Source organism: Notechis scutatus, chromosome 3 (assembly GCF_049901735.1).
Source record: "Notechis scutatus isolate UNSWTSFEM ecotype Mainland chromosome 3, rNotScu1.2, whole genome shotgun sequence".
Taxonomy (NCBI): domain Eukaryota; kingdom Metazoa; phylum Chordata; class Lepidosauria; order Squamata; family Elapidae; genus Notechis; species Notechis scutatus.
In genome coordinates this window covers 170,967,779-171,111,957 of record NC_142011.1, presented here as the reverse complement: position 1 = coordinate 171,111,957, position 144,179 = coordinate 170,967,779, and the positions used below count along the sequence as shown (strand labels likewise).

Below are 144,179 nucleotides of genomic sequence, written 5' to 3'. Positions count from 1 at the left end.
GTACCCATTTCATGTATTCATAACTATGTATATACTTATACCTATTAACTTGTAAGGGATTGACAAATCAAATAAATAAAAAAATAAAATCTTGCATATGTTCTATTCAATAGCAGCGCATGGAACAAGAAATCGTACATATGTTATACTGGAAAAGATGATAAAAAACAGATCTGCCAACATCTAGAAACAAGTAAATTAATAACTAGCAGTTGGTTTGCTAAAAACAGATCACGCCAAACCAATTTTATTTCATTCTTCAACATAGTAACAAAATTATTAGACCATAAAAATACTGTGGACATAATATACTTAGACTTCAGCAAGGCATTTGACAAAGTAGACCACAAAGTAGACTACTTCTTGGTAAGCTAGAAAAAAGTGGAATAGATAGCACCACCACTAGATGGATTTGAGATAAGCTGAAAAATGGTACTCAACAAGTAGTCCTTAATGGGTCTACATTTACATGGAGGGAAGTGAGTAGTGGGATACCACAAACTTACATCTTAGGCCCAGTACTCTTTAATATCTTCATAAATGACTTAGATGAGGGAATAGAAGGGGAACTTACCAAATGTGCAGAGCTGGCAGGAACAGCTAATACCCTAGAAGATAGGCTCAAGATCCAGATGGATCTTGACAGACTAGAACACTGGGGCCTATCTAACAAAATGAAATGTAGAGAAAAGTAAAGCCTTACATTTAGGCAAGGAAAACCAAAAGTACAGATATAGACTGGGTGAAACCAGGCTTAATAGCAGTAACTGCGAGAGGGATATTGGAGTCTTACTGGACAATCAGCTAAATATGAGCCAAAGTGTGCAGCGGCAGTCAAAAAAAGCCAATGCAATACTAAGCTGCATTAACAGAAGGATACAATCAAGATCAAGTGAGGTATTAATACCACTCTATAAAGCGTTAGTAGTACCACACCTAGAATACTGCATCCAGTTTTGGTCACCACACTATAAAAAAGAGGTTGAGATTCTAGAAAAAGTGCAGAGAAGAGCAACCAGGATGATTAGGGGACTGGAGACTAAAACATATGAAGAACAGTTACAGGAACTGGGCATGGCTAGTCTAGTAAAGCAAAGAACCAGGGAAGACATGATAGCAGTGTTCCAATATCTGAGGGACTCCACAGAGACGAGTGGGTCAAGCTATTCTCCAAGGCACCTGTAGGCCAGACAAGGAATAATGGATGGAAACTGCTCAAGGAGAGATTCAACCAAGAAGTAAGGATACTTTTTTTGACAGTGAGAACAATCAACCAATGGAACAGCTTGCCTTCGGAAGTTATGGGAGCTTCATCACTGAGATTGGACTGCCATTTGTCAGAAATGGTGTAGGGTCTCCTGCTTGGGCGGGGTGGTGGTGGTGGACTAGATGACCTACAAGGTGCCTTACAACTCTATTAATCTGTAATCTGTGATATTCACGTTTGAAACTTCTCAAAGCCAGTATCAAAAGAAATGTTGAAGACAAAGTACTGAGACAAGCTGAGCAGATTTCTCATGCTGAAGCCAAACAATGAACAAACTCTAATAGCAAGAAATTGTAAAAGATAATGAAAGAGAACAATAGGAAAAATGAAAGAAGGAACTTGATGTATTTCTTACACTGCAGAGATGGTTCCTGAAAGAGATTTAGAGATGCCATATTGGCAGCCAACAAGAATATCATACAAAGAGAATCCTGTAAAAGTTTGGAGACTCAACTGTAATTCATGAACTATCACCATCAGCCTCTATACCCAAAGTTGACACAGAATGATGGTTACTTCATGATTACCAACACCACTGAATGATCTCAGTATTACTGACTGTGATGATAGACATTATTACATTTGGGAGAAAAACCATCCCACAGTGTCCAGAGCTGTAAATACAATAGTATTTTGATATCTTTGTAGGAAAACATGTAATCTATTGAGTTATTATTATTAATATTGGTTGATAAAGTATAACTTAGTATTGTTGCTTTATTACTTTGGGCTGCCTAGGTATCAATTGTAGTTCTTGTGATTCTCTAGAGCAGTGATCCCCAACCTTTTTTACGCTGCGGCCCGGTACCGGCATCAGCTGGGCGCCGTGGCCCGGTACCGGCATCAGCTGGGCGCCGCTACCCGGAAAAGCTCACCGGAAGCGCTGGCGCCGCCATCTTTTTTTGATGAAAACGTGCTTCCGGTGAGCTTTCTATCCGGAAAAGCTCACCGGAAGCACTTTTTCATCAAAAAAAGATGGCGGCGCCCAGCAAGCCAGCGGCCCGGTAGGAGTTGTTCCGCGGCCCGGTACCGGTCCGCGGACTGGTGGTTGGGGACCCCTGCTCTAGAGTTATTCCTTCTAAAGGTTTCCTGTCTATTCCTGCCTTTGCTATTTGTAGTTATGTGGATTTTTGGTTTTTGTAGAAAAAAATCATAACAATAAGTTTGATTAAGCTTTGTAAATTGGTTTCTTTCTACTCATCTACACATTCCAGCTATCTAAAATTGAAAGCTTTCTAATAGTGTTCATGACAAGTGCAAAAATAATTGGAATTCTAACTGGATTTTTGATTTTCACTAGTTAAACATTCATATTTTCATTCACCCAATTAAGAAAAAATAAAGTAATCTATTCTGCTTCATTCCAAGAAAATGTCAGGTAATTTTATATACTGAACAGGATTATGTGCAATGGAGCAGTCTCTGCAGAGATTGCTGTAGAAAATGTTATAATTAGTTCTGCTGGGCAAATATTATTAGAGGACATAGAACAGTCAGAGGAAGTCAAGATGATGAAGTCACTATTTATTATTCAGAATCACACAGCAAACTGTATGCAAAAATACAAGTAATGTTGATGAAGAATGAATAAATAAATGCACAGCAGTGCCAAAAAGCATGAGGAAAACAATTTTCTTTTAATTTCCTATTTGTTTATCTAAAGGTGAAAGATTTGCAAAATATAATTGGCTTAATTAGCTTCTTTCCACACAGTCAGGGGGTGATTAATCTCAAATGTGCTAGAGCAAACTGAACCAGTTTCATACTAACAGAACTTTTTTGCATATTTGCTTTTTAGAAACATAAAGAAAGACACTTGTCAAGCTATTTGGATAAACGATGATGAGATCAATTTTCTTTCAGGACACAAAAAAATATGTTAACATAAAATTAGAAGAGTTATATTTTATATTTTCCTGATTTCTAGGTTGTAGCTTTAAAAAAATAGAGAGGAAGGGAGAGAGAGACGGAAAGGATAATAAAGATAATGCAAATATTCAGATAAACATTCTGTCCCCAATCTTTTTTTTTCCTCCATTTTTTTTTATTTCAAAACATACAATCCATTTTCCATTTAAACTGTGTCATCTGGGTACAAATTTCTTGTGCAATAACAGTTTATATATATTCATTGTATTGGTATTAATTTTCTATTCTTACTTAATACTAATATACATATCTAATTGTAATAACCATCCCTATTTTAACATATTCAACTCTATTAATATATTTTCTATACTTCACTGATCTTTTTTAATTTCGAATTCCCATATTTATTCTCCAACCATCGATAAAAAGATTCCCATATTAAGTAGTATTCATTTTGTTCTTTCTCTTCAATTACAAGTATTAACTTATTCATTTCTGCACATTCTAATATTTTCCTAATCACCTACTTATCCATCGGAATCTCTTCACTTTTCCACTTTTTTGTGCAAATACAATCCTGGCTGCAGTTAATACATGAATAATTAAATATACATTTCCTTTACTATAATTTTCAGGTAAAATCCCCAACAAAAATATTTCAGGTTTTAAATCAATATGTTGATGTATCATCTTTTCCAACCATGTGTGTATTTTTGTCCAATATGTTTTGGCTTCTATGCAAGTCCACTGTCCACCAATATGGTAATAGGATCCGGGTGCCTGGTGGTATTTCCAACGTTTAGTTGATTTGTCTTTAAACATCCTTGCCAACCTTGCTGGCGCAAAATGCCATCTATAGATCATCTTATATAAGTTTTTTTTATATGCAGTTGACATTGTTAATTTATAGTACCTATCCCACAATCATGCCATTTATCTAGCTCTATTGCATCTTTTTCATATCTAGACTGTATTTGCACATATGAGTACCAAACCATATTGATCCCTTGCTCATTTAATTCTTGTTTAGTTTTGAGTTCAGCCTTTTCATTCAAAATATCTGTATATCTAACAATATTTCCCATGTTAATAATATTTGGATGAGTGAGTGCTTCCATTGTCGAAAGCCAAACTGGTATCTTCAATAGTGCTGCATTCTAATTTTCTCCCATATTAACAGTAAAGCATTTTTATATGGTGTCTTTGAAAGCATATATCTTACTTTTCTCATGCTATAAGAAGGCATGCTAACCCAGTTGTAAGTTGTACCCCTTCAAAGTTAATAATCATTTATTCCTCATTACAACCCATTCCTTCATCCATGTTAACACCACAGCCTGATAATATAGTTCCCAGTTTGGTAATCCAAAACCTCCTCTAATTCTTGTATCTTGTAGCATTTTAAAATTAATTTTTGCTTTTTTCTCTTGCCAAATATATTTTAATATTACTTTATAATGGTTATATAAAAAGATATGGTAAAGAAATAGATTAGGAAGTTTTACAATAAAAAGTTAATAGATTGATATAGAATACAATATAAAGTATATAATCATTGGATGAATGTATAAGATTAAATTATAATGAAATTTAGAATATCTCGCATAAAATGATAGAAAAATAGCTTAGTCAAATGAATGATTAATGATTTATAAATACATAAGCACGTTAGATTGACAAAGTGAGAATTTATACAACTTGTGAGTAATGGCAAAAAAAAAAGGATAGCACAAAAGAGTGTAACCAACTGACACACTGTATCTATATAATTGAAAGACGGTTTTGTGTTCTTATGTTTTGTTTGTATGTTTGTTGTAAAAAATAAAAACTTTTTAAAAAAAATTAAAAAAAATCTTCAAAATATTTTTCAGTTTTATTGGAATTGTTTGAAACAGGTACAATAACCTCGGCAATATATTCATTTTAATTGCTGCTATCCTTCCTATTAACAATAATTACAAATGTTTCCATTTTTCCAGATCTATCTTAATTTGTTGTTTCAATTTATAATAATTATCTTCCTTAATCATTACATATCTTGCTGTTAATTGAATCCCTAAATATTTAACTTTCTTCGTAATCTGGATATCTAATCTCTTCATTAATAGCATTTTCTGCTTCTCTGTAATGTTTTTCACTAAAATCTTAGTTTTTCCTCTATTTATTTTCAGTCCTGCCACATCACCATACTCTTCTATTTTTTTAATTAATGTAGGTCCTATTTCTTGTGGACCAGAATCTTTATAGGCCCTGAAAGTATTTGGTGAAATGGTTCAGACAAAGAAGTAGTAGCAACATCTTACCATTTGATAGAGAGAAACAGCTGCTAACAGTAATGGACCAGGGTAGAGAACACTGAAACCAAGTCCACCTGCTATTCTTCCAATGTACTTTATAGAATTGTTGTATACAGAGATGGCAAACAGCAGTGCAGACATGGAAAAAAAATGTTCCACATCAACTCATGTGAACATTTTTTTCAGATGAAAAATATGCATACCTCTAGTTTGAATATGCTATTCTAAGAGGATTATCAGAAAAGAACCCTCTCAGGGTGATCACTGTAGGATATGATGGCAACTCTAAAAAGACCATAGAAATATTTTATGAGTATCATTGGCTGGGACATAAGTGATAGACAACTGACAGGAAAGAACTACACAGGAAGAAATGTGCAGTGAAATGAAATACTAGGTTCGACTAAGATGATATGTCTTTTGGACCGATAGCATTTGGACTTCTACTTTCTTAAGGTGCAACAGGAATACAGAATTCAGCTCACAAGAAATCACTGCTTTACTCTGCCCTGATCAGATCCAATTTGTAAAGAACAATGACAAGTTGGAATGAGTTCACAGGAAAGACACCAAAATGGTGTGAAGTCTGGATGCTAAGGCCTGCAAGGAATGTTTAAAGAATCTAGTTATATTTAGCCTACAGAAGAGTGGAGATATGATAGCAGTTTTCAAATATCTGAAAAGTTGTAATGCAGAAGAGGGGTGGACTTATTCTGAACTGTCAGAGATGGCAGGATTAGAATCAATAGATTTAAACCAATGAATCAAGGTTTAAAAGTACAATAAAATATTATCAGGCGAAGCATCAGGAAAAACTTTGACTCTATGAGTTGTTAGTCAGTGGAACAAGCTACCATAGAAAATGGTAAGTTCTCTTTGGCTAGAAGCCATCTTTTGTGATAAATTCTACAACAGTTGGACTAATTGACTTCTAAAGTTCCTTCCAACTCCACGATTCTATTATTAGAGTGGTCTATTACAGATTATTTCCTGTTAATAATTTTCCTCCCCAACTGTACTGTATAGATGAACAGAACATCATTCTATTTTGATTCAGTCCGCTTGCAATAAAAATAGGACCCAGCAAATTTCTGATGCTATACTATTATTAAGAAAATGACTGCTACAGCCTGACTAAAATGTGAAAATGAGGTTTTAAATTTTTTTTAAAAACCAGCTTAGTTAACTATTTTAAACTATTAAATTGTTCTGAAGATGCAAGCTTATTTCCAATATATTTTCAACTTTGCAGAACGTTTTGAGTTATTAACCTTGTTAGTTCTAATATGATTTTCTAGATTTGAGGATTTGAAGAACAAAATATCTGGACGGCAATGCAAATGGAGATTCATAAAAGGGAAGGTGTAAGAATTTATAATGAATTGTGGATCAAAGAAGTAACAAAGAAAATGAACAAAAACGGAAACTGTTGACAAAAAATGTAGCTAACATAAACAAAATCTTCTCTCTAACATAAACAAATTTTTCCTCTTTTCTTTTGCAGGCACTAATAGCTTTGCAGAAATTTGGCTCAGCTATTATCTGCTCTTGAAGAATTTATTTTAAAAAATCTTACTGTAGTTCTGCCTCAGCTGTCCAGCTTGGACTGTAACAGTAGAAAAAGAAGTCATGCTTCATTCAAGATGCAGATGCCTTCTCAAAACAAATAGACAAATTCACATTTACCTTTTCCTTTTGTCTTCCCAGTTACTCGGTCTATTTAACAATAAAGCATGATCTCAAGTTGGTATTTGAAACTTTTAATCAAGTACCAAATAATGCACTGAGCATGCCTGAAACTGTGTCATTTACTTCCTGGTTTATTATGCATGCAGTTTCTTCTTGTAAGATAAAATAATTAGAAAGCACAAATATTGTTAAGCCAATCTAATTTACATGCCAGTTGCATCCAGTAACTGATCTGTTTATCTCTCCTGTCTTTTGCTTAAAACCCCCCTGAGGGAGATAATATCTTCCAGAGTGTCAGTGTGACACAACAAATGCTATAATCAAGTACTCCCAAGAGCTATGAGAATACACAATAGCAGAGGCCTTGTGGAGCTATCAGATGTGTATCAAAATGTTCCCTCAAGAAGCAGAATCAATGACTTCAGTTTACTGTAAATTGTTAGGAATCTTGGGGAATAGAAGATAGAATAAAATGCTCTTGTTTTTGCAAGGTGTCATTAGTGATAATACTTGAAAGCCTTCATTGTTATGGTAATTTTCAGCAGTTGTAAGCCCCAGTCTCATTTACCATGGCTTCTGTTTGTATAGATGTGTGAACAGAGGAAGAAGCTGTTGCTTTCCTGCCAATGCCCAAATGACTGTCCATCCATGTGGTTTCCTGAAGGCATTGCCAACACTAACTGGTTTTAGGGAGATGTAGAGAGCAGGCTAGAAAGAATAGTTTGGCCCTGGTCAACAGCAGGGGAAAGAAAATAATTGAATTGAAATAAACAATATAGAATATAGAAATAATGAAGTATATTTGAGAGCTAAAAATACAATATACAAATTCAAAGGTAGAATATACTGCCATAGTGCTCAATTTTTTTTGGCAAATGTTATAGCCAGGGGTATATTTAGGGAGGTTTAAAAAAATGGCAGCCATGCTTGCCCAATCAAACTGAAAGCAGTAATAAGGGATGGGGTGTCTTTCACAGATTGATCTTGTGTGCTAGTTGCAGCCATTCCTGATCTAAGAGATTCTGCTCATAGTCACACATTCCCTGGTTGCTTTCCAGTTGGATTGCTGCAATTCACTCCAGATGTCTTGAAGACAATCTGGAAATTACAACTGGTTCAGAATGCAGTAGTGCACATAGTTCTGGCCATTCTATAATGTAAACATATTATACTGCTACTGTCTGAGTTGCACTGGCTTCCATCCCCCCCCCCAGGTGCAATTCAAGATACTGATTATCACCTTTAAAGCCATAAGTGGCATGGGACCATGATATTTGCAGGACCATTTCTCTTTAAGGGAATTTGCTTTGCTGCTCAGAGAAATAGGGTAGGTTTACTCTAGGTCAGGGGTGTCAAACTCACAGTGTCACATTGTCATCACGTGATGTGTTGTGATTTCCCTCCCTTTGCTAAACTGGGGTGGGCATGGTTAGTGCATGATGCATCTGGTTTGCAGGCTGCGAATTTGATACCCCTGCTTTAGATCCTTTCCATTCAATGTTGTCATCCAGCAGTACCTAGGAAGTGCACCTTCTTTGTAGCTGCCCGTGTCCAGATAAATATCCTTCCCTCAGAGATGGATCAGAATGCTACCTTCCTAATCTTCTAGAAGATCTGAAGAGCCAATTCTTCCTACAATCATTGGATGGCATGCTTGTGGGGGTGAGGATGGAACTGAGCAAGGTGAGACACTGATGTGTGGGAGTGATGCCCACTTTTATTATAGTTATTTGATAGAGGATGGGTAGATTTTTAAACATGTATATTTGATTATTAAATAAAATCAAATTTATTATTTGATTTTTCTGTTTTCTAGAATAGAAACGATGTGGACCAGTAGCTCCACATTAAGGACATGAATAAATCGGAGTACAGTTAACTTTTTTCTAAATGCTTTAAGCACACCTTGTATATCATAGAAACATAAAATAGAAAGGTATCGTCTTACAACTACATCTACCAAACTGGGTAATCTTGGTTATGAGAGATTTGCATATTCTAGCTTATGAGTCAGGGAAAGAGTACCTTCACTCTTCCTGCTTGATAAAACAGTGAACTCTGTGGATTAGTTATTGAAAAAGTAAAAGTAAGTGAAGGTACACTATGTGTCTTTAAGTCAATTTTTAAAATTGTAATATCGAAGGAAGTCTTTTTGTTCATGTTTATTCTTTCTTTCTTTTTTGGATTTTACATAAGCACACATTTGAAATAAATTATAATAACACAATCTGCATTTTGCATTTTATTCATCCCGCAGGGAATTTTATTCATCCCGCAGAGAATTTTGGGTAATTCTGAAAAATCAAGAGATTGTTTTTGTAGGATTTTTTAAAGCTAAGAAAAACTTCAAAGGCTAATTAATGCATGCATATACACACATCTGAAGGCACTGTTCATCATAAATGGCTTTGCTTTTTCAATTGAAAAGGAGATAAAAGCTCCCATTTAGCACACAGCGGAGGGCAGAATAGAAGAATAAAATGAGATGCTGTTTGGTGCTACTATTGCTTCCGCTTAGTCATACTATAACTTTCACAAATTAAAAAGCTTTTGGGGAGGCTGGGCACCTGTGTTATTAACAAAAACTGATTTATAAAATTAGGCTTTAGTGTTAAAGTGTCACTGACATGATAGTTAAAACCAAAATCCTCATTCAGATGCCTCTTTAAAGATACTTCTGAAGGGAAACAGATTTCAAGAGATTATGCACCATGGTAGAAGCAGATGTTTAATATGAGCAGTTCCATTCTGGAATGAGCATTTCCACTCTGGAAATTGAAATCTTCCTAGTTGGAATATAAAAGCTTCTATGTAAAATAATTCCATAGAAAGAGTGCAAGTATAAAACATTTGGGAGGAAATGAGTTGTTTTAGAGAGCCTTATGGTTATGTTTTTTTCTCTTATGGACTAAAGCAGAGGCAGGCAATCACTTTCAGAACTATATTTGCTTTTTGGATCAGGGAAAAAATGGTTGCAGCTAGTAGAACAATGACAGAAAGTGATTAAAGTTATGTCACACATTTGAGCAGAATGTTCTGGATTATTTTGTGGGCAGGTTGAAACAAGCTGCTAAGACTATTTTAGGGCAAACATCACCATTTTTCTTTTCCACCTCAAAATGGGATGGAAAATTGCATTGTTGGTTTTAGCCATTGTGTTTCTGAAAATTGGTGATGCAATTGGAAAGATTCCAAGAATTGCACAAAACATCTTTGGAAGTTTTAGCCATTGTGTTTCTGAAAATTGGTGATGCAATTGGAAAGATTCCAAGAATTGCACAAAACATCTTTGGAAGTCCTGGATAGCCAGTCCTGGATTATAATTGTTACATCCCTAGGTGTAACAACCAACAATCTCATTCTACTTCCAATTCTGATCTTAAACATTTTTCTTCCGGAAGCAGATATCAAATAGCCTTCCCTGTGCTTGGCAAAAGTTAATGAAGCATTACTTTGTTTTAAGAAAGTCAGACACCAATATTGTCCATCACAAATAGTTTTTCCAATAGTTTCTGCCTATCCTGTAATGTCAAATGAGTGTGCATGGTATCTGTTGTAACTTGGGAAATATGCCTTAATTGTTGCAGCATCTGGCTCTGAACCAGCATCCCCTCAATGATCCGTATTACTCCTATGGTAATTTTCAAAAAGTTGTTGAAAATTTGTTCGATTCCCCATTCTGGAGTAGGATAGGATCAATTTGCAGTAGAATGTTATTTTTAGCTGGATGCATATGATCTTTGCTGCTATTGTTTTAGTGCTTACTTTTATTGTGAGCTGTGCAGAATATTGTGGAATTAATTGCCTCAAAATTGTATCAACCAACTAGCCAGCCAGCCAGTCAGCCAGCTAAATATATCATTTCATAATGCCAGCTGAAGTTCTAGTTGAAATTGCTAGGACAACCAGATCTGGATTTGTTTGCATCTAATGGTCATGTGCAATTTTCTATTAATATCTGATATTCCTGAAACTGCTTTGTCAGTTTGTGCATGTATGTTCACTCTGAATTAAAAAATGAAATAACTTATATCAAAACAAGCAAGCACATTATCACATATCACCAAGGTTTATGAAAGAAATTAGCAACAAAAATTCCTACCTTTTGTTTTAATCAATATTTTGCTAACTCTCACTATTAACTTTGTCACTTGTGATAACTGACAGTTTACTCATTAGCGCCAGAGAGCAAGAGACTCCTTAATGCTTAGGCATTGATGTCATCAAATTCCAGCTTTTCCTTTATCAGAATTTCAACTCCCACAAGGGTCTGGTTGTCACAAGCTGGCAAATGAGAAGCTTTTTTTTTAAAAAAAAAAAAACAACCTCTATATTTCTGTTTACCTTGAAAACCTATTTCATGAGAAAAGAAAAAAGAAAACAATTGAATGATGAAAAACTTACTAAATCTTTATTACTTTTTACTTTAAAAAAAAAATACCCATTTTGAAAGTTCTGTATATTTACTTTAGAATTAAATGATCAAAGGGATAAAAATTAGAAAGCATTGAGTTTTGCTTATATAATAACAACAAATGTTTTAAATAAGTGTTTTCTCCTTTTCTTTGACATAATCTGAAAAACAATGGAACATAGTAAAAGATTATTTTTTTATGATGGAAAGAAAATGCCACAAATTTTCACACTCTGCTTTCTAATGATGTAATGGAAAAAGTTATCAGAATTAGCTATTCTAATTAGTTATTAGAATTAGATCAGAATTAGAACTATTTTAATTCATTCTCTTTGTTTTCCTTCTTTTGGTATTATTTTTCCTTTATTGCGGTATATTAAAACAAACAGATTAAAAGTAATATACTCCATAAGTAAAAAATAGAACATCAAAAGCCCTTCAGGGATAAATGAAGCAATGGAACACATTCACCATAACTTTATTGCTTCACTGTTAAAGATTTGTAGGTCTGGAACTAATATACAGTATAAGACTTGGAAGTGATGAACAAATAAAGACTGTTATTTTATTTGTCAGAATCTGTGTTGCTTGCTATAAAAATATCAAAAGGAAATAAACATTTGCTGGGTCTTTCTACACAGCATGCCATTTCTCACGCCCCACTAATCGTAGGATGATAAAGAAACTAGACTTGGTGGGTGGGTACAGAGGCTGTTTCAGGAAAATAACTGAATATAACTAATTTTTAAATGTAGTAAACAGAAACTTTTTGCACCTTTAAACATGAGTTATTGTGTTTCTTCATTTGCTCTGGAGCCTGTTTGGATTATTATTATTTTTTAAAAAGGGGGAGACTATTTTTGTACCATGGGGTTATGTCATTTCTTGATGTGGCTACATCAGCCAAAATTTTGTGTAAGATAATCCCACTTTCTTTCATTTCTTGTTGAAAATACTGGACCAGAACTTTTTTTTTATAAAGCAAACAAACAAAAGACATGATCCTTCAAAGTATGAACATCACCTATTACTCAAGCTGACAGAAGGGATATTGCAAGCAGGCACATACAAGCCCATGTCTATTGGATTAAACCATGACACTTCTGACAATAGTGCTGGCCATCTTTCCTGGAAATCACGGGCTTTAATCATAGCTGGAATTAGCATGCATGACAGGTGATTATGTGATGGAACAGCTCCAGGCACAGCTGTGCTGAATCCTATTATTGGTAACTTCTGTAATTGCAGCTTTTCAAAAACAAAGTTATTCAGAATTGAGAATAATGGGGGGGAGGGGATGACAGTACATACATTTTGTGGGTGATAAGGAAGAATAACTACTTACAATTGTTAAGATAAAATCTGTCAAAATCTCATCCAGTTTTCTTAAAAATTCTTGGTTTAAATTTTTTATCCTTTTTAACGTAAGCAGTATGACATCTTTTCATTCTTTCTTGGAAGCCAATTACAGATTCTGTTTTTAAAATAAGTGAGAAAGGACTTTGAAATAATTCCTTCTTGAAATATAAATATAAAATATAAAAGATTATGTTCTTATCAGAGTTTTTCTCATTATTCCTTAAACAGATTTCACTCCCCTAATTATGATAATATAAATATTAGCATTCCAAGATATATTTCAAGTTATGCAATGCTGTTTTCATACACCACTATTACATTTTACATATTAATATTAATTTGAATTTTAGAAACAGTAGGACAGTCTTTTAAATCTGTATACTGATTTTCACACCTGACTAGTGCTTATTAGTCATTAAGGCATTTCTTATTCTTCATAACCCTAATGGACCTCATCCATCCAAGACTGTTTATTTATAACTGCTTTTCTTTTGAAGAAACAATGGTTCCAATTGTTTAAAAAAGAGAAATATACTTATTTCTTAACATTAAATTATTCAACACAAATATTGTGCGTGGACATAATTTGACTATAACTTAATTTTTTAAAAGGGAAAATATACAACTTTGGTGCACTTCTTTGACTATCTTGAACTGTTTAGTTGTTTCATATTCTATTATAACTTGGTTTCCTGGCTATCATAGAAATTCTTCAATGTCCCAATGTTTTGAAGGGCTATTCATAATTTCTCACATTCAAAAGATTTTATATAAATAAAGTTCTTTTTGGAACCCCCTTGCCTTTACAATTATTTATCAGATTTCAATAGAAAATAATTCATCAAGGGTTAGCAATTATATCCCCCGGGTCTTTGAACCCTACTTAATGTAAATAGAACTTCTTGTCTCTTGTTGTCTGGATTTCAGTCTTTAGTTTAGTCTGGATGTAGTTTCTTCTGCTTTTCTTCAGCTATTTCCAGGATGTGAACAGAGAATCATTTTGGTTTTTTTGCATCTTGCGGTATTTTATGTCATAAATTTGCCTCCAGAAGTTGTAAACAACTTGCCTCAAGAAGTTGTGAATGCTCCAACACTGGAAGGTTATAAAAAGATGGTGGATAACCATTTGTCTGAAATAGTGTAGGGTTTCCTGCCTAAGCAGGGGGTTGGACTAGAAGACCTCCAAGGTCCCTTCCAACTCCATTATTCTATTCTATTCTATTCTATTCTATTCTATTCTATTCTATTCTATTCTATTCTATTCTATTCTATTCTAATTGCAGTTCAGAATTATTCAGATGCTCTGTCAATTATAGTCCATTAAATCTATTCTCTATCTTCATCACAAAACAGTGTTGTTCATTATGTCCATAAAGGTCTCAGTACCATTAGTCATGTTAAATCTGAATGTGGTGTGTCTAAAGAACTGGTCAGGCCAATTTGGGCAAATATGTAGGCACTGCAGTTGTTACACTGCTGAGTTTAGATTGGGTAGTTATATTAATAGCGCTTCAGCAATGTGCTTTTCTTCATAAATTTGACAGTCCTTGTGGATTAGGCCATGCTAGTAGGTCAGTTTTGGGGCAACAATTTTTCAGATGATTGCATCTATGTCAAACAATTTCAGGGAGGGTTTTAATATGTCTTTGTAGCATTTCCTCTGTCCTCCATACAAGGATTTTCCAGCACAGCAGTTCTCAAAAGGAGTGCCTGGATATACATTCATCTGGCATACACATGACATGATCTGCACACCAGGTTTGTGTTATCATCAGCAATGTATAGACAGATGGCACATATGCTTTAGAGAGCACTTCAGTGTCTGGTACTTTGGCTATCTGATACCTAATATTCTGTGAAGACAAGTCATGTGTAAATGATTGAGCTATCTTATATGCCTTTGGTACACACTCCACATTTTACTGGCATATAGAAAGCTAGTGAGTACCACAACTTGGTAGGCTTCAATTTTATTGCTGGAATAATTCATCAATGTTCCTACACAATGGAGTAGTTACCAAAAGCAGAATTTGCCCTTGCTCTTCTCCAGTTAACTTCTGTATCAATACTTACTACTCAAAAGAAAATATTGCCAAGGTTATAATACCTGCCTTTAATTGTGATTTTTCCCCCTATATATGGTATATGAGGACAGGCTGATATATAAGTTCAGTTATTTTAATATTGATGGTGCCTTTCTCCCCAATTCTGTCTAGGTCCAGTGATAAGGCAAAAGTAGAGATAGCCAGAGACTAGGCGAAATGTATGACCAGGATATCTTCAATGCTTTATCATGAACATTGTATAACACTTGAAGACACAATCTTGTTAACAGTTGAACCTTCAATTGGTCTTATTTGCTCAATCTACCAACGTCTATCTTCACATGCTGAGGAGATAAGACTCTGGTAGATTTAACTGTCTTACTGAAGGTTTAAGAACCATTATCCATTACACTACCTTCACCTGATTTAGCTAGCTTGTTGAAACTGTTGCCCATTGTGTGGCTGCTGTCACGTGTAACAGCAAAAAGGAGCTATGGTCATTAGCTGAATGCCAGGTGGGGATGAAAGATGAAGTGGAGTGACCTGAAAAGTATGTGACATATTTCCCCACTAAAGGTGCCAACCCTCCTTACACTGAAAGTAACCATCTCTAAAGTCATATCTTGTTGGTCAGATTATTTTATTTTGTTTTACTTGTTATCTTCAATTTAAATTACAATTTTGTAAGGGTGGTGATTTGTGTCATAGGTCTTGTTTTGTTGATTGAACAGTTTTCCAGCTTTCCTTGCAGAGTGCATAGTCAATCATATTTTATTGTTGTCTATGTGGTATGTTGACATAATCAGTCATCTTTTATGTTGCTGTACATGGGAATTTGCTGTAAACAGTGATTTATCTTAGCAAAAGTCTATTAGTCTTCTGTTTTGTTTCATACATAGAGCCATTCTGAATGGCTTCTGTATGATTATATGGAAACTTATTTTTATAAAGAAAATGTCCTTTTACAGTTTTTAAATACTACTACATCTTTCCTGGACTCTTGACATGTAAGTGCTGAGTTAATCTTGTAATAAGAATTACTTTTGTAAGATTTTGACACATGACTTATAAAACACATTAGGGCAATGTTTCTCAACCTTGGGAACTTTTAAAATGTGTGGACTTCAACTCCCAGAATCCCCCAGAGTTGAAGTCCACACATCTTAAAGTTGTCAAGGTTGAGAAGCACTGCATTAGGGGAATATTACCTCTTAATCATATTTTCAGTGACTAGTAGACGTTGGGATGGTACTGAAGGTTGAAATACTAAGCTCTGCCTCTCAGAGATGAATGCACATCACATTTAATCAGCTTGACATATTAATCCAGATATCACATTTGATGATGTGTTTATTTTCTGCCTAGGGAAAACTGAAAAAGGAGCAGAAATTCAATATAAATTTTATTTATTGTATATATTTATTATTTTAGACATTATCTGTCTCCATAAGATCCTGGGTGGCTCACCCTTTAAAAACAAGAATTTTATCAAATGCATTTGATAACTTAAATTGGCACTTTTTAATTCAAAAAATTTACAATATGAGTCTTGGTACCAAATTTGAAAACATTATAACAACTATTTACAACACACAACAGGCTAATATACTAATCAATGGCGAACAAACAGATCCAATAAATATAGAAAAAGGTGTCAGACAGGGCTGCCCTCTCTCACCTCTTCTTTTCATTTTTGCCCTAGAATCACTCTTAACACGGGTTAGACAAAACTCTGAAATTAGAGGAGTGAGGGTCAAATCAGAAGAATATAAACTACAAGCGTTTGCTGACGATATGGTTTTCTTTTGGAGGAACCCATGGAAAAAGGTTATAATCTAATAAAAGAATTAGAACAATTTGGCACAGTGGCAGGATTAAAAATTAATAGAAAAAGACGAAATTAATGACCAAAAATTTAACAGAAAACCAGAAGGAAGAATTAGAAACAATGATGGGGATACAGGTAACAAAAAGGGTCAAATATTTAGGAATATGGTTAACACCACAAGGTAAATCACTCAAAGAGAACAATTATGATAAACTACTTCAACAAACAAAGAAAGATTTAGAATCCTGGAATAAGTTGCAGCTTTCCTTATTGGGCAGGATTGCCTCGATTAAAATGAATATATTACCAAAATTTCTTTATTTATTCCAGACAATCCCAATTAAGTTGTCAAAAAAATTTTTGAAGAATTAAATAAGATCACACTTAAATTTATTTGGCAGGGGAAAAACCCAGGATCAATGTAAAGGCCTTACAAGATGCGAAAAGTAGAGGGGTCTAGCCCTTCCAAATTGGGAATTATATTATTCGGCAGCTATCTTATTATGGATAAAAGACTGGGTGAACTTACTTAACAAAAGAATTTTAGCATTAGAAGGGCATGACCTCCAGAGAGGGTGGCATGCCTTCTTATGGGAAGTGGGGAAACCCAAGCAGTCTTACTTTCATAGACACCTCATTAGGGACTCATTATTAATTAATTGGAAAAAATATGCAAAAACACTATCTAAAAATTCCGATCTGGCTATCAACAATGGAGGCAATGGTACATCCCAATAATTTGGACATAACAAAATGATTAAATATAAAGATTTATTAGATCCGCAAGGGAAATTAAAAACTCGACAAGAACTACAGGAACAGGGATTTAAAATTGATCAGTGGTTATATATACAAATCCATAGCAGATACAAACAAGATATAAAAGACTTTGGAATTTATAACAAACTGCAGTATTTAGATAAAATTTTTCTAGGATCAAACAAAAGAACATATCCAAATTCTATAAATACTTACTGGAAGTAGAATTAGAACAAGAGATAGTCAAAGGGAACATGATAGCCTGGAGCAGGAATGTCGGAAGAAGTATTACATTATCAGAATGGGAAAAGATTTGGAACAGAAATATTAAGATTACAAAATCGGCAGCATATAAAGAAAATACATACAAAATGTTTTATAGATGGCACTTGCCCCCTTCGAGGTTGGCGAAAATGAACCCAAACACGAGTCCAAAATGCTGGAAATGTAAAAGCATAGAAGGAACCTACTTTCATATGTGGTGGTCTTGCAAAGAAACCCAGAAATATTGGCAAAAATCAGAAAATGGTTGGAGGAGATAACCAAAGAACAAATCGAATACAAACCAGAGTTCTTCCTACTAGGGATCTCTGATAAACATTTACCCAAAAAGATGAAATATGTAACAATTCATATCCTAACTGCAGCCAGATTAGCGTTTGCCCAGTGTTGGAAATCACCCTATGCACCTACAGAACAAATGGTCATCCAGAAAATATGTGATTGTGCAGAAATGGATAAATTAACTATAGCACTTAAAAACAAAGAGGCTTCAACATTTTACGATAATTGGAACTCTTGGTATAATTGGTTAGTCCAGAGATAAACTGCTTAATGGACAATGGGTAATTTAAGCATAGATTTCGATAAGATGTGTGTATTCAAATTAAGGTAGGAGAATTGGATCTTGCAGACTGTCAAAAAGGATATTGTCTGTTTTTTAAACGCATCTTTTTTTTCTTTTTTCTCTTTCTTCCTTTGTTTCTTTCTTTCTTTTACATCTCCTCTTCTCTTTTCTTTCCAGTTTGTAAGACCTGAGTGTTCTTTTTTGTTTTTTTCCTTTTGTGTATGTAATGTCGATATGTTTTTAATTGTAAATTTAATAAAATTTATTAAAAAAAAAAAAAAAAAAAAGAAATGAAGTTGCCACCTGATGAGATCTCAAAGGCATGCCTTCTCAGTAGCTGCCCCAGTGCCTTGGAATAACCTCCCACCTGAAACCAGTGGTATTCCTACACTTGTAGTCCCTTACAGGTGTAAGGGAAGGAGTGGCAGAACCTGGGGGTAGAAATAAAAGAGGGATGAGCCTAGAATTTCAATGTAGCCACAAGTGAATCAAATCCAAGTCACCTGGCTAACTCCCTAGCAGTTGCTAACCATCAGTTGCGAATATTCCTGTGCAATATTTATTGCATGACTAGCAATAAATCAGTTTAATTGACTTTCACCTGTCTTTTGCACCTGACAAGAGGGTTGTGAAGACCTGGCTCTTTCCAGTGATGGAATTCAAATAATTTGGCAACTGGTTCATCCAGGGCAGGTTGGCTGTCGTGGGAGACGTGGCCCATCCCTTCCTCCAGCTCCACTGCACAGGTGGAACGAGCTTCCCACGACAGCCAACCTGACCCTGGGTGAACCGGTTGTTAAATTACACCCCCAACACACACACACTATCAAAGTGGATCCTGGGTGCTGCGCTGCAGTGGAGAAGTGGGAAACAGTGGCCGGCACAAGGAAAGGAGGAGGAACAGGGAGGAAAAAAAGAGGAAAAGAGGGAAAGCGGCCCCTTCCTCATGCCGGCCGCTTCACTGCCCATTTCTCCATTGCAGCACAGCGCAGCGCCTAGGATCCACTTTGATAGTGGGGGGGGGAATTTAACAACTGGTTCACCTCAAACTGGTGCGAACCAGCTGAATCCCACCACTGGCTCTTTTCCCAAGCACTGGCATGGCTAGGCTAGGGTTGAGTGAGAAGAGGTTTGGTCTGTGTCTGGGAGAAAGGGTACTTTTATTTTTAGACATGTCTTTGTGGATTGTTGTAAACCATATAAAATCAGATTCTGGAATAGGCCATGAATTATTGGTATGAAATATATGAGTTAGAATTATAAAATTAAAAAGACTACCTGTGTTGAAGATGAGAATGTTTTTTATTGCTTTCTATTTTTCTTTCTATTTTCTTCTCCTTCTTCTCCTTCTTTTCTTTTCTTTTCTTTCATTTGTGTATGTGTTGTTGGTTTGTTTAATTGTAAAATTAATAAAATTTATTTATAAAAAATAAAAACAAGAATTTTTTTTTTAAAGTCATAGACATCTAGAAGAGAAGGAAAACAAACAAAGCAACAATGTACAAGGGTTCAATATCCACCCTATTTCAAGGCCTGGGAAAACAACCAGAGTTTCAGCAATTTGTGGAACATCATTAGGGTGGGAGCGATATGAATCTTGGGGAGGGGGAATAGCGTTCCAGAGGACAGCTGCTGCAACAGAGAAGGCATATTTCTTAGGTCCTGATAGATGACAATGTTTAACAGAAGGGAGCTGGAACATGCTTATTTCATCCAGTCTTACTGGACAGGCAGAAGTTATGAAAGACAAATGGCCCCTCAAATAACAGCCCTGTTTCATGAAGGACTTTACAGCTAATAAACAGATACCCAAAAACCGACTGGCAACCACTGAAATTAATGGAGCAACAGAGTCATATGGGCACATTGTGGCAGATCAATTACTTCCTGAGCGGTTGCATTCAGGAAAGTCTGGAAGATCTTCAAGAGTAGTCCCCTGAAGGACACATGACAATAGTCCAGCTGTGAGATAACACAAGTGACTATCTAAAGGGCTTCCCAATCTAATAACTAGCACATTAGATGAATACAGGTGGTCCTCGACTTACAGCCATTCATTTAATCACTGTTAGAAGTTACAATGGTGCTGAAAAAAGTGACATATCTTCATAAGACCAGTCTTCATACTTATGATGGTTGCAGCATCCCCGCGATCACATGGTCAAAATTGGGGCACTTGGTAACTGGCATGTATTTACAATAGTTGTAAATTCCCTTAAAAGCTGCATGATTCACTTAATGACAATGGTGATTTATAAAATCAGTGTGACTCATTTAATAATAGCATAGTTTAGAGATGGAAGCTTCAGTCCCTATTGTGGTTTTAAATCAAGGACCTATGTTTCTTTGACCACCTGTGATAAATGCAAGGTTTATTGTAAAGTGTTTGGATGGGTTAAACTGTTTTAAGGCTCTTTCTGTTTTCTCCTCAGTTGTTACCCCAAAAATGCAAAAGGGGACAGGATGATAGATAAGAAGTAAATAGGGATTGCAATCCTCAGACCACGCCTATCCCAAAACTCGAAGAGATTTTTTTTTAAACACCCAATGGAACAGCATCTTGGCCTTTGTGTAGTGGGCTAAGTAAAGGAAATCAACTTGTAACTGCCCTATCTATGATGATATTATGAGGAAAATATAGGTAGTTCTCAACTTATGACCATAATTGAGCCCAAAATTTCTGTTATTAAGTGAGACATAGTTAGGTTTTGCTCCATTTTGCCCCATTTTGCCATATTTCTTGTTAAGTGAATCACTGTAGTTGATAAGTTAGTAACCTGGCTATTAAGTGAATCCGTCTTCCCCATTGACTTTGCTTATCAAAAGGTTGCAAAAGGTGATCGTATGACTTGGGACACTGCAACCATCATTAGTATGAACCAGTTGCCAAGCATCTGAATTTTGATCAGGTGACCATAGGGATGCTGCAAAGGTCATAACTGTGAAAAATGGTCATAAGTCACCTTTTTCAGTGCCATTATAACTTTGAACGGTCACTAAATGAATGTTGTAAGTCAAGGACTATCTGTACTGGGGCTAAGCAGATTTTAGCAATTAGGTCACAAACAACTCAGCTATTTTCTTGTGGATGTGATTCCAACTGTATTCAGATTGCTACCTTTTGCTATGAATTTTTATGTGCTTAATTTTAGTTTTGGTTCCATCTTAACTCTCCTAGATAACTTTTCTTTGTTGTTCTTTTTTTATTGCAGCTCCTTTTTAAAAAAATAAGAAAAGAAAGAGACACACTATATAATGAAGTTACAACCTGTGGATATTGATACATTTATCAATTTAGGTATCATCCTCCTACTGATTTAAAGCAGAATGTCTAATCATAGTAGTGACACATGTTAAATGACACAATTTCTACTGTAAATAGTTAGCTTAGGTGTTTGCACTAAATTAATACTTAATAGAGATTTATGTTTACTTATTATAAAAATCAAATCCATTGAATTAAAAGCTGCAGAAACCAAAGGCTAATGACTAACAAATGTTACTGCAGTTAGGAATTACTGTGCACTTATTATAATCCAAATACTTCTAAAAGCTTCACTATGATTTAGGAACCCAGCCATGCTGCTTTAAGTCACTTAGGAGCTTTTGAAAATCATTTCCCTTAATTTAACAAATGATAACAGCTTTTCTCTTTGTATTGATTTTCAGAATTAAGGAAAAGTGGATTTAAACAGCAAAGGCGTTCTGAGCCTTCTGCTAAAAGGTATTTCATTGCTTTTTAATAAGATTACCGCTTTATGGCCTTGTGGATTTTAATTGCCATTTTTGTTATTGAGATGCCAAAAGAACTGAATATTTTGAAAACAGCATATATTAGTGCTCATCTAAGCTTCCTGTACTCTGTACTCTGTTATGGAGATTCAGAGGATGGCATTTTCTATTTGCAAAATTTCTCTTTATGTCCCATTTTTTAGTGTTAGATTTCTAAGTAAGAATTTGGCAAAATCTTGCCTCTTCTAAGTGTGGTTGGATGTCAGCAAGGTGTTCATTCATACTCACTGCTGACACTGATGATGTTACTTAGTTGGCTAATAAAATGTCTACCAGTAAAAAACTGAGCTCAGAGAACAAGGTTTCTACATTTCTGTTTTTGTCAGTTTCAGACAACTTGACCATCTCTCAGAGTTTATGGGAACTACAGTCAACAAGTTCCCATATTTTTTAAAAACTATGCTGACATTACTGTCCAACAATGTACAGGTACTGTTGTTTATATTATAGCTGGTCCTCGACTTATGACCACAGTTGAGCTCAACATTTCTGTTGCTAAGTGAAACATTTGCTAAGTGAGTTTTGTCCCATTTTACCACCTTTCTTGTCACAATTGTTAAGTGAATCACTGCAGTTGTAAATAAGACAATTTTTAAGTGAATCTGGCTTCCTTATTGACTTTATTTGCTAGAAGGTAGCAAAATGTTATCATGTGACCCTCACCATAAATATGAGTCATTTGCCAAGTGTCTGAATTTTGATCATGTGACCATGAGGATAATGCAAGGGTGACCCAAAGAAAATTAAGATGTCAGCCATGACTGTGGGATGGAAGTTTGAACTTTAAAAAAAAAAAGCTTGAAGAATGTCAAACCCACGGGAAGATGTAATTCTGATAACCTGAAATTTTATGGGGATGACTAAAGAAATACCTTCAGAGCAGTGGTGGGATTCCAATTTTTTTACTACGTTCTGTGGGCATGACTTGGTTTGCATGGCAGGGAAGGATACTGTAAAATCTCCAGTCAGAGGTGGTATTTGCTGGTTCTCCGAACTACTCAAAATTTCTGCTCCCAGAACTGGTCAGAACCTGCTGAATACCACCTCTGCTTCAGAGATGAGATTGAAAAGTAGTATTTCTATTAGATAAATACTTGTTTCATTATCTGTAGCTGGTTTATTATAGTTCTTCATCAATTACCGTAGGATCAATATCAAATTATAGTTAATAGTGCATGTTTTAGTATTAGATATATTTCTAGAGATAATCGATCTATATAAGCTGTAAGTATAAAATAGTACTATCAAACTATACTCTCTAAAGATGTTCCCTTAATTTAATTGTAGAATCAATATTTTAATTCTATGATAAAGATTGGATAAACCTAGTATTTTAAAAATTTCAAATCATTATCTTCAATACTATGATTTGGTAAGAAAGAAAATGAAATACCAATAAACATATGATGGCAAAATGAATATGGAAATATTTAATTGTAGTTTTGTTGTAAAGATTTTACTAAGACAATGAATACCTATTTATAATATAATTAAAATTGATCATAAAATTTCCATTTCTTATGGGAAAAATAAATGATTTATTACTGGGGATACTTTTATATTAGTAATAGAATCATGATTTAAGGGAAAGAAGCAACAACATATGACAATAGTGTCATTGAAATATTATCATGCTGAATATGGTTAAGAGTTATTTTCCATCATGCTTTGTTGGTTCATTATCCAAATGAGATTAAAATATTTGTGGCTATAAAGCTGATATTTGATAAATATGAAAACTTTTTCATGTGATTTAAAACACTTTATGGTTTACATTTATTTTATAAATAGTTTAATAAGATATTGAATGATTTATTACAAATAATGTATTTAATCATAGTTGTAGACTTGTTTTACAAAAAGAATAAGGCAATTAAAATATATGGTTACAGTATCCTTATATATTCTTTTACTGGTAAATTAAAGCTCTTGGTTATAAAGACAAAAAGACATTTTGCAACAAATCTAATAGGAGGTACCAGACATATATTAGGTAAATACTGAAAAACAAAAACTAAAATAAAAGATGTGCTTTTTTAATTTGATGTAACATAAAGGAAAAGAACATAGATATTGTGGTTAATAAATATTTAAAAACACATTTGAAGAGAGCATTTTATTATTTATATACTTTGCCACCCTTACTGCCACAAAGTAAATAATAATGGCTTAACCATATTCAGTCAAGTTCATCTTTAGCTGGGCATCAGCGATGCTCTAGACATCTCTTGCTCTCATTTCATGTCCCTCAACTCTTCTCCAAACCATGGAGAGTGGTGGAGTTCCTGAGAAGAAAGAAGTTTCAGGGTGCAATTTGATCCAATGTCTTAGCTTACCCCTGACTGCAGGAAGCAACCAACCTTTGGATGGACCATGTAGTGGATCAACAGGAACAACTCCCAGGTCCCTCTGAAACCATTTAGGTTCCATCACTTACAGGAAGTGAACAGATCTAATATGCCCAGCTTCTCTAGATAGTTGCTATGGCATCAGATAGTGGCTGTGGCACCATGGAGATCAAGCACCAAAAGTGCCCCAATTTCAGATCACAACTGCTGCATCAGGAACACCAGCATTAGTAGTGTGAACATTGTCCCATGTTGGGCTCTGGATAATCATGGTGGCTACGAACTTCTGAGCTACCTCAAACTCCATTCCTAAGAGAAAGCAGATTGAAGTCTTTAAGAACCATACATCTGGGAAATTTCATTGCTAACACTCAAATGGGGTCAAATAGCTCAGGCAGGAATGTTGCTATACAGCAGGGAAAGTGGCTCAGCAACAACCCATCTTATCTGAACCCTAAAGTCTAACTTAATGAACAGGGTCTCACATCTGGTGACCTGTGGTATAGGAGCTCCATAAAGCTGTAAGGCATGCCTGGATAACAATTACTACACCTCGACCATTGCTGCAGAGTCTTGACTGAGGTTACCTGATGGATACTCCCACTCCAGACACAGCCCAGATTGCACTAATACATGCCAAGTCGATCTTTTCATCAACAATTAGATCACTGATGAGGGACACTTTATTTTTTTCTATGAGTATAAGGGAGACTTTTTTGCAGACCAACTTGGCATTCAGTAGCAACAGCCAGAGACCAAATTCAGAATCAAGATTTATATTCTTGTTCAAGGTTTTCAGCAACAATCTTGCAAATCCTATCTTAGGCCATAAAAATAAGAAAGCAATAAGATAAAATAAAAAGACAATATTGCTGGAGGAACAAAGAATTCTTCTTCAAATGAAATGCTAGGATGCCTCAAGATGACCGTGAAAAATGCCATTTTTGATGCAGAAAAATAAAATATGCAAATATGAATGTTGAGGTGCTCAGAATATTCAGCACATCCTTTCAAGGACTGTTTTCTCATCAAATTTAGGTACTTAGACACCTTGGCAGCATTTCAAGCTGAAAACCTTTTGGCGAGAAGGGAGGACAAAGTTTATGCAATTTATTTAAAGGGTTAGACTTTATTATTAAATACACAGATTTTTGCTTCTGCACTCCTTTCTCACTTAATAAATTGTTGTTGGGCACAGCTAGTTGGGAAGCAGTTGTTTGATTTCTGTGTCAACCCTCCTCAGGAACTCAAGACAGAAAGCGCAAGGAAGTTGTTTATATCCTTTTAAAAAAACCTTCTCCTGTGCTAAAATTCCAGGATCAGCATGAGAAAGTTCCTTCTGTGCTGAGAGTTCTTCTATTTTTTTGGCAGTGAAACAGATAGATCTCATATCGGCACATAAAGATAAGACATGTTTTTCTTTACTGAAGAATGTGCTAAAATATAACGACTGGAAAAATCAGCCATTAGAAGGTTTATACTTGAAATGCTGTGTTTTATATAACATTAAAATACTCATTAGAATATTGCATCTCAGTTTAGATAAAGCATAAAGGATGGAAGAAATCCAGAAATGATAAAATCTACTAATGTGTTATTATTGTGAAAACAATTCTTCATCACAAATGATATCAGCAACTTTTTGATGGTCATCACATCTTGTGTGAAATTGCAGGCACCAAATTTCAAAATAAATGAACAACCACCAAGGAAAAAAAATGAATATAAAACTTCATAGGAACTTGTGTGAAGATACAGGTATTTTGCAACATTCAGCTATTTTGTGAGATGTTATTATTACTTTTATTGAAAAAAAATTGAGTCCATGTAAATAATGTTGCTAGTATTAGATCTCCTTTGGCTGATAAACTCCTCTTTAAATCCTTTCTAGTCCAGAATGGTAAACAGAATACATTTTTCTGTTTACTCCTAAGCTTTGTTAAGAACAATAATTTTCCATCCAAGACAGTTTGTGTCAGCAGCATGACCTTCAGCTTGTGTGGATTTCACCTATTTGATCTTAATTTCCTTGTACTTTTTGTATGATTATACTTCATGGTTGTCATTGTTACTAAGTAATGAAATATTTGTTAAAGCAAGTTATTTGGGTATTAATATGCATATGACCACATATCACATGCAAACAGTCATAGGAAACTCTTTATTAAAAATATCAACATAGGAGGTAATACAATTACAATACTGTAAGAATGCAGGTGGCTTATTGATGTGATGTGATTTATTATAAAAGTTACAGACTGGAAATTTATTAAATCACAGAAGTCCAAGTACTCCTATTTTGTATTACAAATAGTGGCATTTTTTTATTTCTAATACTATTCAAATGACAGCTTCTGGAAGCCAGCCCTAATAAAAATATTCAAATACAGTTTGCCCAACCTTGTGTCTTTTAGCTTTGTTAAGTCTTGTCTGACAGTCTGAGAATTCTGGCAGTTGTAATTTTAATATAGTGATAAGTCACCAGATTGGAAAGGGCTCATTTAACCATTATGTTGTTGAAGTTCAATTTAAGAATTTAATAATAGACAAGCTGATTAGATCAAAGATTTTAAAAGGCACTTGTGGCTATGAACATCACCTTGATGTTCAATGGTAAGGCCTATCTATAGAAGTGACAGAGAAGCCAAGCAAAGCTGATAAGTCTATCAAATTCAAACTTCGTTGAGATGATCCTAAATGGAATCTGGAAACATTCACCTACTACTTGCTTAATCAGATCTAAAAGAATACATTACATTATATAGACAAGAAAGATAATTCATATTTTTGGAAGAAAAGAATGTTGAGCTTTAGGTAAATTGGCTTTTAACCAATTAAAGTTTCTTTTCTTATTTTATCTCTCTCCTCCCTTTCTCTTCCTTTCCCACTCTGACTACTGCTAACTCAATAATTATTTGCTATTGTCTCTCATACTGTTCTGTTCTAACAAGAAAGGAAAATTTATCCAAAAGATTGCCAAGAGAAACCTTTAGATAGCAGGAACTCTTAAGAGTAAAAAATTGAGAAAATAGAAACTTAAAGGTAAATCTTAAAAGTTCTTCATTCTAGGAAGGGAAAAGGAGTCTCCAAATCCCAATTTAATATTTTTGATATGACAGAATGTCTAGCCTGTCTTCTTTCTTCAATACATGTTTTTTTTCTAGAACAATACATAAAATACTAAAAAGTTGGAAAAGGACAATAAATATTCTGATCTGAAATTCTTACTTTCACTCTTAGAGATAGTATTAACTCACAGAATTCCATGGTTTTCTTATAGTCCAAAGTAAATTAATTGTTTATGGGTAGATCTATCTGAAGTATTTAGCTCATCGGTGAATGGTAGGAAAGTCTTGCCAATTTGTAACAGAGATGAGGTGATGAAATGATGGATAGTTTGCCAAAAATAAATACAATGATGAAGTAAAAGAAAAGAATTTGTGACTTAGCTGCTGATCCTGACCATCATAAAAGTAGAATATCTATGCTAATTGAGATATATTGGTTGATGTAAATAATATGCAGGCTATTTATTGTCAAATTTATATAGATGCACAAGAAGTGATTCCGGGCAGCATACAATAATCACTGGAACCAGAACAATAATATGCATGTATGCTCATGATTGTGTACACTGTTGCATATTAGATGACATTTAAAATTTAGTCATTCAGTTAAACAAGAATCCAACACCTCTCAGGAATTTCAGCTGCTACAGTAAGTAATGAAAATGGAATATAAAATAGAGAACATTCACCTGTGATAGGAGATGAAGTGTACATCAACAGAGACAACCTTCAGAAATGATTCTCCCACTAGAGAGGCAACAAATAAGTTATAAAGTCAAGGGTTGTGAGCAAACATTATTATCACTATATACTTATTACTGGTTCTTTCAAGGTACATGAATGAAACTAGAATGTCTATTATCAGTTGGGATACAGTCTTTTGACATAACTATGATGTAAATATGTTTACATTATTTGTTTCAAATTTATATCTTTCTATACAGCTAATCTTCTAGGTTCTTTTGTTTACTTTAAGAGAATGGAATGGGTATTCTTACAAATGAATCACCTCAACTTAAATACATTGGTTTTAATTATTTATTTTCATAAAAATTAGTCTATGTGGATTATTGCCATTGGTGAAATCTGTTAAACCTACTCCCCCCCCCCCCCCCCCCCTTTTGCCCTGAAACGCCCCAAGTGGGGGTCGCTCGGAGGCCCCACCGGCAGCCGGGGGGAGGGTGGGGCGGGTGTGTTTTTTTTTGTGTGGGGTGCACCCGCGCAACCTCTCTTCTCTAGGGGGCAGACCCACGTCTTTTTCTTTTTCTTTTCCACAGGTTTGCAGGGGCTGAGGAGGAGGGGCCCCGGGGGTTTCGGTTGGTGCCCAACGCACGGGGGCGAGCCCCGAGGCAAAGCACGGGGGGGGAACCAGGTAGGGGAAGCAGACGGTGTGTGTGGTGGGGTGGGGGGAGTTGTCCTTGAAGCAGAAATGGGCCTTGTGAAAGAGACCTTTTAGCGTTTTTGGCTTTTTTCCTCCCCTCTTTCTGTTTGCGTGCGGCCCAGGGGAGGGAAACCTGCACATTTCCTTCCCTCTCTTCCTCCTCACGAGCGACCAGACGCTTTTTGGGCCCCATTTTTTAAGGGGCCCGGGCGGAACCTTGTTTCTTGAGGCGCGTCCTCGCCTTTCCCGGGTGTGTGTGTGGGGGGGGGGACGCTGTATGGGCGTCCTGTGTTCTCACTTTCTACTTTTACCATTTCTCTCCATCTTTGCTTTCTTGTTCTTCTCTTTCCAGTGGGGGGGGTCTGGTAACCCTGGGTCGCTATAATTATTTTTTCACGAATTGTCAAATCCTAATTGCAAAGAGGATCCTATAATTTCTACCCATATCTATCCTTTAATTAAGCAAACAGAGTATTTACTTGGTCAAGGTTGAAGGATTAACCTATGATAGTTTTCATCAAATGTCATTACCTTTTAAAATTCACCTAATGCCAGTTTGCAACCCTAAGAGAATGCTTTTGGTAGAAAGACCATAAAAACTGAATTGTTTAAATATGTTTGATTAAATACGTAGTATATATGGGACAAAAAGCTTAGTCCTTATCCTATGAAGATTAAAAAAGATTTAATGAAATTCTTTTTAGTATTCGCTAGTAGTTTATTAGAAAACTTAACTAGCTATCCTATAAAGCAATGTTTCTGGAAATTTTAATATATGTGGACTTGAACTATCAAAATTTCCCAACCTTGTGCTGTAGCACAATAGAGTACTCAGTATGACAAGTAATAGTATAAATGAAGGGAGACAAAGCCATTGAGAAAGTTACAGGTACAATTCAGAAACATCCAAAGAACAGCATTGGGAAGGCAGTTCTCAATCTAAGGTGAGCATCCAGTAGGAATTCACTAATTATCCACTGGTCTAGTCTTGCCAGACAATCTTAAAAGTGTAGAAAAAGATACAAGGTCAATAAGAATAAATCTACCTGTTGCAAACTGAGAGCTTTTTTTCTGCTTGTAAATCAGTAATTTATACTATTTGCTACTTTCTCCTTTTATCTTTAGGTTTTAGACTAGATGTTCTGTATTGAATTAACCAAATACACTGGATGGTTCAGATCAAAGAGTCTGAGTCACTGAAATTGTATATCATGCCAATCTACCATTTACTTAATCATGGTTTATTAATTGGAACAAAATAGGCTTAATTCATATAAGTCATGGCAAAAGTGTTTATTTTTGATTATTTTACTGTTTTATTGTTATTTTATAGTTACTAGATTTACTGTTGTGAGCCACCCAAAGTTGTTTTAGGTGGATGCTCATATAAATATTTAAAAATAAACAAACATCAAATTCTACAATTCTCAGAAATTGTTGCCTTGATTATTCTGGAAATAGAATATTTAATACTTAGGCCATGTGTAGATTGGGAAGGATGGTATGTGAGATCTAGACTTCTAAATTATAGGCTATATACAATTACTTAATCCATAATATCTTGCTTCTTATGCAATGAATCTTTTATAGCACATAAAGGCTGAATACACTGTTAGACTTAACAGTGCTGACAAGGAGGGCTTTTTTACTGTACCTACCACTGTTCCAAAGTAGTTTTAGGAGCCAACTCATACCATGTTAATGTACATATCACAGCTTCCTTATAATTTTCTTTCAGGCAAGCAGTGTTGAATGGGTAGATTACAAAGAAAGTAACTTAATCTTTTGCCTTTTGGAAGCTTTTCCACTCAACAGTGATTTTTCAGCTGTACTTCCAGCAAGTTTCTTTAAACCTGATGAGGAAAGACAACAGCTTGATTAAATTTGAAATTGAGATACCCCCAATAGAGAAGCGAATAAGTACTGTATATACTTCTATGCTATTTATCCACTTCTTATGTCCCTTTTCCTAGGCAATTTTTCTAATATATGTTGTACTGTATGCTCACGCACCCATGCACACACACATGCATGTCTGTCCTGATTTTAAGTCATAAATCATAATACATACCAGGTAATCTGAGGTGACTCATATTCTAGCAGGCTGGGTTTACTTGTTTCCAAGTACTCTGGTTTGTGCAATTCCTATAGAGACAAGATTAGCATTTCAGCTTTGTAGACAAATATCAAGTTTTAGATCTTAGGTGGAACTACACAAAAGGCACTTTAAAAAAGAAGAGATTTTTCTGAATTTTTCCAGAGGCATTTACTACCCCCCACAAATATTACATCATTACCAAACCTTGCTAAATTCTGACTTGATCAGTTAGACAAACTGTATGTTTGGTATGCACTGAGTCTTCTATCCAATAACATTTAGAGCAGAACTACATGCATTTATATTCCATATAGAAATAACAATAGCATTTAGACTTATATACCACTTCATAGTGCTTTACAGCCCTGTCTAAGCAGTTTATAGAGTCAACATATTTCCCCGAACAATCTAAGTCCTCATTTCACCAACCTTGGAAGGATGGAAGGCTGAATCAACTCTGAGCCTGGTGGGATTCGAACTGTCAAATTGCAGGCAGCCGGCAGTCAGCAGAAGTAGTCTGCAGTACTGTGTCTAACCACTGTGTCACAATGGCTCTATATAGTGGAAGCTATTATACATTTTGTCATATGTTACTAATTTACCAAATCAAAAAATAGCTAACAGTTTACCTGAGATTCCTTATTGGTTAGATGCTAAGGATTTTTCTCACAAAGTGGGCCCATTTGTTTTTTTTCATAGTACTTCTCAAATTGTCTAGATATGTTGGGTCTGTGATTCCCAGTCAATATTGGGAAGGTGACAGGTTAAGGAACTGTAAGTAAACAAATACCTAATACCTATATACCATATATTAGATCTGATAACCTACTTAATTAATAGGATTGGGGAAAATGTTAGCAGACAATTAAGTAGAAATCTGGGTTTAGTTTAACTGTAGGAAAGTTGATTTGCAGTCATGGAGCAGAATATTTTAGAGGTGTTTTAGCAAAGAATTAGGATAAAAACAGTTTTCAGGGCTCCCATAATCACAACTGGGACTGAATAAATTAACATTTATGATAATGTTGTGCTGAACCAAGGTGTTTCTCATACCACTTATTGTCCATATTATGACCTGATATGATCTACAGCAGGGGTCGCCAACCTTTTGGACCTCAGGGACCAACAAACTCATAATTTTAGATCACAGGGACCACTAACTGGTTCTGTGGGCATGGCCTAATTTATGGGTGTGGCTTGGTGGTCATGTGACTGGCTGGGCATAGCTTGTATGTAAATATTATAAATATTTATATAAATATTGAATTTTTTTATAAAAAAGAGCAACTTTTACCCAAAATCAGGCAAAGCAGGTAGGCAGATTGAGTTGCTCACAGAATCACAGATTCATTCAGAAATCTATCTATCTGCCATTGGCTAGCTCAGTCTGTCACATAAAATTTGCTTGCAAGCAAACTCACAAAATTAACTCACAACACAACATGCATGTAAATATTAAATTTTTTATTTAAAAAAGAGCAACTTTTACCCAAAATCAGGCAAAGCAGGTGGGCAGATTGAGTTGCTCATAGAATCACAGATTCATTCAGAAATCTATCTATCTGTGATTGGCTAGCTCAGTCTGTCACATAAAAAATTTTCTTGCAAGCAAACTCACAAAATTAACTCACAACACAACATGCATGTAAATATTGAATTTTTTATTTAAAAAAAGAGAAACTTTTACCCAAAATCAGGCAAAGCAGGCAGGCAGATTGAGTTGCTCACAGAATCACAGATTCATTCAGAAATCTATCTATTTGCCATTGGCTAGCTCAGTCTGTCACATAAAATTTGCTTGCAAGCAAACTCACAAAATTAACTCACAACACACAATGCATGTAAATATTGAATTGTTTTATTAAAAAAGCAACTTTTATCCAAAATTACGCAAAGCAGGCAGATTGAGTTGCTCACAGAATCATTCAGTGATCTATCTAGCTGCCATCAGCTAGCTCAGTCTCTCAAATTTGCTTGCCGTGAGTCTGCACTGAATTTGCAAACCTTCAGTCCTAAGGGAGGTTCGGCTGTGCTTAGCTAGAAAGCAAGAAATCCAACCATTTCCTGCTTCCTAGCTAATCTAAATCTCCCAGCACAGCAAAACTGATGATGGTTGGAAAAAGGAAAAATAGCAACTTAGCAGACAAGTTTGCCGGGTAAGGAGTGAGTGGGCGGGGAGGGTTCCCGCGGGCCATGTGGGCTGAGCAGCCTTGTGTTTCTGTGCAGCCTGGATTAATTGCTTGGGGGGATGCTCTGGGGGTGAGATTTCTCTGCGGCCCACCAAAATTTTGCCGCGGCCCACCAGTTGGCGACTGCTGATCTACAGTAAATGAGCTCCCAGTATTTGTTGCTTAATTCTTTTATGCTTCCAACATTCAGTGAACTAAATGACAAACATCATGACTCATCTGGCACTTAGATTTTACACCAGGACCAATCTGTCATAGTTGAACAGTGAAGAATAAACCACATCCTATTAGCTCTAAGAGTTTCCTGGTGAGTAATGGGGGAGCTTATTTTGCATTAACACACCCACTTGTATTTTCCAAACTGTCCACACTCTAACAGGATAATAACCCACTTTTCTTAAGAACCAACACAAATAGACTGAAATCCAGGTCCAATATTTGCTCTGAAAACTTTCTGCAATGTGTACTAGTAGTGTTTTCTAACCTTTGCAAATTTATTGTGGCTTTTCTGAATACAGTTCCCATGGAAGTAGATGGATCTAAGTACAAACATTGCCACTTCCCAATATTTTATTCTGCCTTTATATGTTGCAAGTTTTGTTAAGTTGGCTATTTCCTCTTAGTCCCCTAAAGGAAAGAAAAATTCAGAATAAATTAGTTGTTCTTTTATCTATTTAATTTCCTGAAAGTTCAAAGCTTCCTGATAATACAATAATGCAGTAATTTAAATTCAGCACAATAAGGATGGAATTTATAAATTTTTCAATGTTAAAAATCTGTTGTTTTAACTATGTGTAATGTTTTGGTAGCAAGTAAGTTATTTAACATTTTTCCAATTATCTATCTTTGGCTTTTACTGAACGTGAATTTTCTTAAGACTAAAAGTATGCCTGAATCTATATGGATATCTGAAAGTAATGATTATTTATTAAAGGAAGTAGAGGATTTGATGTCTGATTCTGCATCTGATGCAATTCTCATGGCACTATAGAGGACTTGTAAGATAGGAAAAGAAAATGTTAAACCACAGTTTTCCTCCTTTATAGATCCAACAGGTTTCTTGCATCTCCTGACATTTTATTCTTTTAATTTATAAAACAGACATAAAAAACTGACATTCTGCAAAACAGCTCACCAGCCTATAATATTATATATAGATGCAAGAATGCTTAGGTAAAAACCTAACAGGGATGATAGATGGCATCTTGGAAAGAATTAATTTGCCTTCTGGTAAATTTTAATGCTTGAGTTTAGCAATTTGGCTGTATGAGCAGCATTTAGGGACTAGATAAATTTGCCTTGTCCACCATTTTATGAGTGTTCATCAACATAGCCTCACAATTCCAAATGTTTCCTTGTTTTGGCATAACAGAAAACAAGGTAAATATATAACATTATGCTCTATTCAAGTGGATATTTCTATTTCTATGCTTATTCCTATTCCTATTTTTGTTTTGTTCTGTTCTACTCTATGGAAACAGAGCAACATGGTTTCAATTAAAGCCTGGGAATTGAATTTAAGTGTGGAAATGACAACATTTTAAGCTTTAGACTACACAAGAGATAAAAACAGGTGGCTATTTGAATACAAGGAGCCAGAATTTAACTGCTTTCATTCTTTTTGAAATGAGGGAAGTTAAATAGATACAAAAGAGGAAGGGAGTAGAGGAAAAGAAACTCACTTATCTTTTACATTTTTAAACTTGGCATGGAGAAACTAATCTGCTTCCTAAAATTTTCCATCTTTATGATTGTACATTACATGCTTTATACTTAATGCCAAAGCTGGAGCCAAGAAAACTCCACTTTGTCAAAAACTCCACTTCGAATTTTGATTAAAATTTCCTGCTTTAAAGTGGAGTTTTGTCTGATTTTTATTTTATTTTCAAGCTAGGACACAGATGATAATTATTCCAGCTGTGTCCTCCCTTTGGAAATGTTGAACTATCTAAAAAGGTTTTTACAGAGAAAATGGAAAACACATCTGTTTGCTATGTATATTTGTAGAAATATAAAATATTTTAAATAAGAAAATATTTTTTTAAAAATGTTTAATATTAATGCATTAATAGTCAAAGTAAACTGTAGTGAAGTGTTTCCTTTTCATTATTTTATTTCTGTATTATACATTTATACATTTAATGTGATTTTTTTTTTGTTTAGGCATGTAATAACTTATAAATAATGTATGGATTCTCCAGCTTGGTGGTATTACTTATTTTTAATAATAACATTGTATGTATGTATGTATGTATGTATGTATGTATGTATGTACGTATGTATGCATGCATGCATTTGCAATGTACTATAAATAGACCACTGTATTTCCTAAGAACTTATGACAGTATGCAGTTAGAATACATTCCAATGATTCAATTACAGAAGGTCTGCAACTTACAACTATTCATTTAGTGACTGCTCAAAGTTACAATGGTACTGAAAAAAGTGACTTATGACAAGTTTTCACACTTATGACCATTGCAGTATCTTGCAGCTTTGCAACTGGTTCTTTCACTGTCCTGGAGTAATGTAATCACCATTTGTAATCTTTCCAGATGGTTTCTGACAATTTAATAAGCAACAATATTCCTTATACAGCTAGTCCTCAACTAAATATCCAAATTGAGCCCAGAATTATGATAATAAATTATTGTAGTTGTAAATTGAGGCACCACATGAATAGATTTGAAGTTATAGCCATTTTTTACATTGGTTATTAAGTGGATGGTGCCGTGGTGAATTTTTCCCAATGGATCCTTTTTTTTCCAGGAAATGAAAATAAATGCTGGAAAATAGCAAAAAATGTTTAAATCATAAGTCATGTGGCTGCAAGATGCTGCAAACAGCCACAAAGGTGAGGATTGAAAGCACCCAAAATGCAACAGTGTGACTGTGGTTGTATGTTTTCGTGCAGCCACTGTAACTCAAAAAACAAGTTGCAAGTAGCTTTGAGGAGGTGTTTTGTAACTTTAAATGGTCATTAAATGAACCATCATGAGTGAAAGGCTATCTGTAAATGAACTTGGGTGGTTCCCAACCTTTCCTGCTTTGTGACTAGTGGGGGGGGGAGGATGGTTCTGTGTGAGTGGGAGGCAAGCAGCACACACATAGCTGTTAATGCAAGTGTCGAATAGCTTAAGGCCAGTAGTGGGCTGTGGTTCAGTGATTGTACTTAATGCTGGTAGTCCTCAACATACAACCACAGCTGTGCTCACAATTATGATACTGTAATAATAATCATAGTTCTATGGGCCCCTTTAAAAGTGGTAATTTATCAATTATCTTTCAATATGAGTTTAAAAAACAAATTGCTTTGGAAGACTAAATCAATTATTTATCATGTTTTCTACCTTACATGATAATGGAAAGAGAAAGTTAGCTTTCTTCCCATAATTAATCTTTCCATTTGTTATCTACATATACAACAGCATTTCTCTTTAATACTGGATATTGTAATATCCTATTTCATCCTACACTGAATCAGAAATTTTATTTTAGCCCCTAGCATCACAAATTAAAAGAAACAGAAAAACACATAAGCAGAAGCTGCAACAATAGCTATTTATTAGCATAACACTTTTCTTAAAGATCTCGTAACAACTGAAATATATACAAAGTCTTACAGCATTTACACATTAAAAAGTTTCCTATTAGCTGACGAAGTATAAGATAGTGCTGCAAAATACTTCAAAGCATGAGTAATAAGAATAGTAATAATAATAATGAAAGAGACCACTGCACTTTTAACTTCTCTGCTATGCACCACAACTGCCACATTGATGTGACAGTTAAACCATTGGGAAGACACAAGTTTGTAAAAAAAAAAAAGTGTAACAGATTGACGTGCAGCACTGAACACTGGAGGGACAAGAATAAGGGACAACCAAAAATAAAGCTACATACTGTCATGTTTCTACAGTTCCTAGAGCTGTAACAAACTTCCACAGCCTTAAGATATAACATATTTAAGACAACAAAATGACACTTTCTCAGATATAATTCAGCTATATTTTGTGTTAAATTTTTGGGTAAGAAGTTCTTACACTGCTATGGCTGTGTATTTCCATTTTCTATTCATGAAATGCTCAAACAGGTCTACAAAAATGTAGTCAGCAGCAGGAGCTTGTAATCATGATGTGCTTTGTCTATTTAAAGGCATTCAAGATCAGCAAACAGGATTTTACAACTCCTGTCAAAAGTTTAAGACAAAGAACCTTCCTTTAAAGGCATCATTATTTTAATTGTTCGCTATCTTATTTACTTTTCAAAAAATAAAAAAATGCCCATTATTAGGGAAACTAAGATATGACAGATCTTTTTTACATCACAATCCACAGTAGTAGTTTAAAAAGTCTGAACTTTCCTAACTACTTATAGTATTTATAAAAAGACCATAAGAAGAATGTATGTATGAAGGGGTCTCTGGTTAGAATATTAAAACAGAGAACCTTGAAACACAGCTTGAAAAGTAAAAGAACAAAAAATGAAACAAGATGCATTACACATTGTAGGTAACAGAAACTTCATTTGATCCATTTTTCCACAAACTACTATGTAGTTCTAGCTAAGAGTTATGACAACCTTATTTTTGCAATGTCTCCTCTTTTTCTTTCTTGAGCAAATTAAGTTGTGCTTAAAAATATATATATAAAAAACACACAACTTCAAGAGACTACAATCTATTATAAAGAAGCCATATTACCATTCAATGTAAACAATTTATTTAAAGACAAAAGCCCTGTTTAGATTCTGGTCTTAAACTTTTGGCAGATAATGTGTGTATGCTCAGCCAGGCTCTGTAGCTAGTTATTATGCAAGTAGAAGCCTGGTCAGTTCACATGTTGACAGGCATGCAACTTGAAAACATTGCACAACAAGGAACATAAAAAGAGATCTGAGAAGTGTATTAAGACTTCAAGTAGACTTCACAACCCTTCACAAGTGAATATACACAAATTAGTCTTTCTTTGCCTCCCCCCTCCCCTCCCCAAAACTCACTCACACATGGGACACTTTCTGTGACTCCCTAGCTTGTTTGATGCTGTATAACCACTTGATGATTCTGGCATTTCTTTCTATTGCAGAAATACCATATGGCACACGGTCATTGGCACTGTCATCATTTCTAAGGTCACTGTTGCTGTCCTGAGACTGTTCACAGTCTGAACTGATCATACTTGCACTGCGAAAGTTGAGAGAAATAATGTCAGAGTTAGCCCTTGCAAAATTTTCCATTCCAAGGTTTTCAAGCTCTTCAGGATCAAGTCCACAGTAGTTAAAGAACCTTTCAACGTCTGCATCAACTCGAAAGTATCTATCACTTAAGTCCGACTTCGATCGTTGAAGGGAAGGTCTTCTGCTTACTCCACAGGTGGATTCCACTGAGTCCATCTCTGGTGATTTCAATGTAGTGATGGTTGCAATTTTGGGTTTTGGAGGCAGAGGTGGAGCTGAACTACTGCAGGGTATTGCTTTTAAAGGTTTACCACTGGATACTTTTCTAATGTCTGAGGAACTATGCGAAACATGCAAGAAAGATTCTGCTGATTGTTCCAGTAGCCTTCTATGTACACTGGAGCTGCTTTCTTGAGGACTGTTAGAACCGCGGGTGGAATAAACCTTTAGGGATTCTGCAAATGAGTGACGATTTAAGTCTCCTGTATCAGATTTGTGGGGAGGCCAATTTCGCGAACTGTGTTTGTGACCTGAACCTGAACTGGAGCCCTCTGAACTGTTTATAATATTCTTCAAAATTTCCAACTTCAGGTTCTCTCTCTGGACACCACTCTCAGTCTTTGCATTGTTGCTAAATACTTTCAAGGTAGGGCTGCCCAAGGCTCGCTTAGCTGCAGGGCACACTGGCGGCTTTGGAAGCACTGCTGGCTTCACGGGTTCTTGTTTGGCGTTGATGACTTCTTGGCTTTTCACATATTTTGCCTTGTCGGCTTCCAGCCTCTCAACAGCACTAAGTCTTTTTGGATTAGGCTCCGTTTGCCTGCGAAAATAATCAGGTCCTTTGTTTAAAATGCGGAGAGGAACAGCTGAAGTGAAAGTGATGGCAGGACTGACAGGTTTGACCATGCTACCTGTCTGTAGTGTTTCTGTAGGCATGTTTGGTGGCTTTTCCCCCGCAGCCGTTTTGAATTCCTTTCTGGGATCTTCTAAATGCACGGTGCAGAAACATGTATATTAAGCACAATGAATAGCAGATGAACCTTGGAATCTGAAGGTTAGCAGGAGAAGCAGCAGTGCTTCATTTCACAGCTCGTTAAATATCAGGGATGTTTCCTTCTTTTCTGTCCTCCACCCCCACCCCCCCGCCCCCTCCCCGGCAGCTTTTGAACAAACAAGCCACCAGAAACAAGCCAGTATTAATCTTGCTCTGTTGGTTTCTTTCTTCTCACTGAAGGATGCGGAAGTCTCTGCGGTTTCTTTGTGTTCCACTACAAGCAGTGATCTGAAACATAAAATAGCCAACCACATGTTAGCAATGGTGTGTGATATCACCACTGTAGCAACAGCCTTCTCTTCTTTCCCACCCCTTCATTTGCTAGCTGAGCTAAAGCAGTGGGTCATTCTAGCTGATGCATTTCATCACAACAATACTGAAAAACATGCCTTTTACTAAGACTGTAAGCAAAGTAAGGATTACTGCTCTTCTATTCAGGTATAAGCATGCATTTAATTGTGATACTAGTTTCTCCCAATTTAAGTCAAGGGTTAATTTAAATGATCTAACTATTACAGTTACATAGTTCCAAGCTTATACTGCATACATAATTTACAGTATATGGCTTCTGGCTTTCTCAAAGCTGAGTCTATCGTTTGAGTAAACAGGCAGAGTGAAACAGGTTTTAGCTAAAAATAAAATGTCTATTGTCTTCTCTTTTATATCCTTAAGACAGAAGAAACCAGAACTGTGGGAGTTTGGGGCTTGTTGTATAGTTTATACTGAACAGAGTTTATTTGGAATTAAAAAAAAAAACATGTATTATTTATGCCTAGATTACAAATATTTCAGATGATCTTAAGATCAGAATAATATTTATTTTATGGAACCTTTTTTTAATGACAAACACTTCCACTAAGAAAATATAGAAAACTATACATGGCGACCTGAAACAGCTTTGCAAACGTAGAGGGGGGACCTTCTCTTATCTCCTTTGCATATTCTGTTTGAATCTAAGTTCAGCCTTCTCTCCTTACTTTCATTCCAGTCTTCCCCCTCCATCTGTACTTCCTGTAAATCCTCTATTTTCATTACCTGCTGTTTCTAGTCAGAAATAGATGACTTCCTTTCAATTACAAACTTTGATAACCAAAAGAAGAAGAAAATAGTTGTGATATTGGAAAGCTAAAAAGTGTTACTACATTCTGTCTCTGGGACAGATGCTACTAAGATAATTGAAAGACAGGATTTCTGACAGGCAAACAAGAGTTTATCCTATTAAGCAGAAAAAATAATTACAACTTGAGTAGTAACCATTTAATTACTTAATATCATAAGGAATTATTAGCCATGAAAAAGCAGTGTAATATCTGGTATATTGCTACAGGACACATATTTATGATTAGCTACTGTTAGGGGAAAGAACAACATGACAAATATATGGTCTTCACAGTATTTGGTGACTGCCATGAGAAGACATAATTCCAGTCTAGGCAGAAATTTTTTTTAAGCCAATATGGTAATTGTAATTAAACAACTGTAAACAACTAACATATATATTGCAAGTTCTATTAGGTGGCATTCACCATGTAACTGTTTTGGTATTAAAGTGGTAGTAAAGCTAATTTCTCATTTAAGATTGCAGTAATAACTCAAGTTATTTTAAATGATACTTATGGAAATATGTTAGACTCTCAGGGAGAATGTTAACTTTTCCCTTCAAACAAATGGTTTGATTTCCCTTACATTGTCTCATCTTGATCTTCAGCTTTAAAATATTCCATTTCAACTCTCAGTGAAGTAAGACAGAACAACAGTGTTGTCATAAACCATAATTAGCCATGATTACCTTATTATAAATTAAAATCCTTTCATGTTTCATTATTATATATGACATGTACATGAAGCCAAAGAAGTAACCTTTTCATGGCTAATTTAACTTCTTGCTGCCGTAATGTTTCTCATTTGTTTGAATAAATAAACAAAAGTACGTTTCTTTATTCTCAACCAATGATAAACTATATAAATATTGCTGCTGGTTTTTTATAAAACAGCTTCCTTGTACAAAAACTGTATTTATGAAGGAACCCTTAAAACAAAAGGGGAGAGGCCAAATATGAAGATTTGCTACGGTATATGAATTGTCAACATGGAAGATTTTCTTCAGATCAGATAGCAGAGCAAAGCATTCTTCCTCATTACAATGTTTTGTTTTTTCAATGCAACTTCAAGTACAAATCTGTATACAGAACCTGTTTAAAAAACAACAGAAAACAAGACTAAATAGATTGCTCCTACAACTGAAGAATGCAACGAGTAAGATCTCCCAGGTATCATTCCTTCCCTGCCAGCAATTATAGTTGATTGGGAAGAAAAAACGTGACAATAGAATGGCCAAGTACATTAGTACAGCTTACTTGTATAATATTAATACTGTCAGAAGAATTCATCTAAACAGGAAAAATACAAGTGCTAAAACTGAAAATTCTGTTTAATGGAATAAACCAGTGTTTCTTTACCTTGACAATTTTAAGCTGTGTAGACCTCAACTCCTGGAATTCCCTAACCAGCATATTTATTGGGAATTTCTGGGAGCTGAAGTCCACCCAATTTAAAGTTGTCAAGGTTGAAAAACATTAGAATAGAAAGAAATGCAGTTTGGGACACATAATTTTAATTTCATTGTGGTCCTATCATTTCTGACTAGTGATCTAGGGGTTTGGACATACTTTGATAAAACATCTAGATCAAGGGTGTCAAACTTGATTTCATTGAGGGCCGCACCAGGGTTGTGTTTGACCTCGGGGAACTAGGGTTGGTATGGCTGGGTCGGTGTGGCCAACGCGACATCACTTGGGTCAGGGCCCCTGTGGTGGCCCAAGTGCTAGTGAAAACAGGCTCCCAAGCTCCATTTCCGGCTCTGACGGCCTCCTGCAACCCTCTGCCTCCTGCAACCCTCTGCCTCCAGCAACCCTCTGCTGGGAAGCTCTTGAGTTCCATTTCCACTGGCAGAAGCACCACGGGCAGGTCCTTTGCTCTTTTCAGGGCGGCCCCGTGGGCCAGATCTAAGCACCCCATGGGCCAGCCCCATCCCACAAGCCATGACTGATCTAGATGCTGGAAAAAATGCAAAGTCTATGTTGGAAAGGTACTGAAAACAAAATCAATAGTATAAATCTTTTGTACAAATCTACAGAGCAACAATCCTAGGAATAGAACTATGCAACACCTCTGGATGAGAATAAAGTTCTGAATACCACCTCACAAAAAGAACAGAGAACAGCTGGAACACGTGCAGGAAAGAAAGGACAACCAAAATGATTGGAAGGCTTAAAAAACTTTCTCCCCAAGAAAGTTATAATCTTCAAGCTGTTTAGCTTTTAAAAAGGCTAAATAAATAAGAAATCATGATGTTTATAATATGTTTAATTACAAATCAATTAAATAATGATTCAGCATGGACAAAATTATCAATTAAAGCATGGAATTTATCATTTGAATATCTAGTAATGATTGCTTAAGTTTTAACAAGTGATTAAACAAAGTCAAGAATATCAATATTCACATATCATGATAAATATGCAGTAGTTCTACTCCCAAGAACAGCATATTTCTCAGTATCAAATATTCAGCCATGAGCAGGACAATACTATTATTCCTTGACTTGCATGAGACTGCAAATCACTCAGAAGTTCAATCCAGGTTTTGAATGCAGAAAGCACCAGGAATTTGTCAATTTGTAGGAAGATACAAATCCTGTCTATGTAATCAATTTCTATATACAATTCAAAACTTGCAAACCGATAACTGTGAAGGTTCCAGCTCATGTGAAACTGGTTCTTTACGTAGAAAATCCACAAGTACTTGAAGAGTAAATGCTCAAACTTCCTTGAATTCTGTATCAGAACATATATATGTTCTGATGCAGAATTCAAGGAATTCTGTAAGTAACCTGAAGCATCTCTCTCTGAAATATTACAAAGTTAGTACATCACCAGTGTCTGTCTACCACATCTCCCTATCCCAGGGCCTTGGAGAGTAGTTGATAGTTATACAAAATTGCCAAATCCAGTCTAAACATCTGGCTGATTGTACAACCAACAATAATACCGTACTAAAACCATACTTTGACAATGGGAAATAATATGTGCCAAGTTACAATAAAAGTCATTTGAATGGGTATAAAATAATAGCATATTTATCATTACTTACTATAAAATAACAATGCTTCTTTCTGTTCTAACATTACTTGCTATAAAATTAAAGCACCAGCTATTCACATATATAATGAATTTTAATATATAATTTAATATTTCATTAAATAAATAAATAATAATTTATATTAATAAATTAATAAATTTATTAATAAATAATATATTAAATGTGGTGAAATTTAATACATCTTTTAAATACTGAGATATTAAATAGCATTAAGTGATATTAACAATTTTTAATGGACACTCCAGGCAAATAGTGACAGTTATAAAATTGTTATAAAACAAAGCTGTGCTAAATTTCCTATTAGAAATATAATAATAATGCAAATTTAGTTTATTGAGAATACTGTGTTTACCAGCTCAACAAATATTCATTTAGCTTTATTATTTTTTATTATAACTATTGATTTTTAAATTTTTAAAATTCTTCTTGAGAAAATATATCTCAAGATAAATGAGATCTCAAACAGATAAGCCAGTGATGTTAAATAATTATATTCATTAAATTTGACTGGGACATTTCAAAGTTTTTATATCAATTATCTGTCTTCAATTTGCCAAATAGATTACAATTCTCAAATTTTAGATTTCCTTAGAATATTAAAATATATGTATATGTGTGTGAAAGAGACACACAGAGATTGTGTCCCAAAACATGCAATCCAATTTATAACCCAAGGTGACTTTTCTTATTTATCCTTCAATCATCTCAAGAAAACAGCTTATGTGACTTATATGAATAGGGGGGGGAAATGGTCCAGAAATCTGGCTGCAAAATGGTGACGAACTGATGAAAAAGACTGTTAATATTTGGAAAGAAAATAATTTATACAATATATTGTAAACTCCAAGATGGTAGAATATGGTAGTAAAGTAATGGTAAATCAGAATTATATTACTCTATTATTATATGTCCAATTCAAAATATACAGGATCATTTATGAATTAAATCTTAAGTTGTGTTATTGATCTGTATGTATTAGTACTATCATTTATTTTTCCAGTACTTATCTTTTTCCTATACCAATTATATGCAGTGTTAATTCATTAAATGAAAATTTTAATTCTCTTTTGTAAATATACAGCAATTGAATATAAACACTAACACACCAACAATGAATAAAAATGGTGTGATCTCCTTTCTCAGTATATTTATCTGCTTAAATAGCCCATTCAAAAAAACCCAAAGCAATTTGAATTATTAAATAGTTTGCAGAAGGATGGAGGTGTTCTCTTTATAGCAGTGTCAATATTGATAAGGGTCCTATTCCTACCATTATAAAAGTGCAATTTGGGATGAAAAGACGCAACATCAAAAAACAAATGGACAACTAAATGTTGATAGAAGTTTTTAATCATAGGTAGAGAAGAGTAAGATTCTGAAGAATCCAACCAAGCAGAAGCATGTGCAAAGTTGCAACATAAATCATGATAGTACCATTTTGCGGCCATGCAATTGGCTATGAAAAGAAGGTGTGAGAGGTTTCAGAAGAGATCAGCTTACCTAGATGCCTGACCTTAGAGATAAATAAGATCATCTGGACAGGAATGAAGACATATCTTCAGTAAGTATAAATAAGATCCTGACTTCCAAGAAGATTGTAAAGTACAACATTCCACCTGTCCATAGCTAATCTCACATTTTTCTCTAGCATTGGTCAAACTTGTGACTTGGATATACATCTTACTTTACCTGTGTGGTCACCATAAATCAATCAGTTTATGACTTGGAATGCACTTGATTTATCCCTACAAACACATCTTTTTAGACATGGAATCTGGATAGTATACTCCCACAAATGGTGCTTGTCACATATTTTGTTTAAAAGCAGAAAAAGCTGATATGAATCTCAGTAAGATTATGGGCAGCAAACTTATGTCAGCCTTGTGATACTCAGCACAATATCAAAGAGTGCAGTCTTCAGAAGAATTGTCTTTTATAAAAATCCAGGGCTTTCCAGGTAGTTTATAGGACTACTGATATCTTCTTCTAAGAAATATAACAGGTATCCAGCACACCATTAAGCTTTAATGTTATTTCAAGCTTTTCCCTGATGACTGGAGAGAGTCTGATACTTTGAATGTATGCTTGTCTAGAATCTTTACATGGCTTTTAAGACATATTTTATTTATTTTGATTTTTGTGTTTGTAGAGAGTCATATCTTTCTAAATGCCTCTTAAGAGAGAACTTTTAGAGGTTCACTTCTTTGTTGGCAGTTCAACAATCAATAGACAAGTACAACTAGTTACCAAATTAGTTAAGAGCATGAAATAGATTGTTGAAATGTACCTTTAGAAATAAAGATTTGTAACACTTTGTAAGCCTATTGAACTTTGTGTTTTGATAGCTACTGTGAAACAATTGTCTTGAAATATATTGCAGCAATTTACCGCCTCCCTGATATTTGCATGTTAGAAATATTTATTTATTGAATAAATATTTACTGATCTTTTAAACAGGACTTTCCCAACCTTTCTGGCTTTGCAGACTGGTGGTGGGGGGAACAGAGTGGTTCTGTGCGATTGGCAAGCAAGTGGCTCATCTGCCACTTCCCAGTTCTGAACGGCTCAAGGCCCGGTAGCTGGCTGCAATCCCTGATATAAACACTTTGGAACTTGGAAATTAAAACCGGATATCCTCCTCCTCATTAGGTCCTGTGCAGAGCATACTGGGAGGCAATGGTGTAGAAGACAAATAGGGACTGAGCTTAAAGTTCTTGATATTGATAATTTGGTTGCCAAAAATAGTTTCTTCCAAACTGGAGGACAAAAACTGGATGACTGGTTCCCTTGTATTTAATTTGCACATTTTGTAGACAGGTATCTGGAGGTTTACAGTATCAATCTCTCCCAGGCAGAGAAGGCAAAGATATTATCTTTTCATAATGATAACTTGCTGCTAGTTTACACTTTTTAAAGAAGGCGTTTCACCAGCTCAATCTCTAGGGACACAGGTATATTATCAATTATCACTATCTTCATTATCATGATTAACAGCAATATTTTTAGATAAAAAAGAGAAATGGAAAATGAATTAAAAAGAATAATTTAGTTAACTCTTGATGGAGAAAACTCACAAAGTTACTACAGCAACTGAAAAGGAACTGTGAGGAAGCAGAAACTGTGCCTGTAGGCATACACCATACAACAAATTTATCAGCTTTGGAAGATTCTGATAGGGCTTTCACATAAGCATGGAAACCATTTATGATTTACACAGAAGTCATTATGAAAAAAAATAATTAAAATGGTTGTTGATACTGAAAGATGAATAAAACTTTCCAAAGCAAACCAACCAACCAACCAACCAACCAACCAAAAAGGCATCTGCTGGGAACATTGCTGAAATATAAATTCCCTAATTAAGGCACCACCAAACCCTTCCACTGCCACATAGGTTTTAACTAGTACAGCAACTGAAACTGAAAAAAGCACCCCTACTCCCAAGCCAGGTTCCTGCCCAAGAACTGTTGAGTCCAGGAGAATCCTCAAGAACCTGTTTTACAGGGGTAATTTTACCCTCTTAAAAGGCACTGTTGGAGCTGATCGTGAACTCAGATGGACAAACAAACAATTCTGTGTTAATAGAATTCAGTTTAAAATCCTAGTTTCTCCCATCCAAATTCTTACAGCCCCCACGTATCAGAACAGGACTTTAATGGCACCATTCTGGACTGGAATAGTGATATACAATTGGATCGCAGCATGTTGATCATGATCAAACAACAATATCTTTGGATGATTTCTCCCAGAGGCTTAATATACATATTATATTATAGAGAAAAGAGACAGTAGCCATCAAGTCCATCTCTCCTATTCTACCACCACCAACTACAATAATCCCTCAACAAAGAAATGCAGCCACCACAATATATTACCCTCAATGGTCAGCACTGTGGACAGCCTGGAACGATGTCATATTTTATGGTATTCAAGGCTGCTGACAGGTCTAAAAAGACCAAATTGGACACATTTTTACATCCACATTCTGGCAAAGGTTATCTATTAGTGCAATTCATGCTGTCTCTGAACTTTATCCTTGACTGCAGAGACTCTTCAGGATGCTCTAATTAATTTCCAATTGCAATCTCAAAATTTGGTGATAATGTTCCCAACATTCAGATCACTATAATAAGTGCTCTGAAATAAATGAAAGATCCAAAGTGTGTTGATCTATGCATGTTATGTCTATAATTATTTACGATCAAACCCATGGTAGTCATTTACTGTAAGTCAGAGTTCCCCAACCTTTCTGGGTTGGTAGTCCAGGGAAGAGAAGCAAGGGCCTTTACATACACATGCACACACACGAACAGGACTGCAAGTGTGCACGTGATGCAAATGGGGCCCCAAGCACCTGCATGACATAAGAATGAGTGGGGGGTGCATACGTGCACACACACTGGAGAGCCAATCACATAGTCCAGCGGCCAACAGGCCATAGCCTGGTAGTGGGTCGTTGCCTACAGATTGGGGACCCCTGCTGTAGGTCATGAACTCCTGGGCCCAATTCAACCCAGTGTATTTAAGATAAACACCAAAAGATGAGGGATCTCTATTACAGTTCAGCTAGCCTGGCAATATCCCAACTTCTATGTTCCAATGTAATTTCTCTCTATGTTTCAATGTAACATGTAAGCAGTTACAGAAAACACAACCGTATACTGTTACATTTGCATGCAAGTAAGTTAAGAAAAATGCATTTTCTGGATAATAAAATAGCAGAACAGAGAAGAAACATATCTTCTCAGCCAGGAAAGGTAAGGCATTTTCTCTTTTAGAAAAGAACTAAAGTTTCCTAATGGTATGACCTCTTCTGTTTGGCAGGCATTGGACTCTTCTTAAATGACTTTTTAAGCTAGACTGAATGGCCATTTGTTGAATAATGGATTTATGTTCTCAGCAAGGGTTTGTACCAGGTGATCATACACATTTCTTTCTATACCTCCGTTCTATAATTTCATACTTCCTGGAAGAGGCAGGCACTTCAGAATTTAGAGCAGTAGCAGGAAGTCTGGCATTCTTGAGGTAAAAATCTTGCCACCTGTTATTTATGGCAAATGGGATTGAAGATTGGAACTACTTACTTGCTGCTGAATTACTGTATCCCAGCAGAAGGACAGGCTGAAGAACAAGTACAGGTAGTCCTCGATTTACAACAGTTCGCTTAGTGACCATTCAAAGTTACAACAGCACTTAAAAATGACTTATGACCGTTTTTCACATTTATGACAGTTGCAGTGTCACGGAATTTTGTGATCACCATTTGCAACCTTCTGACAAGCAAAGTCAATGGAGAAACCAAATTCGCTTGACAACCATGTTACTAATTTAACAACTGCACAACTGTGACAAGAAAAGTTGTAAAATGGGGACAAAACTCACTTAAATTTCTCACTTAGCAACATAAATGTTGGGTACAATTGTGGTTGTAAGTTGAGAACTACCTCTATTGGGCAGATTCTTAAAAATACTGCTGATATTTTAGGATTGTAAATTTTATCCCTTCATTTATTTCACTGAATAATGGGGTGGGGTGTTATTTGGAAATTTCATGAGGAAGAAATGAACACAAGCAATAATAAAGGAGCCTCGTTCAATTCGTACAACTGTATATCAAGTCATAGAAAACATATAATAGGGAACACACACAAAAAAGCACTTACAAACTTCAGCATTCAGTCAGCTTTTGGAATTAAATGGGCACTGGACAATAAAGGAAAAGAATGTTTGGAAAGACATTAGGTTTACTTACAGAGGATCTGAAAATATAAAACTTGATCTACAGTGACATAAAGCAAGTCACTTTTTTAATTAGCTTCAATAAACCACATTCCAGGTTGAATTGTTTCCTCTCTATGGGAACAATTCAGTGAGAGCTTGACATAATTTTCACTTCAAAGCGCTTTACAGGAAAGCAGATTTCATATTGCAAGGAACTGCATTTAAATTATAGGAAAGATTCAGCGTACAAAAATGGCAGAGTAGCAGAGCAGTGTGCACTGTTATCTAATGCAGATGAAATGCAAATATGTTCTGCTGAAAGTACAATAAAGAAAATATTTCCTGGCCTAATAATGCAAGCGTTTGATGTGTTGAACTTTAGAAGACCTTATGCAGTTGCAATGGGAATGCTGCCCACAGAAAAAGTCACTGTGTCATCTTCAGGAAATGATGAATTTGTCCTTATTCTGAAAGGGAGAAGATATGGAAAGAAATGGCAAGTGTCACCTGATCCACATTTGCAAGAGGATATTTCAGAAATCCATATGCTTTGAGGGGAATTGTTTACATTTACACATTCTTTTACACATACATCACAAATTTATTCTAAACAACCTATGGCCCATCCTTCAGTTTAATTTCCTGGTTGCGTCTGCTTTTAGTGAATTTCCAAATAAACTGTTTCATAGTCGATCATGTGTAGTTTCTTTCAGTTTCATTTATCCATTCCTAACGACATCATGACTACTGTTTGCCCAAAGCCAAGCAGTTTCAAAGTATATAGTGTTGTTCTGTTTTTGTACGTTCAGTCAGCATTGACAACTGATGAACTGCCTGGACTGCAGTTCTCTAAGAAAAGTTTGCCATTACCTCCTTCCTAGGCTGAAAAAGAGTGACTTCTAGCTTGGTATAACAATGGTAGAAGGCTTTAAAAAATACCACAATTACTTTCTCTTTTTGTCTTAAAATACCAAGATGTTTATGGTGAAATAAATGTATAACTGTAATTGACACTTGAAAAAAACTATGCTGTTGTGCTGTATTTATATAAAACCAATTTCCATAATCTAAATAAATAGTAAAGGCACCACTACCCACATTCATTGCATTATTCCTGGATTGGCCCCACACCTGTCCATATCCCACATTCTTCTCTTCTTTTCAGCAGCTGAAATACATGCTTACACACACACACACACACACACACACACACACACACACACACACACAGGTCCTCAACTTATGACCACAATTGACCCAAGAAATTATGTTGCTAAGTGAGAAATGTGTTAAGAGAGTTTTGCCCCATTTTATGACTTTTCTTGCCACATTTGTTAAGTGAATCGCTTGGTTGTTAAATTAATAACACTAATTTAATATTTATTAGTGAATCTGGCTCCCCATTTACTTTGCTTATCAGAAGATTGCAAAAGAAGATCACATGACTCTGGGACATTGCAACCATCATAAATATGAACCAGTTGTCAAGCATACAAATGTAGATCACGTGACCATGGGGATGTTGCAATCATAAGTGTGAAAAATGGTCATAAGTCACTTTTTTCAGTGCCATGGTAACTTTAAACAGTCACTAAATGAACTATCAAGGGCTACCTGTATATGTCTCTCTCTCTCTCTCTCTCTCTCTCTGTGTGTGTATGCATATGTGCATGTTTGTGTGTGTGTGTCTCCAAAATGCACATAGCATGTAGTGAAATTTCAATGCAATAAGGGTATTAATAATTCATTTTTCCTTGCTGTGGAGACCAAGGCCATAGGACTTAAACCTCAAACTGTGTTTGAATTTCCATAATAGTCATTTTGTGGGAGAACAGAATGGAGATCTCAGACTGATAAATGCAACAACAAACATTGCTAATTTCAAACTGTATTGCAAGGCACTGGGAATAGAAAACCTGTGCCTTGTGAAGTTTTTAAATTCCCATCCTCAACAGAACTGCTTTTCAAATATTTATCTAATTCTTGAAATAAAATGGTGGACTGCATAATCTATGTTTATGTAATCCCACAAATCTGTGAGATGTTGAAACATTAGTAAGAATTAAACTATGCAGTGCTAAAACATTCAGCTGATTACACTAATTGCCTCCTTTTAAACAAGTTTTACTATAGAATACATATCTAATACATTGTGCACTCTCTTATGGGTCCACCAGAGGGAGTACAGATTGGTTAATTGTGTTTTCTGTCTGTGCTCAATAGTCTGAAATTAGCAGAAGACAAAGACAGCTTCAGAAGGCCTTTAAAAATTGGGGCATGGAAAGCCTGCTACGCTAAAGTGTACAGTTAGCTATTCTAATTGTCCTTTCTAAGAATTACTGAACTGTCATGAAGAACACAAGAAACGTAGTAACTCTGAATGGCTAATTTGATATTATAAGTATAGTTCTTGAGTCACTGTGCAAATCTTCATTCTTTATTTAAATTACATATGTAAAGAATGAAACACTAAATATGCTGTAAAGCCTACATATGTCTCCATTCCACTACTTTTCCTTGATCACAAGCCTTGCTGTGTATAATGAAACAAGGAAATATCTTGCATCTGTAAAGAACTAACATTAATATAATTCTAATTGATTGAAAACATTGAAGTTTCACAAAGGAAAGACTGTATTATACAGCCTCAGTCCCTTTCCCAGCTGGGAAACTGATGCTGTAAACATTTCAATCAAAATATCCTTTTCTTCAACACAGAACATTTCACAACTGTGGAATCCTTGGTGCAGTTTGAGCTTGATTGTTACAAGAAAAAGAATGGCAGAACCTGGGGCAGAGTGAAAGAGGGGATCAGTCTAGAATATGTAATCAGAAGCAAACTAAATCCAACTCTCCCCAAGTGCAATTGATCTGTATCTAATTCTAAATCAGATTCTTGTGCTGTTTTTAGCAATAAGTGTAGGAAAAGAGCAGGCTGACCTGGAGGGTGAGGTTAAACACATAATCAGTCTGGAATCATTGTGCAGCCACAAAAGATCCAAAATCAGTCCCCTTCCAACTGAAGGGTGAACTTCATTCACCCTTCTCTAGCATAACTTTACCTTGGACCATTAAGTGCTTAGATTCTTGTGTATAAATGGCAAGAATAAACTCTTGATGCTTCAAACTCAACTCTTATTTCTGGTTATTTGTACCTGACATTAATCAGTTTAATGGAACTTTCATGCGTGAATCTGGTCTTCCTGACAATTGTTGGCTTGCAAATGTTTTTACTGACGAATAACATCATCAGTGCTGTTGAGTGTGGGGTTTGTTCCCTGTTTATATAAAGTGGCTTGCCCTGTCAGTGTTTTGGTGTATGATTTTCTGCTTGATTGTTTGTCGGGTGCTAATCCCTGTTTATCCGAGTGTTGATGTAGAAAATGTGTTCTCCTGTTTTTGTTTCCTTCTTAGCTTTTCTATTATCTCTTTTTTAATTGTGTGTAAATGTGATTTATCTCTATGTGTCTACTGATGATTGAAATTCTAGGACTGCAGTAGAAGGAAGAGGCAAAAGCAATGGAAAATAACTGGGAGAAGTTAAGGTGGGATCTGCTTGCTTTTTTATTTATTTATTACATTTATATGCTGTTTGTCTCATCTCATCTCAATCTCTCTTGTGGGGAACTGGATACAGTATGCTGAAATGGTGTGGTGTGGTGTATGTGTCTCTGCATTTAAATAAAAAAATATACAATGGTCAATATGATTGATGATGGCAGATGTTGTGGTGCTAACAAATTTCATTAGGAAAGCACTTCATTTTTACAAGAGGATCAGGCTGTTGTTCTTTTTAAGTAAAACTAAAAGCAGAAGCACCTAGTACACAATACTTGGCAGTTAGAGCTTTCTTTAAAATAAAATCCCAAGCATCTTTGTTTATAATTACTGACTTGGTTTTGTAAGAATGAAAAAATATATAACTGTATTTTAAATGCAAATTAAATCCATAGTTACATACCCAATAGGACCTTGTTGCCTGAAATAAATTATTAGATGGTTGGGGCAGCAGCTTCATTATAAAAGTTAAGTTGCCTGACCTACTTCACACTGGGGGGGACAATAATATAAATCTTCCATAGTTTCTTAATTGGCTATACATGATATAAAACGCAAAAATACTGACACAAAAAGGCAGAATTTCCACAGTCAACATCCAGTCTTGGGTGTGAATATTCAGTTTCAATCAGTATATCAGAATTTCCAGTTGATTATACATACAGTAATCCTCGATTTACAACCATAATTGACCCTAAATTGTCTATTGCTAAGTGTTGTTAAGTGAGTTTTGCCCCATTTTATCACCTTTATTGCCACTGTTGTTAAGTGAATTGTTGCATTGTTGTTAGTAAGATAGTTAAGTGAATCTGTTTTCCTAATTAACCTAGTTGTCAGAAGGATGCAAAAGATTATCACATGGCTCTGGGATATTGCAACCATCATAAATATGTTGCCAAGCATCTAAATTTTGATCACATTACCATGTTGTTGCAATGGTTGTTAAGTGTGAAAATAAGTCACTTTTTCAGTGATCTTTCTTTGAAAGATCACTAAATGAATACTAGTGATTGACTTAATTCAAATTTGCCTTGATTGTGGAAATCATTTTAGCCAGCTAAATATTAACTGATATTTAGAGAATGGAAATGAATTCACTGTTAGTATAGACGGTACTCAACATTAATTCACTGATGTGTTCAGTTTGCACATATTTGTTGGATACAGGAAATAGGTTATATATGCAGCTACATATATAAATTTGTGGATACTAATTCTTTTGTACTTTTCACTAAGCTAAGGCCATTTGAAATTTGCAGTTGTGAAGTGAGGAGTTCCTGCACTTTTCCTAAGTAAGATGTAAAAAATAATAATGCTGTAACAGAAAAGTGTGTATTTTCTCTCCATTGCATTCTTCTTCAAATTGAACCCAATAAAACCTGCTTAAGAGATAAAACAGAGATAGCTGCATCCATTTCTTCCTGTATAAATATACATATTTGTTATTATCAATAATATATGCATTGCAAGGAGAAAATTGTGAGGCAAAAGAAGTCGACGCATCCTTTTCTCAATTGATATTGGGACTTAGAAATTTCTATTCTTAATGAAAAGAGCAAAATTTTTCTAGTATAAGCAGACTTTCCATTCTTTTGGGAATTCACTCCAATCCTTTTCCAGTTAAAAACAAACTTCATTATAAACTGCAAATTCATTTCTTTTCCTCTTATACAACTGTGTGGTGAGGAGTAACTGTTGCTCCACAATTCTGCAAAAAGTTATTCAGTCCTTTTAATAATTTTCTTATGTGCATCTTTATTCTGAACTGAATGTTTTATGTAGGAACTTGTGGTACACAAAGGGAATTCAAGTGAAGAAAAAGCAAAGCTTGATGCTCATTTAAAATGTGATGTGCCACTGTGAAAACGTAATTGCTCTCGCAGTTCAGTACATTTAATTAAAGGAATAACTAAGTCCAGCTCTGTGAGTACTTCATTAAACAATCAGGGGTGATGGAGGCCAGCCTTGATCTATATATATTTCACAAGCTTTGGCTTGTAGAGAATAATGAGGAGACATGCTCCACTTAAAGGAAATTTAGGAAAATCTCTCTAAAATTATTGATAATGCCCATCTGTATGGAACAATTTCTCATTCTGTCAGATTCCTAATTCTGCCATATCTGGTAAAATCCGCTGATTAGCTAGCACCCTGGAGGAAAGTAATACATAGCAAGTACTACAAAATTTGGTATTGAGAATAGCATGGCTAGCCAAGTAAACAAGCAGCTTTAATACCCTTCAGAAGTCTATAATGCTGGGAAAGTGGAAGGAAAGAAAAGCAATAAAAGGGAAGGAATGGCTGCCACCAGTTGGATGGACTGGAAAATGAAGGACCAGTTTGGCGACAGATAGTCATGTCATTTATTTACATGGTCATTAAAGATCCACCACTGACTCAACTGCACATAAGCTATCAACCACTGGAAAATCTTGTAATAAGCTAGGAAATCCTAGTAACATACAACAAAGATGGCCAAGTATATTCAATAGCTGTATTTGAAAGGTTATTAGAGGAAAGAAGCATGATGACTAGAAAAGGGCAAGTGAGAAATTACTGAAATGAAAAATCTGTACAGTTTTGATAAACCTTTTTTGATGGTACACAATTACAAAGTTTCTGATGAATAGATGAAAATAGTAAACCAAAGAATATTTTTAAGCAGTAATGTTTACCAATTCTAGAAAAGTTAAAGTCTATTTCTCTACTTCTGAAATGAAAGAAATGTTCGTTTTGCCTTTATGAATTATTTCTTGTGCCCCGTTTTATTATATCATATAATACAATACACCTTATTAACACCTTGCCAGGCAAATTCACAAAAACTTTCAAACTTAACTTTACTTCCATTTTGACTCGTTTTAATAAATTATTAAGCTAACTATGGATTTTATATTTTTCCCTGCTGTTTAAACTAACCATGATTGCTATTTTATGCATTTCAGTAATACAGTTTCATATAAAGAGGGAGACAAATAATAAAACTAAAAATAGTTTCCACACTCAAGAATTAATTAACATTAAAATATGCAGTAAGATGGGCTCTTTATTAAGAGGCAACTAAGATCTTCATGAGTTTTAAAATATATATGCACATAGCAAAACAAAATGCTACTTCAAGCTAGCATATTAAAATGCACATTTAGTCATTGTAATGTAATTTATAATGTAAAAATAAAAAGTGGGTTGTATATGAATGCCACAATGCAAAAACATGCTCTGAATTGCATATCTGTTGCTTATATAATGAATTCAGGTGCAGAAGGACCCAATAATCATATATTTTGCAGCAATTCTGTTATTTCTTTTCAATGAATTTATGTGATTAAATAAAAAGGAAAAAGAAACAGGAAAAAAACAAGGGAATTTTTAAGATGGTGATGGTAGGATCTCTGGACAGTTTTATGAATCTGGCAGGGAAAGTTTTATATTCAAATCACAAATATAATCAGTCAAGTTGATTAAAGTAAATCTAGTATCTCAAAAGGGCAAAAAGGAGGCTGAAGTAACAGTTTCCCATAACTTTGGTTTGGCAAATTAAATATTAAGAAAGTACAAACTAAATATTAATAAATTGGATACAGTGACTAAATAAAACAATTATCAGGAGTTATTAAAACAACTCTTATATGGCTTAAATGCCTATATCAATAACAGAAATGTCACATGTTGAAAGAGTGCTGGTAAATTGTTTCCCAGTATATACAGATAAGAAAATTTCTGGGAAACGTTCTTATTTGTTACAACATAGAAAAGAAATCTGTGTTCAGTTCAGACTGTGACAAATGCTATCAAGTGGTCTCCAGTTTATGTTTTATACAAACAACTGTATCATCTTTGAAAGTCTCTGGGGACTGTCATAAAACATGGATATCAATGCAGTACAAATAACTTCTCCAGAGAGACACTACAGAATTCAACGCAAACCAAATGTATTATAAATGTTTTATTTTCAGAAAATGGGTGAGAGCGTGTGAGAATTTCAGAGCTCACAAAATTTGAAGATGTTGTTTTTGTACTTATTTTAGGACAGCATCACTATAAATGCCTGTTTCTTGTAGTATCTGGCAAGCTACAAATGTTGAAAAAATACAGGCATAACAGATGTACAAGCATATGCATTTACTACAATATTTATTAATCTTCCCTACTACATCAAAAGCAAAGTGTCTGCTCTATGAACTGGTGGATGCCATTTACTCGTGTCAATTTCAACTTATTTCACAGCAAATTGGATTGAGGAAGTGAGTTGAGAAATACCTATACTTTTGGCTGCTACTGTACTCATAAATGTTGGCAACATTTAGATGTAAAATGTAACTACTTATTTGATTTATTATTTCTGTATTAAATTTATATGCCACCATAATTCTCAGCTATGAATGGTGAATAGGAAACCACAATAAGATTCATTCTCAAAGAACAAGGCTTTTTAAAAAAGTTGAAACAGGGTAACAGAATCAGGACAAAAATAAAAAAGACTAAAACGTTTCATTATGAAGTACCCCGAAGAAGTTAAATATGTAGTCAAGATGCTGAAAACTCTAAGAAGATTATCAATAAAAACTAGGAGATTATTAGTAAAAGAACTGGAATCTTTAATGAGCTAAAAGAATAAATAGATGGGATAGGTATGAATAAACAATAGAGCCTGGAGATTTACACAGTGTGATATTATACACATGGTTCTTATTACTAGGCTTTTAATACCGTGTTTCTCACAAAATAAGGCCAGGCCTTATTTATTTTTTTGTTCCCTGAAAACATGGCAAGGCCGTCTTTTCAGGGGTGACTTAAATTTCCCCACGCACACCCTCACCTAGAGTGGTCCACAGGCAGCTACACCTCACCACCAGGCCGCTCCTAACGGCCAATCATGGAGGAACGCGGAGAGCTCCCTACCCCATCAAGCGCCTTTGCTGCAGACCCGGGTATGGTGCTGGCTGCAGGCCGGGTCAGCGGGCAGGTGGGTGGCGGTGTGGACGGTGGCGGCAGGGTACTTTGTGTCACAGGAACTTCGTCGTCCGCCACTTCCTCCGCCACCATCGCTTTCCCTTCTGCCCTCACCGCGGCTTATGCCATGTTTAGAGTGCTGCCAGCAGTGGCTGGACACACCCCGCTGCTGATGAGAACTGCTTGCCCTTCCGCAGGGGCATCGCTTTGCTTGACAACGGCCGTGTCGACAACGTCCTGCAAGTCGGTGAGTCATTCAGGCTTCGGTGGATGGAAGCGGCAGCGGGAGGGTGATGCCATCGTTTCTCTCTCCCCCATGCCCCGTTTTGCTGCCCATCCCAGAGCTTCAGGTCATGGTCTTATCGGAGTCTGTCCCTCCACCTGCGTTGTTCAAGCGGACTCTCTTGGCTCATTCAGCTGTACGGCTCTCCTCTTGCTCCAGCCGCTCAAACCCCCCCCCCATGGACCTTCCCCCCCTTTTTAAGCTTTGTTTATTCTCATTCCCTCCATCAGTTCCCTAAGAATACAGACTGGCGAGGGAGAAGGAAGCTGAATGAATGAATTAGCAGGAGAATCCTTTGGGAAGCTTGGCTGGGAAAAAAGAAGGGAGAGAGGGAAGAGTGTCTTTGGGATTTGCCAGGAGAAATCCAGGAGGTGGATTTCCATCCTATTTCCATCCAAGGGTCTGTAGGATGATTCCCTTTATTTTATGTTTGGATTGGAAGGTTCATTCATTCATTCACCCTTAACACTCCCTTAAATGGAAGAAGTAACCACTCCCAACCTTCATCTCCTTGAAGGACAGGGACATGGGGGGAGAGAAACGATGGCATCACCTTCCTGCTGCTGCTTCCATCCACCGAAGCCCGAATGAATCACCGACTTGCAGGACATTGACGATGCAGCCACTGTCAAGCAAAGTGATGCCTCTGCAGAAGGGCAGGCAGTTCTCATCAGCAGTGGGTTGTCCAGCCACTGCTGGCAGCACTCTGAACACGGCATAAGCCGTGGCGAGGGCAGAAGGGAAAGCGATGGCGGCGGAGGAAGTGGCGGCCGATGAAGTTCCTGTGATGTAAAGTACCCTGCCGCTGCCATCCGAACACGGCATAAGCCGTGGCGAGGGCAGAAGGGAAACTGACGGCGGTGGAGGAAGCAGTGGCCGACGAAGATCCCATGACGCAAAGTGCCCCGCCGCCACCGCCATCCACACCGCTGCCCACTCGCTGACCCGGCCTGCAGCCAGAACCATGGTTTGCAGCAAAGGCGCTTGGCGGGGATAGGCAACTCTCTGCGCTCCGCTATGATCGGCCGTTAGGAGCAGCCTGGTGGTGAGGCATAGCTACCCACAGACTGCTCCTAATGGCAAGTTTGCCCTCCCGCCCCCAGCATCCGCCACCCCCTAAACAGGCCCAAATTTGGGGGCGAGGCTTAATTTTACTCATGCCAATAAAACAGTGCTGGGCCTTCCTATTTGGGGGGGTCGTATTGTTGGAGAAAGATGGTATTACTACATAGTAGGAGGATAATTCACGACCCATGTTAGCCAGTAACAGAAATACTAAACTGTTGTCAAATTCCTCATCTCCCTCATTAATGATTCTGCTCAATATAATTAACAGTGCCACTTTCTAAGAGTAGTGGGAGAAAAAAAAACATGCTAGTGCAGAATCAGTAGGTCAGAAGACAATTTATGTGTATGTATTTGTAAGACACAGATGGCCCACCCATGAGCCTGTCAACTGCTGGGTTTACCCCAACTCAAAAAAGTCATTGACACTAAATGATTACGGCGCACAAAGTATTCATATAGATGCCAAATGAGTTAGCACAGGCTGATTAATGTGGTAAATAAAAGGATATGATTATAGATATCTGACAACAGATTATAGCAGTGAGCGGAGCTATTCCAAGTGTTGCCTCATATCTGCACTTAGACTTTAATCAAAAGTGCCTGGAAACATTTTCTATCTCTTTTGTCATTTTTATATCATAATGGTTCACCACTATTCCCTAAGGGATGTATAGTATGCTAAAAGTCTTCAAAAAACTATAGCTGGTTTCAAGACAAATAATTGGTCTTGCCAAGGCAGCAGAAGTAGCCATGGCTATGCAGCATTTCAGTTCCAAAGGGAACAAGAGTCTGTGGAATGGAAAGGTAACACTTGCTGGCAACTTCTTAAACTAAACAGTTGCAGAAGGAACCTGATGACCTTAGGAGTAGATGGGATTCCTTAAAGGAGTTGGTGAAAAAATGGCTGCAGGAACAGCCCTTCTGAATTCTGAAAAATCTTTCTCCCTTCAGATCTGAAGTCCTGGGAGTATAACCCTTATACATAAATGGTTTTGAACTACCAACATCTTGACCGAATGTCCTTAGCTCCACCAGGAATCAAATTTCAGGCTGTAAAATTCTAAAAAGATTAGGAGATAAGTCAATCAGGGAAAAGGCAAATAAATGATCCAGACAATTCAGAGTTTGATTTCTCCATCTGCCCCTTTGGTGAAGACAAATAATCTTTTTTGCACCATAATTTCTTGCTTTCCCTTCCCCTGTATAAGAAAAATATTAGCTTTCATTAAACACAAAAATAAATGTCACCATATTTCTAATGCTTTTCGCAAAACCCCCAAAAGTATGAAAATAAATTAGACCTTCTTTACTCTTTGGGCAAATCAAGAGGAGCCTCTTTTGGTATAGCTGTTGCATTCTCCAAAAGTTCATTTCAAATGGCTGGATGAATTTAAATTCTCCTTTCTACCCTGAAGCTCCAAAACGGAATGGAAAGAAGAGGTGAATTTGTTTCAAGTCAAGACTGCTGCAGAAATCAAAGCAGTACTTCATGGAGTACTAGTGAATTAAGTATTTCTTTCTGCAGGGAATAAGATGAAAAAAGAATAGATTTTCAGAAAGTGCTAATAACATCTTGATGTTTTTGCCTCCTGCAAAATTCTGGTGAAGAACATAAACGTCAGAAGTGAGGGAAACATGGCAATGATCTTTCTTCCTACTATTTTGAAAACAGTGCCAACCCAATTTGATTATTGTATGCAAAGGCAAAAGTTGTGCTACTTGAATCATCTAAAAGAGACAGACACAGGGTAAATCACTTTCCTACCCCTGAGTTGTTCCATGTACAGGATGCAAATTTTGCAGTAGGATCTGTGATGATGTAAGTGAGGAACTTAGATAGCTAAACAAAGAGCATGTGCCAGGATATTGTGCAACAGTTATTCATAATTCCAAAATATTTGAACTTTACTGAATTGGGTCTAATTATTATTATAAAAGGAGCCTTACATGTCTATTTATTACTTCTGTGACACACAGTAAACTGTCAGAAATGTTAAATTTAAGAGATCTCCAGAATACATAAACAAGTTAAATAATAAGATTCTATGCTGGTTCAGGATACATTTTCATTATTAAGGTGACACAAGATACTAGATCTTTAATATATTTTTAATACATACAGATACAGTGTTACTATTTCAAAGATGCTTAAGTATTCTTGTTTTTAAAATTGGGATCTGCTTCCATGATAGTAAGATAATAAATTATTTCCTCTGTCCTCAAACTTGTAACATATTGGAAAATAAAATAAATTTTATTGTTTATTTTATTGTTTAACATTTATGTAACTACCCATTTTGTAACCTACTCTGGATGGCTCCCAATCATATTTTGGCATTATTGAGCATTGTTTATTGTAAATAAATGCATGACTTATAGTTTTCATAGCCATGCCAATACCCTAGGATAAATGTATTTAAAATGGAGTTATCTAATTTTTAAATTATTTAAACTGATCATTACTACACAAAGGTAATTAAATAAAGACTATTTATCTTTTCTATCTTGAATTTCCCATCACTCAAGTTTCAGTATACTGAGAAGGACACATCCTTCTTGTTCAGTTTCCTGATACCACTATAATGTTAATTGTGCTTCTGTATCACTTTATAAAGTTTAAAAATCTCATACTGTTGAACCTTGTGAACATACAAAGGCTCTTCAAACATTTCAATTTTTAGTATCATTTTTGAAGTATGGTGACTACAATGATAGACCACATTCTAAGTGGGTTACACCACAGATTGATAAGACTGGTTCTACTTGTGTGATCTGATTTATAGTTTCCTTCAAGCCTTTCAATTTTGAATGTTGGAACTGCTGTCTGGGCCAAATTATTCATCAAGTTAATTATCATATTTCTTTTCTGGCTATTTACCACTTAAATCCCATTAACATATATTATGAAATTAGAATATTTAATACTTTTCCTCTCCATATTTGGAGAGAATCTTCTGGACCTCTCTGCTTTTAATTTGTTTTTGTCCATTTAAGGAAAGATTTGGTTAGAATTTTTTTCCACAATCTTCCATGATCAACATTTTTGGTAGAAATGTTTTGAATTAAGAAATTTTGGCAATTTCAAAGATGTATGATCTACAATTGCTTTATTGTCTTTTATCCAAAACATTTAAAGCATTCCTATTTCAAAAAATATAACTTTTATAAAGAATTTTGATTACAACAATGAAAACTAATAAAAAATAAAGTTAGAAAAAGATAAAAAAAAGAGTAAAAACTTCAGGAAAAAAGAAAAAGAAAGAAGAAAAAGCAAAGAATGAATAAAAAAAGAAAACAAATATATCAACAAAATTACTTCCAGACTTCATCACATAATTTAATAACTCTTTAACCCTATAAGGTTATAAACAGTTATTTCTTCATGCCATATCAATAAGCAAATCCATGAAACATCAACTTTCAATAGAAAATGAAGTGGTATCCTGAAGTAGACATACATAGATGAATAGTATTGATGTGGACTACAAACAGCAAAGTTTGCAAGGAAATAAAAAAATGTACAGCAAATAGGGCAATAATTAATGTAGCATTATTACATCTAGGTAGTCCTCAACTTACAACCACAATTGAGCCCAAAATTTCTGTTACTAAGTAAAACATTTGTTAAGTGAGTTGCACCCTATTTTATGGCCTTTCTTGCCACAGTTAAGTGAATCACTTCAGTTGTTAAAATAGTAAGATGGTTGTTAAATGAATCTTGCTTGACTTCGCTTGATAGAAGATTGTAAAAGAGGATCATGGGACCCTGGGGTATTGCAATGTCATAAATATGAGCCAGTAGCCAAACACCCAAATTTTGATCATATGACCATGGGAATGCTGCAATGGTCATAAGTGTGCAAAATGGTCATAAGTCACTTTTTCCAGTGCTATTGTAACTTCAAATGGTCACTAAACAAATGGCCGTAAATCAAGGACTACCTGTATTGTAGTTTTAATTAGTTTTTTGGGATTGTGTTTTAAACAATCCCCAAAATCTAATTAAAAACTACAATACAGGTAGTCCTTGACTTATGACCATCATTGAGCTACAAATTTCTATTGTTAAGTGAGTTTTGTCCCATTTTACGAATTTCCTTGCCACAGTTGTTAAGTGAATCGCCCCCAACTTTAGTTTTTTTGGTAAAAAATGGTAAAGATTCTAATGGTAAAATCATTCCCAGCAGTTGTCCAAAGCCACTATGTAATGTATAATTAATTTATGCTTAATATTTCAAAATTAAACTAAATTCACAGCTTGGATGACAATTAAATTTGAGATGCCATTCTGATTTATTGATACCAAGGAAAAGAAATCTATGCACATACAGACACACACTGTATAGAATACACACACATACACACAATGTATGTAGGGGGCGTGCATAAGCGCACCAACGTGCCTACCGTCCCTGTCCTATTGTTTCTCTTATTCTTCTTTTATTTTTCTTATATGTACCCATTTCATGTATTCACAACTATGTATACACTTATACTTATTATCTTGTAAACAATTGGCAAATCAAATAAATAAATAAAATAAATAAAATAAATATAATACATACACATGCATGGATACTTACATACACATACACATATATACATATATACACGCATGTATTAGAAACAGAAACCTACAACTGAGGTGTGTTTGGTAAAATTTAATTAGAGAAAAACCTGAAAGTAAAAGTAGAAATGAGATTTGAAACAAAAGTAAACAGTTCATTCTCCTGTTATCCAGACGCATGGTGGCTAAATGCCAGCTAGACAATTCGTGACCTAATGCACATTTACTTGGCTGTCAGCAGTCAAAACATTCACAGGAGCAACTTCAAAGAACCTAGTTTACAAAAAGCTCCAGAGAAACAAACCATACCCATTTGCTAATACATGAGTACACATAAGAATATAATTTATAAAGCAGTAGTTTTCAAAGGTTTGTTATGTTTTCTTTTATAACTATACAACTAAAGATCTATTGTAGCACTTCCGGCTTCAGCTGTTCCTTTAAATAATTAAGCAAGGTGCATACCTTCAATCAGCACACTTCTGAATAAGTTTGGATCAGTTACTGAGGAACTCAGTAACTCAAAAATCTGAAGTTGCCTATAAACAAGAATCTAATGGAGAGAGTGAAGGAAGAGAATCATAGCAGACTCTTCTTCCCTTTCTCAAAAAAATAATCCAGGCAGGTTTGTCAAAACGTTTCACTGCACCATCCTGTTATACCAAATTCCATTTTGCTACAGACCGGGTAAGATCTTTGACACATACCACACATACGTAAGCTTAAAACTAGTATCTTGTAACAATAGCTATGCAATGATAGATCCACTGCAATGTAAGTGAGTTCCTACTTAATAAGGAATTCGGAGGATCAAACAAAGAATCCTCACAATATGCTGCAGACAGACAATAGACAATATTAACCCAAGTTCCTGTTTTTGCATAAATAGGCTTATTGTTACTGCCTGGAATGAACCGAAGGCTACCTCCAGAATTATCCCTGATTAATGGTCATTATGTAGAAAAATTTCATTCTTCATGAATGAAAAAAAGTTATATATATTCTAATTCAGTTGTTGTTATCTTTTGTTTGTTTTAAATTCCAAACAAATACTAACACTCTTATCACAACAAAAATAAGTAAGTGCCAGGGTCAAAGATTTCACGAGACCCTTCCATGCAATAACAATATATTTTCTTGCTAAATCTTAAATATAATTATGTGTTTTGTCATGTGATGACCATTCCAGGAGGTTGCACATGTTAACGAAAACAGAAGAAAATTAGATAGATGACAAGATTAACTGTATTCATTTCATGCATGGATGTGTTTTATGGGAGGAGATAAAGACCTGAAAGTAATTACCATGAACTGAAACTCCTTCACTGACCTCTGCCTGCAGCCAGCAGTTGTTAAAATGCTGATAGGTTTATAATAAAGAGCAACGACTCTCTCTTCTGTATGTTTTTCTTTCATGCTACAGAAGAGTTCCTCCACTGTTGCATGAACACTATTCCACTGTATCTATGTCTCTAATGCAGCATACAGATTACTGTGGAAGCCTATCAAATTGGAAAGCAGCAAATGTTGTCAGCCAATGGCAGAAAGGCACATGCAGAATCTAGCACATGCTCTCTGAGGCTTGGATACTGTCACTGCTGTTTAGCAGGCTGCTAATCTAATTATAGCCATTTGCTAGCACGGAACGATGAAAGGAGGGCACATGACCAAGAAAATCAAATATCTCCCAAGACAGGTATACCCCGAGAGTGTACAAGAATGGATGTAAGCATATGTACATGCATTTTAGTTTCTTTCAATGCAAGAAGTCCCAATAACATAACCAGCTGATTTCAGCCACTTTTCCATAACATTTGAAGTTCCAAATAGCATTAATCAATTTTGCATCAATTTTCTTAATAACCTGCAATTGTTATGTTATTAGCCTTAATTTTTTGCAACTCAAACTCTATATATTTATATAAGGCATAGTTATGTACAGTGAAACATTTAAGTGGGCAAAGTTGAACCTATTCAGATTCTAGGTAAGTGGCCAACCAAATAAGGATGCACATAGAATTAGCTTTATGTTTAAACACAAGTCTGATGGACATGAGTAATAAGAAAGGAGGTGATGGAGGTATTCTGTACTTTCTCTGAATCGACAAACCAACTAGGATATGGATAGACAGGAAGAATCTTTTCTCATATCTTTCCATCTCAACTTTGCTAAATGTCAGGAAAGAAGAACCTACTAAACTAACCTGAATTAGAGACAACTTTTCCTAATGGTCCCAGTGGATGCATGTATATGAGATGTGTGTACATACATGTAGAGTAACTATATATATATAGTTATATAGTTATATAGTTATATATATATAAATATATATATATATATATATATATAACTATATATATATATATATATATATATATATATATATATATATATATATATATATATATATATATATATATATATATATATATATATATATATATGATATATATAGATATTATATATATATATATATATATAAGCCACTATGGAAACTATTATATAAAGCAAGAAACCCTAGCCACAGAGTCATCAGAGAAGCCATAGAGATTGAAAAAAGACCAGAAAGCATGAACAGAAGAGATGATTCCACCAGGCTGTCAATCATTTGGAAGCCTGCACTCACAAACAAAAAATCTCCACACCACAAGCCAGGCAAACACCTGGGCACAAACAGATCCCCCCTGATACCTCCAGCTCAAACACACCCCAACCAGGCACCCAGATGAAACCCAGCTTCCTAACTAATGATAGCCGTCCATTTACCCGAAGCCAAGCTGCACTAAAGGCCTCCATTAAAGTAACACAATGCTGCCAGCCAATCAAGATACAAAAAGAGCCAAAAAACAGACAGAAGATATCAGAGACACCCATCAAGCAGAACACAGCAAACTCCGAGACCAATAAACACAGACCAAGACTCCCAACCAATCAAGATGAAGAAAAAACCATTCTGGCACAGCAATAGGCTGCCCCAAATTTAAATCTGAAACCACTGTAAAAGTCTGACCCACAGATGGACACAATACATGATCTGCCTGATGATGGCAGATGAGATTCTGCTGAAACGTTGCTACAACTTTAAAAGAACTACAATGACGTGGGAGAATACCCGAACCAAGCCGAACACCATACATGTAAGTACCCGCGAAAACTTAAGAAAACACACACACACACACACACACATATATATATATATATATATATATATATATATATATATATATATATATATATATATATATATATATATATATATATCTGCCAAAAATTACAGTCCAAATAGATATATATTAATCAAATTAGTAATTACTGATTTAGACCTATTGCCAGCAAATTACATTTCTCCATTCATAAAATTGTTTTCCCCCATATGCCAATAATTGTATGTCAGAAAAATAAACAAAAGAGAAGTTTTCTTCATTATTACAAAAAAAGAGTTAAATTCACCCATGAAACAACTCTACCAAAAGTCCATCTTCAGTGCATCTAAAGGTAGTTGTAGCTGCAATAAGTTGTATCTTTTACCCATGCTATTCTTTTCAGCGGCTTCTTCTAAATGTTGTACTTTATTTTACCATGAACATAAGACTGGTAATAACAATTTTTTTTTCCATATATTGGGATGGATTTCAGTATTTACAAGACTAATATAAATATTTAGCTTGTGGTTACTGTCTCATGCTTTTATCTTCCTACTGCATATCTTTTGTGTGCCAGCAAAAGTTAGATTTGCAACTTCTTTGCAAAATCTAACACAAATGAAAACTTTTGCAACATGAAAGCTAAATTAGCCTGTAAAGTGATTAACTTGGTGATGAAAAAGAATTTCATGTCCATTATACAATCAAATGTTCAAATTCAGCAAAATAATTCTCAACTCAATATAATTACTAACTCTGTTGACATGCAGAGAGAATGACCTCTTTGCCCAAGTCCACATTTTGCAAGCATTAACAAGTTTAAATGAAAATGACAACAAAAGTGATACATCTTGAATGGCACAAGGATGTGCCAGAATCTGATTTCCGTTCATTAAAATACTGCCAGTGTATCTAGCTCCCATTTATTAACACTAATTTAATCATACATAAGACTGCAGACTCTGAAAATGACACCTTTTAAAAAACCAAAATAACAAAGGTATCAGAAAAACAAATTGGCACTTGCAGTCCAGGATTTATTTGTGAACTATAGTTGTCAGAAGTCCAACATGTATCAGCTAAGGTGAAATATATTGAGTAACATCTGGAGAAGTAGAGCTTCCTTATATTTATATAGAAGACATAGGTCAGAAATTAAGTGTTAAGAAATTAAAATTCCCTGATATATTTAGTTCATTATTTTAAGCAAGCCTATGCAAACGGTTGATACTGTCATCATAATTTGGTTTACAAGATAGATATGTCACAACATCATTGTTCCATTTTCATTGTCTGACAACTAACCTTGTCTATAAATATATGTGGAAGAAAGAGGAGGTATGCCATTAGAGATGCTATTTTAATGCAGGGAAATAAGAACAGTTCTATAATGAATGCCCCTTTTTAAAAAGTCTTGGTTCAAAATATTTTGCAGGTAGTCTTCAACTTATGACCACAATCGATCCACAAATTTATACTGCTAAGTGAGAAATTTGTTAAGTGACTTTTGCTCCATTTTACAAGTCTTCTTGTCACATTTGTTAAGTGAATCACTTCAGTTGTTAAATTAGTAACATGGTTGTTAAGTGAATCTGGTTTCCCCATTGACTTTGCTTGTCAGAAGGTTGCAAAAGGTGATCACCTGACCCCGAGATACTGCAACTGTCAAAAAATCAGTCAGTAGTCAAATATCCAAATATAAATCACGTGGTAATGGGGATGCTGCAGCAGTCATATGTCTGAAAAATGGTCAAAAGTCTCTTTTTTCAGTGCCTTTGTAACTTTGAATGGTCATAAGTGAACAGTTGTAAATTGAGGACTACCTGTACAAACAAACTGATATACCCCTATACCCCCAAAACCCCCTTCATATGAAAGTGAGGGGAAATAACAGCAGAATTTTACTTTAAAGCTACTCACAGCAAATATCCAGTTTTGGGGAATAGAACAAGCAACATTCTATCAAACAATGAACCTTCTTATGCCTTAGATCAGGGGTGTCCAACCTTGGCAACTTTAAGCTTTGCTGGCTGAGGAATTCTGGGAGTTGAAGTCCACAAGTCTTAAAGTTGCCAAGGTTGGACACCCCTGCCTTAGATTAAAGTAGTTTTCTAAGAAGGATTCCTAGTATATTGTGCCAGGACCTTTTACCACCTCATTCTACAGAACGTACAATTGTGTCTCAGAGAAACCTAAAAACTCTAGTATTCTGTTGACTGCTTCCTCCTAGGAAGCCACGCTACAATGAGTAGGTACCTAACATACTTACACTTAGATAATAAGAGCGAGCTGCCAAGCAGCAAGAGGAGGCTATTCCCAGTGTACATGAAAAAAACAAAAAACCCCGCCACTGAGCTGGTGTCAAAAGTATCCATGCTTGCTTTTGTTTTCTATTCTTACAAACCTTCACATGCAAGAATTCCATGGAATTTATTACATGGAATATTTTGTGTCTATAAAGAAGTCTGTGGGTTCTGTCCTTGTCTGCCAGCATGACAAACACACAGAGACAGCAGCCCATTCTTTGAGAACAGGACACCCTTGAGGAGATAGCATCTGTTTCTCTTGCATAGAGTCCCACACAGCCAAGCCCAACCTGTTGATGGCTGTTACCATCAGGTTGTTGGCATGTTTTGCTTTCCAGGTACAGCATGACCTATTTATTCTGTCCCCACAATCTTCCATTAGCTAACTCTAATAAAGTGATTCCACTGCTGTTACTAGCACAAAGGTTCCTTTAGTGCCAATAATGAGGTAACCAAAGTGGACAAGGCTCCCAATCCAATGTTTCTAGTCTCCCTCTATTCTTCTGAGATCAATGAATCTTGGTCCTTAACAATCATATGTCATACTCTGAGGGAAATGGTTAAGAAGTAGGAAATATAAATAAAAATATACACACATACCTGTGTCAATTTTAAGCATAATTAGAGAGGTATCTTAATTAATCTAGTAACTGGCTTCTCTCTAAGAATGCAAACAGAAAGAGAAAGGAATAAATAATTTGAAATGATAGAATACATCTAGCAAAAGAAAATTTCTGAATCTAAATTAGATCTGGAAAGAAATAGAAAGTGAAAGAAACTTTACCTTCCTGTTCTAAGGAATTGAGCAAAACTTTCTACTGCATACTTTCTACTGTCTTAGTCCAAGTATGGCAGCAGGCTATAAGAAATAACTTTTGGGGGAATATTTAATAAAAGTCATAGTTTTGGGTAAACTATTGTAGATAAGTGCACAAATGAAAATTATTCGGCAAAGATATCTGAATCTCACACATGCTTTTGAAACAGCACCTCAAAATTTGAAGTATCTTCATCTTAGTAGACATTTGTACAACTTCATTTCCTTTTTAAAAAAAACTTTTCTAGGTATAGCTTTTTGGAAGAGTTTTTACTGTTTTATTTTTATCATCACTGACACCCAATCACAGTAAGCAAAGTAACTTTGCTTTTTTTTGGGGGGGGGGAGGGGGGTTAGGTAGATCCATCTTTAAAATACAATAATCAGATGACCAGCCATCTGCACTGTCTTCAATGGCATTATTATCATTACTATTATAGTTACCTGATAGCACTGCAGCTGCAGTATGCACGTGATCAAGAGCAACTATACTAAGCCTAGGCAAACTAATCTTGCAGGTATAAACATACATAACTTTGTAATAAAAGCCGGAAAATTGCAGAAATAAGCCATTGATTAAAAATGCTTTGGCTACTTATGCAACCAATTATTTTCTGCATGGTCAAGACTTTAGTTTGCAACTCTGGTCTGAGCTCCTCTGTTGCCATTCTGCTGTTTTCTCCTAAAAATCTATGCTATGCTGGTTAATCAGAATTATGCAGTTGTGTTAAACTGCTGAACAAGCAGTACTGTAAGGGCTCCAACACCACAGCCTTGAAACATGGAGTGCAAAGCTGAAACAGTGAAACAGCAGAATGATGTGACCAACAAAATCTCAACATTCATTATCTTTGAAAAAAGCCACAGAATAATCTAAAAGTAAGAATTAATTGCCTATAGAAGGACACAAATAGACAGGTAAAAATGCTGCTTTTGAGTCAACTCCCTTGACTTGTTTTTAAAACATTATTCATCATAGGTTATATCAAATAGGCTATGAAAAGGACAAATGCTAAAAAAGCCTAAACATAACAGGTGTTTGCAGTTAGAACCACACCATTCCAGACATGGTGAAGAGGGAGGGAAGCAAAGGTGGAGGAATCAACCAAATAATTTCCTGATCACTCACCATAAAAGCCAGGCCCGGACATCCACTTACAGAACACATATTAGCAATGGAGACAACTTTCATGCTGGAACAAGTGATGCTTGCTTAATGGTTAATTGTTCAGCAACTTTTCAAACTTACAATGGTGCTGAACAAAAAGTTACATTGAATTCTTATACTGACAACTGGTTCATCATTCCACAGCCAGATGATTGCAATTTGCAATCTTTTCTGATAGCTTTCAACAAGCCAAGTCAATAAGGAAGCCAGAGGAAACTGCAAGTTATGGTCATGTGCGGATTGCACTTAACAGCAACTGGCACTATCATCACTAAACTAGCAGTCACCAACTGGTGGTCCATGGACTACTGGTGATCCACAAGAAAAAATTCGTGGTCTGCAGAAAAATTATTTGCATTTTTTTTTATTGCACTAAATCAGGGATCCTCAAACTACAGACTCTGGGCTGGATAAGTGCAATGAACGTTTGTTGTGCTGCAGGCAGTCTCCCACCTCACGGTCTTTTTGTGTGGGTCAGAGGGGGACAGAAATTCCGACATGAGGTCTGCTTCAGCCCCCTGGTGCAGGGCTTTGGGCGAAGGCTGGAGAAAAGTACCACTGGCGGTGAAGAGCAAAGAGTCTTGTTCCAGTGGGACTGCATCATGGCCTGGAACTGGCTGATCATCTGAGTCCGCTGAGCCTCCAGGTGCTGGTACATGTGGTCTTGCACTCCCACAGGTCTTCCCTCTGCTTGGAAAGCCTATGCTTGTAGTCCTCAGTGAGGTGCTTCTGCGAGCCTCCTTCTCTGTCAGATCCAATTTGAACTGAGCCAGCTGTTTTGTCAACTCTTTCTCATGGTGGCTACTTAGCTCCAACAACAGCTTCCTCTTGGGGCCCTAAGGAGCCTGGTCAGGCAGGCGAGGAGTGACTGGGAGGGGAGGGGTGAGTAGAGGCCAGCGAGGTGCCCCTTGATGTGAGTGACATCGAGTTCAACATGCCCACCCGGTCACATGATCACCTAGTCATGCCTATCCGGCAGATCATATTAGTGGTCCGTGGGATTTAAAATTATGAATTTAGTGGTCCCTGAGGTCCAAAAGGTTGTGCAGGTGACTCCCACTCACACTCACTTAATGGAGTTTCCAGTCCCAATTAGCATCATTAAGTAAGGACTCCCTATATAATTTTGGCTGACTCAAGAATGGCTTGATAGCACTCGAATTTAGCAGTGGAAAAAGCTCTTCGTCAATATGGCTCTGCTACTTTGACCAAGGAATTGACCATTCAACAAAGCTTGTATTGTAGAGCAATTAATGGATAAAGCAGGGATCGCCAATGTTTTGGACCTCAAGCACCACCAAACTCATACTTTTAAATCCCGAGGACTACTAATACAATTTAAAAAATAATAATAATAATAATATATATTTTTAAAAAAATTATATTGCGCTTGTCCGCAATTCTTCGCGTTCCTTCAGACCTGGCTTGCTGAGGGAGGAGAGCAGCCCTGACATCTCTGCTACCCCCCAAGGAAAAGCAAGCGAGCAGAAACAGCTCTCGCTGGGGGGAAAGAGCAGAGATTGGAAGGCACAGGCAACAGAAAGCGGTGCTTTTCAAAGGCGGCAGCTTCCGTCTTCTCTTGCCTTCTCTTGCTCTCTTCATTCTCAGCTTTTTTTGCCCTAGCGAGAGCTATGTTGCTGCTCGCTTTTCCTGTGCTTTTTCCAGGCAGCGGTGGCTAGGGCCATAGGGAGGGAGGCAGCAGAGCGCCGAGAGGGATGAGGAAACTGATGACGCCCCATTCCGGACCTCTGAACTGGATAGTGAGCGCAGACTTGCCCACTCCGCCGCCTCCCACCACTACCAGCCAGTACCTTTCCTGCCCTAGGCCATCCCTAGAGCCCGCAGCCATCGAGGAAGAGCCCAGGCCAGGAGAGGAAAGCTAGAAGGTGTGGGAGTGCCGCACAAATGCAAGTAGTGCAGTGCTCCTGCACCTTCCAGCCATCTCCATTTCAGTCCACCTGTGCTGCCAGCCCCCTCTTGCTGCAACAGCACTACTACCTCATCCTGGCTGGTGAGGACTGCACTGCTTTTTGCAGGTTTGCAACTGCACTGCTTTTTGCAGGTTTGCAAAAGAAAAAAGGACTGCACCGCTTTTTGTAGGTCGAAGCGTGGGGGCCAGCGGATGGGTGGGCCATGTGGGTGGATTAATTGCTTTAATTGCTTTAAGGGGGATATTTCTCTGTGGCCCACCAACATTTTCTCATGGACCTCCAGTGGGCCACGGCCCACTGGTTGGCAACCACTGGGACAAAGCTGTTAGAAACTGAGAAGCATGCAAATAATCTATCAATGACAACTGTTATGCCACGCCTTTATATGCAGATCAATTCCATTGTATGTATTTGTCAAGCAATAGAAGAGAGCATCTATGCAGCTGAAATAACTGGTACACAGGGGTGGGATTCAAATTTCTTAACAACCGGTTCTATGGGTGTGGTCTATTTTATGGGTGTGGCTTGGTCAAGTGGCTGGGGTGGGAGTGGCTTGCTGACTGGGCATGGCTAGGTGGTCATGTAATCGGGTGGGCATGGCCATGTGGCCACGTGACTGGCAAGCCAAATGTAAGTGCTCCTCGCTTAATGACCAGGTCCTCGCTTAATGGCCAGTTGCTTAGCAAGTGTTTTTTTGCCAGTCTCCAAGGCCTGGGGAGCCCTGGAGAGGGAAGGGAGAGGCCCGGGCAGGCAGCCATGTGACTGGCAAATGAAATGTAAGTGGTCCTCGCTTAATGACCAGGTCCTCACTTAATAGCCAGTTGCTTAGCAAGTGTTCTAATTTACAACTGACCTCCACAGAGCTACTTGGCCTGTTTTTGGTGTTTTGACAGACACACACACACTCACACACCCTGCTATTCTTTGATTCTGTAAGGATCTCCTGCTGGAGCAGGGGGTTGGACTAGATGACCTCTGAGATCCCTTGCAGGCCAGCCCTAGATTGTTGTGCTGCTTCAAAGTCTTCTGAAGCCAGGGTTTATGTCCTTCCTTCCTCTCTTTTTTTTCTCTCTCCCTCCCTCCTTCCATGTATTTATCTATCCATCCATATATCTCATTTACTTTCTCCTCTTTCTTTCTTTCTTTCTTTCTTTCTTTCTTTCTTTCTTTCTTTCTTTCTTTCTTTCTTTCTTTCTCTTTCTTTCTTTCTTTCTTTCTTTCTTTCTTTCTTTCTTTCTTTCTTTCCTTTTCTTTCTTTCTGCCCCTTCCTTCCATCCCCCTTTCTTCCTTTCACTTCCTGTATCTACAGTTCATGAGTTTCAGTCCCAAAGATGCTCCTTCTCCCCAGGAGCCCAATCTTCAATTCTGCACTCTTTCATTCTTTGTTCCTCAATGTCCTTCTTACATTGGATCACAAGCTATTGAACCAGATCAGAACCAAGAACAACAGTTGCAGTTATGCTGCAATGGTCATAAGTGTGAAAAAAAGTGTGAACTTTTTTCAGTGCCATTGTAACTTTGAATGGTCACTAAATGAACTGTTGTAAGTCAAGGATTACCTCTACAAACATACAAAAAGCTTCTTTGCTTGCAAAAAGCTGCCCTAAATACCAATCATTAGATTAAAAATACCTGCAAGCTGCAGTTACAAATCAGGCAGGGTGCCAGAGCACCTTAAGGAATTAAAATATTTAAAATGCAGTGATAACTATCAAACAGCTAACTCTTGCTCATAAAGTGAAATCCTTTAGCAGAGAGGTCATTTAAGCTCTCCAGAAAAAGCACACCCAGGAAAAGCAATCCTTAGATCCATTTGCACCATTTAAAAATACCAGCTGGTCTCACTCACCTCACAAGATATCCTAAGGAAATCACCCAGATTTAAGGAAAGGTTACATGCCCCCCAGAAAGGCAGTAAAAAAAATCAGTGTCAAGCTTGCATCCTGCCTCTTGGAACTATACCCAAAAAAAAAACAGTGCCAGATAGTATTAAAGCAGTGAAGGAAGACCCCCTCCCCAAATAGAAAAAGAAACCATGAGGCAAGAAAAAATTCAAACATAATACAAATAATTAAATCATAACAATAGCTGTTGCTTGTTGAAGCTGAATAGGGAAAATTATCCCATCAATAAACACAGGATTAAACTTCACCAAGCATAGAATTAAGCTTCACCAAAAACCAGTTTTAGACCAAAACTCAGAAAGGGTATGTGTTTGAATGTCAATCCTTCTAGCTAGCCAACAAGCCTTGCCGAATGTCACTCATCTTGGTTCCCTATCACTAAAAGCTTTGCCTCATTATTCAATTATTTCTTCAAAGTGCTGATTATCCAGGGAAGTATTTCCTCCCAACAGCAATGTAAAAATCTTAAAACAACCCTTCCCCTTTAAGAAAGCCAAGTCTCACAAGCTCTGGAGACAGCAAGTCTAGGCTGTCTGTCAAGAATTTAATAAGGATGGAAAAAAACAAAGGGAGATTGCTTCTAACTGCCAGTTCTCCAAACTACTTAGAAAGTTAACAAGGGGTTCTATAGAACCTGATAGAACCGGTAAATGCCACCCCTACTGGTACATCAAGAAATGTATATACAGTGTTACATATGCACAAGTGGTAGCAGTAAAAGCTGCATGTTGAATTTCAAATGTATGATACTCTGCTTTCTAATAAATGTTGCAAATTATTCAAAATAAGAAAAATGAAATAGAAGTTGAAGAACCTCCCGAAGAACAGAATATAGTTGCAGACACATTAGCAAAAGTTCTCAGTGATCTAGAAACAAAGGCTAATTAATAATTGACATTGGTCGAAAAGTGCACCTATTTTGAAGTTTCTCAAAAACACCCAGCTGCATGATTTTGAGCATAAGCATGTTGTAGACATAGAAAGCTGAAAAGAATTTCAATATTTCAGGAAGATAATTGTCTGAAACAAGTTCCAAATAAACCATGAAATACTTACAGATATGAAAGATAAAACTTCTGAAATGGCCTTTGCAGTCTTCAAATTTGAACAGAAACATGAAAAATATGTGGAGCTATCTCAAACAAACAGTGCATGAATGGAAACCTAATATTATTTCTGAACTAGAATAATTCTGCAAGGAACAGTAGGAAAAATTTCCAAAAAGAAATAGCAGCTGGGTTTAGGAAGCATTTGCAAACTGATATTTCTGCCAAAGGAGGCGTCACAAAGTAGTAACTAAAAGGGCATCCAATCATTGTGCATGTCATATTCAATCTTATTCTTTTGAATTTACAAACAACTACACATAAAAATATGCATTCAAATTTGCAGAAAGATGTCATGCTTAATAGTACCAGTTTCTGTTCACTTAAGAGATCCATTAAGACAAGGGATACTTGCATTCTTGTATACAACTATATGTACAAGACAATCTATAGAGAAAATTAAGTGACCAATTTCTGATGGTGAAAAATAAAAGTTTTAAAGATTATTTTTAAAAAACAATTATTTATGAATTCTTTATTGGCCAAGTGTGATTTTGTCTTGGTGCATATGCTTTCAATGTACATAAAAAGAAAAGATACATTTGTCAGGAATCATAAGGTACAATACTTTTATAGTCATAGGTACAATAAGCAATCAAATCATACTAGGAACAGCCAATATAATCGTAAGGATACAAGCAACAAAGTTACAGTCATATAGTCACAAGTAGGAGGAGATGGGTGATAGGAACAATGAGAAGATTAATAGTAATGCAGACTTAGTAAACAATTGGACAGTGTATTTGATTTGTATTTGATAAGACAGCTACCAAAGAATAAACACACTGGAATTAGCATGCCCAGCATGTGTAAACTGTTTTAATTGATTACTTAAAAGAATACAAAACAATCTCATCATCTGTGGTTCTCTTTCCTATGTTTTGGGTATCCACAGTTTTCAAACAGAGTGCAGTCTGTCTTCTGCAGTGAAAGTTGTCATATATATAACTGCAGTTCTGAACTTTTTCTTACTACAGTATGTGCATATAGAAAATGGTATACTGATTTTGCATTTTGTGAAACTTTATTATCTGTAATTTTCTGGGGGTGATTGGATGAAATAGATCTCATGAAAATAAAGAACCACCCATAAGATGACTTGCAGGCTAACGCTATTTTTGTCTTCTTCATATTTAACATTCACCCAAGATTTTTCACTTTCCATTTTTACTTGCATACTAAGTTCACCTAAGCTTTCCTTTTCCCTGATAACAAAGTATTGTCTGCTAACTGACATTCTTAACGCTTTGTCATTTCTATCTTGATGCATCTCTTCACTCCTGCCATTCTTATAACAATTTGTGCTTATTCAACTCCATCAATTTGCATATTCTTTTGCATATTCTTTTAATTAGATATATGCACTGAACTTTTTCAATCTCCATGCCACATAGTATGGTTCTATATTTGTTGACACAGAATTGCTAGCACTTTAATTACCTTCTCCAACAACTTCAGTTTAATAAACCTTTCATTTGCACCTGTGATTTTATGTCAAAGCCTACCATTTCTCACATTTTAGTAGTGAATTTATGAATATATATTGTCTGTAAAAATACTTTTCATTCTAGAATTCCATTTATACTTTTTCAGTGTTGTTCTTTCATAAATGTTTAACCTTAGTCAGTTCTCTTCTGTGATTATTCTTGAGTAGCCTTCTCATAAAATTTCCTGAAATTTCTGCAATTATCTTAAAAACAACTTTTTCTTTTTTAAAATGTTCTTTTGTTCATATTCTTGAATAAGAAAACATTTTGTCTTTGTGTACTTGATTTTTAGAAATTTGTATTCAGTGGTGGTACATCCTTGCTATCCAAAGCTTTCACCTTCCATCTTTAGCTATCATAATGTATTCTGAATTTGATTTTTTATTTGATTTATAAGCAATCTAATCATGAAGTAACTCAAGGAGACATACAAGGGTTTAAAAGTGCTTAATAAAAGAAAAAGAATAAAAGCTAAAAATTATAACACTACATTAGAAAATTAAAAAATGCATGCTCCTGATGTGGGGTTCACAAATCACTTTAGCTGAGAGAGACCTACCCAGACTTCAGTGGGAATGCCATTCAGGGGACAGAGGATATAACAGGAATTACATATTCCAAATTCCATAAAACATATGATACTGAGGATGCCAGGAGTATGGTAACCCTGCCAGATCTTATAGAGCGGGCAGAAATAATTATAACTATCCACTTACCCTAAGCCATAAAGAGCTTTACTGATGACACCCAGCACTCTAAATTGCAACTGAACTGATAATCCAGGCAGCTCACAAAGAGAGGTCATATGGACAAACTGAGGTGTATCCAAAACTACTTATACTACCACATTCTGAATCAGCTGTAATCTTGGAGAGCAGTTCCATGGAAAGTACAGGATCTTATTCTTTTTCATATTTTGAAAACATTTTTTTCTAATCCAATATTCACAATGTTTCTTGCTTCTTTCCCATGCCCCATGTCTCTTTTGCATGTTAATTGATTTAATCTATTATTTTCACTGATTGTATATTCTAATATATATGTTCTCTGTATCTCTTTTCTCTTTTTTCTAAATTTAACCCTTATAGTTGCTGGCCAAAACTGTTGGCCTGTACCACGATGTGTACATAAAAGTTTTTGGTTGACTGGATTTCACTTTCCCATTTTCTATTATTATTATGTAGCTAGTTTGATTCTGATGTTGTACAACCAGTAATATCCTTCAGTAGAATTTGCATTTACATTGACAATAAACAAAAAAAAATTGTTTCCAGGAAACTGTTAGCCCATCTCCTACAATATTATGTAACAAATCAAAATCATCCTGTAAGTCCAACTTTCTTTATTTCATCTATTCTTGCATTCAAATCACTCATTTCCTTTCATGATGGTACATTTAGTTTCTTGCAATGTGCGATAAAATTCTCGGAGTGTTTTCTATTACAGCTGCTGTATAATATGCATATTGTTGGACATTCATTAAGCATTAATTCTAATATATATGTCCTAATAAATATACATTAATCCTAATAAATACAGTATGTCAGTTAACAGTATATCATATAATTATATGAACTTATTCCTAAAAACCCACATCCTGAAAATGTTTCTTTCACATTTTAAATCTTTTGATATTTCTCAGATTCTACATTGAATTTTATCACTGTAATTTTATCACTGTTGTTGCTATAATTCAGAGTTATGCAGCAATTTTGTTAATTCCTAACAAAAATAAAGAAAGAAGTATAGTTAAGACTAATAGGCATTTACAGAGTAATTTGTAGCTGGATCATTCTCAGCAGCAATCCAGTCAGAATGAGTAGTTAAAAATGAGATTGCCACATGGTGATTTAAGGAATCTGATTCGTGTTTCAAGACACATGAGTAAGATTCATGAAATGTTCAGAGAAGAATTTCAGTTGCAAGTAATAACAAGGGAAATCAGAGGAGCCATAAATTGGCAAAGTGGAGTATCTCCCCAGGTATTGTTTAATTACTCTGCTAGAAAGACTTTGATTCTGCCAACACTTAACTTCAGGGACTCCCTGCATCTTCACCATAGCAGACTCAATTGTTCTTTGGACCCAGAGGAGCAGATTCAAACAATTCAACATTTCCAGCTGTCCCCTCTTTAGGAGAAGTAATAGCTTCCAGCTCTTCCCTACAGCTGGCTGGGATTTCACTGTCTCCTGCAAGTCCAGATCCTGAAAGAAATACCAAAGTCTCCTCATTAGGAGCAAAAATAATATATTCCATGTTCCAGTTTCTGTGTGTCCTTGTACAATGAGGAATGCTTTCAATACTGGCACCATAAGTGACCAGACTTCCTTGCAGCTTTGGGAGCCCACCCCATCACCACAAAATCTACTTCTGGTGATTCACTGCTCCCCCCCCCCTCAGTAACTAGAAGAGCATCTTCCAATATGGGGTGTAGTGTGATCTTCTAACATGCATGGAATTTTCTTGATGATAATTGAGAGTGGTTTGTTCTTGTTCACTTATGATTCTAATTTTAGAATTACTTCTCCTAAATGAGCTAGCATCTGTCAGCCCTTTGAGGTAGGGCAGATCAGGAAACAAACAAAACAAGAACAGCCGTAACTTTTACTCTTATAAAAATCATAACTTTGAAAGCCTGATGAACATTCTCCTTCCCATCTTATACAGGGGTGGGATCCTACCGGCATAACGATCAGTTTGGTGAGAGCACGCTTTGTGTGTGCTGTGCACACATGTGCAGTACTTGCAAAACAACTTCTGCAAGGAATCACCCTCTCCTGCTGACGTGCAGCACTCAGCTGTGCCACGCAAAGCAACTAAGGTAAGAATAAAGGACAGCCTAGAGCCCGGAAGACCAGGAAATCTTCAGAGAGAACCAGTTTGGTGTCAGCTGCTCTTCAGAGCTACCGGTTCTCTAGAACCAGGCCGAACTGGTAGACTCCCACTCCTGATCTTATACCAATGAGAAAGCAAGTCAATTTCCAGTTTCTACTACATTCCTTCCTCCCTTCAGACATAACTGAACGTTTACTGCTGGCTATTGTGTACCTTCTTCAGTATCCCCAACTCCACCAAACCCAACTGTTCCGATTTCTGTTCAAGATTAGTGTTGGCTTTACCCCTTCCCTTTTGACCCTGGGAAGGAGAAGTCTTACCATGTCAAAGTATAATACTCTAAAAAGGAACAGGCAAGAACCCAAGGTAACTGAAATAATGTTAAGATTTCATAAATACTTAATGCAGGTTAATTGTTTTATGGATACAAACTTTTTTAAAAAACATTTGTCTATTTTTGCAGCTGATTTGATCTTCCATATGATTGAAACTATGAAGAGTAGCCTTTTTCTCTTAAAATCATGCTGCTTAAAGAATGAACATTTAATATTTACTTTATTTAAAAGTTACATACTTTACATGCCACAATATTTGGGTTACAACAAATAAGTTAAACCATTTAGTTTTATATATATATACATTTTTTTAAAAAAAGCACTACCTCATCTCATCAAGACTAACAAATTAAAGCAAGAAGGGAAGTGATATGACTTCAAATTTTTCTTAAAAAGCAAGTATTCACCAATTTGCAAAGTGTCAGTAAGGATGTGAGATGGCCTTTGGAAAGAGTTTAGGCATCTCCTTGTCCTCTCAACAGATAGCAGTTGGATACAATTTAAGGTACCATTTTAAATTTATTCCTAAACAGGTAGTTTTAAAGTTCCTACAGCTCTGAACTGTAAACAAATTTGTAGCTTATTCAATGTTTTAGATTAGGTGTTGCAAAGTGCTTAGGAGAATAAAGATACCACATATTGCATTCATGAAATTCTAGCCCTGTTTTCCAAAGAACCTCTTTTTAATCAAATCTGTTAGCAGACTCCTGAACTATAAAATGATGTTATACTTATATTCCTAACAAACATGCTGAATTTTGAATCAACAGTAACTTCTTAATATCTGGATGTGATATAAATAAGAAAAAACATTTCTCTGGCCAGAGCGGAATTCTCTGAAAATAGATTCAGCTGGGACAGCTAATTTTGGTAGGATAAAGGCATTCCTAGCAACTTTTGATATTCAGCATTAAAGTCAAGGTTATTGACATATAAAACTATGTTTTCAATATGAGCAGGGTCCATGCTTTATGAATGAAAACTCATATGCAACATCAACCACATACAGTTTGCACAAATGAATTAGCTCATTGCAGAGATTGGTCCTCTAGTTTGAGGATACAATGAGAAAGGGGATTAAAGCCTTGGAGGATGCAATATAATTTTTCTCTAAATATCTTAACTTGGATTTCCAGTTTAATGAGATCTCATTACCTTAAATTACATCTAAAAAGGATTGTTGTTTATTTTTCAACCTGACTGTCCCTTTCTCTTCTTTTGCCCTTCAAGACTGTCAATTACAAATGTCAATTACAAATGTAGTACATAATTTGGCATGACAGTTTCCCAGCTGGTGCACCTCTTACCGCTTCCTGACTGGCGCCCGTTCGTCCCACTTGGCTCAGCTCCTGCACAGCTCCGCCTCCCCAGAAGAGGAAGGGGAGCAGAGTTGCTGGCCAGGACAGCTGGGGCCCTTCTATCCTCACCCCCACTGCCCCCTCGGCTCTGGTGGCAGCGGCTGTTGCACTACTGCTTCCAGGTGGGATGCTGGAGGAGCTGCCAATAGGGAGGAGAGCTGCCCACATGGCTCGCCAGCGTGGGAGCAGCTGCAGTGTCAGGCAGGTCGTTCCTGCCCCTCCCCCTGCAACTGCCATTGCTGCTCTTCTGGGGAGGCAAAGGAGATGAGCTGGGTAGGAGGAATGCCTGGGGCAGTGCGCTGCATCTCCTTGGCAAAAGTGGTGGGAGGGGGGCTGTGTGAGGACCGACCAGCTCTTCTGAGGCTCCCAAACCAGCCAGGTGCTCCAAAGCATGGATGTGCGTCAGTACCACGGGTTGGAAGGTTAGGGCCACACAAGAAGCCTGCTGGGGGGAGGGAAGCCCCGTACTCACCCCCACTGCCCCCTCACTCCTGGCAGTGGCTGTTGCACTGCTGCTTCCGGGTGGGATGCTCGAGGAGCTGCTGCTGGTGGGGAGGTGACCTCCCACATGAAGATGCTGCTGAGGGCCCAGCTAGCCAGTGTGGGAGTGGCTGTGGTGGCTGGCCAGCCACTCCTGCCTTTCCCTCTGTGGCTGCGGAGGCTGGTGCTGCTGCTCTTCTGGGGAGCCGGCTGGGGACAGAAGCGGTCACGCCTCCTTGGCAAAAGTGGTGGGCAGGAGGGCTGTGTGTGGGCTGGCCGGCTCTTCTGGGGTGCCCAAGCTAGCTAGGTGCTCCAGAGCATGGATGCACCATGAGTTGGAGCCATGCAAGAACCCTACTCAGGCGAAGAGGGAAGCCCCGGCCCATCCATCCTGGCCCACAGTTTTGCTCCTCTCTGGATCTTTTGGCATACGTGCCTGATACTCTTCCCATTGCTGGTTTTTGCACTCACATGCACACCAGAAACCAGGAGACCAAGTGGCTGACGCACATGGGCACTGGGCGGCTGCTTTTCTAGTTTTTGGTGCGCATGCATATGTGAAGTCCAGCTGGCTGGCATGCCGGAACCCAGAAGAGCAAAAGGCGATGGCTCCATGTGCCTGGAGAAGTGGCTCTGCGTGCCGCTTCTAGCATGCATGTCATAGGTTCACTCTCACTGTCCTATACCATTTAAGACCAGTGGATGTCCAGTCTTTTCTTAAATGCCTCCATTATGGAGTACCTACAACTTCTGAAGGCAAGCGGTTCCACTAACTCAGGACTGTCAAACTCAGTCCATGGGCCGGATACGTCACTCTCTGCCATGCCCATGGCCAATTTAGCAAAGGGGGGAAATGTCCCAATATGTCACGTGACACTGCTGCGATGTTTGACACCCCTGCACTAACTGTTCTGTCAGGAAATTTTTCCTTTTTCTAGATTGGTTCTCTCCTTGCTTAATTGCCATTGTTTCTTATCTTGCCTTCAAGTGCTTTGGAAAATAGGTTGTTGACTATTTTAGAACATTGCTATGTCACACCTAGTCCTCCTTTTCATTAGACGAGACATACTCAATTCCTGCAACTGTTCTTATGTTTTAATATAGACCATCTCTTCTCATCAATCTTTATATATTGATGGGGCAGAGTCTTATTTGGATTGCTGACGTTGACCTTCATATAGGTCTGTATATAACAGCAAATTATTTGAAAAACCTGATTACTTTCCTTTGCACTTAGCTCAATTATATAGTCAATACCAATTATTCATTCTTTGTGTAAAAATGGTCACCTCACCTGTTACAGCTTTTTTCCATTCAGCTCAGATTCTCTGGAATCAATTCTTCCCAGTATTATACAATATATGGTGGTAGGGAAAATGTCCCATAGCACAAATAATTATACTTATTTTTATAATTAATAAAATATTAGGCTGCATCTAGCATTCATCTAGTGGAATCTTCTGTTAATACAGAAAGGAGTTTCTTGGTTCCTTAAATGAGATTTAAACCATACCTGAGATGCAATTCTTGTGTAGTTATTCATATGAAAAACTATGGTATAAATGAACATCTTCGTGTAATTTTAGAAGTTTTATTAGAATACACTTATAATAAGCACAGTATAGACAAATGGAAAATATAAACCAATATAAAATATGAAATTAATGTTATACATTTCATAATGCAATATCAACCTGTACAGTCAACATATACATTTTCTTTCTTTCTTTTTTTTTTGAATTTTTTTTTGGGGTTTTCACAAAAACAAAATACAAATAAAACAACTTTTTTGGAAATAGCATGGTCCCAGGTTATCACTTCTTCATACAGACACAAAACTCAATTTCATGCTCATTTTTATATTCTATTCCATATCTTATTACCATTTTATATTTTCTACATAGTTTTTCCCCTTCTAATTTTCTCAACTTTGTTTTGATTATCTCAATTCAAATCATTATATTTATACTTTTGTCTGTCCTGTTACAATTTCACATTATCTTTTCTTATTAAACAATTTTTCCCTGTAGTTACCAATTAGAGTATGACACCTTTATATCCTTTAATTTTATCCATTCAAGCTCTTATTTAAGCTTCAATGTATAGCTTTAAGATTATAGCATTCAATATAATACATAACTTCCAATTGAATTCTGCTTGGTACAGTCTTAAAATAGACACTATATTCTTAAAAAGAAAAAAATCATATATATATGTAAATAAAACACATTCCATTCCAATTCAATTCTATCATTAATATGCATTAAAATCTTAACAATCTTTAACATTTCTTTTCAACTGAATATCATACTTCCTTGGGAACAATTATAAACTTTCCATAGTTAATTTTTTTTTATCCATATTTCTCACTTATATTTTTATAAATCATTACTAATAATTAAAAATGTTCCCTTTTAATTCTCTCAATCATTTTAATTCATTTATTTATTAACAAACATCCCACTGTATTACAATAAATATTTTATCCATCATCATATTTTCTAAAGTTATTTCTATTTGTAATATAACAAAGCTATCTTATGTACCTTTGCAGAATCCCTTTTACAATTAAATTTTCACCCATTATCTCTAAACAAACTTATGGTTACAATCCTTATATCTTTTCCCTGTTTCTCCATTTCTTGTTTCTGTCTTTTACAACTGCTTTTCCTTGCCTTCTTCCCCCTCTTCTTCTCCCTCCCCTTTTTACCCCCTCGTCTCTCTACTTCTAACTCTCTCATCTGTAATCCCCTCTTCTGTTGCTTTCTAATATTATACTTATCTTTCAAATTGTTCTTCTTCTTTTTGGTTGTTTTTTCTAATCTTAAACCTTTCACTCTCTTTCCCCCACTTTTCTTTTTTCCCCCACTTAAAATTATTTGATCATTAAAGTTGGCTTCTCCTTTGTCCCAATCTTCTTGTTCTGCAAGCATTTCTTGTTGCTTCTCATAGTTCCAGATCTCCATTTCTAAAAATTGAAACATGAAGCCAAAAGAACGTCTCCCTCCTTGTGCGTCTTCTTTCCATTTTTTAAGTTCCGTTTTCAGTTCTTCTGAGAGTGATACCATTTTAAAAACTTTTAAACAACCACCCAGTTAATTTTAGTCATCTAGATGCAAAAACCAAAAATCACCAAATAATCCAAATAATCCAAGGCTGTTTCTACTTGCTTCTTTTTTTCCATTTTCTCTTCCCGAGGTTCTATTATTTTGTTACCAAGTTTCCATTAAAATGTATCTTTGAGGAATCTTGTTAAAATTTCACTGTAAGTTCCTTTTAATTACAGTTCCATTCCTTAATTCCAGGCAGTCTCCTCCATTTTTCCAGATCCTGCCCTTCTATTTTTTTTCTCCTTTCCAGCTTTTAAAAACTTTTAAATGTCCAGAAATCTTTATTTATCCCTTTGACTTTTATTTTCAGCTTAGATGCCTATTAATGTCAAAGTGGATTTTCCCCCCAGTTTCTTGCTTAAGTCTCTTAGCTGTCAGTATAAGGAAGGGAAGAAAAAAAAACTAATCCTTTCCTTTCTCTCTCTCCTTCGCAGATTTAAAGTCTTCTTTGGGAACAATGTTGTTAAGTTTAAATTCCAGGGTACCTTTTTGTTGCTTTTGCAGGCATGATATTCCGCTCTGGAAAAAAAATTGGGGCCGGACAAAAGAGACCCCCCGCCGCGCGCCCGGGGAGCGCCCGCTGCTTTCCCTCGCCAGGGCCGGGCGGCGGCGTGTTGCATGGAGACTGGTCTGTGGCTGGCCCAGCTCCCTTTTCCTGCCGCTCAGCGGCCTCCGCTCGCACCACCCGGGCTCCGCTCAGGTATCCGGCTGGGGCTGTCAGGAGTTGCTACCTCCGGTGCAGCTCCACGCGGCTCCAGTCCCGCGTTGCCTCAGGAAGGGAAAGGCAAAACCAGGAGCCGCTGCTGCCGTTGCAAAGCGCCGCCGCGGCTCTTCCTTTTTGCCTTTCCCTTCCTGAGGCAACGCGGGACTGGAGCCGCGCCAGCAACTCCTGACTCGTGGCCTACGAGGGGAGGGGAAGGAGGAGAAGAAGGGGTGGGGGGAAAGGAGGGGGCGATTCCCAAAAAAATCGGAATTCCGATTTTAATCGGAAGAATATCATGCCTGTTTTGCTGTTTGACCCGGTCAACCAAAACTTTCTCTTCTTATCGTCCTTCTGCACATTCTTTTCCGGGTCGAGTTCCTCTTTGTGGTGGCCATTTCTGACCACCGCTACAACCACCTTCGGGAAAGGGAGTAATGGCCAACTGGGGAGGAGAGATGTGGCTCTCCTCAACCCTGCAGGCAGTCTCCCCCCTGTTTACCACCTCTACAGGGTGGCTTAGCCCCGAAACCAGCCGGCTCGGGGCGCTCCAGCGGCGAGCACGGATCGAAGCCTCACAGAGACAAGGTTTCGGTCTGTCACCGAAGAAGCTCAAACCGGAAGTCCTAACATATACATTTTCTGATAGAAACTCAACTTCAGTATTTTCAACCTCTTGGTTTCATTTTGTCTAATAAAATGTGGTTTCAGGTGAACAAATAGATATAAAAATCAAAAATTGTACATGATTTGTTCTTCCTTAACAGATTTAATGAACAAAGAAAAAAGATACAAGCAGTAAAAGGAATAATGAGTGGATTACAAGTGGAGAACTGTTACTTCAAAGTATTTTGCACTATTCAATTTATAAAGGTGAGAAACAATTTATTTCATATGGTAGGAGTTTGTCCACCTTTGATAATCTCAGTTTCTCACTTCTTCCATACAATGCATACAGTCTACGACTCTAAAGGGCCAAAGATGGTTGTTAGGGAACATTCACTTTTCATGCAATTTGAAACACTGATGGGGCATTTGAAAAAGTGTGGTAGGATTATATACGGTGACTCCACTTTATATTAAAAAAAAGATCCTAGAATTATCAACAAAATAACAAACCTACTTGCCACTAGTAAAGTAACTGCATAACAAGTTGTTTATGCTGCTACTGAACATGCCCATGAGGTATGTTGTATCTACAGATAGCTTCCTACAGTATATATTAATGAAAGAAAATTCTTTTGAACAAGAGTTACAGTATTCATTCCACCCACAATAAAAATTTACATTTATAGAAGTATAGCAATATTCATTCTCTTCCAATACTTCCCTTTTCCACAGCATATCTTCTGGTTGTTTCAAAGCTTTAGGAAGAATAGTTTTAACTTGTTGATGTTGCCAGAACAAAGTTTTAGCCAGTTTCTAATGGAAACGAAGTAGTCAATTAAAACTTACTTTGCAATGTCTCACAACTAAAGTGCTGACTAAAAAACAAGAGCAAAGAGTCATTACCTTGAGTTTGTGGTACAGAAGTTTATATTTGAACACAGCTGGCTCTGAGTCACCCAGTTCCCATGACAGCCTTTCCAAGCTGTATTGATTTGTAGAGGAGAAAAGCCCTGTAAATCTACTTCAGCTGAATTGCATCACTGTTGAAGCTGGTTTTAAAAGGCAAATTAAATGTCTTCTGTTTCTAACCTAACAGCAGATGTAGCTGTCTTTCAATTTGCTTGAAACTCTAGTTACAGAATACTGCTATATGTGGCAATTCCGTTGTTTAAAATGTGTAAAGGCAGAATATGCAAACTTAACAAGAAAACACTTCTTTATGCTCCTGGCTTTCCAGAACTATTTTTTTCTTTTTGGGAGTGGGGAGGAGGAAGCTGGGGAGAACTACTGTTTGTTTAATAACACTGTTCATTTTTGAAGTTTTCCTTTAAACCATGGAGGAAATTAAAGCAAAAGACAGCCTCTCCTCTAGGGAATGAGACCTCACAAATATACAAGCAGAAGCTATGAGATGACAAAGGATAAAATATCACTGTGAGCAGGAAGCCAGCAGAATTATAATTTCAGGTAACACGCAAAGAATCTTTGATAAATTATTCATGTGATCTATTGCAATAGGGAAGAGGAATAAAGTAGGACAAACATCTTCACAACTTGAAACAGAATCATCCGTTTTCCTTCAACATCTGGCAATTGCTTTACTCCAGATGTTTCTCATTAGTGTTCTGTCCCATCCATATTTGGAGGGAAGGGAAACAAGTAGGTTTTCTACAAAACAAAAATGTTTAAGGGAAACTCACCATCCTTTACACTAGAGGCAGGCAACATGGTGTCCTATGAATATTTAAAGATAATTCCCATAATCCTCTGCCACAGGCTACGCAGGTTTGGGTTGATAAGATGCCTGAATAACAGGAAGCAACCAAAATGGCTGTCCTTGCTATCTATATTTAATCACATGAAATACTTCAACACTTTGATTTTGGTAACAGCATTAAGACCACATTCTAGGGTAACACTTTGGATATATCAGTCACAGTACATCTGGACAAAGCAGTTTTAAGGCAGTCAGTTATATTGAAATGAATGACTTTTATTATTGAGCTAACATGCAGATGGTGCCACATGTGAATTTCCCAACAAGAAAATTTCTTCTCACCTAATGTTATACATATATGATTTTACAAATGATACAATATAGAAAGAGAATTTTATCAACACTGGTGCTTATTGGTACTAATACACTGACTAAGCAGATCCACATATTTCAGGGGTATACATACTTCTGTATGGGACTGTTCAGCAGGAGAAACAAATCCCAAACATCTCTAAAAAAGAAATGGTAGAGAAAAAAGGAAATATTTATAATACAGAAAGGTGCTGATGGAGGTCAAAGCCCCACTGCTTGCTCATTTGATCAAAATGGATGTCCAGTTTCATTTGGTTTCTCAGCAATAGAAATATAGTTCTGAGTACTATATTTCTTAAGCCTTAAAAGACAAACACAGTCATTTTAAGGATAAAGAGACAAAACAGCTTCCTCCACTATTCAAAAGATAATGGGTTCAGAAACTAATCACAATCAGGATAGGGAAGTACATGGGTGAAAGAAGAGTTAGCACAATTGGTTAGAAGTGGAAGTTGAAAAATGTCCCATAAGGCTAAATCGCTTCTATGAAACTAAAAATAGGTGGATCCAAGGCATTACCAGGAATGAGACACCACTTCAAGGAGACATTTGAGGTAAAAAGTTGCTTCTATTATTCAAAAGATACTTTTCAACTAAGGATGTCTCATTTGACAACTCTCTTTGAATTATTTATTTTTTTAAGTGCTATGTTGGCAATCACTCTTAAAAGTAGCCTAACTTTATAAAGTAGTTATTGTGAATCACATCAATTGCTCCTAATGTCAGTCAGCTAATTATGTCAAACTACAATCCCAATGTTTAGAAACCTAGCTTTGGTGCAAATGTCTTCACTTCAGTAACACTCAGGAGTGATACAGATAGGGCTTGAATGAGATAGCTGAATGAGTTGGAAAGGTTATTGAGGGTGTTTTCGTCTTCCAACATGTCAGATACAGCTATGCCCTATAAGCCAAGTAACATATTGCAGATGAAAAATTCACCTGTTGCCAACTTTTAATGATTTGTGATTAAGCACACTGAGGCCTTTAAATGGGGTACCTACTACTCTCTTTTGAATATGCTTCTCTGCTATTGCAACTGTCTTCAAACTGTTGCTGTCAATGACTAATAATTCAAAAGAAAAAGGTATGAAAAATTTAACCCCTCTTTTTAAAACTGAGCTCAAAGCCTCACACCTATATGATGAGTAGTTAAAAGTAGAGGCTAATTACATATCAATTGTTAGCCCTAAGAAACTGGTGGCAGAATTAAAAACTGGGTTAGAAAACCCAAGCTAATAGATTCTGACTTTTCTTCATTTCTCAAAATGATCCTGAAAGCTTTTGAAAACCTATCCATCTATCAATGGAACAATGGAACAGAAGTACCATATCTAATGAGAGGAGAAGGCACCACACTGTTCCACCTATGCCTTCCCTCACCCTAATTTGGTAATAATCAGCTGAATTCAATAAAATATCTTGATGTTTCTTCCACTCCTCTTTGCAGTTCATAGAAAGCTTTTTTCTCATGCCTGGCAAGATATTAATCTCATTCTGGGATTTTAGCAGACTGAATGGCTGATAATCAGGAATACTTTACTATACAGGATCGCAAGAAAGAATATATAAAGCACTTAAAACAGTCTAAAACATTGTAGCTAATAAAAGCAGCAACTTATAAAAAAGCATCTGTTGGTATCCATAGTAAATAAATACAAGTCTAAAACAGAAAAAAATCAGCATAAGAAGTGCTCTTCACTACACTTAGGACCACTTACGATTGTTTGAAGTTACAACAGACTTGTGAAGTTACAACCAGTTGCAGCATTCTGTACTCATGTACATGATCATTTTTTGCTGTTTTCCCTTCAGAAATGCCCATAGGATAAGCTGTATTTGAACATGACGTAATTTGCTTAATAACTGTCACAGCTTGTTTAACCATAAAGTAAAAACAATCACAATCAAGTCCCACCTGTGGACTTATCCCAAAGACTTATGGGCTCAAATTATAATCAACCTACAAATGGAAAAAGAGGTGTACCTGGTAGTAGACAGTGCTAGCTTAAATGGTGGATAAGTCTGCAGCATGAAAGAACACCTTCAGTCCTTAGTTAAAGAAACTGAGCTTTGACACATATGTGGACATGGTTTGCACAGGAGCAAAAAAAAATTCTAAAGCATCTGAAGAGTTCAACAATATATAGTTTGGATCTGTTAAAACTCTAGAATCTGTGTAGTCCTGTCACATTTTTATCTCTGTTATAGTATTTATATTCTGGTAGTTTGTTTATTGCTGAAGAATTAAATCTGCATCTTCTGATTTTAAGGGAAAAATGTTTACAGAAAGCTGTATTAAAGAAAAGACTTCCTGCCTAGCACTCATCCTTGGAAAATTCTTGCAGATGTAACAAATATGTTTACTATCATAACCATCTGCAATTTTCTTTATTAGCTTCCCCAGAAAGGAAATGGGGAAGCCGGCAGGGAAGGTTGTAAGTTGCCACTGCCTGCCAAAACAACTGCTTCTTAGGGCTGGCTGAAAGAGCTGCCTACTGAGACCACCTGAACTCTTTTGGGGAAGTGCAGAAATTAGCTCCATTCTGGCATTCTACCAAAGTAGTTCCCTTCCATGCATGGAGGGAACTGAACTCCTTCAAGTAAGGGTACAAACCAAGTTTGAATCCTGAAGATTTGAAAAATCTAAAAATTTTGGAAAGAGAATTTATAATTTAACATAGTTGCTCCTAACTAAAGAAAAATGTCCTTCTAATTTCTCTCACTTATGTAAACATTGCAGGCTATCATGTATTTATATACTATCATATGTGTATCCCTTTTCATTTTAGAACATAAAATGTTCAACAATCCTAAGTAGTTCAACTATAGTTTTATGGTTGAATGCCAGTCTTTTGAGAAAAAAATATAGTCAAAATTAAATTGAATAAAATAGGATCTTGCCATGATAGCAGGCAAGCTATCATGGTATTTGGTTAAAAGTATTTGGTTAAAAATGTGATCCAGTTGTTTGCCTTAATAGAAGTCTTTGTCTTTTTATACAGAAGAGAGCAGGTGCCACATAGCATTATCAATTTCTTGAAGCTAAAGAAAGGGCTGTGTGAAGAAATTTAAAGTATCTAAAGTTTATCCATTTCAAGCTAAAAGATTTATAACCCACAGTTCTTTATAAAATGTTATAGCCTTAACTCTTGCAACCTAGTTTATGTATCTAGCAGATAATCTGGAAATATGATAGGAAGAAAGGGAGACAGCTACAAAACTTCAGGGTCTGCCACCTTTAAAAGTTGTTAACAACTGGAAAGAACTAAGATGATGAATGAGGTGATTTACCTCTTTAGTAAATGTATAATGGTACTTACAAGAATTTATTTTGTGACCTTCACAAAGTTCAGCATATCTTAAGGGCCATTTGAGAAATGGGTACCTCAGGGTCTTCCAAGTGAAAATACTTGCTAATTAGAATAAGACAACAAAGTATCCCAATTAACAATTCTAAAGAAATCTGAAGAAGATTTTAAACTTTCAGAAGAGTAAAGAATTTTGATGAAGCCAAACAATAACAAACAGGCTACAGCTGTGATGATTGAAGGTGAATCACCTGAGCAGGACTGAGTGAATAATTCTTGGATTCTAGAAGTTTTAAATGTGTGCACAACCTTGCACACAAGTCTCATGCACAAAGTTCATAATGAAGCAGAAATCTCTATGGATAGGAATATAGGTAGTTTTAATCGCATTTTAAGAAATGCTGAATAGATCCTTACTGCATTCTTTAGGACTAGCCTTTCAACAATGGGGGTGGGGGTGTGCTGTACTATGGTTTTGTATTATGGTTTTAATGTTGTAAGCTGCCCAGAGTCCCCTATGTATGAATTGGGCGGCCATATAGATTTGTTTAATAATAAAATAGGAAAGTTGGTGACTGAATGAGTACAGATACAGAGATTTAACCAAACTGTATTATATTGTTTAAAGTTAATGGAAAGTTAAAAGTTAATGCCAAGCAGGCATTAAGGATTAAAGTTCTGATAAGTATTTTTGATGTATTAGAAGCTATTTGTAAAACTTGTCAATATAATTCATCGAGTTATGGTTAATTGTTTAACCATGATACTTGTAAGCTGCTTTTATTTGCCTGATTGAACTGGCTAAATGAATAAGGCAAATCCTGCTTAGATTTAATATGTGAGTATACTTATTATTTGTCATATTCAAATCTAGCAACCTCTGAATTTACATATTTACTAATTTTCCCTAAACAATGCAGAGATTAGTTAAATGTTCCTTGAAAAGGGCTTACATTTGCAATAAGGCAGAAAGAACTAAGCAAACTACAATGGGCTGAGCAAATACTTCTTGCCAGAAAGATGAACCCAGCTGCTTTTGTTGCACATAGATTTAGCTTAAGCTTCACTTGAAAACTTAGTATCTTTATTATTATTGTTTATATAATATTAATTTTTATATATACAGAACTGTATTTTTGATGAGATGCTTTTACAACCAAAACCAATATAGTTAGTTCTAGCTTAATGCCCACCCGTTCAGCAAACAGTCAACATTACAACAATGCTGAATAAGGAGGACTTAAGAATTTTAATATTCCTTGCAGATATGGCTGTCAGAGCATACCCAAGGTCACATGATCATGATTTGGGCACTTAGCAACTTAGCTTGCAATTATAGTGCTATAGCATTCTGAAGTAATGTGATCACAATTTGCAAACTTCACTGCCAACTTCTGATGAGCAAAAAAATGAAGAAGCTGGCAAGAAGTTGCAAATAGGGGTCATGTGACCCAGGCTACTTCAATTGTGCAGGATTCTCCTAACAACAGCAATTGGGATGGTTGGTGCAGTCAGGTAACATGTCTGATAATTTCATCTCTTAGTGATGGAATTCTTGGTCCCAATTGTAATTGATAAGTGAGGATTACCTGCACATGAATACAGGATAAATATAGGATAAATATCCCAATATATTCATGCAAACATCATGGGCATCTACAAGCACAAAAAAAAAAGGACATAGTAGACTTGACTCACAGATGACTTCCTATTTGGAAACCAGGTTAATATCTTCAAGCACTAGATTCAGGGTATCCATGGTAGTACCTAAAAAACAAGTATAAGATTTTCCAGTTCGTGTGTATGTATGTATGTATGTATGTATGTATGTATGTGTGTATGTGTATGTGTATGTGTATGTGTATGTGTGTGCATGTATGTGTATGTGTGTGTGTGTATGTGTATGTGTGTGCATGTATGTGTATGTATGTGTATGTATATATGTGTATGTATATGTATGTGTATGTGTGTGTGTGTATATACACACACACACACACGAACACACACACACGAACACACACACATATACAACACACACACACACGAACACACATGCACATGAAAGTGTATATAAATGGGGGAAGCAAGAGAGGGAGAGGCTAGATTGAAAAATTAATGTAGAGTCCTTGAATATATAATGGCTTTAAGAAGATCAGAAGTCTTTACATATTTTCTTTTCTCTACATTTCTCTTTCTTTTATGGCTTTTACTTTGTTAAAATTTTATTCAATGAATTTATTTTAAAAAAATAAAAAAAATGTAGATTTCCAACAATTCTGTTGAAATCACTTGTCCATCAAACATAGCATGTTATTCTTTTTAGCATTAGTGGTCTTTCTCTTTGGAATGTGCTGCACACATTCCGTTTTTTAACTCTAGAAGCTCAAGAATGCTTGGTTTTTGATAAGCCCATTGCCCTTAATTTTTATTGGGATAGTCATTTCTGTTTGCTTTAGCTATCATTTGTTTCGCTAACATTTAGTGACCTCTTTTTCTCTCCTGCACACATTCCAATACTCATGAAAATATACAGTATAAAGTTCTCCAAACAAGCCAAGGCAAACGTGGGACAGGCTGAACTGACTTATCAGAAAGAGCCTCCCCATTTATTCAGATCCACTGAAAACTTTCTGACCCATTCCTCAGCCTTAATGAGACTTGAACAGAAAGTTAATGAAAGCCTCCAATACAGCTATTTTAAAAAACTAAACAGAATCAACATACTGATGATTAAAAATAGAACATTATGATAACAGTAACTATGACTAGAGAACTAAAAGGCTCTGCAGCTTTCTGATTAAAGCATGACTGTATATTCCCAAAAGATGCAAACACCTTCTGCACTGCAACTGACCTAATGTAGAATGAATTATTATTGGGGGAAGAGGTGAGGGAAATAATTTCACAAAACAAAACAAAAAAGTTGGAGGTCATAGCCCTGCATCTAGTTGGAAACAAAAAAAAAATCCTTGCAGTCTGGCATAATAGTAAGAATCCTACTAACAATACAGTTACAATATAGAAAGACAAAGAAGCTTAGATAAATGTGTTTGCAAAAAGAAATGACCTATGGTGCATTAGAACTCATATTTTCTAGATTCAAGAATTATGTGTTCATCACTATACCTAACAGGTCCTCTAATCTATCATATAGTATACACACATTCTTCTATCTCCATTTCTATCTCCATTTTTAGGGAACCTGCTTCTCCAATATTAAGGAGAAGAGTAATGAAGAGGAAATACATCCATATTGCTGGAAACAAGATGGATATGCCCTTAGAGCTGTTTTTATTGCTTGATAGAGTTGTGTAGCTTCATCATTTTTTTCTTGGTTTGAGCTCGTTTCACTAACTGGGTTGGAATAACAATACAGTAGATATTCCACAACCTTCGCTGCTTTCAAAAAAGTTGGATACATCTCATCTGATTTACACATAAATGGGAAATCACCAGAAAATATAGGTTAGACTGAAAATTCAGAAAAACATCAAAAGTAGACAACTGAAAACCGCTTCCATTGTGTTTTCAAGAAAACTACATGGATATAGAACTGTGCTATATTAAAGCAAATCATTATTTTTCATATTTGGTGTGTAGCTCATTCAATGCCATGAATGACATAATCACATCAACATTTTGCAAAATTCTAGAACATTATGGAAAAGCACCGAATTTACAAGAAGCATGCACACACAAAATGTAAAATCACCGAACCGGTAGTTACTGCAGTCGGATCCCACCCCTGACTAAAAGACATCCAAGGTTCCTTCCATCCATGTTATTTAAAATAAGCACACCTAGGCATGCACAATTATTTCTAAGAAAGGGTTTTGCCATGGATACAGTACAACACTGCTAATAAGTTATAATTTGATGTATATATGACAGATCACCAACCTAATAGCTTCAAGCCTTATAAACCTCATATTGCAAGCCACCACTCCTGTTACTCTTAAAATATTATCATATGTAGCTGTGGCATTTCTACAATAGAAGTGTATAGCACATGTTTAGTCATATTGTAGCTATTATGCTATGTTTAGTATTTTTCTAGTTCTTACTTAGGAGTGTGTATTTGACATCTAGCTTTCTTGGAACATGCTTGGGCCTTCTACAATTTCACTTAATGTGAAACAGATTTTTTGTAAGGAAGTTCTACGATGGCAAGCAGAGAAAGTTTTTCCATCATTCTCCCATGTATTGCAGAAACTCTAAAAACATGTCTACTGCTATTTTACAACTTTTGGCAAGAAAAAGAAAATACTGACGAAAAGTGTGAATAACTAGTACTCAAAGTACATGGATATATAACTGTGAGTTTTATCATTAGCAAGTAGTTAATCTGTATAAGTTTGGTCTAGTGGTTAAAAGCACCAGATTAGAAACCAGAAGACTGAGAGTTCAAGTTCAGCCTTTCCTAGTTTGGTGACCTTGGGCCAGTCACTGTCCCTCAGCCCAACTCACAGGGTTGTTGTTATGGGGAAAATAGGAGGAAGTAGTAACATTAGATATGTTTGCTGCCTAGAGTTGTTTATAAAACTAATAAAGGTGGGATACATATTAAATATATAAATTAAATAAATATAATTAAATGATGGGATTTTAGAAAGTCTTAGGTCCCAAAATTCCATTTCAGAGCCACTTTATTGATATTGCTTACCCCAAAGAATTATACATATCTTTGGGAGCCTTCTGAATTCAGAACCTTGAATTGCCCTACTCTTCTAATACTGAACAACCTAACTAGACTTGACCTGGCATTTTGACAGTGTCCAAGGCAGGTATTTATATTTTGCTGATAGGTAAAATAAATTATTCCATTTTCTGCTAAGTAGAAGGGTGGGATGAAAATGAGAAAGAAGAGCCAGTAAGGTATGGAAACTACTGGGCAAAATAATGTGTAAAGGAACATGCCTGTCTTTAATATACTAGTGTGTTCTTTTAAACGGAATGTGCATTTAAATGCCTGCCACAATAAATGAAAAAAATATTTTTATAACTGGTAGAGTAGGGGAAAGAAGGAAGACTCAAGGCTATGAATATACAGGAATAATTTGAAAAACCAAAGATATGGAAATCAATCACTTGAAGACCTCCCTTTGTGGAAACTGTATTAAAAATAAGGAAAAGGTTTCACAATTACTAAATAAAATTAAATAGGACTTATAACCGCATACAAGAGCACATACAAATATGATTTTCAGATTACTAGAAAAGAATTTAGAAAACATGAACATTCAATTAACTAGTCTTATTACAAATCTCATGGAACATATCAAGGTTAAGCAGAACATGATCATAAACAAGCTATAATTTTCTTAAGTTTTTCAAGCTTGCTGTAATTAGTTTTTAATAAAGTAAAAAAATAAACAAAATATTCATGCATACGAAGAGTCCATAACCACATCTGACTTACACAAATATGTAACTGGATAAAGACATAAATACGAATTATCTTGTGTAGATTTCTTTGTGCCTAATTATATTTATTTTGATTCATTTCATTGTGTACCATTTTTATAACCAGTGCAGTGGAAGCAGCTCACTCCTCTAAAGTTTATTTGTTTATTTGTAAGAATTATTTGTTTATGATGTCATCTCAAAAATTTCAGTGAATTCCTTGAGCACAAGGACATAAATAATCTAAATGGTAGTCATGCAAGCAAAAATGATGGAAGCAAAAATGATGGAATGTGAATTATAGGCTCCAACCAAAAATGTACTTTTAAGAGTCACATGAATAATGAAAAGGGACCATTGGTTACAAATTGCCCAGACCATTATACATTTGTGGCAACTCTCTAAAGGAATTATAGGTTTCTGTCATTGTCTACTCAAAAGAAGTGGGGCAAAAATTTTAAAAAGCATCAAAATTAGTATAAAAAATGTCTAGTATTGCTTTCAAATTCATGCCCATGAAACACACACACACACAAAAATGTCAAATTATGAGAGTCATGCTAATTTATGGTAATCCAAAAGTACTGAAGCACCTGAAGCTATGGTGGCTCTGTGGTTAGAATGCAGTATTGCAGGGTAATTCTGCTGACTGCCAGCAATTCGGCTCAAGATTGACTCAGCTTTCCATCCTTCAGAGATCGGTAAAATGAGCACCCAGATTGTTGGGGTCAATATGTTGACTCTATAAACCACTTAGAGAGTGCTGTAAAGCACTGTGGTATATACATATAAGGATTGTTGCTATTTCAGACTAATATATTTTGTTAAAATGCATAACTTTATTGAGCTACCATTCACTTCATCAGGTGCATCTGATGAACTAAACTATAACTTGGTTAGGTTTATGCCTTTTAATAACTTACTTTTAGTTTAAATGACAAATTGATATTTATAAAAATCTGAAACAAAAACACAGATAAGATCTAGACTAAACCTTTTATTCTAAGTCATGGAATGGTTGTTAAGAGAATCACTGCAGTTAAGTGAATCATGCAATCATCAAGAAAATTCAGCTTTTCCCATTGACCTGTTGGAAGCTGACTGAGAAGATCACAAATAGTACTGTGCAACAGTTTTATATACATGCCAGTTGCCAAATGGCCGAAGTTTGATCACGTGACTGTGTTGATGCTACAATAGTTGTAAGTGTGAGGATCAATAGTAAGTTGCTCTTTTCAAGGCTATTGTAACTTTGAACAGTTGTTAAACAAATGGTTGTAAGTTAAGGACCACCTGTATATTTTAACTTAAAGGCTCAGTGGAATCTCTTATCAAAAAGAATTACAAAAAGAAGAAAAAATATTAAATTAAAAACATCATACATGAAACAAATATAATAAAGTTAGGAGCCATTAATGTGAGGCAACACAAACATTTTTATTTATATTAGCTTATTCAGATGCTTCTTTACTTTTAAAAAAAAACAGTATCTTTCATTATTTTCCAGCTATAAACTGAGACAACTCTTTATCAGCTACTTTTCTAAAATAACTGATACCTTTGCCACAATGGTAATTTTATGTCTCAGTGGAATCATAAATCTATGTAAAGTTATGACAGATTTATCAGATTTGGCAAAGCTACCAAAGCTTGAAGAAAGAGCTGTCTGTTTATTCCTGGGAAAACAGAGCACACATTCCATGAATAAAAAAACTATAACAGATTTCTCAGATGATTTTGTTTATCTTAAACTACTCTTCTAATATCTAATTTGGTACTTACTACAGCTGTGGAAATAATTTTATGAGTCATTTTGTTTCCTCAGTTGTCTCATCGGAAATGTTCAGAACCCTTTGAGAAGGCTTCAAAGCAGCCCACTAAAGGTGTTTCCAACTATTTGGCCATTCGGGGAGTGGATCAAAGGAGAATTATCTGCATTGCCCTCTACCTGTGTAGAACAAACATACCAGTCAAATGCATTTCTTTAAAACAAAAATTAGTAAATCCTCAACACTGTCTCTTCTTCACATATAGAATAGCCATTTAGCTACAATACTATGTGGAAAATCTGTGATGTAACTTATTTTGGATATGCATAAGACTCAGAACAGAACTGAGATGATAAGCAGCAGACAATGTGGGCTAATATTTTGGGATAACCATTTCACAAAGTTTGCTGGTTACTCATATCATTTTCAGAAATTGAATGATGATCAGATAATACTTGCCTTGTAGCAAGCAATTTCTCTAAACACCAGCGAGAAAGCTAGAAAACAATAGGATGTTAAAAGGTAATTGTAAAAAAGTTAAAATGATGTAATCAGATTACATCATTGATGTAATTACATGATTACATGATGTAATCAGGAAAGGATCTGGAAGAACTGAGTTCAATCTCTGCCCAGACCATTTTAAACCTTTTTCTATTCTTTCTAGGCTTTTGCTTTGCCAATTCCCAAAAAATGGTTAAGATTTTTTTTTATTTGCTACAAAAAAAACTGCAGCAAAAAGGTTGTGCAGTCACTCATGTCCTAGTCACTACATGCATTAACTACTGCAATGTGCTTACATGGCTAGCCTTTGAAGACCACTTGGACTTCAACTGGTCCAGAATTCAGCAGGATGAACCTTGATTGGTATGTGACATCTCTGTTTCACAAACTGCACTGGTTACAAAATACTTCCAGGTGTTATTGATGGTGCTTGTCATAATCTATACAACCCTACATGGCATAGGGCATGGTTACTTGAGGGACCGTCTGTCTCCCATGACAGACTGATTAATGCCAAGTCCACCTGTAATCTATCAGGATCCTAGAAGCATGCCTTCACTGTCCTTATGCCTGCCCTCTTGAATGAGATTCACCAATATCCCCATGGCTCTCACTCTGGCATTCCAGAAAGCTATTTTCCCAGGTGGATGGGGGCCCTGTTGGATTGTGTTTGACTATGATTGACAGGATCCAACATCAACTCCTTATGTTTCATCTTTTATAAATATTACTATTTTATGCTATCACTTTTTTATACAATGTACCACTCAAAGTTGGTTAGAACCGAGTGGCATCTACACTGGGTAAATTAAGTGGAAGAACGCCATCACATTCTCTCTTCAGAGAATTTAGTCATCAACAAGTTGAAGACACACATGAAGGAATGTAAAACTAAGGATTTGGGAATGAGAACTGCAGCTGTAACAAAATGCCTTACTATCCCATTCATGGGCATGTCTGCTGGGTGTCTTTATCAGCTATACAGAGAGGCCTGTCCAGCTTCTGCTTGAATGCCTTCCATGAGAACAGCCAATCATGTTCAGATGCTGATTTAGTTAGATGTTAAATGCTCTAATCATTTGAAAGCTCTGTACAACTCACACCCATAATTTAACCATGATTTTGCTCAATTATCCATTTTTTCTAAATGTTAACATTTCTATTCACTAAAATATGCTTTGCTAGTTAATAGTTCAAAATCAAGCTCATTCAAAATCTGTTCCCTTTAATGGAAATCAGTCAGAGCCACCATGGATATCAAACACCAAACTACTGCCATTTTCTATGCAATAAAACACTTGAACACTATGCTATGCTATATTCTTAATATTCTGATTTCTAAACTAAGTATCCCAAAATCATTATTTTGACATCTTCATATGGCTTCTAGGTCTGTTCCAATTTGGATATGATATTCTTATATCTTGGTTCTAAGTTTCCATATGGATAATATCTGAGTATAAAACAGCATAAAATAAAGCTTTATTTTTTTTAAAAAATGGTTCTGTTAACATTACCTACAGTTGCAGCTTTTGTAGCACTCATACTGCTGACTCATGTTTAGCTTGTGACCAAAATACATTTCACCTCTATTGTTGCCATCCAACTATCTTCTCATCTTGTAGTTATACAAAACAGTAACCAATAAAAGGTAGACAAGGATTAACCCAGAGTTAACTGTCCCTCCAACTAACAAGGAACTATTTATTGACAAGCTTTCCTTGGACAGAATTGTTAATTAGCATCAATTTAACAATAAAAATGGTATCAATCCTGTGGAATAAACTATTATTGTTATTCCTGTATTGTAGATATGTCATGAACATAAGGGGCAAGTTTAAGACTGAGATTAGGAACTTATTAACCATTTCATTAGAACATGACGGAGGAAATATTGTAATACTTATGCTGCAAAAACCTCACCAAGAAGTTAAACCAGGTATATATGCGAATCAATTTTCTTGCTAGAATTAGTGTTTTAGATTCATGCTAACTATAGAATCCTAAAACAAATTGTTTGTATAATGTCATACAGTTGTCACTGGAGCTCACCAAATGTAAAGATAGCTGTACCTGCCTGCCAGGCAGAAAATATCAATATATCCAGCAGCAGTTATCTTCTGATATATATGCAGTGTAAAACTTGAAGAGGTATTTATCCATCTTAAAAAGAAGCTACTAAACTTTAGTTATAAGCACACTGACAAAATGTCAAATATGTCAATATTTTTTTCTTTAGAGTAAACACCCACACTACATTTACTTTACACAATGTCAAACACAAGCACCACCAAAGAAACATTGCTCCAGTATCCATACAGCAATGAAATAGCCAAAGCCAAGCTTTAATTAAAGCTGGGCTAACATCCATCCTAAAAGGGATACAGATACTTTTCACACACAGGTGCTAGACATTTGCTCTAGGGAAAGGGATGCACTTCCAGAGCCTATATAACTGTCTTCCTTCAAATTCAATGTCCCAAAGGTGCTTTTTCAGGAGGCAACTGAACTTTCTCATTTTTATCTGAAGACGTTTCACTTCTCATCCAAGAAGCTTCTTCAGCTCTGACCGGAGGGTGGAGAATGGAAGGATTTCTATTCCTTGCAGACAGCTGGACATTTGCATTCTTTTAGAGAGTCGTTGGGGCCACTTGGGGAAAAAAAAAACACCTTTGGGACAACCATGTCCTGGATGACTAAGAATCTCCAGATTCAATCATTGAATTCAATCATTCCAAAGAATGTACAAAACCGCGTCTTTTCTTCAAAAAGTGGAGATTCTGGAAAGGCAGCCCCGAGGCTCTACCGCACTTCGCAGGTAGAGCAACGGCCTTAACGAAGGCGAACTTCCTATTCTCCCGGAATTGCTTCCATTTCTACAAGTCTAAAATGAAACGCTGCACCCAGATAGATACACGCGCACACACACATATACACAAACACACATATGCGCGCGCGCCAATAATGAAAGAGCGAATAACCCGGCCTCCCCCTCACTCTCTCTTTCTCAGCAATCCTGTACCAACCCGATTCTCGGTTTCCTGAGCAGGCGCACGTTAAACTTCCCTCTCCTGCTTCTGCGCTCGCGATCCAAGCGACTCCCTCCCAAAGCTACCACAAAAACACAACGAAACAACCCGCAGGGAGGAGGACCAACAATCCAGGTGTAGTGAGCGGCGCGTATGTAGCGTAAGCCGACCCTGGCCGCCTCTAAAACGGGCTTCAGCTGCTAGTTACGACGGCGGCGAGGCAGCGTTTGCTCAGGCGCACTAACTTAGCGCTACGAAGCGGGCACCGGCATTCCAGTCGTGGATAACCCGAGATGAGGAGAGAAGTGAAAAAGGCAGAGCCGCCGCCTAGCAGCTGAGAGACGAGGCTCCGGGCAAAGGGAGCGTTCCCCCTTCCCGATGTCTAGGCTCTGCTGTCTGTGTGTCCTTCCGCCACGACCACCCGTCCAGAAGCCCTGGGCGGCCACATTCCCTCGCTCCGAGCACAGCCAGACTTACCTGGCGCCCTGCTTCGGTCGCCTCCTCCGAGATAGCAAACCCTAGGCGAAGAAACGCGGTCTTGCCGAGAAAGCCATGGGAGCCAACGCTTCGGTTGGCGAAGGCACCAGAGAGAAATTGCAGGGCTTCGCGAAGGCGACGCGGTGCACGCGCCCCCGGGCTTCCTCCGCACATTGAATGAAAACTCTCCCACGGCCGAATTGCTGCCACCGCAGCCACAAGCGGCGCCGAGCTCCGTCCTTCCCACTTCTTCCGAACGCGTGGGGGGAGTTGAAGAACGGCGGGCAGGGTGCTGTCTCTGTATGGGCGGCCTTTCCAGGATGGCCCGGAAGGCAGCAAGAAGCAGAGCTCGCGGCTCGCCTTTGAATTTTTCACAGACTCTTCCTTCTTTCGCTGGCTTTGTCTTCCTTTTCCCTCCGCTTTGTCCCCCATTCTTCCCTCTGAATGGCTCGGTCCATCCTGAAATGGGTAGGGGGCGGGGCGGGGGATGCTATTCCTTGCATATAATAGGCTTGAATCGACCTCCGCGATGTAACGGAGCAGACAACAGCGCTGTGTATTCCTACCTTGGTTCCCTTTCAAAGACGGTGTTCTGGATTTGGATGATAAGAGGCTAGGAAAGTATGGTGGCTAAATTAAAGGTGGGCAGAGCAGGGAGATATACACGGCTCTGAGGCTGTGTTCACCAAACATTGCGCGTTGGTCTAATACCATAAACAAATCAATGGAACTGGGTTTTCACAATAAAGTCCATGGTTATGTTAAACAACTCAGGATATGGTGTACTACCTTTTTCCCTGATATGATTACTTCCATTGTATGAATAAAATTGGGTAGATCTGCTCTGTATGCATGGGAATGATGTCACAATACAATGATGCAACTTCTTTTTGTGTAACGATGAGGTGCAAGAATACTTTACTGTAGTCTTAACTGTATGACACAATTGTCATCATCTTGATGCCATCCCAACTTTTCATGAAGGTAGCTGAATGAATGAATGTTGATTTATCCTGCTGTAGGGTGTTTTTTTTTTTTATTTCAGCAACATATTACAGTCTGCAAACCCATAACTCTAGCATTTTGCAGAACTAGCAGTCCATGTTTCTGTATATTAGCTAGAATGCCAACATAACTCCGTTTCATAAAAATTTATCCCCCCATTAATCTTATATCTGTTGCATGACATGTTACACAACACATTGAGTCATGCTTGCCTAACAAAGGTTTATTGAATAAAGAATGGTTTGACCATGGTCTGAATCTCACCCATAACTGTCCAGTTTGGGAAGAGGGCTTACACAATGCAATGAATCATAAATTAACTACATAAACTGGTTGGTCAATGTACTAGACTAAAATTTCTGTGACTAATTTATGTTCATTGTGTAATATGAATACAGCTACAGCACTCAATGGTGATTTAATGTCTGGGTTCTCACATATTAAGCCAGGATCAAGATAACATGCTACCTTTCACTTACAATCCGTATTTTATTATTTCCCACCTTTACACCCCCATATAATTCTGCACATAATATTTTCCAATAGATTTGGCTTTGTATGTGACTTTCCCCTCTTCCTCACTGATAATAGAATACTTTGAAACTCATCAAGAAGAATGTTGTACATATATTTAGCTTAATGTATGATGATTTGGACTCTTCTGTACAGTAACTGATTTTAGAATATTAGTCTCTTCTATAATTTAGTGGCTGATTAAATGCCTCGCTCAGACATTTGGGCATGCCAGTAATATAAGTAAATGAAGTTCAGCCCTATGTATGCCAACTGGCTTGGAATAAATTATATTGAGATAAGGATGGTAGGCTGGTATGAGTTGCAGCCAAAATTCCATCATTATTTATATAAATGTTCCTGCTAGGTTCACACATTACACTAATACATTATGTGGCTTATTCAAATTTTGGTTTAGCAAGTTGAATTCAATCCAGCCTAAATGAAAAGTTACAAAGATATAGTTAAAACAATATGTGATTCATCCACGTATTGTTCAATTTCATAAGCCTTGGCAATATAAATCACATTATAGCACAACTGCTTTCTTACAGGTTTCAAGCTATATATGTACATTATTTCTCACTTGCCTCCATTTGAATGAATATTTTCATGCACCCATGTATATATGCCCATTATCTAGAGGATATACATTATAGCTGTTTGGGGAAGCAGAATAGAATAGATGATCATCTCAAGATGATTCGGACAGTCTTGGAGATTCAGTGTACTGGAGTTGTGGTATAGGTGTAAATGACGAAAAGTGGAAAGAGAGGAGCCTCCTCTAATGCTAACATGGTGAAGGGTTCTGAATAAGGGAGGTTATACAATTATTGGAAATAAAAAATGCCTCCAGAAATGGCATTCATTCTGCCTCTGCCTTCTCTCTGAGGTAAACAATAATTCCATAACTGGTGTTCCATGACAAAGCAAGTTTAAATAGTAAACATTGGTTCTAATTGATTTGGATATACTCCTCAATTTGGTACTATATTCATGCCAGTGAAAAATAGAAAGAGATGAAATTCTGCCTTTTGTTTCCTATTCGGTCCTAAGTCCCATCTCTGTTCTACCCCAACTTCCAATCCTTTATGGCTGCAGTCACACAAACCCTTTCCCATAGATGTCAAGGCTGTAGTACAGTGGTAGTCAACCTGGTCCCTACCGCCCACTAGTGGGCGTTCCAGCTTTCATGGTGGGCGGTAGGGGTTTTGTCCCCTACTTTATAAATCACCATTACTGTGGAACTGGTGGGTGGTTAGAGAAAACTTTACTACTAACAGAAATACAAAAGTGGGCAGTAGGTATAAAAAGATTGACTACCCCTGCTGTAGTAGGAACAATTGTCCAATGAAATCTAAAAATTGCATTCTAGGATTGCTGTTCTCTTTTGGCCAATGGGATACTTGTATTAGGATTCAACAGTCTTGGGATAAACAGAAAAGTGCTACCAGTTTTGAAGTGTAAAAATCTGGACAATCATTACATGGCAGGAAATATTTACAGTTTTCTATACCTCTATGCCACCAACTACGTCTAACATTGTAATGTCTCCTGAGTTGCATTTTATGTCAGATCCAAAATACCTTTAACATATGATATTTTAATATAATCTGTACTATAATGTTAATAAATTGGAAAGAAAGGGGAAAATAGAATCTCTTAAGAAAATTATTCTTGCTGTAATCTAAATATTCTTATAAAAATCCAAGATTTAACAGATCTGGACTGAAGAAATCCAGACAGCCATGCAATGGCAGGAATGAAACACAGAGGACCTTTGATGTTCTCTGAGTAAGTTCTGGATTTTTCCTTTTAACAATCGCGGTAGAGCTTTATGTTTTGCCAGCTAATGCTATGCTATCTTTAGTTGTTTTGATAATGGTGACTCTCGGATGACATAGAATAGAGAGATATGTGGAATTTTTATTATTATATTCCCTTAGCGTAAATATTTCATGCACTATAAAGCAAATGGAAAAGATTCACAACAGAAGGTGTTTACTATTATTCATCCCAGCAGTGTAATCTTTATATCAAAACATCAATTCACTTGGTCCTAGAAATACTTTTTGCTACTTGGTATCTTGACACTTGAACAACTTTCAAACTTTATTGATTTTTTTAAAATCCTGCTTTTACTATTTTGATAAATAATTCAAGGTGGCAAACATAACCAATACTCCTTTCTTCTCTTTTTTTCCACACAACAGAGAATGACTGGCTCAAAGTCATCCCCTTTGTTTTTCATATTTATGGTGGGACTAGAACTCACAGTCCTGGCTTCAAGCCTGGTGCTTTAATTTCACTTTTTATTCTTCAGTGCGGTCTGAATCATTTTTTGGTCATTATAGAATACAGTCCTCACACACTTAAGAAGGACTAAGTCTCTAACTATAAATATGGATATGTTTATATTAATCCACTTAAATAATACTACTGTATAATACTAATTCAGCATGTGAATATGAATGTTCCTGAAATGGGAATCTAACCTGAGCAAGTTTTGGTGAATTTGCCATTATAACAGAAAGGAGATTAATTTATAAGAATTGGAACAACCTACAATTGCTAACTACATCAAATTTAAAACATGTTCTGCACATGTACAGGTAGTCCTCAACTTGCAACCACAATTGAGCTCAAAATTTATATTGCTAAGTGAGACATTGGTTAGGTGAGTTTTGCCCCCATTTTACAACTTTTCTTGCTACCTCTCAGCTGGTCTTCTTGCAGATTTGCACACAAACCACCATACAACAGCAGAAAGCAGGTTTCAAGGTGTTTTAATGTCAAACAATGAACTTCCCATCCGGCAAGAACGGCATACAATCCGGTTTTTTGTAAGTCAAGGTCTACCTGTATGTCTGGGAATAAAGACAAAAGGGAGAGCAGGCAGAGTGAGAGACAGTGAGGGAGCACTGAATAAATCCTTACTCTAATGTTAAAATGCTTAACAAAAGATTGTATTAGGTACCTGATACTTTAACTCTTTTCTTTCTAGCACATGTATGAGGCATTCATATCTTGTCTAAAATTTCCTAAGAGCAGAAAGTTTTTCCAAATGGAATAGAATCCTCAGTAAAGCAAAACTGAAAATGTGACAAAGCATACATGTCAGGGGAACAGTACAGCTAACTTCCTCTATAATCAAAGCTGTACCCAAATAAAGTTAGTGGACAATTAATTCAGGTTCCCATATTCTCATTCCATTGGCTCTCTACCTGAATACAAATGCCTATAATAGGCATTGGTTTCTGCTATAGTAGGCATCCCATGAATGCTTGGTGATTGATGCTACATCTATTGATATCAGAATTGTATAGTATGGGGAACTATTGCAGAAATGGTTAGCTTCCAGTTTAACAAAGCCAGTATGACAAAGTTTAACAAAGCCAGTAAGTTAAAACATTTCTTTGCAAAAGTAACCTTGGCCCTGTTTTGATCTATAGACTCTTTAGTCCTCAGATACAACAATTCGGCTTTTAAATATTTGCTGAATATTGAATGTTTACTTATAGCAGTAAAATCCTACACTGAGCAGAGTTTAGAACTAGGTAGTTTCCAAGATCATCAGAATTTCTGAAAGCATTAATGGAATTCTTGATTGACCAGATAACTTGCAAATAATTCAAACTGAGTTGTTTTCCCAGTAGTTCAGCTGATGCAAATTTGCTATAATGTGATTGACTTTTCATGTAAGAATTTATTTTTATGGAAAAAAATGACTTATGTTTGTGTCAATATATCAGTTTGCTGATATCATATTTCTAGGTCTAGAAACATACCAAAACTGCTTTCTGCCCTCATTCCTGCATTTACCATTGTGCTGAAGTGTGGTTCTAGCCATGTGTGCTATCTCTCTCTTACTGTACTTTCATGCTATTACTATTAAAAGTGGTCAACCCAGGCATAAAGAGTATTGATCAATACCCTTATCCCAATTGACAAGGAAATTTAATACTGGAAATCAAGTTGGACATATTATATTGAGTTGTAGCAGATAAAGGAGCCGAATCTTAAGATAGGTTAAAACCACCTGCAATATAACAAAGAATGTTAATAATTGGTAGCACTGTTATGCATTCATAACATAACATGTTTCCATGACCTCTTTGTAGGTCATGGAAACCATGCAAATTAGAATTCTAGTTGTAAAAAAGATGGAGAAAATGCATTCATTGTACATAGACCACAGACAAGGAATAAAACATATCTAAGTAACGGTGCATAATAATACAACTCTGAACAATTATGAGCAAATTTGTCAATGCATTTGAGTTACAAAATTTGACACCGTACACTGTAACCCCCCTTTTCCACTGGCTCAATATCTTGCTTTATGTGAATTTGTTTTATGAGAGTTTGTTGAGAAATGTATCCCTAGCATAAAGTGAGAGAAGTCTATATTTGCTGAATAATAAAAAAGGCTTTTTTGGTGCTGATTGCTAGGGCCTTTAAAGTTCTTGTTGATTGCCAGGAATAAACTCTAGTTTTCTTGGTAAGTTTTTTCAGAAATAGTATGTCATTGCATTCTTCCTAGGGCTGAGAAAGAATGACTGGATTAAGGTTACCAAGCTAGCTTTGTCCTTCAGGGTCTAACACCAAGGGTCTAACTTGATGCCTTAACAACTATACCAAATTGCAATAAAGAGTTAACATACTACTACTGAAATACTATCATTACAACCTGATTATAGAAAAAGGTGAGTTAAATTTTTAATCTCCCTAGGAATAGGTTTATGATGCTTTTCTTCATATGAATAAAGGCAGCATCACTACCAGAATCATGTTCAATAAATTCATACAACCAGGTAAGCAACCCAGACAAGTCATTTTTTTCTTGAATGCTTCAATAAGCCTCAATTAATAATCCCTTGTATTAATATCCTTAATTAAAAGATGCTGAGAGTTTTATATCACAACATCTGGTATTTTGTAGGCCAATGGCTTTCAATCTCTGTAGTACTGTCAGTAATTCTTGACACAGAAATTCAACTACAGTACAAAGATGACATTAACGCATCAAAAATCCATCTTAAAATGGATTGTAGCTAGTCCTAACAGTGCTAATTGGGACTGGAATTTTCATTGTATGTGGCTGTGAAAATATGATTTGAACAATTCTGTTAATGTATCCTTACAATGAAGTAGATTTATCTAGTCATGTTTCCTGTCAGGTTTATCTGGAAGAGCTAACAACTGATTGTGATATCAGTTTATTCAGCTCCATCATATGTTCAAAGAATAAGGGGTTGTTTCAAAAAGAGATTAACTGTTGGATGTTTACTAAATTACAGTTTTTTGAATGAGGAAGAGAGCATATAAATATTGTATTTCAATAAAATTTGAAATGAATCCATAGTAAAACAATTTATTATGGACTTGCAGCTAATCGTATTTTTATGACTAATAAGTTATTTTCATTGATGTGTTTGTAAATGTCTAGATGGGGAAGGAGTTGCATTTATAAATTCTTTGTCAGACATTAAACTTAAATTTTATTTGTCTTCACCTCAAAATAAAGAACATTTAATATTGTAAAGAGCTGGAAAAAATATATTCAGTCCCAGACTCCAAAATTTAAAGTATATCTTTGTATTCAACCATTTAAATCACAAAAGTGCTCATAGTATCATTTGAACAGTCCACGAAGGATCAAATTATTAAGCATACACTGTAGTTTATACTTAGTCAAAGAGGGATTAATTGTAGGAGGGTTTTTCACAAAAAAGAGATCAATTTATTCTCCAAAGCACCTGATTGTAGGACATGCAGCAATGGGTAAAAGCTCTTCAAAGAGAAATCCAACTTGGAACTAAGGAAAAATTTCCTGACAATGAGAACAATTAATTAGTGGAACAGCTTGCCTCACAGAGTTGTGGGTGTTCTGTTGCTGGAGGTTTTCAAGAAAAGACTGGACAACATCTTTTGAGATGGTTCAATGTCTCCTGCCTTGGGAAATGGATTGGACTAGATATCCAAGATTCCTTGTAGCCCTATTATTTAAGATGATACTGGCAATAGGCAGCATGACCAAAATACTGAAATGGGTCAGGAGAGCTCTCATCTCCAAAAAGTTCTGATTTGATAATTAAACTGAAACTGTCAATCCAAGTAAAGGCAAAGAGGATCAAAGCCTGAGAAAATAAAACCTTAAAGAATCAATCAGGAGCATAAAGAATCTTTTGCAAGCTTTTAAAAAGATTATGAGACAAAAATAGACAGGATTCTGAGAGTGAAGATCAGGAACAATACAACAGTCCAGAAATAGTGAAGATAGATGCAAATAACTGTTTTGGGATATTTTATAGAAAATAATTTCAGTTGAAATTATTCAATTATTTCAACTGAAATTATTTAAACAGTACATGCTCACGACCAGCAAACTCCCTGTCGACGAAAGTGCAACCCACCTCAGTTTCACTTTAATGAAAACTTGAGTAATAGATATCTTTGAGGTAAAATGGTGCAGTGAGCCAGCACTCCATTTCTGAATGATATACCTAGATAAACTCATTGCTTTGCTGGAGAATACGAGTTTCTCTTCTGGCACAGAACCCTGTGATGTCCAAGCTAAACAACTTGCCTTAGGGTTTGGACATTGTGTCTGTTCCTAAACCTTCCCTAATTTCATCAGTGTAATTTTGTATTTGTTGTTCCATCTGCTTCTGTTTTCGCAACAAGACAAAGTCTACACTCCTCCAGCCATTTCATGGAATACATATTTTATCTGATAAAAAAATTAAGAGTTGGAAATAGTTTTCACAGTTCTGGTAATACTTTTAAAATTATTCTCATTCAAATTGTTCTCTGATTTTGTTTTTAAGATAGGTCAGATTGATAAGCAGTAGAAAAATAACGGGCCTTGAGTACAAAACTCTTCCCTAGACACTACAGAGTAAAAGGATAGCTAAATTGTATTTTAATGTTTTAATGATGTACTTTACAATAAAATTGTAAGATTCAAAAATACAGAGAGCCAACAGTACATTAAGATATAATTTAGCCTCTCTCTGTATAAATACTTCAAAAACCATAACAGTATAATATCCATAAAATAGCATGTTTGACTCAATAGATCTATTTAAGGACATTTGAAAAGGATTTTCAATAATGTAAGCTCTGCACTGAGAGACAAATCACAGAATTTTTAATAATTTTGCTTGGGTAAACTAAATGCAATTTTTAAATAAACAATTTTCTATAGCTTTAGTAGAAGAAATTTATATAACATGCAAACATTTGAAAACTATTATTCTATCATCTGTCTGTCTATCTATCCATCTATCTATCATCCACACATCCATCATCAACTATCACAACATGGAACTTTTCTTGCATTAAAATTGTCTGCTTGCTCCCCCAACCTCTTCCAAATGATTGTTTGGCTTTTTTCTGTGACCACTGGGTTAGAACAGAGCATTGGAGTTTAAGATACCCATGATTAAACTTGAATTTGACCTTGAGGTAGACACTAGGAGGAGTAAACAATTTGTAGCGTATAAACTAATCATGATGGAAATATGTCACAGAAATGAAACACCATTCTGCATAGTATAGTTTTGTATTTGCTATATATAGAGAAGTACATTTGGAATAAATTTATTGAGATCTTGAAATAATTCATATTAATTATGATTAGGAATAGTTACAGGAATCTGTTCATCTAATTAGGATGTCAAGGAAGGCCTATTGAAAGACTCATGAGTTTAACAGGATAGGGCCCATGCCACAGGTTTTCTCAGTGGTGACCCCCACTATATGGAATAACTTTCTCCTGGAGGGACAGGAAGTTCATTGCCCCTTGCTTTCAGAAAGCATGTTAAAGCAGTAGTGAAATTTTGACTGCTTTGTTTGAATGATGATGATGATGATCATCATCATCATCACACAAATACACAAATAATATAATTAATATAGTATAGTATAATTAACATAACATAACATAATTTGGCCTTCCACAAAGGTGTGAAAACATGGGTCTTCAGCCTTGCCTGGGGCACAGGGAATCATGGGACTGGTTAGTATCCTGAAAACCTTAGCCACATTTTAAATTAAAATTTTAACATCACTTGATTTTTGAAATTTTATATACTATTTTTTAAATATTTTATTGAACAGTACCCAAAGTCCCTCTATGAGGAAGATGAGCAGTTTTAAAATGTGATTAATAAATAATAATAATAATAAAAAACCTATTATAGGCACAAATGACCAGGGTCAAGTTATCTTTAGATACATCATCCAAAGACCCTAGCTCTCCAGAAAAGAGTCTAATGCTAGGAAAGGTGGAAGAAACTCACATTGTAAGTGAGTTAGTGGTGATGAGTACACTCAGGAGATCTGAAGGGAGAACAGGTTAAAGCTAGATCAACATGGAGAAAATCTGCATAGTAGCACCTGTATAATTTTATATACAGTATTTATAAAACAAATAGTCATCAAATAGCTGGAGATGGTAAGTCCAAATTGTTCTAAAGAAAACAGAGTAAAACAAATAATATAGAGTTCTATTTCCATATTAAAGGATTTCACTTTGTCCTTGTTTGCTCTGTTCAGGATGCAAACCAGGTTGGTGGGGACTCAAAAGAGTCTCAATAAGACTCAAAAAATATAAATTCCAACTGGCCAGTAACCAGTTTGGAATTTGGAGTAGCTGAAATCATCTAAAGTTCACCAGGGTGGAGAATGCTGTTTAGGGATAAGGAGAAGCAGGATCAATTATCATTTTTCATATTTCATTAAGAAAATATTGTTCCCACAGAGAGGTTAGAAACGTGTAAAAGCTTCTCCTATTACTGACTTTCCTTCACCTCTGGGAATGCCTCATACATTAAAGGAATTTTGGATTGGCCCAGCTGATGTGGGAACTTGCTTCTTGATAAAGTTAAGTCTTTAATATTTAAAACTCATAAATTACAAATTGCTTTTAGTTTTCTCCTTTCTGCATCACTTGTGACTTAAATTATAAGAAAATGATGTTGGACAGGGGTCTGCTGCATTAAAAATATCTGGAATTATTGCCCTGATGTTCAAGAAACATTAGAGAGAATGTTCTATCATCTGTGTTTATTTCATTAAGCTACTAGAAACCATATTTATAAATAAATCACTACAACAATAGTCATTATGAATAGGAGCATAAAGCCTAGTAAACAAGAAACAAAGCAATTTCCATTTCTTATATTCATGCATACCACTCAGTTTACTTAGATGCCTCACAAAGTAAACTTTTCAGTTTGCAATCAAGCCTGAATAAGAGATGGAAACTCTGATAGAATTGGGTGGAGAGATTGTGATCATCCTTGTCCTGCTGGATCTTTTGACAGCCTTCAGTGTAACTGACCACTCAATATTAGGACAAGTACAAAGGCAGGCATTGCATCACAGTAGTTGCAGACATCTTCAAATGTGATTTGTTGGATAATAAGCCCTTGGGCAACCCATAAATCAGTCCCTTCTCCATCCTATTTAACGTAAACATGAAGAGCACTAGTTGGAATGAGGCTTCTGGAAGAGCACTAGTTGGAATGAGGTGTCATCAATAATATACAGCTCTACATTTACACCATAGATTCAAGGGGAAGTGGGACGTGGAGTTTATCTGTGTTCTCAGGATCACCTGAGTAGTGCTGCACCTGTTTAAATTGCAGAGTACAGAGAAATACCACTCAGGTGACCCTGAGGAGACAGCTAAACCTCCAAGTGCTTCAATGACCCTCTAAAAGGATGGAAATGACCAGCTGCCTGCAAGTAATATAAATCCTTCCATTCCCCATGATCCTGTTGAAGAAGCGTCTTGGATAAGAGGCAAAATATCTTCAAAAAAACAAAACACAAAACAAAACAAGAAAGTTCGTATCCTCCTGAAAAAGCACCTTGGTTGTCCCAAAGAAAGATCTCCCTCAGTCTTGAACTCCTTCTGAACTCATGGCTTCTGCTTTAAGAACAAGTGGAAGATATGACTAGAGCAGACTATGTCTAACTTCAGCTGGTATACCAATTGCAACCTTGTCTAATATAGGATACACAAAAATCAGTCATTCATGCCCTTGTCAGCTGACACAAAATGCAACAGCCTGTGTTCTTCCTGGCCAGTTATAATACTGCCATATTACACTGTTGCTCTAGGCCTGCTTAGTTGTTAAGTTTGTTTGCAAGTGCAAATGACAATCTTCAAAATCTTCTACAGCTGAAGGTCTGGCTGTCTAAGAAATTGTTCTTCCCATTTTATTTGGTGTTTTTTTTTTTTTCAGTTGTCCAAACTGAAGGGAAAAAGTGAATTTACTTGTGAGCACAAAGCTCATATGAACTATATTTTGTAAAATATATAAATATAGAAAATTGTGGTTCTGAATAGCAGCAGCAACAGAGAAAGGGACTAAGAATATTGGGGCTGTATATATCGCGACTTTCCCCCCACCTTTGTTAAACCAGGTTGTGAGTGTGGCAAGCACATGATGCATCTGACCTGCAGACCACAAGTTTGACAGCTCTGGCCTACAGCATTCCTGCATTTTTCTCCATATCACAACTGGAATATTGATGCTGGAGTCATAATAACTGGGGAAGCTTCTGCTATTTAAACAGGGAAAACAGACAAAAAAATTGAGATCTAAAACAATATGATATTCCTAATTCTTAGTGCTTACTATCTTTAAAGTCTGCAATGTAAGGGAAGCAGAGGTGGTATTCAGCAGGTTGTGATCAGTTCTGGAAAATTGGTAGCAGAAATTTTGAGTAGTTCAGAGAACTGGCAAATACCACCTCTGACTGGAGATTTTACAGTATCCTTCCCCTGCCACGCCCACCAAGCCATGCCCACAGAACCAGTAGTAAAAAAAATTGAATCCCACCACTGAAGGGAAGTGTATGTGTGTTTACATAAAAGTAAAAAAACAGATGTGGAGGTTGTTCAATTGAGCTTGACACTGTTATTCCCGTAATGTTTTACTGCAAATAAAAATATAACATGTCACTTAAAAATAGTAGTATTTCCACTTGGGTAAAACAGCTTCTTGCTGTATGCCAAGGGAAAACTTGTGAGTTCCAAATTTAGACAGTGACTTGTTGTGCAATGCTGAAAAAAGGAGTCATTGCTGCATATTCATTTTTTAAATCGAAAGTTTAAATAAACTCCCCAGGAAACAATATGACTGTCATATTTTGACATAATGTGCAAAGGAAAGCAGGACCTTTGTGTTATAAATGTTTGTTGCAACACTACTTTCCATTTTCATTTTATTCCTCTACGTAATGAGTTTTGACAGTTCAACATCTTAATACAACTCAAGGTTACATTGAAAGAAATACCTATCTATAATACCTGTTTATAGTGCTCAGTTACATATCTAGAAATAAGCTAACATTTTAATAGCAAAAATAATTCCACACATTTCATGTAATTGACTCTACTTTTTAAATGTTTTAAAATACCCACTTTTAATTAAGGCATCATTGTGAACATTTTTACTAAGAACTTCCATATTCCTGGAAATGACTGAAATTAAACAATGAGCTCATCATATTAAAATATTTAAAATTTGCATTTTAATTCTAGTGTAATGTTTTTAAATTAAAAGTTTGAAAGGACCCATGATCCACATGTTTAAATTGTATAATTGTAAAATTATTGAAATACATTTGTCTTGCCAAGTTATAATGAATTCCTTGTGCATTGTTTTTATGTGTGTTAATACAATTTCCACAAGCTATTTATAGTAGAATCAGAAGGGTCCACAGTTATCTGAAGTTATGTCAGAACGATAGCATGCACGTGTAATGTCATTATGCAAATCCAACCCTACATACTTGCATTACAACATTTGTTTACAATTAATTATTATATGGCTTATTTCTCTGCCCTTTCTCTCCTAAAAACACTGACAGAAATAATAACATTTCAAGATAGAAACTTATATTTCAGATTGACAACAACCAATTCTTGTAAGTTCTAAGTATCCACGATTCATATTTATTGTAGTTGTTGCATCTTCATTACTGTTGGTAGGACTGCTTTTCTTTCCATACATATATGTTTGTTGGCATCTTCTTAAAGAAGCTGCATATTTTCTTGGACTCACATGATAATTGCACAAGCTCAAGAAAGCATACATTTTAATTAGGAGGGCATTGGAACTTGTCCATATCTACTCCAAAGCATCTTTTTCATTCAGATCTGGCAAGTAGCACATCCAATATTCTTCATATATTCTTTGCACAGCCATTTTGGAAAATCAAATTGATAGATGGAGAATATTTGTTGATAATCCTATCTAACCAAGTATGTAGGGTTGGATTTGCATAATAACATTACATGTGCATACTATTGTTCTGACATAGATTCAGATAACTGTGAACACTTCTGATTGTACTATAAATAATTTGTGGAAATTGTATTAATAGACATAAAAACAGGGCACAAGGAATTCATTATAACTTGGCAAGACAGATATATTTCAATAATTTTACAGTTATACAAATTAAACATGTGGATCATATATCATGGGTCCTTTCACTTTTAATTAAAAAACATTACATTAGAATTAAAATGCAAATTTTAAATATTTTTTTTTTAAAAAAACAAGTTTTATTAATTTCAAAAACAAACAAATCATCATCAACCATTACATATTTGAACCTTTTTCCATTATAAATTTTACAAGTCAGATAAACCTTATCTTATACAATACAGTTCTATTTTAAACCATTTCTAAATAAGCATAAAAACATCTCTTGTCCTCTATTTCTTTCTGACTTGATTATCGTCATTCTCTTTCTGTGTTTCTAGAAGGTTTCACCAATACTTCTCAAAAACATAAACAGACACAAACAAACATATAAAAAATCTTTTAGTAAAGTAACTTGGCCCCTGGTACCTCTCTTTATATGGGCTTTAATTATATTCATGATCATCTTGTATCTTCTATATATACTTCTCCACACATTTCACTCTTCATAATTCTATCTTATTCAATCCATCTTAATTTAAATCATTATATTTGTATCTTTTGCCCATCCTTTATTATCCCTCTATCTCATTCCTTATAATGGGAAAAAAAAAAATTCTCCTGAAATCTCTAATCAGAGTATGATGCCTTTCTATCATCTCCCTAAATATTAGATTAACATTTAAAATAACACCTAATACCCAATCTGATTCTGCTTGGTACATTCTATCTATTAATTTTTACTTTTAATAACAATAAAAACAGAGTAATAAATCGAAAATGTTTAAATACATAGTATCCTCCTAAATACGTAGTTGAATAATAAATCTAAATAATAAATCTTATAGCATTCTCATTGCCTTTCCTTCAATATTTTATTACGTTTTAAAAATCAATCATTATTAAACATTTCAACATTTTAATTTCTTATTAACTCTTAAGCCATTCTAATTTTCTATTTCTAATACAAATATTACAATACCGTCTTATGTACCTTGCAAAATCTTTTAAGAAAATTTATACTTCACCCTTTATCCCTAAAAAGATTCCTCTTTTCCCATCCAATTTTAAAACTTTGTGGCTTTTCTCCGCCTTTCCCCTTTCTTTCTTCCCCCACCAGATCTTCCTACCCCCTTCTTCTAACCTCTGTCTTGCTGACATCCCTTCTCTGTTGTATTCCCCTTTTTCTCTTGTTTGTTATCATTGTATTTATTTTGCATCATATTTTTCTCTTTCTTAAATGTTTTTTAGATCTTAAGTCCTTCATTTTCCTCGCTTTCTTCCTTCCTTCTTTCTTAGATAAATTTTGGGATTCATTAAAGATGGTGTCTTCGCCTTCTTGTTGTTGTTCCATCTGTCGCATTGTCTGTTCATAGTTAACCAGCGCCATTTCTAAAAATAGAAAAGCTTTTTCCATACCATCTTTACAGGCTGCTTTTGTTTGCTCATATTCATCCCTCAGTTCCTCAAAGGAGAAAAAGCCATTATAAATCTTTTCTTTTCTTTTTTTCCCTCTTTCCTCTCACTCCAACCAAAATATTCCAAAAGAAAATAAGACAATCCCAAAGTCCACAATCCTCAATCAATCCAAGCCAAGCCAAAATTTCCTCTTTCTCTTCCAGGGGTAGTATCAGACAAAGGAAAAAGAAAATCCAAATCTGTGTTTTGAAGCCTTATTCAAATTTTATTTCTGTCTCCAAATCCTTAAGGCATCTCCTCCAACAAAATCCAACCAGATAAATATATTTTTTGTCCTCTCCCTTCCGACTTATCCCATAAAGCTACTTTAACCTGAAAAAAAACAGGTTTCTCAATATCCGTTTGTTAATTCCGTGGGAGGAGAGTAAACTTTCCTTTCAGCACCTCAGAATTGCCGCTTACTTTCTCTTGTGGAAAGAATCATCCAAAAAGCCATCACTTCCAGGAATTAAATTAAATATATCTCAGAGTCCTGGACCGACCAAGAAGACTTTCACTTTTAAAAACTTTCTCCTCTTCCTCCTGCGCATACTTGCCCAGCTGCCGGCTTCTTTGTGGCGGCCATTACGGACCGCCGCTATGCCGTCTTGGTAAAAGGGGTTCTGCCGGCCAGGGAGGGGTCTGCAACACTCCCAAACCCTTTTCCGGATCCCTCTACCTTCAGCTGCCCCTGCAGGCAGCCTTGCTCCGCAGCCTTTCGGATCGGAGCCCCAAAAGCGGCTAGCGGGGCAGGGATCGCGCAGCTCGCGAATCCCTACCGCTCGCAAAGCCGACAAACCGGAAATCCAAATTTTAAATATTTTAATATGATGAGCTCATTGTTTAATTTCCTACTTTTTCAAGGAACTAGAACATAATACATAAATAAATACAGTTTTTTAAAAAAATAAAATAATATCGCAAACTTATAGGAACACATGTGAGTATACTATTCTCTTTTTTATCATATTGGATAAAATTCTAAGTATGTATTAGCTAAGGCATTTACATATGATATGATGTCATTGTCAGTGATGGATTCAGATTTGGAGAAGCATTTTAGTTATTTAATAGCAAAGTATTTAAAGTGAAAAATAAAATTCATTTTCAAATGAATACATTTACTGATTATAAATATTGTAAATAAATACTATAAATACTGATATTTTCATTTGGCTGGTTTGATCACCCTCATAAATTAGAATAAAGCATAACCTGGAAACAATATTTACTTCTTTTAAAATGATTTTTATATACATTAATATATGCACAAAAAAACTCCTACATACACAAAATACCTTCAAAATAAGTAATTGGGATCACTTTTACTTTTAATTTAAGTAGTAATGCACTCATTTGTAAAATCAATATTCTGTTATTCTGAAATTTTGTGAGGCTTCACAGATTTTGAGGCTCTCAACTATAGCTTGTTTAGTTTATACCTAAATCTGGCACTGGTATTGTTACACTTTGCATGATTTCATTGGTAGCCTCAGGGAAAGCATGGGAAAATTTCAGAGAACATGTCCTTTTTAACAACTGTACCAATTGATAGGTAGATGTGAAAAAGACAGTTCATCAGCATGTAGCTAACATGTTTCCACATAATATGTGATCTGGACCTTATTTTTTAATTTTAGGAAACAGTTGAAGTTTCAGTATGACAGTATAAGAGAAAAAGAATTACATAAGAGAGGATGTTGCATTGTTACTCCATGTGTTGCTTCAAATTTTTGAGTTTTGGAAACAAAAAAAATATATGAATAAAGGAATGACTTATATACATACACACCACAGAAGACAACTTACCATGTCTAATTATTGCAGGCTATGCAACAATGTTTACCAGTTTCTATATAGCAGAAAGGGTTAAATATAATACAAAGCATACTAATTTATCAAATGTTTCCAACTGTGTTTTGCTATATGAACTGGAATATAGTGCTTTTGTTGATAATCTTTGAGAGTTCACATTTACTAAGCATATCACTACCAGTTCAATAACAATGGCTGCTGTACACATTATTATATTTTACTTGATACTCAGAACTATAAATTCCATATCTGAGATTTCAGTTAGGATAGAGGAGTGCCTTTGTTACAACAGAAAATTTGATAATTGGATGATGAAAAATGAAGCAGTAAAATTAGAATGCAAGGAGAAGATGTTTTAATTTAATCATCAGTACATAATTTTCTTAAACTATGGAATAGTCTGGATATCTCCCACAACTAGAAGAAAACAGCACCATTCACAGTGTATTACACATAGACATGGGTGGTAGGAGGGAGAAAGTTTGTGCAGAATTGTCTAATGTGCCAAATTATTAAATGAAACTTATGTTCTGATACCATAAAGCTGACATGAAGAATGTTGTCTTGTGAACATCAAATCATGAATATTGTTGTCTTTTAAAGATAAAATCTCTTACTTAGCTTATTAAGAAGTAATATTACATACATTCTACAAGTAGCTGGATTTCAAAATATTTAAACAAGATTCTAAAAGAAATTTAAGTTCAGATGTAATAACTGTTTGGAGATTTTAGAGAGCTACAGCAGAAACACAATCAATTACTTCACAAACTCTATAAGATACAGAAATTTTTCCCCAAAATGTAGCATAATCTCTCTGCTAGTAATTGGACTAAAACTGGTTGCTACTATAAAAAAATATTCCTAAAAAGATCCCATCAAGGACATACCACTTTAAGGTAAGTCAATAAAAATAGACATAGAAGGCAACAATGGCAGAAATATACCAGGGGAAACCAAATACTGATTGATTAAATCTGCATGTGACCTATGTAATTTAACTCAGAGTTGCTTCTACAACTAAGGCATACAGCTATTTATATTTGCAGGAACTACAGTTTCAAGGTTATCTGCTAATAGTGGAAATACAATTAACTTGACTACCAAGAAGCACCTGACTAGATAGTCCCTGAGCTCCACCATTTTTTTAAACTATCCGAAACAAGATAGATATTTCATTTCCCTAGTAAATCCAGAATACAACATGGAATATTTATTCCATAACTAAAAGCATTTGATATCTTTTAGAGCCAACTTTTTATGTATAATGTAAGCATTTGACAATACAAATAGAAATAACCTTTTCTGTTGCACTTTCTTTGGTAAATAAAGATTGACATTGAAAAAGAAGAACTCTATAAACATTTTTTTCCTGCTTTAATAAAATTACTTTATAGACTGAGGCTGTATTTCTTATACTACAACATAATAAGATGCCCTTAGCTTATAAGTAGGTTATACCATTATCAAGTAGAATGATAATGGCTAAGAATTCAGTATTACAATGTATCCATGTTTTTAATCTAAAATCTAAAACACTTCATAAATTTTCTAGAAATCTTTCTGTGTGCCAGACTTGCAGAGAAACTTCTATAAGATCTATTCAGCAGGAGCAAATTAATTTATTTGAGAGTTAATTTAAAAATCTCAAAGACAAAAGGGAACAAATATTTTTTTAAAAAAAGCTCTAAACAGACAGAGCAGTCATTTCTATGCTGAAACAGCCTGAATTTAAAAAAGACTAGATATTCAACAAGCTCAGCTTTATTGTGCTAGCAATAACAGATTCCCCACCCTCTGGATTATAAAGGGAGAAGTATGCCAAGAGTTCAACAAAGTTTCTTGCCCTTTCATCATATTCTTGCAAGTTCCAGAAAACTACTAACTGGTTATCAAAGAGTATTCCTGCTGCATGGATCCTTATGAGTCAACTGTCTTCTTGCTGTTTTGTTTAAAGAAATAAAAAAGCACTGTGGGCCAGGATTTATTTTAATCCCAGTAATCATGTTTCATGATTATTCAAAGGAGTGTCACAAAGAGAAACAAGTTCTTTTCTATTGTCAGTTCATCTAATATTAGCAGCTGTCACTGAGTCAGAAAATGATGGTAGAGGACATAGTTTATCAGAAACTTTTCCTATGCAGCCACCCTTAAAATGAAAGGAAATGGGAATAATTGCTGTCCTTGTCATTTCAGTGGTTCATTTCACTGGTCACTGAGAATTCTCATGTGGGTTATATCTACGGGGTAAAGCAAAAAATGCCATTCAAAAAGAAAAGAAGTTTGCATTTATCAATGTGATACTGGTTTGATTTTAAAATTATTTATTTTTCTTCCTTCTCCACTTCCATCCATAGTCTGTTTCTTTTAAGAGAAGTAAAAGACTTGTTTTGTGGTTTTTGAAGCTGCTTTTGGAAAAAACTGATGCGGAAGCAGTGGATATGAGTATCTGTGCAGGTGGCTGCATGTCCTGATTTTTACAAGATAGTTCTCAAGACGGCTCTCTGTATCATTAGCAATTCAGTCCATGATCACTTTAGACTTAAAATAAAACCAAAGTCGGATGTGTTCAGTTACTGGTCATATACTGTCTGTAAGTAGGGCCCAAGGCAATACTCCTTTCAAAGTTGACTGCATTGTAAATACATATTATTTGTAAATATTCAAATAAAATACATAATTGCCAGAACTATTCACTGGTCAGAAAACTGGGATGAATATAGAAGTCACAGGAAAAGAAAGTATACATGAACAGCATACTGATCATTTTGAAACAGGAACTCATCTGTATTTTGTACTTTCTTCAGTTAAGCTGTTCTGTGCAAGAGTTTAATACTTTAACTTAGACATAGCTATTGTATGTCTCAGTTCTGGCAAATGTGTAAGTTAGCTATCTCTTTCCTTCCCATAAATAAAAGATGAAATAATAAAATCCTGATATATAGTTTTAAACTTGTTAAAGAAGGTCTGCCATAAATATTACTTGTCATTTGATAAGATAGATTTCCCAATTTTATGAAACAAAGGCTTTTGAAGGTTTTTGTATGGCAGCAAAAGCAAAATCTGTAGTTATGGAAATCAGTCAAATATATTGATAAGCTTTAAGCAAGATAATGAAATGCCAGTTAGGATTTAGCAGCAAGGCAGATAAGATCTTTGGTTAAATTATTTAATATCATTTACTTGTAAATAAAATTTTCTGAACATTCATATTTGTTAGCCTATAAATGAAGAGCCTTGCAAATTATCAAGATAAAATTCACTATTTTGAAATGATACTTTTTACTTTTCCATTATAATTATAAAACAAATATATGAAACTAGCACTAGGATTGCAGATATGGAATGTAATGTAAGAAGCAGCATCAGGATAAAGAACAGCTTTGGCCAGTGTTGCAAACTAAGATATCTGTACCTTTCGATTTCTAAGACCTACTTTCCAAACACTTAGATTGTTCACTTCAAGCAAACAAGAGTTATTTGTCTTCTGCTACCTTAATGGTATCTGACTTAAAAGTAGCTTGAACCATATTTTCACTCTTACGTATCTTGGATTACAACTTTCCTTATTCCTTGCCAGAATAATTGCATTTTGGATGATGGGATTTGAAATCCAAAAAAATCTGGAAGGCACTACGTTTGGAGAATCTGTAGTTTTTCTGAGTTTAGCAAGTATGAAAAAAAATGCCAAAGATAATTAGTGGTAGTATCTTTATTCTGTCGATGAGGGTTCTGAGGCAACTGATATTGTGAGTGATGGGATGGGTGCTGCAAAAATTTGAAATTTGGTCAGTGTGTTTGAGTTTGCAGCATGCTAGTAAAAAAGAAGAAAAAACAGTGGCAAAATACAAGATATGTATAAGTACTGTAAGTCACTAGAGAAGACAGACAGGCAGAAGACTAGCTGAGCACATCCATGAATACCAACTAGAAGTCAGAAGACACAATGAAAACTCTTTAATCTTACAACACATGAACAGATTCAACCAGTTTCAACTAGAAAGCTGTGAGCATCCTAGTCCAAGTGAAATCCAATAATACTAGAAAATTCCAGAAACCTAGCTTTCAACAAATTAGTCATCAATAGACACATAAAAATAAACCATATTTACACACCAGTCAAAAGATTCAATAAAAAAAGTTAAGGTTACAAAAAGAGCCAAGAAAAAGAGCACCCAACATCCAGATAAGCAAGAATTAATGCTAGACAGAAAATAACGAGGAGACAACATCAAACTGAAAATAATATCCTAATCAAGGAACTACCAACGTGAAAATCATACCCCCACTAAAACTACTATATATAAATGGAGATCAATTTGATGTCTATCAGTAAATCACTGATATGTTACCTAGTTTGGGTAATGAAATGTCTGCAAGAAAACAACCAAGCTCAGAGAGCACCAAGGACCCCTCATTTCAACCTGAGCACAAATGTTCACATTTATTGGTATCTATATAGTATGGTATATATAGTACAATATAGTCACTCTTTGATGAAGATGGGCAGTTGAAAAATGTGGAAAATAAATAAATAATAGTAGTAAAGATGGTATATATTCTATAATATAAATTGTATAAGTAAATAATAAGTAAAAAACTTGTACATATTCCTTAATTAGTAGAAGCAAAAGTAGAATTTGGATGTAGAATAAATGGAAATTGCTGAGAATAATGATAATATTCACAACAAGAGATATACTGGCTTTGTTTGGTTCAGTATCTGCAAGAATGAAAAAGGCCAAGACTTCATCTGATGATTGAAATCCTACTCATTTTTCACATTCATTGTCAAAATTAAAAAATGCCAGGGGCCTTGATTGTGGGATTTCTGGTCTGTATTGACTTTTTAGTTGTCATCCCCCCCCCCCCACCATAAGCCTCATGTATACACGTTCACTTTCCATCACTATACTTCTCTTGAAACCCAATTTCAATTTTAAAGTATCATAGCACTGGTGCTTTCAGAAAACTGTTCATTGAAATTCAAGACCAGCATAATTTAAAATGCCTTTTCCTTACTAGTATTTATAAAATAAAAAAGGCATACAATAATTCCCTATCAGTCTTCCAGCTCTTGTCTTTCTTCTGTCCTCAAATCCAACCGGCAAGATAAAATGCATACAAATCATGGCTGGAGATTATCTTGAAAAATAAATTTTACTTATCATTGCTAGAAGTTATTGGTTCTCCAGATTGGAGGCAATCCTAGCAAATTAAAGCAATTTCTGAAGCCAGCCTGATAACCTTCTTCTCAATATTCATGTTTGAACTTGGTCCTACAATTTTTGTCACCTGTCTTAACAACTTTTGTATAATAACTATTGCTAACTTCACTAGAGGATAATTAAAGTATAATCAAATTCACAGTGTAGGCAAAGGTCTATAATTCCTTAAACGTCAAGTTGCTTAGAAAAAGAACAAAGGTTTGGATCTCTAATGACCTTTCTGAAAATTTGTTTCATGTTCTGTAGCTAAAACAGAGCAAGAACAGATAAGATCATGTTAATAGATTTATTTTAATATATAACTGCTAAAATAATAATGTTTTTATCAGCGTGCCCTGCAGCCTTCGTATAATGCAGCTGTACTCATTGAATCCAATTACAAGAAGGAAGAACGGAGCCAATCCTTCCTCTAACAAAACAGCAACTACAGTCATAACAATAACAAAACAATTTCATTTGTTAAGTCTCTGCCCTAAAAATATGAGCCTGTTTTAGTTTTTCTTATCTTATTGACTCTTTTGTTACTCTGTACTAAAATAGTAATCCAGAAAAAATTAGGAACATGTCAGAAGATCAGAATCTGTCTTTTTCTAATTGTTTAATTGCCATTAAAGTTGGAAGAGAAGTTACAGCAGCAATGATGATATGATGATATTGGTAAACCACAAGACTGGACCTCAGCCATGAAATAGCCTACAAAAACAGGGCTACCCAAAGAATAGGATATAGGATAAACAAAAAAAATAACTTTGTGTGCTTTGAGCAAGACATGAGCAACTAATCTTTTCTGCTTGGGAATGGCTAAATATTAGCATGTACTTAATAGATGTACCTTAGCTAAATTCTAACTGGCACCTGCAATTAATTGCTTTTTATAGCTAAATCAGCCTGTAGTGAAATCTGATTATTAAGGTTATTAAGGTATTACTGTTTTTTAATAACCAACTTTTGCCTTGTATTACTTTTCTAGAATTTGAAGGCAAATAAAACTCTGTTATTCCAGCAGCTGATATATTCCCCTATAGAGAACCAATATATGCCTCTGTGCTTTAAAACAGAGATTTTCCAATATTATTTTATTTAATATGATCAGATGGGAATTTATTTATTCAATTTCTATAGCTGCCCATCTCAGTCAATGACTCTAGGTGGTTTAGAGTTGAGAAAATAATTACAATTAAAAATACTTTAAAACATTAAAAAATAAAAACAGTAAAAATATTATAAACATCCAGATTACATATATATTACAAGACATTTGTCAGCAATACAGTCAGGAAATGGCTATATTGCTTAACACATTCAGCACCTCTGACCTGGGCACATAGGTGGGATTTTAGGATCTTATGAAAGACAAACAAGGCAAGTCTTTTCACCGATGATGAAGTAATGTTTGTTCACATTACAGTCTCCTGAATATTTTTTTCAGCTTCAAAACTAGCTGTAACAAAGGAAATATTGTAAATTAATGTGTTTCATGCTTAGGTATTAGAAATGTGATCTGTTTTAGATGAGGTAACATTGCCTTTGCAGGAATACTTGCAGCACATGGGAGCCTCTTAATGTCAGGTTATTACATTTGGTGTCAATGCCATTGAAGAGTTCATGTCTACTTTGATTGGCATGCCTTTTACAAATGAGATAACTTAGCTTCAATTATTGTTCAGATTGAATCTACATTTTAGTGTGATTTTAGATAAATATGCCTGAGATGTATTTAACTTGCTTTGACTAAAAGGTACTTGTGTTTGAACTCTTTATTTCACCCATTTTGATTTTACTCTGCATAGTGCTGGTATGAAACAATGATTTATAGGGATTGTTGAATTGTTGTTAATACAAGGCTATTAGATATTTCGGTATTGTTACACTTACCTTAGAAGGTAATTATGTATAATCTAAATGTTCATTTTTATTTCATGGAATAAGTATCTTAGGAGAGAAATAATTTGCATTAAAACTTATTGCTATTTTAGTTATATTACTTAACTCACTTTCATTGGCTATAATACAAGCTGGAATGTTATAAGTCTGGAAGCAAGATAAGAATTGATAAGAATTTGTAGACTGGAAAATGTCAACAAGAGACAAATGGGACAGTAATGAGAGTTCAGAATGGCATAGACTTCCACAAAACATTGCTATGTATTAGGTACAAAAGGTTGCAGAATTTGTTCTGCTAATATTGAGGACCTGAAGCTAAAAAGTTGCCCAGAAAGATGCAGCACTATTGAGCTGAGAGGTCCAATCCAAAGTATAGAGAGCCAGAGAGTTAATATTGATTGGAGCCAATGGAAGTCATGGAGCTGAATATCCTTGAAAAAAATCTTTGAAAAAGAAAAAGGGTTCTCATCTACCTACTTAGCAGATGGATTTAACAATCTATTTCTTGATAAGTGTCTTGACCTTTCACTGCACCTCAGCTTTTTCTCATGTTCCAATTCCAGTGGACTCCTTACTTTTTTTCAACCAAGGCTGTATGTTATTGGGTACAGAGCAGGTCTTGGTTACTTCAAACAAACTTGTAATGACATGCCCATATATATCTACTGAGAAGGAAACTGTATTGTTAAATGGAATTGTTTTTAGAAAAGCATTTAGGACTAGTGTCTTAAGCACTCAGACCTAAACTATGAGATAACTTTTCATCAAGCTGGGGTTCACACAATATATCTTTACATGTTACATTAGCCAAGGCAATAGTGATTTCAAACTTTTCCTTAGGGAATAATTAGCTCAGGCAATCATCCAAGTTCAACAAGTGTTTAAGTTTATTGAAACACACAAAGAAGAAGCAATCATTTACATTACAGAAGCTTGGTGAAAATATTTACCCCTTGGCACTTGGACAAATATATTCATTTTAATAAATTTAATTTCAAGCAGAAAAGTATTAAAATAGCTGGGTTGGAAGTTGGGTAACCCAAGGAAATCTAGTGATTGGGGAAAAAAATGATGGATCACAGGATGGGGGTAGTGCAAAGAAAAACAAGAAATGGAGAATGTTTAAGAGAAAGAAGAACCAAGCAAAACTTCATATATAGTTTGGTCAAAGAGCATTAAACAGAGATGAGGTTGTGCAAATCCTTTGAAAGAGGTGTTTCAGAATACTGTATACAGAAGCATGTATGGAGTTTATCTTTTAAATGGTTAAAACCATCTAATCTTTTTGCAAGCTTGCATGGATGCTTTAGATTAAAAGTTGTTCCCAACACCCCAGGCTGGGTTTAGACACAACTGACAACAACATTGTCCAGAAATATACAACAGATAATCCTTTGGAGCAATATGCATTTGTGGAGATAATGAAGATACAGATGGAATAGCTGTTTTTGGAGATCTGGGAACCAGAGTAATTTGATATAAAATAAGATTTAAAAGTGGCTAAATGGTTGGACTCAAGACCTTTAAAAACTGCTATATTCAAGTTCCTGAATGTTGGACTATCACAGGAATTGATCTCAAAACTAATATTGTGCACAGGAGTTGTGGTTTTCAGCAAGCATTATAAAAATGTAGACAAACATGTTTGAAAACAGTCCTTAGACTAATCAAAGGTTCATGGATGTAAAGCATTTTCTGAATGTTTAAGTCAAATTATTTTTTCTAGGCAAATGAAAACAAGGGAAGTATCAGAGGACTTTGACAATAACATTCATGTGATAATCTAAACTACTTCAGGAGGTACCGTGTTTCTCATATAATAAGGCCAGGTCTTTTTTTTTTTTTTTTTTTTGAGCCCCGAAAAAATGGCTAGGCCATCTTTTCGGGGGTGACTTAATTCTCCCCCCCTTGCATCTTCGGGCAGGCAGGCGGCGACAGCTTGGATGTTGACCTCGGCGTTGGTGGGGCACTTCGTATCAGGGTCAATGCAGGCAGCACCATATCCGGGTGTGCAACAAAACTACTTCCTAATGGCAAGCCCCCCCCATTCCCCCCCATTTCGCATGTTTTAATAGAGGCCTTAATTTGGGGGGAGGGGCTTAATTTCATTTCATGCCTATAAAACATGCTGGGACTTCCTATTGGGGGAGGCCGTATTGTTGGAGAAACAGGGTAGGTGTGTGTTTTCTCACCAACAAAATCCATTTACTGTCTTACTTAATTCAAATATTTTACTTAAATATTATTGGATAATGTCACTGGCAATTATCTTGCCATGGTTGGGATTATGTTTCCTCTAAGCTATCTTTTAATAGGATTGGAGGATGATATTTAATTACATCAAGGGTAGGAATGCAGAGACTGTATGTTTCTGTCCTTGCTGCATCTTCCCATTACTTTATTCTAATCTATAGCAGTTTCTCAGGTTCTTTACTTGATTGGGTTCTCTGGAGCAGTGTGAAAGTTTTGATCAAGTATCTGGGAAGTGTCCAAAAGAAAACACATGACAAAACATCACAGAGGCATAAACCTGAGCAGCATTGTGAGATCATGAGTAGGACAGTTGTCTAGAATAACAATTACATCAGACAGTCTTCTCAGCTTGGGTGAATGATTCAGAAAAGGCATACTGTTTTCCTAAAACATGTGGTTTGTATATTTAAAATTGAAGCTAACAACAAAAAAAGATGATAGGCATGTGTATATTGATATTGTACTCTCGAAAAAAGTGAGAGAGTGAATGAGAGATTTAATGACTGACATAATTCAAATAAAAAAAGAAAAATAAGAAGCAAGAGAGAGGGGTGGTGGTGGTGGACAGACAGACAGACAGACACACACACACCTCATAAAAACATTATGATTGGGGCAGCTAAACAGCTGAACATGGCCTTTCCCCAAGACTTACTTTCATTTGAGGCTAGACCTGTCAATTACTAAGTCCAATATTTCTTCCCTTCCAAGAATTTTATATAAACAGCAAACGCTCTTTATCTTTCTTAGCATAGCTGCTGTAATGCTGTCATTTGCAGCATGCCAGAGGTTTGGAGAAACAGACTGGGACTGGAGCTTCATAATGGCCCAGGTCCAGAATGGAGGAAGTTCAGCCCCATCTGGTAAATGAAAAGCTGTTCCAAATTACCCTCATCTGCCTTGGAATTTGGACTTTTGCCACATCTGATGCATACTTTTAAGGCTCAGTCAGAAATGCTGAGGGATAAAAAAAACATAAGACCTTAAAAACCAAACATTTTGTACAGTACACAGACTAATTAATCTGCCTATAGATGCAGCAAAATGCTTTTAGATTGTGCCAGTATGTTGAATGGACCACCATCTCATTTTAATACCAGCTATCGTTTAATATTTCAGCACTAGATAAATATTCAGATTATACACAAAGGCAATCCAGCCACAATCTGTTCCATTTACTATTGCTTTACTCAGCATTTTCAATTTGTTAGGCTGGCAATCCAAAACGTCTGCATTGCTCTGGAAACAAACCAAGTTATATTGGCAACAATATTACATAAGGGTATGGTTTAACTATTTGCTATCTTTCCTTCCTGTCTTTAGGAAGATACAGTTTGTTATAAGGAATTTTTTAGTTTCTACCATTCTACTTTCAGGCCACTGAATGGCTTGTTATTTGGCACCTATCAAGGCCAGAGGAGCCCATTCAACAATATGACATTTATTGGACTGTAAGGGATGCTGAAGGAAAATGTATATCACCAAGCAGCGAGATGTATTAAACAAAATAAAAGGTACAGCAAGCTGCCAAATTTGCTGGAGAGTTGCCTTTATCCAGGACTCTGTTTACACAATAGATGTTTTGTAATCTTCAGCTGCAGTTTACAAGGATGCTGACATTGAAGAGAGGGTCCTGAACCTCTGCAATGACTTTTCCTGTCCTTTGAAGGCCACCTGTTTTTGTTTAACAGATATTCAGGTGCAATAGTAAGACTTGGTTAAAATAAGCCATGTCCTATATATGGACTGATCTAAAAATACAGATAAATGGTACACAGAAATATAGTCTTCCTAGAATCATTGCCATACTATTTTAGTGTACTAGTTGGAAAATACCATCCAGATCATGGGTCTCCAACCTTAGTAACTTTAAGATTTGTGGACTTCAACTCCCTGAATTCCTCAGCAAAGCTGGCTGAGGAATTCTGGGAGTTGAAGTCCGCAAGTCTTAAAGTTGCCATGGTTGAAGACCCATGATTCAGATAGAAAAATTACATAATAGATGCCTGCACGACCTTGAGCAAATGAAGCCACAGGATCAAAGAGTATTGTTAAAATAATTACAGACATGAAGGGTTTATGCTGAACTGAAGAGAAATTAGGATACAAATATATTGGTTGATGAGACTTCTGGAAACTAACCAAGAAGATAAGGGTCAATGAAAGTGGAATGGAAATGAGCGTGTGAAAACTACAGATTCGGAATATAAAAAATGTTTGCCAAGTGAAAGGAAAACAGAGACAAAGAAAAACAAGATGTGTGTGAAAGAAGGAAAGTTGACAATGTAAGAATTGGACTTTTTCCAAGAATTGAAATTCTTGACTAAGGTGTGTTGAAGCAACTGTCAACTGGGCTCAATAAGCTGTTGGCTCAGTGCATTTGCAGAATAGGAGGATGGAGATGGGGGAAATAAACAACAGTTTCATGCAAACTTCTGCAGCCCCTGCATTGATACTGATACTGAGAGCCACAAGATGGGCAGGTTGTATGTGGTGAAGTTAACTACCAAGCTAGAAACTGCTCTTGAGGAATGAACATTTTTTTAAAAAAATATTATAAGAAAAGTCAAGTGTGCTCCCTTAGTAAAAACAAACTAAATCTAGATAACAATAGGAACTGTTAATTGGTAAGGAAAACCTATAATTAGTTTTACCTTATTTTCATTTAAAAAAACATCTAGAAATGGTGTTCTAGAAGATTAGACTGAATAAATCACTGCCCAGCAGTTCTTTCCCAATCTCTTCAAAGGCCAGCTGGACTTTTGTAAACCTTTCGTTAGTAGTGGTGATACATCTGTTTACTTCCCTCCCCCACTCTCAAATTGAGGTTGCAGGATTGTTTAGGGAGGCCAAGCCAGGCTTGTTTGTTTGTTTTTGGACAACACGGTCAATGGACTTGTATAGACCAAACATAGGAAGTGTGAGCTTCTTTCAAAACCAATTTCCTCTTTGCCTGCACAGCTCACTGGTTTGCTCAGGCAAAGAGGAAAAAAACTGGGACTTATGATTTACTGTCTGTTCCATCTTTGTAGGCCTGCACAGCCCTGCTTTATGATAAGCCAACTGTAATGATCAGATTGGAGTACAACACTGGAAAAATACTGGGATGTTACTTGTGTTTTCCCCAATACTTCCAAATAGGAATGGCCTCATGCTATTTAGCATTGTAGTAGGACTGACCATGAGATCTCTGTTGCTGCCTGAAGACTTAGAACACAATGATCGTGACAATGAAAGGATCTTTGTTTCCATGTTGTTTCCTACCTTTACAGGAAACAAATGTATCTTAAGATATTAAGAATAAAAATCGCATATTATGGCTTGATTCTCTCAGTCCTGGCCTCATCATGCTAGGTAGCATCTGTTTCTGTTTCCCTTCACAATGGCTCAGTGCTTAAAGATGGTGAACTTGTCAGAAAGCTGACAACCCAGATTCAAGACCTGAATTCCAGCAATTGGGTAAGTTCCGGTTCCTTGCCCCAGCTCCTGCCCACCTAGAAGTTCGAAAGCATGCAAATGTGAATAGATTAATACTAATAGTAGATTCAGTGGGAAGGAAACAATGTTCTATGTGTCTTTGGCATATAGGGTTATGGCCACGGAAAATGTCTTCAGACAATGCTGGCTCTCTTGGCCAAGAAACAGAGATGAGCACTATGGCATAGAATGGATACGACTGGACAGGAAAACCATTACTTTCAGTTTCAATATGAGTACAATTATTTTTACCATCAATTCCATTGATCATCAATATACCATCGATTGCTATGCCATCAATCGAGTGAAGCCTCCCTTGTGTGTATGGAAACAGCCATATGTCAATGTGCATCTTCCTTGGGCGTAGGATCTGTCACTGGTTGATCTTCACACATGTTATATGTCTAATTAATGCTCTTGCTGGATTTTATATTCTATGTTGATTTTTAATTGTGTTATTGTAAGTTTGATACTGACTAGTCAATACAAAATGGATGTGTGTGTGTGTGTGTGTGTGTGTGTGTGTGTGTGTGTGTGGTATTCAGCTTTGTTCGGGTATTTTCCCACATCCTTATAGTTGTGCTTTTAAAGTCGTAGCAACGTTGGCAGAATCTCACCTGCCATCATCAGGCTTCTGTATTGTGTTCGTCTGTGAGTCAGACTTTCACAGCCGTTTCTGTTTTAAATTTGGTGCTAGCCTACTGCTGTGCCAAAATGGTTTTGTCTTCATCCTGATTGGTTGGGAGTCTTGGTCTGTGTTTATTGGTCTTGGAGTTTGCTGTGTTCTGCTTGATTGGTATTTCTAATATCTTCTGTCTGTTTTGTAGTTTTTTTTTTGTCTTGATTGGCTGGCAACATTGTGTTTTCTGTATTGGAGGCTTTTAGTGCGGCTTGGCTCCGAGTAAATGGATGGCTATCATTTATTAGGAAGCTAGGTTTCATCTGGGTGCCTGGTTGGGGTGTGTTTGAGCTGGAGGTATCGGGGGGGGGGTCTTTGCTTGGCTTGTGGTGTGGAGATTTTTTTGTTTGTGAGTGCAGGCTTCCAGATAATTGACAGACTGGTGGAGGCATCTCTTCTATTCATGCTTTCAGGTCTTTTTTCAATCTCTATGGCTTCTCTGATAATTCTGTAGCTGGGATTTTCTATAGCGGCTAGGGTTTTGGTGCTGTTGAAGTCGATGCTATGACCTGTGGCTTTCATGTGTTGGACTAGTGAGGAAGTGTGTTCCAGCTTTTTTCTGCATTTTTGTGTTCATCTAGGCGGGTACTTATTCTTCTATTGGTCTGTCCAATGTATGTGGCAGGGCATGATGCACAGGGGACTTCATATATGCCTTGGTTTTCCACGTCAATTTTATCTTTGGGGTTTCTTAGGATGGCTGCTATATTTCTGTCTGTTTTGAAGGGAGTCTTGATGTGATGTCTGTGTAGTATCTTACTGATTTTGTCTGTAGTACCTCTTATGTAGGGCAGGACATCTGTTCCATAGGTCTGTTCATCTTTTAGGTCTCCATTATGTCTCAGTGTGTTTTTGTGGATCAGGCCTGTGTTTTTGCTTTTGTGGAAGCTGTTGGCTGTCAGTACTTTAGTCATGGTGCATAGTTCAGTCTTTATGTGTGTCTTGTCTGCCAGGCGTTTTGTTCTGGCAATTAGTGTTTAGGCCATGGAGTTTATCTGTGCTGGGTGGTGGTGGGATTGGGCATTGAGGTAGTGGTTGGTGTGTGTTTTCTTCTGGTACATGGTCCTAGTGTGCCATCTGTTTTTTGAAAAAAGACCTGAAAGCATGAATAGAAGAGATGACTCCACCAGTCTGTCAATTATCTGGAAGCTTGCACTTACAAACAAAAACATCACCACACCACAAGCCAAGCAAACACCTGGGCACATACCTCCAGCTCAAACACACCCCAACCAGGCACCCAGATGAAACCTAGCTTCCTAATAAATGATAGATGTCCGTTTATTCGAAGCCAAGCCGCACTAAAAGCCTCCAATACAGGAAACACAATCTTGCCAGCCAATCAAGACAAAAAAATGCTACAAAACAGACAGAAGATATTAGAAACACTAATCAAGCAGAACACAGCAAACTCCAAGACCAATAAACACAGACCAAGACTCCCAACCAATCAGGATGAAGAAAAAACCATTCTAACACAGCAGTAGACTAGCACCAAATTTAAAACAGAAATGGCTGTGAAAGCCTGACTCACAGATGAACACAATACACAAGCCTGATGATGGCAGATGAGATTCTGATGAAACGTTGATACAATTTTAAAAGCACAACTATAATGACATGGGAAATACTCAAACAGAGCTGAATACCATACATGTATATACATATATATGTATATATACATACACACACACACATACACACATATATACACACATACGCGCGCACACACACACACCCTTTCAAGTGTTTTCTCTCTTTTTTCCTTTCTTTCTCTCATCAGCAATTCTCTGAGAACTGTTACATGGTACCTTGTGAGTTTTGAGACTGAGAAGGGAAATCAGTTCATTTTCTGTGGTCCACGTCCAACATTCTGTCTATTATACAGTAATGGCTCAAATCTATTTTGGCAGGAATAAATTCTCTAACCCCACCCCCACAAAAATCAAAGATTTAAACTCTTCTGTGAGCCAGATCAGGCCACCTTATAGGCAAAACTGAAATTTATTTCAAAGCAATTTGAAAAGCTTTGTGCAGAAATGAAATACAGAAGTTTCTACAGTTCTGCCTATTGAATTGTTTTCTATGTGTTCTCTGTATTTTTAATCTGTATAATTTATCAATTTTATCGGATATATTTTCATTTTCAAATAACTAATTTTACACACATGCAGATTAGCACCAGACTGGCCTCACATTAATTTAATTTTGGGTCCCATTAACACACAACCTGGTATCAGTTTATAATTTGCACTGCTGAATATCATATCATTTGAAGTCCAATTGTGACCTACTTGTACATTATTAAAAATCTATGGATAGAGAAACATTAAAATAATTTGGCTGAATTTCAATAGCAATCTTGTTTTTGCCACTTTCTGAAATGACAGTGTCCCATCAAGACTCAAGGGGGTGATATTATATATGTCATAGTATTTAAATAATGATTATTTGGTAGTACCATGGTACACATTATGTCATCAGGGGGACAAATGACAAAACAAGCACTGTAATGTTGTAAAGCAAGATTTACCCTTTTGCATTTATGTTGTGATACCACACAAATGTATGCAAGGTGCAGAACTTGTATTACACTTCATGACATTTTTTTGTCATTTTGATGAAACAGGGAATGGCTACAACTGTGTCTAAAACCAGTAACAAAAATATGTATTGAGTTAAATATTTCTGTTAGAGTCGGACACAACTAGTCATGGGAGACCTTTACCTTTTATATCAATAGAAGGTTCACAAAATTTAAAAATTAGATTAACCTTCAAGTAATCTAATAATGACACGAGAGGATCAGAAGAAATTTATAGTACTAACATGTCAAGTTGAGTTATTTACCTCAGTCTATTTAATTGAACAGTTAGACCAAAACAAATATAAGTATGTGGATATGTTAAATTTGAAAATAGTATGTGTCCTATCCAATTAATCAAGTTCGCTAGGTGATGACAGAAATTTAAAACCTACAAGCTAATAGAAAGAAATAATAAAATATCTAAAAATAATATAGAAACTAGTATTAAATGAATGCTTTAAATACTTTAAATTAAATGAATTAAAACCCCAACTCTCTATGGAGGGTAAAAAGTACATTCTAAAATGTAAGTAAACACAGAAACACAACTTTATTTGCTTAGGCAAATAAAAATGTGTTTAATTGACTCTGAAATATGGCCAGAATAGATAATTTCAGATAGGACATGTGATTATCAGTAATATCAACACGTTACCGATATCCACCCATTTGAACTAACTAGATAGCAGGACTTGGGAAAGTTTCTGATGAAGATCTGACAGTATATGGTAGATCATATGGGATATATAAATGGTGGCTCTGCTATGCTCATGCCTGAAGTATGAAATATTTTTTCCAGCATATATGAAAAAGCCTACATATATGTACACTATATCTAAAAGCTTTACATATGTGTGAGTGAGACAATTATTTTTTGCAGTTTCGATTCACATAAAAGATTCCAAAGAATGTTTGAAATCGTGTAAAGTCTTTAAGAAGTGACACCAGGTGGTTCTGACTTACAATTTATCTACTATATAATTTTTTTTTATTTTACTATATTCATTTTTTATTCGATTAATCTTTTATTTAACAGTGTGTCATCTGGTTACAAATGTCTTGGGACAAACAATTAAATTTTACAACCATATTCATTATTTTAATATTAATTCTCTATTCTTATCATATTCTTATCATATTAGTATACAAATTATTTCTATTACTATAACTTTTCTCTTCTTTACGTATTAAATTCTATTAACTTATTTTCTGTATTTCAATGTTCTAATTATTATTTCTAGCTTTTATATTTTTTCTCTAGCCATTGATAAAATAATTCCCATATCTGATAATATTCAGTTTGTTCCTTTTCTTTAATTGCAAGTGTTAATCTGTTCATTTCTGCACATTCTAGTATTTTTCTTATTACATTCTCTACTTATCTATTATATATTGTTTGGCTGCCCTTTCACCAGAACCAGCAAGCAGTTTAGAGAGGAAGGAAAATGACTTTAACAGAAATAGGAGAGCTCCATTATCAAAACAATAAATTTGTATTTATTTATCCCAATCTTAAGAGCACAAATGACAGATAACATTTGTAGTCAGCTGAGACCAGACACTTCTCTAATTCATTGAAGTTTAAGATTGCTGTCTGCACCATTAGGAAACCAGACCCAAAAATCAACTTCACGGGAAGGCTTAAAACTACTTTTACTTTTACTTGGTTATAACAGAATCTTGCAAGTCTGATTGTGCTGTTGCTTCTCCATTTTTATATTTGAACCAGCTGTTCCTAAAAGGCATAAACAAATGACATTGCCCTCTATTACTGCCTGCCAAAGTAACCGCAGGGCACACATTTCTGTTCCACTTCTGAAGTATACATTTAAATGTTATCTTGCATCTCCAATTAAGATGGTACATTTCAGTTTGTTGTGAGATAATCCTAGCAGTTGCTACTTTGCAGAGGCAGGAATCCCCCTTCAGTTGAGTTAGTTCTTACTATGCTCTCTATTAACTTTTATCACAAATTTTCTATTTGCTTTTCTCTCTCATTTGTGCACTGTTTCATCATTTTCCAAGTCCTCTGGTTTCTATATATAATGTGGTATGCCCATAGTCTGTTACTACATGTTTTGTATTATTTATCCCATTTTTTTATAGCCTCTATTGTAAAATGTTCTTCAGCATGATGACAAACAAATGTACTGGACTTCAAATCATATTGTTACTTACTGTATGCTCTTGTGCTTTTTTTTCTTGCCAACCTGTACACATCTTAGTATTTATTTCTTCTTCTTACTTATGCTTTATTCCTATACATTCATTATATTCATTCATCTTTGGTTAACATTGGTTTTGTTAATCTCATCAAACATGGTTCTGAAGATCTCATTTCCAAGGCAGCTTGTGCAGAGGTTTTTCATGGTTTACTTCATCCTGCCATAAAAACCTTGTTTCTTTTCTTAAACTTTTACATATTATAATATTTTTTGATATCCAAGGAAATTGATAATGGGATGAGATTCTCTTTCTTTTTTCATTCTCATCAGGCCTTTTTATCTTCCATTATTTCTAACTGGGAGGGAAGTTGTGAAGTAAGCAGAAAATGGATCTGCTTGTGGATCAATAAAAAAAAAATTCTTCTAAGATTTCCTTGGTAGATAGTCTTTCTGTAAAAAATTCATTAGATGTGGCTTAGCACACTTTAATGAGAGATATATTAACATGGTTCAAATGAAAAATGATAAGAGATACAGGATTTATTCAATCATCCTCAACAAATTTGTTTTTTTAAAGGCGACTAATGCCAATTTTTATATAAGAGAATGAATCAATATACACATGTGAGATGAGCTAATCTATTCACTCTATTTCTCTTTTGTGAATTATATTTAGCTGTGTAGAGAGGTGATCTTGCTAGTAGTACAATTCTGCAGTATTACAATTCATAATATTTCCATTGCAAATGAACATATATATCAGAAATCTTGCTCTGAAGTCTCAAGATTATGAAGGGCATATTAAGAAAATGTGACCTAGATTTTAATTTTTATATTGGCCCTGATCTCACCTTATATATGTTTGGAATATGTAATCAGATTGAGAAGGGCCATTTTAGCCAACTAGTTCAGCAGCCTCCTTAGTGCAGGAATTCAGACTAAAGCAGGGGTGTCAAACTCATATCTTCACAGCAGTGTCATGTGATGTATAGGGACTATTTCCCCTTTGCTAAACTGGGCATGGGCGTGGCCAGCTCATGATGCATCTGGTCCGCAGGCTGGGAGCTTGACAGCCCTGGACTAAAGCACCCCTGAAAGTTGGTTCTGAGCCTTTGATGAATGTATTCAGTAAAGAGGAACCTACCATTTTTCTATGTAATAGCTAATATTGTTGAATTGCTCTTGCTAAAATGCAATCTGCCTTCCTATAACTGAGATCTATTATTCCATGCCCACTGGCAAATGTCTGTAACAAGTACAGTGGTCAAATTCTCTCCTAGCTCCAAATTCCCAAAGCAAACTCAATAAATACATTTATTGCTGAATGGAGCCTTCTTCCATGGCACTAGCTAAAGTTCTTCTAGGATGGGCAGCTCTGGATCATTCTGCAGGCATTTCCATGCCTTCTTCATTATGTTCAGTGTGTTTACAGATTTAGCATTACATTGTGTTCTTCATGTTTTTGTTTCTACTCACTGAAGCAGTAGATTACAAGACAGGTAAGGAAATTCTCAAAGGACATGCTACATCTATAACACCAGTATGTTTTTGCACATGTTGGCCTGTAAACCACATGTGCAACCAAAGTCCAGTTTTACTCCAAGCATGCTGCTCATATTACTCTGTTCAACCCCAGATGTCTAATGTACTCTTTTGCATATCATTGCTTACATTCCATAGCTTTGAGGTGTATGCAGTGTGCTGATGTATTCAGGAAAACTGTCAAGTATTGGAATGTGAAAAATGAAATTAGAAGGAAAACAACCCCACATGTTCTCCCACTAATATATTTTCTTGTTAGTACTATATTTTCCCACTTGTCTACATACAGACAGAGCAAGTGAGAGAGATCTAAAAGATTTCCATATTTGATCCTTGACTAGCTAGTTGCATAAAACTTTGATGTTTGCTGATGATTTATTCTTGATCTTAAACTATTAATCTACAATTGTAGCATCCAATTCATTTCCATACAACCAAATTGCTATTTTATAACACAAGTTAATGGTTTCATAGGTGGATAAAACAGGTATTGTTGAAGAGGAATACAATTAAATGATAATGATGAAATCTATTTTATGATAGCTTTAAATAAAACGCAGTATGACAATTTTCAATTAAACTTCAGTTGTGATCATGAAAATGAGTTAGAATTTTAGCTGAACAGTACCTAATACGATGTGATTCATTTCTTCTAAAGCCTTGTATCAAGGTTTCTTTATAGCTCCTTCTCTTCAATGTCTTCTGCTACATCATTTCAACATGTATTATCTTATAGTGCCTTGTACCTACATTTAAGAAATGCAGCAAATCATAATAATTCATATTTTGGATAAATCTGTACATTTCCAAGTCATCTCACTTGATTTTTACTTTCAAAGGAGGTGTCTTGAAGCAAAGCAGTCTTGAGAAAGTAAAATTTAAATATTTAAAAAGTATTTAATTATGTTTGCTGTCCAATTGTACCTTTAGATATACTATTTTGGTTACGTTTCACCCAGATCATAACCTGAACATGAAGGGTAGCAAGCAGAGATTCAACGACACAGGTTTTTTGGTAAACTATTTTTATTACAAATTCCATTAAAGCTGTTATTAGAGCAGAAAATCAGCAACTGCCAACTGCCTCAGGCAACATCTTTTCTCTCTCCTATTTTTTCTCTCTTTCTTCTTCCATACACCATCAGGTTCAAAACTTACACCTTTCTTATCTTACTGAAACAGACTTGTTTCTCAATGTCGCTAGTGAATGTGCATGCCTTTAAGTCCCTGCAGTTTTCTTTGCAAGATTTTGGAAATGGTTTGCTAGTTTCTTCTTCGTAGGGTTGAGAGAGCGGGACTGGCTCAAGGTCACTCTGCTAGCTTCATGCCTAAGGCCAAGACTAGAACTTCATGCCTAAGATCAGTGCCTAAGGACTAGAACTTCATGCATAAGACCAGAGCTCAGAGTCTCCTGGTTTCTAATCTGGTGTCTTAATTACTGCATGAAACTGGCTCCTCTATGAGAATGGTGGCATTATGACTATAAGGGATGCATTTGATCTTAGGCTCCTTGTATCTGAGCATGGCCTTTCCAGTCCTCACAGTTTGCACCCATTGACTATAGCAGAGATTACTATCTGGCTGCCAGGTTTATGTATATGCGTAGACTAGTATAGCTCAAACTATTAGTTTTTATTTTTAAAATCTTATAACTAGACATGTTTGTTTCAACTGTGCTTGTCCAAAGCTTAGGAGCATCATCAGAGTTATAGAGTTCATTAGAGTTCCAGTGTATTTGAGATATGTGATTATTGTGCTCATTTAGAGATGAAAAACTAACTTAGAATGCTTTCATCAAATTAACTAACCAAGTATGAACTTTTCTTGGATACTAACTCCTAATTTTTTAAAAAAAATCATAGTTGATTGTTCTCCAAATCCTTAGCTTTTTACACATCTCATTAAAATAGCATTGCTATTTTGGTATAAGCTTCATTAATTAAAAGTTGATTTTTGCAATACTGATATGTAGGATGACAGCAGTAAATACTTTAGGGTGTCTGATGTCTTGTGGTACAATATTGACATATAGATCATTAATTAGTCTTGCCCAAACTTAAAAATATGCTGGACTACAATTCCCATAATTCTCAAACAGCATAGTCAATCTAAACCAGGGGTGTCAAGCTTGTGGCCCATGGGCCGGATGTGACACACGCTGGCCATGCTCACCTTATTTTAGCAAAGGAGGAAAAAGTCATGATATGTCACATGACAACAATGTGATGCCACAAATTTGATACCATTGGTCTAAACTATGAGACTATTAAGAACAGAGTTCTTTTGTTTATTAGTTTAGTACAATAACATTATTCTTTTTTTAAAAAAAAACTATTAATGCAGCATTTTCACACATATATTTAATTTTAAAAATGTTCTCTTAAGCTGCATTACTTTGAAATGAGTACATTTGGCAATCTGTTTGGACTAAAGATGCACATCAATTCAACAACGAACACAAATCCAAAATACATTCTCAGTTTGTTACATTTGTTTATAGCTTGTTAGTCAAAATCAATCTACCATGCTTTCTGTGAACTGTTTCAGAATAGGAAGAAAAAAAAATCTATCCACCTCAAAGATATAAGAACAATTGCCTTCCTCCTGTTACTCTGAATGTAAAAAAGTAATAAATGGAAGAACTGTGATTGCTTATGTTATTTTAAGCATTGTATAAAATATATTTTGATGCTTATGTAGATATATTTTTCACTACTAGCAACAAACACACCACCTGGAAAATAATAGTCAGTTATACTATGAAGAAAATACCAGACTATATTGGCAATAATTCTTTGATACATATATTTTGTAACGTGACTTGTGATTTTGTACCTTGGTCCTGGAGACATATTTGGTACTTTTTGTACATTTGCCAATAGATCAGTTGAGACTTTCTGGCATCATTATAAGTATAGATCAATTCTCCATTGGTGGGAATGGAGCAGGGTTTTGTTTGCATAAAGTGGTTGTCCAGGGGATGAATTAAACCAAAAAAGCAGTGAATGTTCCTTAGGATTAATTCCTCAGCAACAAAGCTACACTTAGTCTGAATCTAGAGCAGCTTACTTTCTTTCACATAAGGGTTTTTGTTACAGGATGCACTAAGAGTTTATGAGGACAGAAAATAATAAAACATAATACTTCTTAAAAAATGGTCTCATTTTCTTTAAAATCCCATTTTTAACAAACATCCATTTAGTTTTGGCAATCAGCATTCTTTTTTGGAGTCCCAGGCACTGAGAAAAAATGATATTATATTCATAGTACAATAAATTGTTACTGTATAACAGAAACTGCATCTGATTGTGTTCTAATGATATACTAAGCCAGTGGTCTCCAACCTTTATAGCTTGGTGGCCAAGTGAGGGGAGAGTGAGAAGAAATGGAGCTTCGTGCACAGGTGCAAATGCCTGCTCCCTATGCAATTGGAGCTAGGCATGTGGGCTTGCCCACCATT

The 144,179-nt window shown here is 35.9% G+C and overlaps 1 protein-coding gene and 3 long non-coding RNA genes across 4 annotated transcripts; 3 read left to right on the top strand and 1 right to left on the bottom strand.

Moving 5' to 3' along the window:
• The first annotated feature begins 32,992 nt into the window (after positions 1-32,992).
• Positions 32,993-38,924, top strand: LOC148131477 (uncharacterized). The gene is made up of 2 exons (XR_015748912.1): positions 32,993-33,217; positions 38,335-38,924. It is a non-coding gene; the product is annotated as an uncharacterized LOC148131477 (long non-coding RNA).
• On the bottom strand, positions 36,799-104,069 carry FAM110B (family with sequence similarity 110 member B). The gene is made up of 2 exons (XM_026689384.2): positions 103,662-104,069; positions 36,799-39,707 (listed from the first exon to the last, which is right to left on the bottom strand). The coding sequence occupies exon 2, from the start codon at positions 39,359-39,361 to the stop codon at positions 38,249-38,251; it is 1,113 nt and encodes a 370-aa protein (XP_026545169.1). The 5' UTR covers positions 39,362-39,707; positions 103,662-104,069; the 3' UTR covers positions 36,799-38,248.
• Positions 39,704-42,919, top strand: LOC148131476 (uncharacterized). The gene is made up of 2 exons (XR_015748910.1): positions 39,704-39,917; positions 42,616-42,919. It is a non-coding gene; the product is annotated as an uncharacterized LOC148131476 (long non-coding RNA).
• Positions 64,416-87,344, top strand: LOC148131475 (uncharacterized). Its single transcript, XR_015748911.1, has 3 exons — positions 64,416-64,477; positions 80,321-80,474; positions 87,239-87,344. It is a non-coding gene; the product is annotated as an uncharacterized LOC148131475 (long non-coding RNA).
• Positions 104,070-144,179: the final 40,110 nt, after the last annotated feature.

Bases quoted from the DNA above. Each gene is read 5' to 3' on its own strand.
- FAM110B (XM_026689384.2), bottom strand. From the start codon at position 39,361: ATGCCTACAGAAACACTACAGACAGGTAGCATGGTCAAACCTGTCAGT.